Source organism: Rhamphochromis sp. 'chilingali' (genome assembly GCF_963969265.1).
Source record: "Rhamphochromis sp. 'chilingali' genome assembly, chromosome: 7".
NCBI classification, from domain to species: domain Eukaryota; kingdom Metazoa; phylum Chordata; class Actinopteri; order Cichliformes; family Cichlidae; genus Rhamphochromis; species Rhamphochromis sp. 'chilingali'.
Genome location: NC_137934.1, coordinates 36,854,818 through 36,980,654, shown reverse-complemented (window position 1 = coordinate 36,980,654; position 125,837 = coordinate 36,854,818). Strand labels below are relative to the sequence as shown.

At 40.3% G+C, this 125,837-nt stretch overlaps 4 protein-coding genes and 1 pseudogene across 6 annotated transcripts; 2 read left to right on the top strand and 3 right to left on the bottom strand.

The window, feature by feature from the left end:
- The first annotated feature begins 4,489 nt into the window (after nt 1-4,489).
- coa6 (cytochrome c oxidase assembly factor 6) lies at nt 4,490-7,657 on the top strand. Its single transcript, XM_080886771.1, has 3 exons — nt 4,490-4,662; nt 5,298-5,443; nt 5,658-7,657. Coding segments are annotated over exons 1-3 (246 nt in total). The 5' UTR covers nt 4,490-4,661; the 3' UTR covers nt 5,757-7,657.
- A 461-nt stretch (nt 7,658-8,118) lies between these two features.
- On the bottom strand, nt 8,119-30,909 carry slc13a4 (solute carrier family 13 member 4). Its single transcript, XM_080886768.1, has 16 exons — nt 30,473-30,909; nt 23,795-23,923; nt 20,043-20,179; nt 19,731-19,906; nt 19,495-19,558; nt 19,212-19,251; nt 18,939-19,025; nt 18,632-18,816; nt 13,353-13,472; nt 13,010-13,111; nt 12,685-12,786; nt 12,060-12,166; nt 11,650-11,771; nt 11,228-11,389; nt 9,259-9,396; nt 8,119-9,089 (listed from the first exon to the last, which is right to left on the bottom strand). The coding sequence occupies exons 1-16, from the start codon at nt 30,593-30,595 to the stop codon at nt 8,952-8,954; spliced, it is 1,932 nt and encodes a 643-aa protein (XP_080742894.1). The 5' UTR covers nt 30,596-30,909; the 3' UTR covers nt 8,119-8,951.
- Nucleotides 30,875-79,077, top strand: LOC308399476 (uncharacterized protein). 2 transcript variants are annotated; one of them, XM_080886770.1, is made up of 6 exons: nt 30,875-30,924; nt 59,103-59,613; nt 76,135-76,326; nt 76,585-76,738; nt 76,820-77,005; nt 77,558-79,077. In XM_080886770.1, the coding sequence occupies exons 2-6, from the start codon at nt 59,328-59,330 to the stop codon at nt 77,889-77,891; spliced, it is 1,152 nt and encodes a 383-aa protein (XP_080742896.1). In that variant the 5' UTR covers nt 30,875-30,924; nt 59,103-59,327; the 3' UTR covers nt 77,892-79,077. The 2 variants fall into 2 exon arrangements, with proteins under 2 accessions (XP_080742896.1, XP_080742895.1); XM_080886769.1 differs by lacking the exon at nt 30,875-30,924 and having other exon boundaries at nt 58,783-59,613.
- Nucleotides 79,078-81,933: 2,856 nt separating this feature from the next.
- LOC308400184 (basic helix-loop-helix ARNT-like protein 2) lies at nt 81,934-107,605 on the bottom strand (annotated as a pseudogene). Its single transcript, XR_013974814.1, has 17 exons — nt 107,429-107,605; nt 101,164-101,257; nt 100,969-101,007; nt 100,845-100,886; nt 100,428-100,585; nt 100,267-100,349; nt 100,102-100,194; nt 95,406-95,523; nt 92,883-93,032; nt 90,380-90,617; nt 87,520-87,626; nt 87,214-87,364; nt 87,031-87,086; nt 86,832-86,943; nt 86,511-86,601; nt 85,586-85,688; nt 81,934-84,616 (listed from the first exon to the last, which is right to left on the bottom strand). The product of XR_013974814.1 is annotated as a basic helix-loop-helix ARNT-like protein 2 (transcript).
- Nucleotides 107,606-115,377: 7,772 nt separating this feature from the next.
- On the bottom strand, nt 115,378-122,035 carry LOC308399132 (serine/threonine-protein kinase 38-like). The gene is made up of 14 exons (XM_080886149.1): nt 121,963-122,035; nt 121,725-121,864; nt 121,227-121,278; nt 121,017-121,139; nt 120,828-120,911; nt 120,612-120,735; nt 120,374-120,528; nt 120,160-120,262; nt 119,980-120,041; nt 119,099-119,216; nt 118,472-118,595; nt 117,957-118,052; nt 117,772-117,863; nt 115,378-115,862 (listed from the first exon to the last, which is right to left on the bottom strand). Exons 1-14 carry the CDS (start codon nt 121,984-121,986, stop codon nt 115,738-115,740), a joined length of 1,422 nt encoding a protein of 473 aa, XP_080742275.1. The 5' UTR covers nt 121,987-122,035; the 3' UTR covers nt 115,378-115,737.
- Nucleotides 122,036-125,837: the final 3,802 nt, after the last annotated feature.

The following is a 125,837-nucleotide window of genomic DNA, read 5'->3' as shown; positions in this document are numbered from 1 at the left end:
AAAGCAGCTCTGCTCCTTCACAGAATGCAGTTACTAAGCCTTGGCTTTATAACCCACTTCCATTTAAGGTTATTTGGTTTGAAGCAGCACATAATGTGGCAGACCTTCCATGAGAATGAGAGTGAGAGTTTGCAGGGAGAGGGTATATAGGGGGCAGATTATAATTGGGCCGAGAGGTACAGTATACTTCATTTGGAGTTCCTGATTTTGCAGAAAGCAGTGGTTTTTAAGTGCAAAGGGTCACTGTGAATGAGGTTTAGTTTTTAACATGGCATGAAGTGTGGCGTCATCAGATGTGTGGACCTCTGTTCTTCAGCCTGCACTCATTATTGAAACAAAGTTTTCTCAAGAAGCCAGTCTGAACTCTAATGCTGCCTGTGACTGCACTGCAAATTAAAATTCACTTCAGTTCAATTCAGTTTTATTATATAGCACCAAATCACAACAACATTTGTCTCTTTATACTATATGTAAAGATCCTACAATAATACAGAGAAACCCCAACAATCAGACAACCCCCTATGAGAAAGCACGTGGCAGCAGTGGGAAGGAAAAACTCCCTTTTAACAGAAAGAAACCTCCAGCAGACCCAACGCTCAGGGAAGGACGGCTATCTGCCGTGGCTCTGCTTTGATTCTGCTTTATCAAAAAAGAAAACAAATTAAAAAGCAGACAGGGTGCCAGTCTCAGCCTCAAATCCAAAGTGAAAGCTGGTTCCACAGAAGAGGAGCCAAAATGCTCTGCCTCCCATTCTACTTTTAAAACAAGATGTGTTCCTGAATGTTTGTGTTTTTCTGTTTTGCCTCCATATTTGTTGCTCTGTGTTGTGTATTAGTTTCAGATCTTAATCCAACAGTGCTTTCCATGGCTGTGGCTTTGCACTGTCACAGTCCGGCGAGGGCAGACTGTATGTGTTGACAAAAGGACCCAAAACGCAGACTCCAAAAACTGAACGTGGAGTTAACAAAAAACAAGCCGTTTATTGAGGCTAGCAAAAAAGGGTACAAACAAAAGGGCATTGGTGAAACTAAACAATAACCTAAACTGGGTGAACTAAAACTAAACATGAAAAAACCTTAAACATGGTGAACTGACATAGATTCCTGAAGTTGTGACGTGGATGAGCAGACGACCTGAGAAAGAATGACTGAAAGCACACGGACTAAATACACACAGGAGGATAATGAGGGAAGTGGGAACACATGGAGAAACAGCTGACACACATGAACACAACGACGTCACAAGGAGAGAGTAACACTAAAAACATTGAACATAGGAACACAGGACCCCTTCAAAATAAAACAGGAAATATAATGAGACGCAGACCTGACAACATAAGACACACAGACATGAAACACACGAAGGGCAAGGGAGACTTCACAGGGGTTGAAAACACAAGGGGGAACTAATAAGCAAATGCACATAGGAAACCTAATGAGCTTAAACATACACTATAAACATCAAAAGAACTAAAACTCAAAACACTGGGTCATAAGACCCAGGATCGTGACATGCACTCCCTGTTTCTCACCGTGTGAAGTCTAAACTTCAACTCGTGTGAAGTTTAGAGCTCAAAGACTCATTCAATAATTAAGCTCTTGCAGTGTGTATACAGTACAACATGGTTCTTAATTCTCCACCACATTGTTCAATATAACCAAGCGGCAGAAATCTTATGGTATTCAATTTCAATTCAATTTGATATATACAGTGCCAAATAACAACAACAGTTGCCTAAAGCCACTTTATATTGCATGGTAGACCCTACACAATACATACAGAGAAAAACCCAACAGTCATATGGTCCCCTCTGAGCAAGCACTTTGGCGACAGTGGGAAGGAAAAACTCCCTTTTAACAGGAAGAAACCTCCGGCAGAACCAGGCTCCCTGTTGGTATTGTCAACAATATTTTAAACTTAAACCTAGTTTTTTTTAAATTCTTTAATTAACCCTCTGTCTCATCCACTACCATCTTTCAAATTGCAAGTCAGACTATTTTGTAAGCACTCTTAAAATAACTGCAATTCTGTTACAATTTTTGCTAAAAGTCAGAAATTTCCTGAAAGATGAGATTGATTTCTTTAATTCTATAGCTAAAATGACAAAATAAGTCCATTAGGTCTGTATGGATCCTGCTTGATAAGGGGTTGAGCCTCATGTATGGTTTGCTTCCAGCAATCTCAGCTGCCTGAACCACTCTGCTGCACTCAACTGCCTCTGATTCTCAAATAAAATCTATTGAACTATTTAGCTCTAATCTCTGAATCCAGCTTTTGATTCTTAAATCCTTTAGTTCTTAATAAGTGTGTGTCCCAGATGAAACGAGTCATCGTAAGTCCACAGTCAACTGAAATAAGGATGCAAAACTGCGAGTCACAAATTACAGACATGAGGGAGACACTCATTATTCATCACTCAGAGATTTACAACGCATCTTCAAAACTTTGCAGCTTGCCTTGGAGCCTAATGCATTTTTTAAGCTGAGTTACTTTTGCACAGGAGCTACATAAGCCGACAAGCATGTTTACCATAAGATTTGGCGGAGGGTTAGAGCCTGGTGGGATAAAGCTCATGGCAAATGCATAGGATTCCTCCCACATGAAACAGGCTCTCTTTTTAGATATTAGGACTTTATCTTACAGCACTGGTTCAATGTGAGTCAATGTGAGTTGTTGATGTTTCTATGATAGCATGAAATATGCATCTTGTGTGTCAACAAAAATCCAATCAATGAACTCATCACACTGTAATGGAACAATTTTAGTAGTGTAGTGTAATTGCAGACAATTTTAGCCACTTTAAGACTTTTTTGAATATCACAGCCCCTCGTTTATTTATTGGCTTTCCACGCACTTCCAGAGAGCTGCTCTACACCTGCTGAAATCTGTGTAATGAAGTAAGCTCAAATGAAAACCCCTCATTAACAGAGGAAGTAACACACCAGACGTGAGGTCAGTAAATGGTTTGTGCCATAAATAGTGAATGAAGTTCTGTCTCTGAAGAAACGCACTCAAGACACGCACAAACACTTACTTTCCCCAGAACAGGGTGAGCCTCTCACCCTTGCATCGGGGGTGCTTGTGTTTTTCATTCCCTTCAGTCTACACACCAACTAGGGTGGATTTCTGCTGGGCGCCATGGCAACCAGTGGGGCTATTCTCCATCACAGTGGCTGAGGGAGGAAAGAAAAAGGAGAGTTAATCAACAACACGCATTTCCCACTAAGACACACATGCACACACATACACAAAAAATCATTACATTCACTTAGCGTTTGCTGAGGCTTCCACGGATAATATGGAGGTATGAATAAATTCATGACCTCCCATACAAACAGACTCAAAGTTTTAGCAAAATTACCCACGGTCACAGCTGGGGTTTCCTGTGGTCCTGTGTTTACTGACATTAAACTATTCCAAACCAAGTTGCAACTAGCAGCATTCCTACCTTTGCCAAGGAGGTTTTGTTGTCTCGCTCAGTCTGTTTGTTATCAGGATTACTCACACTTATGGCTTCAACACTTAAAATGTTTAAGTTTTGAAGTTAATCTGGATCTGGATCCAGGAAACAGAATTTTTTGGAGGGATTTTTTTTTTTTTTGCCATTATGAGACAGAGTCTTTTTCCCCTCATATCTTTACAAATGCATAAGAAAATGAAAAAAAAAATGAAATTGAGAGAAATCATCTACAGTTTGAAAAATCCCAAACCGATCAACAGGTTCTCCCTGTGTCTGTGTGGGTTTTATCTGGCATGGCAGCTTCATAAAACTAGACTGGAGGTACTTTCTTCCCTGAGGACTGACTTGTCAATAACAATACTAAAAGACTTATCTGGCAAATAAGAATAAAACCACCTTAAAACCTAAACTAGAAATGCCAACCCACTGTTGGAGACAACTCAAAAAGAAAATCTAGCGATCCAAGAGTGTCAAATACAGCGCTTATAATTCATCAGCTGTCTCTGTCCTGTGGTTTTCTCTAAAACCCAAGTGGCCTGTTTCAAAGAGTCCACTTCTCTTTAACGATTTTCTAGTCCAATGATTTCTTCTGTCCAGACACCACTGTAACACCTCACTGCATTTGGCACATATTACCATTTGGACAGTGTAATAAATAAATAAATAAATAAATAAAAATATAAAAAAGATGTGAACGTTTTATAGTGGGTAGAATAGAAAAATAAATGCTGTCAGTGGAAAATTTGCTATCAATCACTCACATGTTGCTTCCTTTAGGAAATACCGTCCTGTAATATACATATATAGAGAGAGAGATGTCATACCACCCAGACAAAACCTGCCTCACAAGCAACACAGTTTAAAAATACAATTTAATTAAACGGATGAATTACTTAATATTACATTAATATACAAAAAAAAAAAAACCTTCAAAACCTGTCGTCCTCGCGCTTCTTTGGTTTAACAATGGCGCCATCACCTGGTACATTTCAGTAGCTACGTCCGAACGTCATCACGGCGCGACAAGGAAGCGCCTCTGTGAGCGTCCTTCACTTTGCTCTACGCTACAAACACCCGAGCAGGTTACAAAAGTCTGTCGTTTGTGGAGTACAAGTAGCTCTGTGCGGGTGGTCGGGCTTTATGGAGTGAACGCGGGAGACTGAAGGGAGACGTGCTCTGAGAGGTTTCCGCGTTTTTATTCAGTGAGTGACGTTTAGCTAAGTTTATACAGGTGAAGTTGGTTTGGCAGCTACCGGTGTGGTGCCACAAAAGTCATTTCTAATATTTCTCTGCTTTTTTAGTGCCCAATATGTTTGCTTATATTGGTAAATAAACTGTATTCAAGAGGATTTATAAAGGTGTTATATATAAAAAAATAATGATTATTTTGCAAGTATTTTTATGACTCTTTGTATTTGCACCCACATTATATCCAATCAGTTAGTCCAGTCATTTACAACAGATGAAATATAGTCATTTTTGGCAAATACCGGAAATTAATTGTTGTCTGACTTTTTGCCACAGCACCTGTTGTTGTGTAAGGTTGCAGTCTGGTATTAAAGCAGGCTTAGAAGATGTGCAAGTTCTTTTTGAGGCTGTTTTTTCAGTGTGAACACAGAAAGTTGTGAAAACCTGGACAATATGTGAAGGTAAAGTTTACCCAACTGTATATACAAAGCTTAGATTAACTGTTATATGGATGAGGGGACTTTCCTGACTAGAATAGATTTCTGTGGTAGAGAAACTGTTATATTTTAACAGTTTACCTGTGCTAAGTCATTAGCTATTAAAATTTCTGTTTTATTGATGATTAATTTTCTCTTTGTGTTTGGGGCAGTGATGACAGCTCCAAACTCAGCAGAAAGGAAGACCTGCTGGGATGCCAGGGATCATCTCTGGAAGTGTTTGGATGATAATGATGACAATGTTGCATCGTGCCAGAGGTTCCAGAGTGAATTTGAGGCCAAATGCCCGGCCCAGTGGGTAAAATATCCCATCTTTTTTATTAATGGTTGAAGTTAGGGTTGCAGATAGTGTCGATAGCAGTGTCACAGATGAGCAGCCGACAGTGTTTATTGGACAATTTTGGAAACTTTAAGTTAAATGTAGACATTTAGAGAACATTTTAAAGAACCTAAGCAGCAACAAGATTGTCAGCCTTCAGTAGCTTCTTGCTCCTTTTCATTCTCCCCTGCAGGTGAAGTATTTTACCAAAAGGAGAGACTTCCTGAAATACAAGGAGAAGATGCAGACAGAGGGATTCACACCTGCTGAAGGCCCCCAGGGGGCATCCTAATCACCTAGAAACCATCAAGAGCTGCAAGTTGGCCTGGGTTTGCTGAGGTGCAGGACTTGGACAGGAGCTTGTGGCTTTGTTGCGGACAGAGTGCGTGAAGATCAAACTAATAATGTTATTTATTTTTAAAAATAAAGGCTGCTTTAGGAAATACAAGTGGCAGCACAAGGGACCTGTTTGAAAATCCTCATATCTTCCATCCCCAGAAATGCTAAAGAGTCCAGAGTTATGGAGTCCAGTAGGATTTCACCTCAAAGTAACGTGTCATTTTGGACAGATTTTACTATCATTACCTCCTGCTGGAATTCTGAAGTCTCACATTCAACCTGTTGCCATTAGTTCTCACAACACTGTCCAATATTAATGTTTCTGTGGTTCTCTTCAAGCAAAACAATTTTTTTCCCTAACACGTATTTCTCTCAGCAGAACAGAGAATCTGTTCTGCTTTTGCGTCTGCCTGGTGTTTTTCTTAAAAATATGTGATTTGCAAATAAGAGCTGATCTGATAGTGGAGATTTAAACTCTTTACTCTCATTTTTTGAAAATCTTGAAAGCTTGAATGACTTGTGTCGTTCAAGAATAAATCAAAACAACAGAGTGGTTTTAGTGGTTTTATTGTTGCACATGAAGTAATATTGGATCATCTTGACTCCTAGGTTGTGTTGTGGCTGGATATGAATGCACTATCAGGGTCAAACAAAACTTAAGAATGTTACAGCTCATTTGAAACAGGCAAGGACATAGTATGCTTATATTACAAGTCTTTAAAGTATTTACAGAAGAGCGTGGCCCCTGGGTCAAAGGTCACTGCTGTAACACGACTGAGATGTACGAAACCTTCAGGAGAAGTCAATAAATTACACAAGAAAAAGACATGCTTCTGATTGAGGCTACGCTAAAGGCCCATACTGTACTTACAATGCCGTGATATTAAAAAAAAAAGTGACTAATGACACTTAAAATCTGTGTACAAATATATAAAGGCATATATTTTACATTTTTGCACAGTACAGTGAGTGTTCTGTGCAAACCTTTTTTGTGATTTGACAGTTGATTGAACAAACTACTACACCCTTCCACTCCTTGCTTGCACAGTCTTTTCCTTAAATGCTTTCTTTGCGTGCTGCATTAAAGAACCAGTAGCCAGAGGGAGTCTGCGGCCTCCCACAGTGGCATTTCATTTTTTTTCTTTACATGCCAGGAGAAATGTTGCTCCTCCCAGGAGACAATGAAAAAGTACAAAAAGCGGTCACGCTATGGTGCGACAAGTGAACGATTTCGTGAAACCAATTTTTCTGCAGTTACTAAAAAAGCTTTCTGTATTTCATAAAGATCCTTTGTTAATGTTTGACTAACATGAGCGCCACAGTTAAAGCTCATACTTCAATAAGTAGGTAAATTATCTTGTTCGACTTGATCTACCTTTAAAAATTTCCAGATCCTTTCAACATGTGACATGAATGCAAATCAGGAGCGCAGAGACAAAGACAAACACCCTGCTGGGTTCACTGGGTAATGACCAGAGTTGGTCTATAAGCTTCTGCAATTAGGAAAAGAAAGTTCTGGCATAGGTCGAGCAAAAAGTAACTGAAGGCAGCTCAAGTCTTTAGCGTAAATACATCTTTTCTAAACTTCGTTATGTTATGTGATTGAAGGAGAAAGGTAAAAAGGCTGGTTGCAGTCGAGTAGTCACAAAAACCCCAACTTTTATGCCTTTCTGATCATTTTTCCTTGGCCTTCATGGAAGTAAAAGAACCGTGGTCCTGTGCTTCCAGCTGGTCTTCTGAGGTAACATTAAAACTGACACACTTTTAAAGGGCACATTAACCTGATTTTTTGAAAATGGACTTTATTGAACCTTCTGACAATTATTGTTAATTAATAAAATAATCATTTGAATATCTGAGATTTAAATTGTGCCATATTTGCTACATCAGATTTTTCTTTTTTTGCTTAAAAATGTACTGTGCAATTTCTTTACAATTTGGGGGGGGAGGTCACACTGATGATGTAAGACATTTCAGAAACTCACGTATCATGTCTGTGATACACTAGGAGTCACACTTTTATTTGCCAGGTGGCTGGTGGAGTCAGGGAATATTTTTCCTAGCGGTGGGTCCCAGGGGGTTGCCGACTGGTCACCACCAGGGCATCTCTAGATATGCTAAAGGAAGCCCCCTTATTTAGTATTTACCATTTAAGCTGCTCTTGTTATGGCTGCCAGGTGCACATCATTCATTTTATGAATCTTCCTAAGCAAAACTGACTAAAACTACCGCAACCAGGGTGAGGATGAGGGTGGAGTGTGCTTTGACATCACAGGAAGACATGAACACTGTTGGGATAAGAAGTTTGATAGTAGGTCATGTTAAAGTAGCGTGTAAATTCATTAACACAAGGCACTGTAAAAGGCACTGCAGTGTTCGAGTAACATGTAGCAACAAGAATTGTAACGTTCACAGCATTTTAGGACACAAAAGCAGCTTCAGAAACTTTGGTAAGAATGTGCATGAAATGTGTAAGGAAGGCCCACGGTGTTCAACGTAAAAAGTACAGTAGCTCTACATATACAGTACACTGGCAGCCACGGTAGATTTCTCTTTTCATGCTCTTTTCTCGCTTTAATCCAGCAACCACTTCTTCCCTCTTACACGAAAGACAAGACCGATTTTTTCCAGAAATGCTGAAATGTGTTCAATTTAGTTGTAAAAAGTATATTTCATTGGAAATGTTTAAGTTCAGCAAACATGCAATAAAAAGAGACTTGTCTACAGTGGCCTTATGTAGCTTATTTCTATCTAAAAACAGTGAAATGAAAGGATGTTGTAGATCTGAAAATGTATTTCAGGTTTACTGTAAAACTGTAACTTATCATTTTTCTTCTACTACAAATCAAAAAAACTAAATCAGTTCTTGATTTTTTTAAGGTTTCAGTTGGAGTTTAATGTCCTCCAGTGGCCAAAGGCGTTTAACATTCCTTGTAACACACCAGTATGGCCAGTATATAATAGTATATCTAAGCAGCTGGTGAGGGTTGTTTCTCCACTTCTTCTCCTTCTCACCACATCCATGTTCTTCTTTTAAGGTCTGTTTAATCAGTATAATTCTGAGCAATCGCAACACTTGCCCAGTCTCTTCCTCATCTGTTTTTGAGTTCATCCCCGCTTTGTACCACCAGCACCTGCCCACTGTTAGTTATAAGCTCCCAGTGACATTCCTGGCCAGTGCCCAGGCTGGGAACTCAGTCAGATTGAAGAGTGGAACCCCCCAGGTGGTGATGGCCAACATTACCACCGCCACGCCAATCAGATTCACCCCAAAACCTGCTTTGACCTGGAGATGAGGAGGAGAAAAATTACTTCAGTAAGCATCAAGAGTTTCTGTTTGCCACATAGTACGAAATAAAAAGAGCCTCGAATTGGATACGCTGTTCCCGGAAGTCTTTTGATTCCGCAGGTGCAAGAAGATTGTGGGACAGTGAGTGTGTGTTTGTGTGTCGTACCATGTCCCTGATCTGCACGTGGCCGTAACTGAAGACGATGGCGTTGGGGGGGTTCCCCACTGGAAGCATGACCCCAAATGACACGCACATGGTGGAAGGGATCAAAGTGTGGAGGGGGTTGATGTGCAGAGTCTCCGACTGGACAGAGAAGTACGCAATGAAGAAGAACAAAGGGGGTAAAGAGAGAGTAATGAAGAAAAAAGACAAGTGCGAAGAGGAGAGGTGAAATGGTTGGGAGTACAGAGGTTATAGATAACTCGGAAAAATGTAGAAGGAGGGAAGAGAAAAGAAAAAAGGATGATAAAGAAAAATTTAACAAATGGGAGAAAGAAGGTCAGCGTTACCAACTGCTACAAAAGTTGATATGACACTTAAAAACAACATTTTCACATAATATAATCATAAAAATGTTTGTCTAGAATTAACGTCACAACTGACCCATCCTGTCGCTATGATGTCATACTTTTGCAATGTGGGGAAAAATAAAAAAAAATTGCACATGTACAATTTTATCTGCTGTTACAATGGTAAGCATTTTAAGGTTGTTTTTTTTTTTTTGTTTTTTTTTTAAACTGAACTTTAAAACATGCAACAAGAGTGGTAATAAAAACCCACAGAAGCCGACAGACATCACTGACTATATTTTAAGGGCCGGTTGAGATTACATAGAACAAGACAAAAATCATTAAAACATGTTAAAAAAAAAGACTTTAGCCTTAATGAATGCAGTGTAGTTTGGAGCCGGAAGCAGGGTTCATACAGCATCAGTTAACAACTGGACAGAGGTGAAGTATTATGGCACCTGCTGTGAAATAAAAAGAGCCTTGATGTGCACTTTATGAGTAAGTGCACGAGGAACAGGCGCCATTCTGCAATAAAATGGCTTGTGACGTACTGGTGAGAAAACGTCACCACTGACAGCTAAAATGGATTATTGCCAGTACAGCAGTTTTTGGGGGGGTTCTGAGTAAAAGGGTCATAATGTGCAGATGCACAAATATTTATCCCCTACTCTTACATGTGTTTGTGCTGCTATCCCAGTATAGTATAAGAGTATAAATAACACAGGTTGTTTTTATGGAAGCCCGTTTCCGCCAATACAAAAAAAAAAAAAAGGATCCATAACTCAAAATTCCAAGTTATTTTCTCGAAATTTCGATTTATTAACTCAAAATTTCGAGAAAAGTAACTCGAAATTTCGAGTTAGCGCTGCCAATCAGTAATCTACGTGAATGACGTCATTTCCTTGTTACCCGGAAGCTGAAGCCCTCAGCTACAAATGCTACAGCTAAGCTACCAGTATTACATCCAGTCGTGAATGCACAGATTGCTGAGTGTTTTCAGCCTGGCTTCACAAATGATGAAATCCCTGTGTTATTGGCTGACTCACATGGTGTTACTATCAGCAAACATACTTGCGAAAGCGCCAATTTGTTGGGATCCGTTTTTGAGTGTGCGGTCCTCTGCGCCATATGCTTCCGGGTAACAAGAAAGTGACCTCATTCACGTATATTTTTGATTGGCAGAGCTAACTTGAAATTTTGAGAAAAGTAACTCGAAATTTCGAGTTATGGATACTAGCTTCTTTGTTTTTATTTAGTGGCAGAAACGGGCTTCCATATGTTTTAGATATCTATATGTATATAAAAAGAGAACTCGGCCTCACAATCAGTGCCACTTGCCTCAAGCTTTACATTGTTTGCACTGTTACACGCACGCACTTATGTAATGGTTATGTAACCAGTACTATTTAGACCACCTGGTAAAGATTATTCAAATTCGTGGCCCACATCAGAAGTAATTAGCACAGTTTAAAAATGAAAAAGTATTTTCAAGCAGCACATTAGTGCAGACCTGTTAGACTGAATATCCTCCAGGTCATTTATGTGAGTGTTTTTAATGATTTATGACATTTTTATGATCATTAATGAGGAACAGGTGTTGCGATATGAAAGAGAATATGTCGTACCAGCGCAGACAGGATGGGCAGGAAGACGGTGAGAGTTGCTGGGTTGGAGGCGAACTCGGTGACCGCAGAAACCAGCAGGCAGGCTAGCAGGGTGACCGCCCAGGGAGGAAGACCACTCATGGGCTCCAGCTGTCTGCCAATCCACACTGACAGGCCGGACACCTACACACACACGCAACATTAATCAGCTTTCTACATGCTGTTCATATCCCCACCATTACCTAATGTAATAATATGTGAAATGATTCTTCTCTTTTATAGCTACAGTCTCTTGTAGATACGTGTTGAAATCACATTAACTCCATCAAAGTAATCAAGAAATTTATAATGGTGAAAATGGATCGCAGATTCAGATTACCCAGATGCTATGATGCCAGAGCAGTAGAGTAATACAAGAACACACAGACATATATTCGTAGTACCTTGCAGCCCGCTGCCAGTGCATAGCCTCCACCAACCAGGATGACGATCTCCCACGGCATGAGTCTCTGGAAGTCCTTCCAGGTGATCATGGGAGCCAGTGGGTCAGACTCTGAATCATCATCTAATATTTTAAATTGACAGAAAAAAATGTCAATAGAGCAGGATCTGGGGGAATAATATCATGTAATACTTGTGGTTGACAAACACTTGAAAAGTCATTTATTTTACCAAATCTCAAATGAATGGCTCACAACATCTGTAATGTGCTGTTAAAATAATCTGAGGTAGTATACGAATGTTAACGAAGCTAGCTGAACAACATCACTGAGCCCTTTTTTATTATTCAATATGTTTTAAAGCCACCAAATGGAGCCCTGATGAGACAACCCAAAGGTGCTCGAGTGCTGACCTGAGTTTTTACAGCAAGAGGAGGAAGAGAAGGGCCGCCTGGCAGGGATGAGGAAGAGGAGGAAGCCCAGAAGAACAGACACCGTTGCATCAGTCCTGTAGCCTTTCCTGAGAGAGAAATTAAGAATACACAGATATAAAACAGATAATGCAAAAGTACTCTAACAGAGGCCAAAAATCAAAAATATGGTGTATGAAAAGAGCATAAGCACTCCTTACTAAGTGTCTATTATACCTACTCTATGTGACAGGGTGTGTATTTGTTACGGAGAACCAGTGCTTCCCTAAAGTGTCTGACCACTAACACTTCTGAACGTTTGTGGTGATCCGGCGCGACATTATCATGGAACATGTTACAGAAAGACTGGAAACTAACTGAATTGTTGTCTTTAAATGTTTTTAAAACTAAACTCAAAGGCCTACAGGCTGCCTCAATAATGTGTAATTGTTTTGTGTAATTTTAACTTTGTTTGTTCGTATGTATTTGTCTTGAAATGTGCTGCCTCTTGGCCAGGACTCCCTTGAAAAAGAGGTCTTTGATCTCAACGGGACATTCCTGGTTAAATAAAGGTTAAATAAAAAAAATAAATAAATAAAAAAAAACCAAAAAAAAAAAAAAAACTTACTTTTCAAAGAGCGACGTCCAGCCGGGCACAAAGCCAGGCTCTCTGGTGAACCACAGCAGTGTCATCAGGATGAAGAAAACACCTGTCACCACCTCTGGGTAGCTGCACACACAATCCACAAAAGCGCGTCAGCAACAATTACATGAGTGACAACACGATGGGGACAAAATGTCACGTCTAGGCTCGTGAGTAAGATGCAAATGCATAGCTTATATTTACACACAGGTGAATTTAGTCCTTTAAATATACATTAAAATTGGATGAGTTGACATCAGAGTTGGAATTTCGGGAAATTATTTTGCATCGTTTCAGCTCTGGCACACACCTGATGGGTCCCAGCTTTGCGTACTCCTCGTGGATCCTCCTCTCTGACAGCATCTCTCTCCTGGTTTTGCGTTTCTTACTGAGTGAGCAGGTTTCTCTGAAGCTGAACACACAGACAGCAACAACAAGATCAACCACACGGTGACCTGATACGGTCGCTTTGTGCTTTTCAAGCTGTAGCCTCAACAACATACAGGCAGCAGGATTACTATGAGTCCATAATGACAACATGGAGATGTGGGCAAGTAGGAGACCCACCTCTGTAATCACACCCCTGCCTGTGACCATTAGCACAGCAACTAGCAACACAGCACACACACAAAGATCCTCGAACGGGCACTCACTTGCAGCCGAGGAAAAGGAAGTGCAGCCACAGCCAGGTGAGAACCAGCATGATGATGGCGATGGGGAAGCTGAAGATGAACCATGTGCCAAAGTTGATCACCTTTGTGTCTGGATAACGGCTGGAAAGACAGTTGGAAACAGCAGCTTTAAACCACACTCATCGGTATTCATTTCACTTTAATGTGTAATATACGCATTGCTACACACTGGCTCTTTAGGGGCTGAGCCTCATGACTTGTGACGGCATGTGTCACGGCCGATAAAAATGGAACCTTATCACGTTTAAAAATAGCCGATTAACTCACATCAGCTACACACATTGACCCAGCCTCGGTCACGTGTGTTTGCTTTGACTGACAGATGTTGTCATTCTCATTTACTTATCTGTGCAGCATTACAGCTGACTGTCCACACTGATAAGACTGTGACTATTACAGCTCAGAGAGCTATACTACACTACTGGACAGAAGCCATAATGGGTCACCGAAATTCTCTTAAGAAACACTTAAGAAGCTTCTATAGAGCAGAACGCAGTTACAGAGTAAAGCAGCAGCATCTATCTATTTTAAAAGAAGAGAACCAACATGACATGCCAGAAAGGATGCCACTTTCTAATATTCAGCCTTATATATAAAGCTTTGTAATATCTTTACACATTCACCTAACAAGTGGAAGATATTAGTTCAATCCCGGGAAGAGACACAAATCCCTTTGGGGCTGCATCAGGAAGGTATCTGGCGTAACATTTGCTATAACAAAAAATGTGTGGAGGGACTTGTGTAGCGCCCCCTTGTGGATAAGAGAGCAGCCAAAAAGTATCCATTAATGCCCTACATCTAAGTTCACATTCACACTCATATGAGGAGTAACTCAGGGATACTTTAGCATGCAGCCTGGAGCATCCAGGGGGGAATCAAACTACCAACCTTCCCCATACTGTAGTAGACGACCTGCTCTAACCACACGGTTGCTACACACTTCTGCAATATACTATTAATATTTACAACCCTTTATTGATAACCTATTGAAAGGTAAGTTTATCACCTAATTAAATGTATTCATGTTTAAAGAGTAGTGCTGTTCATACATCTAGAACAGTGGTTTCAAACATAAGGCCCGGGGGCCGGAATTAGCCCAGCAACTCCTCCAATCCTAGAAGGTTTTGGAAAATGTGTATAAATTAGGAACTTCTGACTGTATTTTGAGAAGTTTTCCAGGTTTCCCTACTGACAAAACCTTCTCCATTGCCATTCATACTGCAAGAAACTAACAGATACACAGGAAAATGACAAAAATGTTCCTGTTTTTCAAGATTTACTATATTTTCTGTGATTAACTAGAACGTCTATTTAATTTAACACATTTGTCATGTAGAAAAGTTGAAATGTACTGTTGAAACTGGACTTCTTTTTCTGATATTAAGAGTTATCAGGGATTAAATGTTGAGTGAAATGTCTTTATTCTGACAGAAAGGGTTGATTCGCTGATACGATTGATACGATCAAAGTGGCCCACCGTGTAGTTTGACGTCCCTGATGTGGAATGTTTAGGTGTTAGTTGCTCAGATTTGGAGATACTTTGAATCTAGAATCCACTGGAACTAAATGACATTCACTGTTGCTTTCTAAGCTCATAAATGGTTTCAGTTGTTTGTTTTTTCAAAGATTAAGTTTTTATTCTTATTTTAGCTAATTAAAATGTTGTTGTTTTTTCAGTTAACTATGTATCCTTGGTGATCTCTGTACCCTAATTCCACCCAGTGACAGCTGGGATAGGTGAGGATAACCTCCCCCTTTTTTCCACAGAGAAAAAGAAATCTGAGAAAACTGTGAGGAGACCATATCATCAACATTAATAGCCCTCTGTGTAGTGTATCAGTAGTTTATGATTAGTGCACTTTAAGCTATAAGACAAGTTGTTGGTCTCCACTGTTGTTTCATTTAAAGCTATATAGGTAATAAAGTGTGTTTGCTCTGATATGCTTCACTGCTCTGTAACGACGCTAAGCAGAGTAAAGGTGACATGCAAATACGGTGATCACGTATCTGCTGCACAAACAACTCTGCCATGCCTTCTCTGACCTCCGGGCATTCTCATCGTGGATGGAAAAGTGAAAGCGAGCCAATAAAAAGTATGGGAAAATGACTGGGCTGCTTGTCATCCTCTGAGGATCATAGATATCTGCATCAAATTTTACAGATCCCATCACCTAGATAATATGAGGGGAAAACCCCATCAACCTCATAGCTCGACAGAAAGAATCAGGGAAAACAGACCTCTGGGAACCATGAGTTTCTATATAAAATAACAGCAGAGAGAAAAAAAAGAGATATTTCAGGCAAATAGAAAGTTTCATTTATGAAAAACAAGAACACAATAAATTAAATAAAAGTATGAAACTATTCTAGAGCTTTTAAGATTTCATCTTAACACCAAATTGCATTTTAAAAAGAACTAAAGTAATAAAAATCATAATATGTTGACAACATCAGTGTCAGTGTCCATCAGGATTTCCTGTGCTGGGTTAAATTTTATGATCCGTACTAAAGAGACACATTTAAAAACGCTGACAGTCTGCTGGTGGGGCTCTGGAGCCATGAAACACTGGATTCGTTGCACAGTTTAAATAGTTGAAACCCAGTTTACACGAGTATCTTTAATAAGAGCAGAACTTTCACCACTGAAACACAAAATCCAGCTTCTATTACCGCAAAATTATGTACAAATGGAGACAGAGAACAATTAAGCGTACAGTGGAGGGGGTAATAATTCAAAGATGCAGTCCTGTCAGAAAAAAACAGAACTAAATTTTTAAAGTATCTCACTTAAAAAAAAACTAAAAAAAAAAAAAAAAAAAAAAAACAGCCTTTCATCAGCAGACAAAAGTGGAAGAAAGTTATAAGATGTGAGGCTTCAGCACAGACGTACATAAAAGATGGATGTTGCTAGCAGGATTTTTTTAACCTAGATCTCGTATGGGTATTATTTGTCATTATGGTAACCAGCCTCTACTTGTCTTTATAGTCCTTTTTAACTCTAATGGGGACCATAATGCATCAAATGAGCATTACAGTGTATTCAATGAGAATTAAGATAGCGACTGGAGACCATAAACTCATCAGGAAAATGTTTACTGAGATTATAGATCAAGCCAACGTTGGCAATTAGTCAGAGACTTCAACATAAACTGACTTTAAAAATAAAACCAAATATCCTGATTTCAGTTTTAGGATACTACATTTCTGAATCATCAGTTAAAAATAAAAAGAGTTGATTCAGAAAGCTATGAGTAATGATATGTTTGCAGTTCCATTCAATCCTATTTTATTCATATAGCACCAAACCATAGTTGGCTCAAGGTGCTTTATATTGTAAGGTAAAGACCCTACAATAACAGAGAAAACCTAGCAGCCTAAGTCTACAGCAGGTTAACTAAGGAAGGATTCAGGGATACCTGATCTAGACCCAACTATAAGCTTTACTAAAAAGGAAAGTTTTAAGCGTTCTTTTAAAAGGAGACAGATTATCTCCTGAATCAGAACTTCCATAGAAGAGGGGCCTGAAAGCTGAAGATTCTCCCTCCCATTCCATTTTCAATATTATAGGAACCACAAGTAAGCCAGCAGTCTGAGAGCAAAGTGCTCTACTGAGGTGATACAGTACTATGAGTTTCACAGATAAGACAGAGCCTGATTGTATGTGAGGATAAAGATTTTAAACTCAATTCTGGATTTAACAGACAGAGCCAATGAAGAGAAGCCAGTGTGGAAGAAATCTGCTCTCTCTTTCTAGTCCTTCCCAGTACTCTTTCTGCAGCATTTAGGATCAACTGATCAATCCGTTGGGCATCTTTCCATCCGTTGGGCATCTTTCTTTGCCTTTAGACAACAATTCTGATGGCAAAAGAGCCAAACGGGACAGGCCAAAAAAAAAAAAAAAAAAAAAAAAAAAAAAGGATCAACTGAAAGCTTTTCAGGAATATTTACAGTAGTCCACCCTAGAAGTAATAAATGCATGGAATAGTTTTCCAGCATCACTCTGAGACAGGATGTTTCTAATTTTAGAGATTTTATGCAAATGCAGGAAAGTAGTCATTACACTGGAGGCCAAGGTAATGCCAGCCAGAGTAAATATCTGGTTACATACAATGTTTCTAAGATATTTAAGGGCCAAGTACAATAATCTCACAATTGGAGGTCTTCTAGGTCATTATGTCTTTAAGAAATCCCTGCACTTTAATCAATTGGAGTGTGTTATCTGGCTTAATGGATATATAAAGCTGGGTATCATCTGCATAGCAATGAAAATGTACACAGAATACTGCCTAAGTGATGAATGAATAATTTGAATAGAACTGGTCCCAGGCAGAACCCTATGGAACTCCACAAGTAGCTAGCTAAGAGAAACCTGCAAACAAACAGCTCATTTTCAGCTTCTAAAAGTTAGCCGGGTACTAAAATAACCCTCCGATAAATCTAACATTGCTTTGTTAGCGTCTCTGCCCTCATTCACATATCATGGGACTGACAGTGACAAGTCCTCCACTTCGTGTAGACACATACTAATGTGTCAAAAGCACATAGCATAGATAAAAAGGCTTTTTTGTTTAATTTGTCTGTATGTTTGAATTTATTTTTATAAGTTTGGTTGTATTTGTGCAGCACTGACTAAAATCACATCCACAATCTGTACAAATATGCTTGTCAAAGCAACTGATGTCAAGTTTATCACTTGTTGTACGAGCATGGACTCCAGTTTTGGATCAACTAAACTGAATAAGTACACACAATCAACGAATTTCAAGCTTAAATCTCTAATCTATGAGATTTTACTTTACACTGCTTAGATTTGTTGCTGTCCCTGTTAGCATCACAACTACTAGCACACACGCAATCCCACACAGATCAAAACCTGACCTTTGTCCACAAGCTGTGACATGAAGGAGGCCATTCTGTCAGGCAGTGGCCAGATGAAATCATCTCTGTGAGCACTGTAGAGGCTGATTAGTTTGATCTCTTGTGGCCCCAGACACTCAGCTAACATAAACTTTTTCAAAATAGAGAACACAGCAGCCAAGAAATCAACCAAGCTGTAAACATGTCTGAGAACTGAGGAGATGTCTGCAGTCATCCAAAGCCATTACAGACCAGCATCTCTCTCTGGTTCTGAACGGTTTGTAAAGTAGATTTAATATTACTGTCAACAGATTTTGGAAGCTTATTTAAATCATTACATAAGCAAGCGTTTGTGTAGATACCACATACGTGAGCATACTTACGTGTTAAACTGTTCAGCAAAGATGAGGTTGGTTGACGTGCCGGTGATGGTGATGAGTCCTCCGATGGTCGCTGCATACGTGATGCTTAGTGACAGGCATTTACAGATCATGTGATCCCTTTTGGTGGGATACTGGGAGTCTCTTCTCATCTTCACCCTCTTTACATTTGGGATTTCAATCTCAACCTAGAGTGATGAAAATGTTGTAAACGAAGAGCAAACATGAGAAGCAATCAGGAAGATTGCTTCTAGCTCTTGTTTCCAGCAACATGGCTCTGGCCCACCCTCTTCACTGACACACTGCTCACCTGTGGCAGGTGGCCGTTGGTGTTTTTTATGAATTCCTGGTTTGAGATGGGCTTGAGACCCAAACCGTTGACCTCAGCGGTTTTTGTCTGAAAACAACAGAATACCGAATCAGTGAAAGCATATAGATTTTTCTGTGGCTAATTTCCACATTCTGTGTACTTCACACACACACACACACACACACACACACACACACACACACACACACACACACACACACACACACACACACACACACACACACACACACACACACACACACACACACTTACGTCACTTAGTGTGGAGAGCTCCTGCTTATTGTTGTCATTGCTGAAATAAGAAGAGAAGAAAGAAAATCAGTATGGTTGTGTGAGAGAAAATTGACTTTACTTTGGTTAAAATGAGTGAGACTGAAGGAAAACAGTCATTTGATGTAACTTATTAGCACAGATAAAGAGGTAAAATCCTTGCAGAAATACCACAGAACCCTGTGTAGACAACTTAAACAGACATTCACATATCATCGAGTGTACACTGCATAAATAAAGACCCAAAATGTCCACAGACACATACCAGTTGTTGCGGTAGAGCAGCTCTAGCTGGTTCTTGTCCAGGTTCTCCTCTTTGTCTGGCACAGCTGCAGAGAAACACGGGCATCGTCAAGTCAATGACAGAAGTAGTTTGAAAAGTTTGACTGTTTGCCTGTTAACAGGAGACCCTCTCTGCTACAGCACCTTCTAGCTAATGTCCACACTGGTGCAAGCACTGTTGTTATATTTGCAGAAATGTAGTGACAGACCCAGACATACCACTGTCCTCTTCAGGCACCTCTGCTGTTTCAGAGTCGACATGACTGTCTGCCAGACCGGTGCAGATCAGCTGCTGCAGGACGGCCTCAGCTATGGGCATCACCATGGCTGTGGTGGATGTGTTGCTGAGCCACATGGAGAGAAATACGGTGCAGCACATGAAGCCCAGTACCAACCTGCACAAGAAGGAGGTCATTTTATACTTTTGTGTGTGTGTGTGTGTGTGTGTGTGTGTGGGGGGGGGGGGGGCGCACATTATGACTACATTTACCATCATTATAGTGTTTAAATGTACAAAAGTGTGATGCTCACATGCCAGGCTTGGCCCCTGCAATCATCACCATCCTCAAAGCAATCCGTTTATGAAGGTTCCACTTCTCTATGGAGGCCGCCAGGCAAATGACTCCCATCAGCAGCAGAGTTGTGTCTTTGCAGTACTCTGCTGCTACCTGAACACGCACAGAGGTACAAAAATTATCACTTCAAATGATAAGTCTACATCATTTCAAACTAATTCAACAGATGCTGGGAAAATAAACAAAATGAGATGTTGTAGGCAGGAAGAAGTTCCGAGACCCTCCTTTCACCCGGTCCACCCTCCCTCGTACAGGATCAGCACTTACGGTTTGTTGTTCTTAATTTGCTCTACTTCCCATCAGCAGCGTTCACAGGTCTGCAAGTGCACTCACCTCTCACCTAAAATCTTTTAATTTTCCTTAATAATAATACATTTTATTTAAAAATAGCGCCTTTCAAAGCACCCAAGGACACTGTACAACAGATAAAAACACAGAAACTGGAAATATACACAATAATAAGAATAACAGATAAAAGTTAGAGCATACAGAGGTTTAAACATAAGCAATTTTAAACAGATGAGTTTTGAGGGTGGACTTAAAAAGAGGGAATGAACTAATATTTCTGAGGTCAGGGGGTAAGGAATTCCAAAGTCGAGGGGCAGAGCAACTAAAAGTCCTGCCCCCCATTGTAATCAGACGAGCGGAAGGAACAGAGAGAGAAAGAGAAGATGAAGATCTGAGGCACCGGGATGGGAAGTTCATCTGTACTAAATCGGAGAGGTATGGTGGAGAGAGAGAATGAATAGCCTTAAATGTATAGAGGATTATTTTTAAATGGATGCGAAATTTAACCGGGAGCCAGTGAAGCTGCTTCAGGATTGGGGAGATGTGGTGGGTAGAGGAAGTCCTAGTAATAATACAGGCAGCTGAACGTTTACACTTTGGTCTTCTTGGGAACAAAAGTACACAGGGTAGGCCCTATAAAATGTCTCTCCACACTGTTTGTTGTCATATAAGATGTCAAAATCCCATAAATGAACTTTTAAAAACAAGAAACCAACTTTTAGCCTGAATGGGAATCAGACAGATGCTGGAATGCATCCAAGCCTATCAGCTGCTTCACAGTAACAATAACAGCTGTTATTAAGCTGTTTATTAAGTTAAAGGGATGACTAAAATAGCTAAAATCTCAGTGTTAGCTAATGCAAAGCTTAGTAGTGACAGCTCCAGGTTTAACAGACACATAATCATTGCTACAGTATTCACATACAGTGTACAGATTATCCTCCACAGCTGTTTAGCACTGAAACTCGGCTAATCGGTTTTCATTTCAATTTGCAGGTACAAATCCAAGTCATAGTCCTTTCCAATCACTTTAAATACTAGCTTTTTTATGGAACACTTATGACCGCAGAAAACTTTAACTGTTAACTGGATGAGATAAGATCCTGTGCATTGTTGATGCTCTTATATTCCACTCTTGAGTGGCAGCAGATGAAGATGGAATCTAATCTCTAAATTAGCAGCATTAAAGCAGCAGAAAATGAGGAGATTACAAAAAAATGAAAGTGCTATAATAGACTGGAAATGTTGCATAAAGCTCTCTGCTGGCATATTTATGGAACACCATCACAAGCGGCTTACAGCAGTGTTAACAGGCAGCTTTTGTCACTGTTTGTCAAGGCGCTTTGGTCACGACTCAGTTTTTATGTAATGCAGATAACAAAGGTAAAGATGATGAAGGTGAGTTTAATTGAGAGGAAACTGTTACTGGTATTATTTTTTTTTTAAAGAAAAAAAAAGGGAACTGACGCCAATGGCCACCACTATCAGTAACGCCAATCGTACTGTATTAAGGATCGGCAGTGGTGTTAATGGTCGTAAAGAGGCTGGGTGTGGCCATGTGAAGAACATCAGTGGGTACTGATGATGAGTGCTGGGTTAACGGGTTCATCTGCACTCTCCACTCAGTCATGTCTAATGAAACCTTCACAGTTGACTGACCATGCCTCTGGTTTACACTGGAGTGTAATAGGATAAGCAACAGAGAACTGTAAATCAAAAAACTGATGTATGTCTGAGGAGCACACACGTGGACCAAATTTCTTTAAGCATACATAGCACAGTCCAGAATACAAAAACCATGCACCGTCTGATCTGCACGTATATTTTTACTACCACCTTTTTCTTTCTTTTCTTGCTTTAATGTTGCTTTAGAAAAAAAGTAGCAAACCCACAATAAAGTAAGACAATGCAGTTTCTAAGGAGAATATTCTTAATTATTCAATAACCTCTTCCTAGTAACATGGACATAACTCTACTTAAACAGATATATAGAGATCTGTACAGCAGATTTTTACTTTATAAAAACTGTAAACACTAAAAATTGATGAAATTTGTAAAAAAAAAAAAAAAAAAACCTACTGGGGACTCCTGTGCCTCATACTGTACAGTTACAAGAACACTTATAATAATGTATACTTTATTGATCCCCATAGGGGAATTACTCTCTCTGCATTGGACCCATTCAATCAGTGGGCAGCCACTAAGCAGGCGCAGCATGTAGGGACAGTACTTTGCTCAGGGGTATCTCAGGGTAGCCTTTCAGTGGATTCAAACCCCAGACCTTCCGACGATGGGGAACCCACTCTACCTACTGAGCTATCCCTGCCCCACTTGTTTAATTAGCAAAAAGCAAAAACCTTAACAAGAATCTGACCAAGACTTTTGTACTGCTACAGGAGTCTCAGTCCTGGTGCCTTTTCAAACTGAAAGAACGGAGGAGGATATTTGCATAATAAGGCAAAGTTTTAACAAAAGACATCCAGAATTAGGATGTAATAAATTAAAGAATAATTGTTATCGTTTAGATTTACTGCACTGTGTCAAAGCTGTAATTTGCCTTGAAAATATTTAGCTACGCATGGTGCTGTAGCAGGATTTGCAGCACATGGCTGTGTGGGAATTATATCATTTTTATATTATGTTTATTCTTCTATATCCTTTTTATTAAGCTTTGAGTAGTGGCATTTGATGAGAACATTTATTCAATTTATTGAACATATAGTTTTAATCATGTTATTACACACATTGCATATGTGCTCATGAAAGAGTTAAGCACTCAGTCCTGTGAAGGTCAGAAGCTTCGTTCAGCGTGACTGTCTATCCTATTTTACAGTGCTTTTCAATGTTCAAACGGGCATTTTAATCACAAGACACATTGAAAACCCGAGAAACATGATGTGAAAATCTCCATACAAAGACAGAAAAGTGGAATCAGCACACACAGCATTCACTGGTGCACAGAATGACACTAAGATTAAGATATTGTCTTTTCAGAAATTGAGAGCAGGCGATGCTAAAACTTCCTCCAATTTTCAAACATGCAAGCAAAATTTTAGGTATTTTGTGGGACACTGAACTGTCTTTTAGCACCTTGTACCAATCAGTTTAAGATTTCACTTATAACGCATTAAAGCATGAGGTCATAGTCATAGTGTCTCTGCTCTGCATGTTCTAACCCAACTATGTGAAACTGCCACAATCGGTCGCGTTCATTCTGAAAAACGGGATCTTTGTTTTTCTTTGCTCTCCTTCTCTGCCAGGCTCTGCAGTTATGAAAAATCAAAACTTTTAGCTCACAATAGATGCTACAATTTTCAATATACAACTCACTCTTAATTTGGCATCTCAAATAGAGTTTATAAGACAGGTTTCAGAGAACTGAAGCTCAAACCAGACAATCAGCTGGAAAGAAGGACTCACCTCACTGGACTTGAGTACACCAAAGAGCGGGTAGAGGAAGGCTGGGACCAGAGCAGCAGCACCCAAGGGAACAGCTTCAGACACCCAGTAGACGGCCGTCACCATCAACACATAAGCACAACACGCCTCCTGCAACCCCCAAAAAAGTCTGTCTATATCATCCACACAATAAGCAATACAGAAAAAAAGACACAGGTCTCTATAGCAATTGCATTATTATTTTAGATTGGTAGCAACATTGTCCACACACACACATCCATGTGTGGATGTGCTCACATGGATGCGCACAGTCTTTTAGAATACATTACAAGTACAAGTACAAATATTGTGTGAGTTTATTGTTGTGGCAGCAGTGGGGAGTGTTGTTTGTACTTAATATCCAACTGGGACACACACTAACACTCTTTCTGACAAAACTCTAGCACACACACACACACTGATATTACATTAATCTTGTTATTGGTTATATAATGTCAGCATGCCAGCCTCTCATACTGCTCTGTCGCAACACCAATGGGCTTAGTGACACGCTCTCCAATCTTCAAAACTAAAGTTGAATCTCGTGACATTTGTTAAGACCTTTTATAGCTGACACTCGCTTTGCAGAAAAATACAGTTTGTTCACAAATGAATTATGCTTAATGCTTAATAAGCTTAATTTAGGTCAGAATGAATGTGTCATAGACAGGGTGCACATAGTGCTATTATATATGCAGGTTATCACTATGTTATAATATGAGACTTGGATAGTCTTTTGTTGAACACAGATTTCATATTAGCTTCTATCAAACGCTGCTGGAGTCTGTACTGAAGAATGCTTAGTATAGCATTTCACTTGTAGCAGGTCACTTAATCTCAAGTTAATAAACCCACAGGGAGGAGAATTAGCCACAGGACTTCAGCGTGAACCATGTCCAGACCTGCTTGAACTCCCATTTAAAAAAAAAAAAAAAAAAAAAAAAAAAACCTTTTCAGAAGTCAAGCTTATCCATGCCTGCTGTTTACATTATGTTGCAAGAAAACCCATGTACATTATTACAATTCAAAGACATTGTAGAAGAACCCTGAAACTTTGAAGTTTCAAAATATCCACAGGTAAGCACAGATGCCTCAGTGCATGTGACAACAACCACAAAGAGACTGTACAAATGTGGCCAGTGTGCAAAAGAAAAAAAATGGTGTTCAAAAGGAACACAATAGCCAAACTACAGTTTGACGATCAACATATCAATGAAGACAAGAAATATGAGAGAATGCTTGTTGGTAATCTGCTGCTCGCAGACCATTTTTAAGGCGGCTCAGTATGTTTGAATATGCATATTGATCTTCAGTGTGTTTATCATGTGTTTGTATTCAAACTGTGAACCACTTTGCAACTCTGTGTTTTGAAACGTGCTATGCAACTAATGTTATTATAAAGCTACAATAAGCCATTTTAATAGCTATATTAAAAGTTTTAATAGCTGTAGAAGTAGTATAGAAACAGTAACAAGCAAGTAAATATTTAAAAGCCTATTATTATTTTCAACTACCACATTTATTTATTTAAAAAACTACCTTACAGTACTATTGATGGGTCTGATTATTCAAGATATTTTATGTGACATGAAGGATTTTAAATTTATTTTGGATTTAACAGCGAGCCAATGAAGAGGCAGTATGGGAGAAATATGCTTTCTGTTTGTAGTCTATGTCAGCTTGTCTGTTGCTGTGTTTTGGATCAAATGAAAACTTCTCAGGCAGTTTTAGGACAGCCTGATAAAAATGAATTACAGTAGTTGAGTCTAGAAGTAATAAATGTTGCAGAGTGATGGTAAAATAGTTTTTCAGCATAACTCCGAGACAGGCTGTTTCTAATTTTAGACATATTGCACAGATGGAGTAAGGTCTTTATGTCTATAAGACGTTCCTGCAGTTAAATTTACTGGTCATCTAGCTTTGTGAGTAGATAAAACTGGGTATCCTCTGCACAGCAATGGAAATGTATGCTATGCCTTCTAATAATACCGCCTAAAGGAAGTATCTATAATGTAAACGGAAGTGGTCCTAGCACGAAACCCTGTGGAACTCCACATCTTAACCTTAACCCCAGTGTGTGAAGACGACTCCCTATTTCTGCTCTAACTGATATCACAGACAGCCAAAAATGTTAAAATGTCTCAAAAGGGGCATTTAGAGCATTTTAAAGCCGGAGCTGTTGGCTCACAGGGATTACTTGCACATACAAAGCTCTCATTATATGAAGCACTGGCCATATTTAACAAGCATCTACCACTCTAACAGAAAATAAGCAGAAGCATAAAATGTGCTCTGACGTTGCTCTGTTTTTGATTTGCTGTTGACAACACAGGTTTTTACTCTAAAGACAGGTGCTTACTTTTTGGAAACGCTCCTAAAGATTTAAGAGGCATTTCCAGGCATTAGGTGCAGCTGCCTGATTAGACCAAATGAGATGTTTGGGGTTCATAATCAAAGAGAACTTCGCCACTGAAAAGATTACAACAATTTAAATCCACTAAGAAAACATTCCAGTATTATAAAGAGAGACATTGTGTCCAAATAATGAGTTTTTGCACTTTAACAGCTAGCTTTACAGCTCCTGCCTGTGTCGGACACAACACCACACCGAGGACGTGCTGGAAGTCTGCCAGATCAGAATCAGAATGCTTTATTAATCCTGGGGGGGATAGGATTAAAGCCATGCCAAAGGTCTGACTACTGGTTTGCGGGGGGGAAAGCACACTGATGAGAATGTAAAGAGAAAAAGAAATGTGACCTTCGGAAAGAACAAACAAATGGACAGATAAACAAAAAAGACAAATCAGCAGTAATCCATGATTGATTATTGGTCACTATTTATCAGAGCACAGTTGCCCCACAGAAACTGCAGCTTCAGTTAGATCCTCAAATCCTACTCTTTGGCTTCCTTGTTTGGCTTGTTTTTAAAGCCATTGTACTTCATCCTTTGTGCTGAAAAGACTTCACGCTAAGACGTGTCGAGGTTCCGAAGTCATCACATGAAAGATAACCTGTGCTTGTGCTGATTTAAGGCAGGCTTCTCTGAAGGTTATGTAACCAGTTATTAATCTTAAAAATCATTTCAACTACAAAATTAGCAACTCTCTGTGGTGACAAAATTAAAATCAGCCTACATATATTTTATGAAAGTGCCACCTGCAGGGCCATTTTTGAGGGAAAGTGGACAACTGACCGGCCACCCCGGCTGTGACAGGCATGAAAGTGTGAGATGCTGTTTTTTGTATTCCATCTAGGTGAGAGTTCACTTGATTTCTGCTTCTGTTGTAAAATGTGATGTTGGAGAACCAGAGGGAAAATGTTAAACGGCTTAACAAACTGTAATGGACCCTTCAGGCACAATCGTATCTTTCCTCAAGCAAGATGCTGCAGAGAAGAAAAATATAAGTTTTTATATTCTGGGTATTTAGCTGCAGTTTGTCATAAGAAACATCCATAAGTGACAGTGCATCCTATTACTCTCTTTGTGCTAATGAAAACAGTGAAATAGATCATGCTTTAGACCATTTAAATGCATTTAACAATCAGGACACCAAAAGGACTCATAATTTGTTTGTAACAATGCCCTGGACTTGTTGTTTCCTACTTTCCTGTGAGATCTGTGAGGAAGAAAGAGGAATGCAAAAGTTTTCTCTTTACAGCTATTCACTAGACACTTCTTGAGTCTTTTGCATCGGAGCCCGGTGTGGTTTTAGAAGCTTTGAGCAAAGCGATTACTGTGAGCTTACTGGGATGAGAAAAGATGTTTTTCTTTGAAATCTCAGTGTTTTACAGCTGATAGGTCAGCTTTTCTCTAAACAGAAGCCCACTGATTGCCTCGTCAACTAACTGTTATCCGTGATCAGCTTGGGAAATGAACAGGAATATTATTCAGTTTAGAAAAAGAAGAGACAGTTACCTAAGGATGTCTGATAGGCAGATTAGATCACAGCTCAAACGTTTTTCACTGAGTCAATCAGCAGAAGGCTAAACGGCTCAATAGATAACATGCACACGGTTCACTCCTGTGCCCATTTGTATGGAAAAATACTCACATGAAAACTGACTTGATACTGACAACACTGATGAAACTTCCTTTTCTAAGACTGTCCAAGGTGTACCTCGGCTATCTCATCAGTTATAGAGTGCACACCTACAGACCCCACTACCCTGAACTGGGTAACAAATGGATGACATATCAGTCAAACAAATTAATTATCCAAACTGCTCTGACAATAAAAGCATTTTTAAAAGAACATCAGTACACATCACAGCTAAAAAGACCATCTTAGGTGAGTCATACACATATTTGTCCTGATCACCACAGTTATCGTCCTACAGGGTACATTCATTGGCAATCCATCCACATGACAAGACAGCTAAAAACCACAAATGCCAGATTTCTGCTAAAGGAAAATTCAGAGGCTCACCAAATATAAATCGTAATTAACTGCCAGTTTTTTAACAGTAGCAGCAATTTTTCAGTGTGTGCATCACAGCAGCCAAGCCAAAGGCCAGGGAACATCTCTTTGCGTGTGTGTATACGTAGCTGTCTGGACTCAGCAAAAATTCTGGAAAGTTGTGAAACTGCACACGTGCGCCTCTGATAAGCACTGTGCTTATCTGCCACTGACTCTGCTTCTTTGTTCCTGTCCTCAGTCTCTCTGACCTGGCCTGACTGCATCCTACAGATGTCCTGTTCAGCTGCAGCTGGACACAGGACCTCTCCAAACACACACACAATGTTTCTCTGAACCCGTCACATTCCCGACACAGTCTGGGGTCCCTGGTGTCGTAAGGAAGCCACGTGGGGGCTCAAATCCAGCGTGGTTGTGGGTTGATTATATAACTTAATTGCTTGGGTTGTTTCTTTCTTTTTCTTTGTAGTCAAGTTTTTGTTCTTTTGTTCTTTCTTGGCCTCATCCCGCACCACTTACTCATGCCAAACATCCACCACCACTGACATAACAGCAGGGCTCCTTGGCGATCGCTCTTATTGGCTGACGGTCAACTTGTGGAGCATAACACTTTCTTTGAATATGAATGACATTAAAATAAACACAGAGAAACACCTGTAGTTACAATTGATATATGTGTAGAAAACACTATGGCCATGTCCCAGAATATGATCTAAAGCGCATCGCCTCTCTTACGACTGTTTTATCACAGAACACCTTGAGGATTTTGAAAATGCATTGCGCATGCCGTGAGTTTTGAAATGACGTGGGCCTTTCAAACCAACACATTCTCACTCCCTTTAAATTGATTGTTACCTCTGTGACTCAGATTGTAATACATTAAAGTCACAAACTGGAGCTAATGTGTACCATTTGCATCATAAATACAGTGACGTGCTCCGATAGGGTGTTTTAAAGCTTCAATTTTGGTTTGCTGATTGCTACTGTCTTTCACTGGTCACGGGAGAAAAAGAATCCTAATCCCAATTGAGGTGTTCTCAGTATGACCTACACTAGAGGGAAAAAAGTGCTTTCTACTGGATATCATGGAATCTGACAGGTGACCACGTTAACCAGAGAGGCTCTGCAAATCAGAGAAATGCACTGGTCTGAGCCTCGGTAAATATGAGACCACACCACAATCAGAAAGTCTGAAACAAACAAAACAAATATTCAAATATTTTTTAAAAAATACATGAAACTCACTCCCCAGCAGCAAAAGTTTAAGGTTTTAGTCTCAGAATGGCGAATGCTTGCACATGGCTCATGTAATTTTGTGCTTTTCATTACGATTTCACTAATCCGAGGACACTGAAAACAGAGCTATCCCAGATTCGGAGGGAAGACACGCAAAAGAGGAACGGACCTCTCTCCTTTTATTCCCATCTTTTCCCTCTTCACTTTTTTATTTTTCAGGAGCACGATGATGTTTAGCTCATTAACATGTCGCGACATCTCCTCTCCACACACGGCTCAGCTGATGATCGGGGGAGCTCGAGACAAGCGATTATCAAAACGGAGGACAGTGCGCCTTTCTCTCTCTCTCTCACACACACACACACACACACACACACACACACACACACACACACACACACACACACACACACACACACACACACACACACACACACACACACACACACACACCAAGATCCCATCAGGACACTGAGGCAAAGAGCAGCAGCATCACCACCCACAGATCAACTGGATATCTTGTTTACTGCTGTGCCGGATGGTTGCTAGGTATTTATTAAGAGTAAATTATTGGCGCATGATGTTTGATTTAACCTAAGTTCGCATATACTGATTATTTTTAACATACATCTTTAATTTATTTCTTATAGGCACTGGTATATCCATCACATTTAATGCTTTGAAGAGATTTTCTGGTGCTTTAAAAGTAGTTTCTCGTCATTTCGTCTTTAAATGTTTCACATCTGTGCATTTAAAAAAAGTGTATCTGTCGAACTACGAATTAACTTCAATAAATTTGACGCATTTATATGTCAATAATTTCCAATAGAATATTAATACCTTTATATTCTATCCATCAAATACATTGATAGTGAAAATTATACAGTTAAACTCTACCGTGCTCTTATTTTGAAACCCATTTGGTTATGGTAAGCGTTCTGTTGCGTGTATATGCTGCGTGTAATGATAAAAACTTCACATTTTTTCACACTCTCTCTCTCGTACTCACACTGGTAGGGTGGATGAGCGGTAAGGGAAGCAGGGACAGCGGAATGAACACCACAAGGATCAGCTTCCTCGCTCTCCACAGCTTCCTGAACAGATCCATCCTGGCTGCGGCCTCCAGCCTCATGGGTGACCCGGGGCTCTGGGTGGAACCGGCCACAACTCAGCAGAACCGGGCGTAAGAGTCAGAAGTGGCCTACGGAAAGCCTCAAGGCACAGTCAAGCAGGGAGAGCCGGAGGAAAGAGGAGGGGGTGGTACGATCCTCCAGGGAGAGCGTAAAGTTCTCAGTTTGGGCTGTGCGCCTTAACGCACAGACGGCGGAGCCTGATCGGGTTCTCGGTGAGGTGAGAGAGCTTGGCTGAGCTTTACTTCCACGGTGACTTTCACTCGCACCGTACACTACACACGAAGGTCCCCCTCTTCCTCTCTGTGTGTGACGCTCTCCGAAGCATCAGGTGAGCGTGCCGGCGCATTTATCGGACTGCACAGGTATGCTAATTAATCCCAAGGTTTCCCCACCCTCTGTGGCTGTGAGGCCACCAATCAGGGCGGGTGAAAAAAGTTTGCGCAAGGGTGAGAGTGTGCGTGTGTGTGTGTGTGCAAAGCACACACACACACACAAAAACGTGTTCAAGGGATGAGAAGGAAATACTTCTTAATCAATTATGTAAAAAAAACAAAAAACCAGTGGCTCGTACACAAAAACTGTTTGTCTTATAAAGTGAATCATAGCAATTATCAGAAGGTTTCTAAAGTCATAAAACAAAGCGCCTCATAGAAGCAACAAATCAATCAGGTCAAACAATCACGAAACAGTGATCGAATGATGACGATCAAATAAAACAAACAAGAACGCAGCAAGAGGACAAAACATTATTCTGTTATAATTATACAATTATTCTAAGTAATCGGCCTGTCTGTCTGTTTGTCAGCAGTCTATTGTCCACAGTTGTTGAGATATCATTTTCAAACTTTGAGTGACGGTAGATACCAACAATAGCTCGAGCTGATTTAATTTAGCTGAAACATCAAGGTCACACCAAATGTGAAAACCAGTAGAAACGTTTTTTATAGATCATCTTCAAACTTCACAGCAATATACTGGCCTTGTGCGACATGAGAACCCAGGCTGAAGAAGCATTTGACCTTGACCTTCATGTTAATGGCCAAGATCAAAGTTGACCTTGAAGAAAAAATTCAGGGAACCATATCGCGTAATATGTCATACAAAAGGCCATCAAGACAGCTGCACAACACTTGTGCAGAGAAGTGACACAGTGTATTTGATTAGATCTTTTCAATATGACATCACAAAAAAATCACACATTGCATTAATATCTTAAAATATCAAGTTTTTAGAGCTTATAGAAGCCAAAGATTTCAGAAAGTTCTGCTCAAGTCATATGGTTAAAGATAATAGCATACAAGGTCAAAGGTCAGTGTCACACAAATTAGGGAAAAAATCTGTGGCTCATATATTAGTATGAATTAGTCATCGGGGGACATAAGCAACAGGCTAATGTCATGTTGTATTAAAAGCATCATAAAGCATCAAAGTGTTAGCATAGCTCTTGACCTTCTGTGGAAATGTCACTGTTGTTCTTTAATGTTTCAAAATGCAAAGTTGGGAGTTTTGCTTTGAAATTGTTTTTGGACAGTGGGTGTGCATAGTCCTAACTTTTGGAACTGCAACATAAATGAGGGGTTAATGGAGAAAAATGTATTTATATAGGTTTAAACTATGTTATTCTGTATGTAACAGAAATCCCTACCACACCAGCAGGTATAAAAACATAACACAGGAGGCCAGTATGGAAACCATTGACGTGTGGCCGCATTCATACACTGCCATCTAGAGGATTCACAGAGTTAATGGCATCAAGTGAAGTTTCTAAACAGCTTTCCTCCACCAGACTCCTGCTGGCCCTGACAATGATGTTAGTGTTTAGCCTATTGCTAATCCAGGTAGAGAAAAACTATATATATGTTTTTTATTTTTGCTGAAAATTTTGACTCTGTTGGGATTAATACAACCTTTATCTTTAAACAGTTATCAAAAGGTAACTGTTATTGTATCTTCTAATATATGAAGAAATAATGAAATGTAATTCATAAAGTAACTTCTATTATAGACAGATAATAACAGTTTAATTTTTTTTAGTTCTTTGCAACAGTAAAAACAATATTTCTATGAATGTTAAGAATTTAGTACTAAGGGTTCCCAAATCATTTTTCTCTTTTAACAGAAAGGATTTTTAAATCTCTGTTTTAGTAACGCTACAGAGAACAAAAGCTTTTTCTCAGTGAATATGTTTAATCCCAACATGGCAGTTTTCCATCCATTTTCAGTCCTTTAGTATTTTTCTAAGACTGACGCTGTTATTAAGGGTGCTGATGTTTATTAATAGCCTTCGAAAATGTCATGATTTTGTTGAAATCATCCTATTGTTAGGAATATGATCTTAAAACAACAGAAATTGTCTTTGTGGATCCATCTCCATTGCTTGCACCAAACAGTTCACATCTGTGATTTATTGTCATATATATATATATCTTATTGTAGAGTCTAGAGCACGCTGTCGATATTGAAAGTTTTGCCCTGCTGTTGTTTCAATCACATCTTTCTAATAGAATCCAATTTATTCATGTAAACAGGAGTCTTCTTCACACAAAAAGGTTCATTATGTAGTTCCACAGGGCTCCATGTTAGAACCAGTTCTGTTTACATTATGCACGCTTCCCTTAGGCAGTATCATTCAGAGGCATAGCATACATTTTCATGGGTATGTTGATGATACCCAACTCTAGCTATCCATGAAGTCAGATAACACACACCAATTATTTAAACTGCAGGAATGTCTTAAAGACATAAAGACCTGGATGGCCTCTAATTTCCTGCTTCTAAATTCAGATAAAACTGAGGTAAGTGTATTTGGCCCTGAAAATGTTAGAACAATGGTATCTAACTAGATTCCAGTTCTGGGTGGCATTACCTTGGCTTCCAGTAACACTGAGGAACCTTGGAGTCATTTCTGACCAGGATATGTCCTTCAATGCACATTAAACAAATATGTAAGACTGCTTACTTGCATTGACACAATATCTCTAAAATTAGAAACATCCTGTCTCAGAGTGATGCTGATCACTCAGAGTGATTACTTCTAGGCTACACTATTATAATTCTTTATGATCAGACTATCCTATAATATAAATATAAATAAAATATATAAATAAAATAGATTTGAATTAAAATTAAAATTATCCTCATAACAAATCATTCAACAGAAAATATGATAGTAAGGAAACAGTTGCACATCAACAGGCTTTGTATACTCTGAGACCTCTCAGTTGTTCACACCTGCTGCATGTTTATATCACTTTACTTATTAGATATAATAAAGTTTTATGCGGAGCTTCTCTGAAATCCTGCTTATCCAGAGAAGGGGAGCTGTCCACCCTTCTGTGGTGCTGAAGGCTGCTCATTAGCAGCAGTTTGCTTTCAACACATCATTAGTTCGAGGCATGATCAGTACACAACTGTGCTGACTACAGGTTAAATGTTGTGTTTCTATGTATTTATGATAAAATAATAGAATGTTTAAAAAGTAAAGAATATTTCTAATTAAAATAGGAGTAGAGACAGTATATGAAATGTTTAAAATGGATTTAAAAAAATAGGAGGTCTGGTTGAATTTGAATTCATTAAAAAAAAGCCAGGGGCAATTTTAAAAAAAACTGGAAAACTTCTTCTATGCTGAAAAACCAACTGGTGGACCATCTCACCGCTAATTAGTTTAATTAGTAACATGACTGGGTTTCAGAAGTAACGGTAAAGGAGAAGGGTTCAGGGAATCCACAGAAATCTCTGTACACTCTTCAGTGCAAGAGAAAATTGTAGCATGCAAAGAAAATATGCATATGTACACAAGATCCAGAAACAATGCTATCTTCTCTGGGCCTGAGCTCATTTTAGGATGAAGTGAAGATAGAAGTGAAGATTACATGAACACAGGTTTCCACCCAGATGTCTTTTTGATGTCAAAGACATTCTACACATTCGGCATCAGCACAGATTTGTGGTTTTTTTAAAAAAAAGGTCAAGTGCTACACTAGTCCTTAACTAGTAAGCCACTTAAAGCAAGACATTTTATCAAAAACAAATGCAACACATAAGACTCCAGCATGTAGAATATCTTAAGTAGTAGCGAGGGAATGAGAAGATTAACAAAAGGTGAGGTTATCGCAGGATCAATGGGCAGGAAGCGCGGAGATATCTTGCCCTTGAAACACAAAGGTGTGGTCAAATACTGTTCACCTGCTGTAGATATTTGTTTTTAGGTCTGCCACTTCTTCCTTTGTCATCCATTTGTCCAGTTTCCCCAGATATCTTCAAGGACACGCTGCAAAACATGCTGAAATATGTCAGTAGTGCTTTGTGATTAACGTTTTTGGTGTAAAAATACTATTTTATGCCAGTGAAACTGTCATCTTTGGCATTTTTCATAGATTTTGCTAAAGATATGGGAACAAGTTGATTTCTGTGATAGGCTACAAGTAACAAGCAGCCCAAAGATATCATTTAAAATTGGTTCTCTGTTATGTGTATGGTTCATACCTTGGGTCGCATGCTTGAATGCTTGAATGTTTTGGTGTTTAGTGGTTTAACAAGAATTTAAAAAAAAATTCTTATGATAATGGTCAGATACAAGGACTGGACTGAAAGAAACTCCAAAGAAAATCTTTTAAAAGTTCAGAAAACTGGAAAACTATAGCTCAAGAGCACTTTAAACATTACAAAAAAGCCTGGAGGATATCAAGAAATGAGGGGTAGCTCAAGACTTTCGTATAGCACTGAAGAAGAAGTAGAAAAACACTGCTTCATAATCTCTAACAAGCATAGAGGTAGTGTTTAAGTGACACACCCATGTCCAATGTTTAATGAGGGAGGCATCAGCTTTAAAAGTAAATTATATACACTTTAAAAAAAATGTAAAAAAGTTCTACATTTAAAACGTTGTGTTTGTACTGTTTTCAGCAAAATATAGGTTTCAATTCTTTGCCAATTGTCGCTTTGTGCTCTCTGATTTCCACCGTTGAACTGCATTAACCTCTGATTGCTACAAGATGGTGCTGTATACCTCCCCAAGGTATGTTTTTGGAGCATTTGGCATGGTTTGTTTTATAGATGGCACTCTTATAGATACACATCCACTGTAAAATAAAAGGTAAACAGAAATGGAATCTAGATTAAGGCTGAACATTTTAATTAATTTATTATTAGAAACAGTTGATATTATATTATGATAATCGAAACTGAGAGCCAAATCCACCTCAGTTCACATGAAATAGTTTGTAGTTTTCACTCAATTCTTTTAAAACGATAAACGTAGTTTTAAAGACATTTATATCAATTTGTGCTCCTATTCATTTTTTATAAATTAAAATGCCTCACTGTCATTAACTCTTCTTAAAACAGCAGCGTCTAATCACTTTTTGTACCAGTTATTACTGGACTCTTACTGCACCCTGCGGTGTAGATCAGACAGGAGTTCAGACACTCTTCAGGACTCCAGTCCCCCAGCCTCTCAACGTGTCACTGCAAGTTCACATGTTTATCTGACTGCTTATTTTTAATCTGCCACTGTTACTTCCCTCCCAAATTAACGTCAACGCTGTGGGGAGTCACCCAAAGCTCAGATCTTCCCTTAAATCCTCATCCTACAGATTAGGAAGTGGTTAAGTGTTCCAATCCTGAGAACTAAATTGAGTGTCCAGGTGTGGAAACCAGAGAAGAATCAAAGTGGAAGCATTAACTTTTAACTTCTGATTACAGTGTACATTTAATCATTACATTACATTTAATCTCAGTGTTTTCTCCTCCCTCGTGTATCATGTTTGTCTTTCCCTTCTATTTTACACTCCTTTGGTCTTCAGATGCTGTGATGGTGCAGTTTCCCCCACAGAGATCAATGACTTCTCATCTCATGTGTCACAGTTACCTCAGTGATGGCAAAGCAGAATTTTCAGGCTACACTCCAGCTCTCAACAAGTCAATCAACCAGTGTGGGCAGTACATTTTCCCCCCATTAAATATTAATAAAAAATAACAAATAAAACTAAAAGCACTTCTGTTTAGTCCAAACAAATAAGCCCAATCTTGTGTCACACACGACAATACTTCAGTAACCGCTCAAGGAACCTCTTGTGGGAACTTATTCCCCAGCTGGGCCACAGTTTCTGAACAGTCTATGAACCAGCAGCTTTGCCCTTCAAATCCCCTCTGTCGTGTTTGACTGCTTCCTTCCTCTGGGGTCAAATGTGGTTTGTCTCAGCAGGAACAGATGCTTCAAGATACAACTGGTTCTCATCAGAAAAAAAAAAAAGAAACTAAAAAAAGAAACACATCATTAATGCCGTAGAAAGATGAATCCAATCAGGGCAGATCTTTTTTTAATCTACAGTTTCCCACTGTGCTGCAGTAAGACCCTGTAAGCTGTTTATCGCTGGGTATGATGATGTTGTGTCTGCGTTATATGCAGTGCAGATAGACTGAAAGTAATGAGGCAGCTTCATTTGGAAGCAGACAGGTCTAGAGCAATATATATATATATATACAATATCATTCTTAATCATAACAAAATCAGTATAAAATATGAACGAAGCCTTTGGTGACATAGATCCACAATCTTGCAACAGTTGGCGACACCTGACTCCTAATCTTATTGCAAGAGTGTTTACAATCTGTCTAAGCTAGGAACCAAATAAAAGACACGAGTCAGGCAGTCTGAGCAATAAGACTTTTTTTCATCTTCAATTAGATTTAATGTCAAAGAAAAGGCACTGAGTAATACTTTAGAGAAGTGATGTCTAAAAAAAATGTTAAACATAAGGAACTGAAGAGCACAGAGGACAGGAATGCAAACAGACATCAGACAGGGAGACGGGACCATAAACAGACAGGGAACTAATAGGGAACGAATGAATAGGAAAACAAAAAGAAGGCAGGCGGTGAATCATAAAGGAGGCAACAACAAAAAACAAAACACACATGCAGGAAGTAAAAACACAATAAGATGCGTGAGCAAATTACTTGTCAAAATAAAACAGGAAGTAAGGAAAAGAGAGGGAATAACTCACACAAAAAAATATGAAGACAAGAAATGAGGGAGAGAAGTCAGAAGGAAACATACTAGGAAACTAGCATGGATTGAGAAAACAGCAGTCAAATATAGCAAACAAAGACCCTCTATTTTCTATTCACGGCATCCCAGCTTCACTTTCCCATACCAATGGTGAAAGCACATAAGCATGCTGGCCAATATACAAAACTTTCAGTGCTGCAAAGGATGATTTTGGCTTCTTGAGGTCAGCTGAAAAAAATGTTCAGTATAGGAGCTGATAGCAGCTAAACTTTGAGAAAATAGTGCCTGCTTTTATATCCCTACATCAAATTTGTACCTGGATTTCATTTTTTGAAATGAAAACAGAAAATGAAAAAATCTGATCGGTCGGTCTGGTTTCAATGAAAATGGAAGAAAAACAGTCACAACAAAATGACATAACTGCAGGAAAACCTAAATGATAGTATAAGGTCAAATATAGTGTGTAAACAGTGTCTGTCACTTTCAGGAAGGTCCGCTTCCTTTCCGGGTGCTGCTTTATTGTAGGTTTTTATGAATACTCTGCAAATATTAAAATTTACTTCTCTCTTGAGATCTTTTAGCTCTAGTTTGGTCTCCACCTTCTTCCACCTTGGAAGAATTTGAGGCTCATTATCTGTTAAATCCTTTGATAAGACCACAAACACCACAAACAAGTTCCAAGACTCAGATTATCTGAGGTGACGCTAAGCTAAACTAAGCTAAGCTAAGGCAACCAGTGGTTATAGTTCTGTGGTTATACAGGGTGGGCCATTTATATGGATACACCGTAATAACATGGGAATGGTTGGTGATATTAAAGTCCTGTTTGTGGCACGTTAGTATATGTGAGGGGGCAAACTCCTCAAGATGGGTGGTGACCATGGTGGCCATTTAGAAGTCGGCCATCTTGGATACAACTTTTGTTTTTTCAATAGGCAGAGGGCCATGTGACACATCAAACTTATTGGTAATGTCACAAGAAAAACAATGGTGTGCTTGGTTTCAATGTAACTTTATTCTTTCATGAGTTATTTACAAGTTTCTGACCGCTTATAAAATGTGTTCAATGTGCTGCCCATTGTGTGGAATTGTCAATGCAACCCTCTTCTCCCACTCTTCACACACTGATTGTCATGGTCCTGGGTCCTTTTGACCCAGGGTTTTGTGTTTTCTATTAGTGTGATTTTTGGTTCTGTTCTTCCTCTGTTTAGTGTTTACTCTGTTCTGCCCGTGTGTTCCTCTATCTAGTCCGCGTTTCTTAGTCTGTGTCCTTGCATGTGTAAGTTCCTGTTTTATTGTGAAGGTCTGCGTCTTAGTGTTTTCAGTTCGCCTCCCTAGTCTCGTCACGTTAATCCCTCCCAGCTGTGTCCCCCACCTGTGTGTAATCTCCCTGTGTTCTCTGTTGTTTAAGTTCTAGTTTTTCCCATTTTAGAGTATTTTCAGTTCTGTTTCTCTCCACCCCTGCTTTGTGTTGTATTCCACCCCTTTGGTTATTAAAGCTCGCTCACAACTACGCAGTCTGCATCTTGGGTCCGTTTATATTTTCACACGGCCTGCCTCGGCACCCCGTGACACTGATAGCAACACCGCAGGAGAAAGGCCAGCACAGGGATCCAGTATCCGTAGTTTCAGGTGCTGCACATCTCGTATCTTGACACCATAGACAATTGCCTTCAGATAACCCCAAAGATAAAAGTCTAAGGGGGTCAGATCGGGAGACCTTGGGGGCCATTCAACTGGCCCACAACAACCAATCCACTTTCCAGGAAACTGTTCATCTAGGAATGCTCGGACCTGGCACCCATAATGTGGTGCTGCACCATCTTGCTGGAAAAACTCAGGGAACGTGCCAGCTTCAGTGCATAAAGAGGGAAACACATCATCATGTAGTAATTTCAAATATCCAGTGGCCTTGAGGTTTCCATTAATGAAGAATGGACCCACTATCATTGTACCCCATATACCACACCAAACCATCACTTTTGTTGTTCCAACAGTCTTGGAGGGATCCATCCAATGTGGGTTAGTGTCAGACCAATACTGGTGGTTTTGTTTGTTAACTTCACCATTCACATAAAAGTTTGCCTCATCACTGAACAAAATCTTCTGCGTGAACTGAGGGTCCTGTTCCAATTTTTGTTTTCATTGAGATCCTCCGAAGGGATGTTCGACTAATGTCAGTCTCCAGTGACATGCGGCGAGTGCTATGCTGTGGGCTCTTGCTGAATGAAGCTAGGACAGCCACTGATGTTTCTTCATTAGTGACAGTTTTCTTGCGTCCACATTTTGGCAAATCCAACACTGAACCAGCTTCACGAAACTTAGCAAGCAGTTTGCTAACTGTAGCATGGGAGATGGGTGGTCTCGTTGGGTGTCTTGCATTGAGATCTGCTGCAATAACCCAGTTACTGTGTTCACCAGATATCAACACAATTTTGATCCGCTCACGTGTTAACCTCTTCGACATGTCAATGGCTGTGAACAAAGAGAAACTTGTAAATAACTCATGAAAGAATAAAGTTATGTTGAAACCAAGCACACCATTGTTTTTCTTGTGACATTACCAATAAGTTTGATGTGTCACATGGCCCTCTTCCTGTTGAAAAAAAAAATTGTATCCAAGATGGCCGATGTCTAAATGGTCACCACCCATCTTGAGGAGTTTGCCCCCTCACATATACTAATGTGCCACAAACAGGACTTTAATATCACCAACCATTCCCATGTTATTACGGTGTATCCATATAAATGGCCCACCCTGTAGTTTTGTGTAAGCACCCCTGACATTCAAAGCAGGCATTAATAATTTAAACCTTGGGTGCTAATTCAATTTCAACACTATATAGTAATTCGCCTCCTGTACTGTTGTCATGAACTGAGACATTAGCTATAGCCACCCTTAAAAACCTTTTTTTCTGCTTTTTAACCTGCTTTTGGAGAGTCCTACATTTGAAGAGCTTTAGCTTCATTTTTTAGCACTTTAAATGTAGATTTTAATCATTTTGAGTTTCTGCAATCTACAATGTGTTTGTTTTTGTACAAGCAGCTGGGTATACTAATCTGCTCCTTTCATTGGAAATAATGAGCTGAATGAATTCACTCGTGGGTGCTGCCAGCATACACTGTTTGAAGCCTACGCGTCCCACCAAGATCAGGAAACATTGAACAAAATATGCAAAACAAAACTAGAATTAAATGAAACTATTAATAAAAAAACACAATTCCTTATACAAAGACTTCGCTTGCAGAATTTTGAACACAGTAACAAATCAGGTCGATTTCTAGCTAACCAGCTAAAAATAAATAAAGAAAAAACAACTATATGTGCTGCTAAAGATTTATCGGGGAATACAATATATGATCCTGGAAGAATAAACAACATTTTTAGGGATTTCTATGAAACTTTATACTCACCACAAATAAACCCATCTAAAAATGAAATTGATCTGTTTCTTGACAACGTAACTCTTCCAAAATTACTAGACAGTCAAGCAATGGAATTGGATTCGCCACTGACGCCAAGTGAACTCCAGGAAGCCCTGATAAGTATGCCCAATAATAAGGCTCCAGGTCCAGACGGCTTCCCTGCAGAATTCTACAAAGAATTCTGGACAATTTTGGCACCAGTATTCCACAGCATGTTGCAGGAAATCGAGGAAAAGGGCAGACTACCACCAAATATGAATTCTGCCAACATTAGTCTCCTGCTAAAACCAGGCAAAGACCCTTTATTTCCCTCAAGCTATCGTCCAATTTCTCTTTTAAATGTAGACCTTAAAATAATCTGCAAAGCTCTCTCAAAGAGATTAGAGAAAATGACCCCCCTCTTAATTCATCCTGACCAAACTGGTTTCATAAAAGGTCGGCACTCCTCAACAAACACTCGTAGATTACTTAATTTAATAGACTACTCATACGATAAAAACATCGAAGCCATAATATTATCTCTAGATGCAGAAAAAGCATTTGACAGAGTTAACTGGAAATTTTTATTCGCAACTTTACACAAATTTGGTTTTGGAAACTCTTTCATAAACTGGATAAGAATATTATACAATTCCCCAACGGCTCGTATCAGAACAAATGACCAGACATCCTCCAGCTTCTGTCTCCTGAGGGGCACCAGACAGGGATGCCCACTCTCCCCCTCACTTTTTGCAATTTTTATCGAACCTCTAGCAGCAGCATTTAGACAGGCTACAACAATTAAGGGCATAAAATGTAAGAACATAGAACATAAAATCAGTCTCTATGCGGATGATGTGTTGCTTTTTCTGCAAAACACACAAACCAACCTCTCTGAGGTAATTACTTTAATAAACTGGTTTTCAAGAGTTTCAGATTATTCAATTAACTGGCCAAAATCTACAGTTCTCCCCATTAACTGCTCCTTCCATAATTCTTCCTCTGCCCCACTGCAATCCGGAAACATTAAATATTTAGGTATTAATATCTCTCCTAAGCTTTCAGACTTAACTAAACTAAACCACATCCCACTTCTAAAGAAAGTAGAAGGCGATCTGACTAGATGGAAATCTTTACCCATATCACTCATGGGAAGGGTCGCCACTATAAAAATGATGATCTTGCCAAAAATAAATTACTTATTTTTGATGATCCCTAACAAACCATCACAAGATTGGTTCAGATCTCTGGATTCATATATTTCCAAATTCCTTTGGAAAGATAAACCCCCGCGTATTAGCTTAAAAACGCTACAAAGAACCAAGGATAGAGGAGGATTAGATCTGCCTAATTTTCACCAATACTTCTTAGCCAACAGGCTTCAGTTCATCTCAGAATGGTTAAAACATACCTTCTTAGTTGAGCCCTGGCTAGATGTTGAACAGGCACTATGCAAGGATCTAGAGATTTCAGACCTACCATTTATTAGCTCAAACATCAAAAGACATGAATGCTTTAAAAGTATCAACATCAGCTTTTCTCTAACAGCATGGTGGGAGTTTCTAAAAATAACGGAGTCTTCATTAATCCCATGCAAACGTACACCTATCTGGAATAACCCTGACATATTACAAAACAATAATATGATTAATTTCCCAGAATGGAGTTGTAAAGGAATTAAATACTTAGAACATATATTAGAGGGAACAGAATTTATTCCATTTGACAGACTAGTTGAACAATATGGGATCAACAAGACAAGGTTTTTAGAATATCAACAAATTAAATCCATAGTAAAAAAGAAATTTAACCTCAGTCAAGTTGAATTACAAACACCACTAAGTGCGGCACATTTTCTTACTCTTAAATCCCCCAAATTATTATCTAAAATATACAGAACACTTTCTAAATTAGATGAATCAATATCCCTTCCTACTGCAAAGTGGGAAGCAGATTTATCAGTCAACCTAGACCAAAACTTCTGGTCTCAGATTTGCTTAAAAACTTTTAAATTAATTAAAAATCCCAGTCTGCAATTAATACAATACAAAATACTTCATAGAGTGCACTATACAGGTCATCGGATGTTCAAGATGGGCTTTACATCTTCCAACAACTGCTCACACTGTCAAGGCAATACACCAGACAATTACATCCACGCTCTTTGGTTCTGTCCACCAGTGCAAAAGTTTTGGCGCGAGATATGTGAAGACTTATCAAAATGTCTGAAATGTAACATTCCAACCTCCCCCTTAGTGTGTTTGTTGGGCAGCTTAGATAATGTCACTTCAGAAAAGAATATAGCCCATATGATCTTCACTGCCCTATGCATAGCCAAGAAAACAGTCCTCATGAACTGGAAAAATAAAAATAATCTTAATTCTAACCAATATAGAAATTATCTATTAGATTACATTAGTCTTGACACAGCCTCTGCCACCACATCAGATCAATTGCTCTGGGCCCCTTTTATCAGCTCCATCACCTAGTGGGGGTGGGGGGTCATAGTTTGGTCCCGCCTTCACTGTTGTGATTGGTGAGGGGGTAGGGACAGGCTTAGGGCGTCGGGGGGTTCCCCGGAGGCATCTTCCTTGGGGGGCTCAACCCGGGGTAGCGGTCACGTCCGGTTGAGGGCTCTGTTGGCTCTCAGGTGACTGTTTCCTCGCGGCTGCGTGCAGCGGGGCTAGGGGAGGGTCTGTGCTGACGGACGTGGGTTACTGACCTGGCAACCTGGCTGCCCCTGGGTGGGTCCGGGATGGGCGTGAGGTTCTGGGGGTGCTCCGTCTCTGGGCGGGGGCCCGGGCCGGGCCTCGGGGGCTCGGGTCCTGGTTGGTGTGTTGCCGGGGTTGTGGGCGGGTGGGTGCATGGGGGCCCGGCCCTGGAGCAGGGTGCCGCCGGTGCATCGAGCCGCCTGGGGGGCTCTTCAACTGGTGGGGGGGATGGTCACATCTGGCAGGAGCTTTCTTCTCTCAGGAACTCTCTGCAGGAGGGGGAGATACAGGAGAGGTGGAGGAAGATCTCAGCCTGGGCGTTTACCGTCTTATGTAGTCTGGAAGATGTGTGTGGTTGGTGAGGTGGGTGCAGTTTTCTCTGTGGTGGGGTTGGGTGGACTGTCCAGGGCTCTGTGGAGCCGGGGGGCGCTACTGCACTGGGCCCCGGTCTGATGGGCCTGGGCCCCCCTTCCCTGGCGGGTCGCGGAGGGTGGGAGTGCCTACTGGGGTCAGCGGGGGAGCTGGCCCCAGGGAGGGGTTACCTGCCCCTCCCTTCCTTCCCTCCCCATCTCCAGCTGCCTCCCTCTTCCCGCTCCTCCACAACCACCCACACATGCAGGGCCTTGGAGTGGGGGTATGTCACCAGGGTGCAGAGGAGGCTACCCCCCCCCCCTGTCCCCTTCTGGCTGCCTCTGCCTCAATTTTATCCCACATTTTAGACATTCACATTATTCACACTCTCATTACACATACATATAGGATCTTGGGGGTGGGCACAATCACGGAGTCCAAATCACCATCAGGGTGTATACCTCACCCCTGACGTCGTTGCCCACCTCTCAATTTTAAATACACTTAGTCATTGAGGGTTAGCAGGAGGGACTATGCGCTTACCTGCTGCTCCTTGGCAGGTAGCTCCATGCCCTCCTGGGTTTTAATTGCACCTTAGAACACATATGCATCAACACTACAATGAGCGGGTGGAGGGAGGTTTGGAGTCTTCTCCCACCCCCATTCTCTGCGGCCTGCTGGAGCGGGAGGGCTAGTAGGAGGAGTTGGCCGTCCGACTGCGGTCTGGGGTGTGGGGCCTCCCTGCTGCTGCGGAGTCGGGGTGGTCTGCCTCTCCCCACCGCAGGGAAAAGGGTAACACCACCTGGGTCTGGGTGCAATTCCCCCCTCCAGGGGCAAGGGTACCTAGACCCGGATTGTAGAGTACGCTTGGGGAGTGTGATTGTGTGTACAGCGTCTCTTTATGTCTGTCTCCACGTTGGTTGAGTGTGGAGTGAGTGCATATGAGAGCATGAGGGTGGGAATGGATGTTTGTGTCTGTGTGTGCCTGTATGTCTGTGTCTATATGTCAGGTTGGGTATCAGACGCCACCTCTCTGGGGACACCTCAGGCCCTCCAAGGTTTGGAGGCCTATCTCCACCCACCACCACTTCCCCTGCCGGTGGCGGACTCCCTCAGGTGTCGGTGTGTTGGTGGTTCTTTGTGTCTGGGGGTGGGCATCCGGGTACACACCGGCTCACTCCTTGGCGGCCGCTTGTCGGGGCCTGGGGCCTGGGGCTCGCTCGGGCCCCCTTTGGAGGTGGGGTGCCCCCGGCCTCTCGGCCTAGGGCTCGGTCACTCAGGCACAGCTGGGGGCCGGCGGAGCTCACGGGCGCGTCACTGCAACCCCCCCTGGCTTCTGCTCCGCGGCTGCTGAGTGAGCCCTCATCTGGGACTCTCCTCAGCTCTTACTGGAACAGTGGCGCGGCTGCCCCTCTGTTGGTCTTCCATGGTCTTTTGTGTTCTGGGGGCCTCTGGATGTCTGGAGTTTTGATCTCCTCCATACCCGCTTCACACCCTGGAGGACGGGGCTGAGGCCCCCCCACACTCCCTAGCAGATCATTACATGGAGAAACCTTTGGAATGCAAGCATGCTGATCCACACAGGTATGCACACATGGGTATTCACAGACGCGGACTAAAGCTTTCTTGGCTGCTGCCTCAAAGCACACTGTGCGCTGTCTATCTTGCGTGCTGCACAATATTGTTTATTACTTAGTAAATACTGATATCTATGACTAGCTAGTTTATTGTGATGGTGCTTTGTTTTCTCTATTATTATGTTGCTCTTTGTTGTTTGCTGTCTCCTCTGTTTGTTTGTTTGTTTGTTTGTTTTTTTTTCTCCATACAGGTGACCCAGGAGTTTTTTTTTTTTGTTTTTTTTTTTTTTTTTTTTGTCTCTCTTCCCCCCCCTTCTCACCGTCTCTTCTCCCCTTTGGTTTTCTTTCTTTCTCTCCCCCTCTCTCTCTCATTCATTCCCCCTGTCCTATTTATTTAAAAAAAAAAAAAAAAAAAAAAAAAAAAGAGTGTTTACAATCTGTCTAAGCTAGGAACCAAATAAAAGACACGAGTCAGGCAGTCTGAGCAATAAGACTTTTTTTCATCTTCAATTAGATTTAATGTCAAAGAAAAGGCACTGAGTAATACTTTAGAGAAGTGATGTCTAAAAAAAATGTTAAACATAAAGAACTGAAGAGCACAGAGGACAGGAATGCAAACAGACATCAGACAGGGAGACGGGACCATAAACAGACAGGGAACTAATAGGGAACGAATGAATAGGAAAACAAAAAGAAGGCAGGCGGTGAATCATAAAGGAGGCAACAACAAAAAACAAAACACACATGCAGGAAGTAAAAACACAATAAGATGCGTGAGCAAATTACTTGTCAAAATAAAACAGGAAGTAAGGAAAAGAGAGGGAATAACTCACACAAAAAAATATGAAGACAAGAAATGAGGGAGAGAAGTCAGAAGGAAACATACTAGGAAACTAGCATGGATTGAGAAAACAGCAGTCAAATATAGCAAACAAAGACCCTCTATTTTCTATTCACGGCATCCCAGCTTCACTTTCCCATACCAATGGTGAAAGCACATAAGCATGCTGGCCAATATACAAAACTTTCAGTGCTGCAAAGGATGATTTTGGCTTCTTGAGGTCAGCTGAAAAAAATGTTCAGTATAGGAGCTGATAGCAGCTAAACTTTGAGAAAATAGTGCCTGCTTTTATATCCCTACATCAAATTTGTACCTGGATTTCATTTTTTGAAATGAAAACAGAAAATGAAAAAATCTGATCGGTCGGTCTGGTTTCAATGAAAATGGAAGAAAAACAGTCACAACAAAATGACATAACTGCAGGAAAACCTAAATGATAGTATAAGGTCAAATATAGTGTGTAAACAGTGTCTGTCACTTTCAGGAAGGTCCGCTTCCTTTCCGGGTGCTGCTTTATTGTAGGTTTTTATGAATACTCTGCAAATATTAAAATTTACTTCTCTCTTGAGATCTTTTAGCTCTAGTTTGGTCTCCACCTTCTTCCACCTTGGAAGAATTTGAGGCTCATTATCTGTTAAATCCTTTGATAAGACCACAAACACCACAAACAAGTTCCAAGACTCAGATTATCTGAGGTGACGCTAAGCTAAACTAAGCTAAGCTAAGGCAACCAGTGGTTATAGTTCTGTGGTTATACAGGGTGGGCCATTTATATGGATACACCGTAATAACATGGGAATGGTTGGTGATATTAAAGTCCTGTTTGTGGCACGTTAGTATATGTGAGGGGGCAAACTCCTCAAGATGGGTGGTGACCATGGTGGCCATTTAGAAGTCGGCCATCTTGGATACAACTTTTGTTTTTTCAATAGGCAGAGGGCCATGTGACACATCAAACTTATTGGTAATGTCACAAGAAAAACAATGGTGTGCTTGGTTTCAATGTAACTTTATTCTTTCATGAGTTATTTACAAGTTTCTGACCGCTTATAAAATGTGTTCAATGTGCTGCCCATTGTGTGGAATTGTCAATGCAACCCTCTTCTCCCACTCTTCACACACTGATTGTCATGGTCCTGGGTCCTTTTGACCCAGGGTTTTGTGTTTTCTATTAGTGTGATTTTTGGTTCTGTTCTTCCTCTGTTTAGTGTTTACTCTGTTCTGCCCGTGTGTTCCTCTATCTAGTCCGCGTTTCTTAGTCTGTGTCCTTGCATGTGTAAGTTCCTGTTTTATTGTGAAGGTCTGCGTCTTAGTGTTTTCAGTTCGCCTCCCTAGTCTCGTCACGTTAATCCCTCCCAGCTGTGTCCCCCACCTGTGTGTAATCTCCCTGTGTTCTCTGTTGTTTAAGTTCTAGTTTTTCCCATTTTAGAGTATTTTCAGTTCTGTTTCTCTCCACCCCTGCTTTGTGTTGTATTCCACCCCTTTGGTTATTAAAGCTCGCTCACAACTACGCAGTCTGCATCTTGGGTCCGTTTATATTTTCACACGGCCTGCCTCGGCACCCCGTGACACTGATAGCAACACCGCAGGAGAAAGGCCAGCACAGGGATCCAGTATCCGTAGTTTCAGGTGCTGCACATCTCGTATCTTGACACCATAGACAATTGCCTTCAGATAACCCCAAAGATAAAAGTCTAAGGGGGTCAGATCGGGAGACCTTGGGGGCCATTCAACTGGCCCACAACAACCAATCCACTTTCCAGGAAACTGTTCATCTAGGAATGCTCGGACCTGGCACCCATAATGTGGTGCTGCACCATCTTGCTGGAAAAACTCAGGGAACGTGCCAGCTTCAGTGCATAAAGAGGGAAACACATCATCATGTAGTAATTTCAAATATCCAGTGGCCTTGAGGTTTCCATTAATGAAGAATGGACCCACTATCATTGTACCCCATATACCACACCAAACCATCACTTTTGTTGTTCCAACAGTCTTGGAGGGATCCATCCAATGTGGGTTAGTGTCAGACCAATACTGGTGGTTTTGTTTGTTAACTTCACCATTCACATAAAAGTTTGCCTCATCACTGAACAAAATCTTCTGCGTGAACTGAGGGTCCTGTTCCAATTTTTGTTTTCATTGAGATCCTCCGAAGGGATGTTCGACTAATGTCAGTCTCCAGTGACATGCGGCGAGTGCTATGCTGTGGGCTCTTGCTGAATGAAGCTAGGACAGCCACTGATGTTTCTTCATTAGTGACAGTTTTCTTGCGTCCACATTTTGGCAAATCCAACACTGAACCAGCTTCACGAAACTTAGCAAGCAGTTTGCTAACTGTAGCATGGGAGATGGGTGGTCTCGTTGGGTGTCTTGCATTGAGATCTGCTGCAATAACCCAGTTACTGTGTTCACCAGATATCAACACAATTTTGATCCGCTCACGTGTTAACCTCTTCGACATGTCAATGGCTGTGAACAAAGAGAAACTTGTAAATAACTCATGAAAGAATAAAGTTATGTTGAAACCAAGCACACCATTGTTTTTCTTGTGACATTACCAATAAGTTTGATGTGTCACATGGCCCTCTTCCTGTTGAAAAAAAAAATTGTATCCAAGATGGCCGATGTCTAAATGGTCACCACCCATCTTGAGGAGTTTGCCCCCTCACATATACTAATGTGCCACAAACAGGACTTTAATATCACCAACCATTCCCATGTTATTACGGTGTATCCATATAAATGGCCCACCCTGTAGTTTTGTGTAAGCACCCCTGACATTCAAAGCAGGCATTAATAATTTAAACCTTGGGTGCTAATTCAATTTCAACACTATATAGTAATTCGCCTCCTGTACTGTTGTCATGAACTGAGACATTAGCTATAGCCACCCTTAAAAACCTTTTTTTCTGCTTTTTAACCTGCTTTTGGAGAGTCCTACATTTGAAGAGCTTTAGCTTCATTTTTTAGCACTTTAAATGTAGATTTTAATCATTTTGAGTTTCTGCAATCTACAATGTGTTTGTTTTTGTACAAGCAGCTGGGTATACTAATCTGCTCCTTTCATTGGAAATAATGAGCTGAATGAATTCACTCGTGGGTGCTGCCAGCATACACTGTTTGAAAGTTAGAACTTTTTTGCAGTCTAATCTTTAACAGTATTATCAGAAGCTGTGACAATTAAGACAAACTTTACATATGAAGGCTTTAATATTAAGTTTAAAAAATACAAAAACCGTTAAAAAAAAGACTCAAACAAGAAACAGTGTTGCACATTAGATCTGAACGATTCAATTAACATGGAGTAATATGTGTAATTCAAACCACTAAGTCCTTTATTAAACAGAAAGAGTCAAGTCCAAATCTAACTGTTACTTTTGGTTCGAAATCTATTTTAATGCGTGGCCATAAAACCAAAACAATGAGCAAAAATGCTCTGCACTGTGGGAGAAAGCTGCAAAATTGGGTGGCTCTTAAGATGATGTCATAACATTCCCACATAAAGCTATTTGACATTTAAATTCAAAATAAAATATAAACTATCAGACGCTGACGTTTTTATAAATATATATATCCATGTGATGCAGTGACAGAATACATAAGAATGTATACAACTGCTTGAACATAACAGCTACAGACAGACAGAAATGAAAACACACAGAGAAACACGAAAACGTGAGTGTTCTGTTTCTCTATTATATAACAGTATTTAATGTGCTCTAAGATGTCGCATTAGGGATTAGGCTGATAGTGACTGTGCTGCAGATTGTCTCCGCCTCAGTGTATACGCACACAGACAGACTTCTAATGTTTAATATTCCTCATACTAACCACACTGTACATGCAGGCAGCTTTATTATTCATCAGAGCAAAATGAGGCTTCTCTCTCTGGTTGATAAGCTGGAGTTTTTATGTTGTGATGTTCCACGCTCTCCCAGACATCAAAACTTAAGACTGATGTTCGCAAAAACTGGGAAATCTGGTGTTAATATTCTAGCTTTTTAAGAAAAACAGCCAGTGCGAGGAGGATGAATGCTTTAAAATTAGTATGCTGCTTTTTAGCTATTTCTATAGCTACTTTTTGGTTGGTTTGTTTTTGATTTTGATTTTGATTTAAATAAAAACTGTGATCACAAAACTCCCCAAAATTAGTTATTATGTACTAAATCAGAGAGTCAAACGCTGCTGTTCTGTCAAATGCCCTTGGTGTTGCAACTTATATACATAAACTGTCCTTTTGCATCAGTGCTTTTAGTGCATCAGTACCAATATTAGATCATGGCAGATTATCTTCCTCTTTTGAGGTATGATATAGTTCACAGTTGGTGATACGGTGGCAGCAGAGTAAAGTCAGCCAGTAAAGTGTGGTTCTTTTGGAAGCCTTGTGTTTTTTGCATGTTTTTATCTAAGTTTTTCCATTCATTTTCACTCACACATTGGTAAGATTTTAATGCAAGGAATTACTTCCTTAGATTGTTGTTTGATTATAATAGTATAACTGTGCATGTTTAAAAATGCCAAGTTGTTTTTTTGTAATCTTCTATATGTGACAACGTAGCAGCAAGATCCTACTGATGACTCTGCTCCAATTTACTGCTCTCACTACTGAGACATAGCCAGGTGATGCCAAGGGATAGCTTGTGTCATGAGACACAGCTTTGACAAAACACCAGCATTTGACGCCCTGGGAATGAGAAAGAGCTGGGTAGTAACAGTGTCCTACCCTGTGTTTTATGGCAGATGGCAAACAGTGTTAACTTGCAATACCTCCAGCCACTGTGTTGGAGTGTTAAATAGTTACTGACACTGGATTATTTTTGACATTATTATATTTGTATGAAGGCACATTAAACTTTGTCATCAAAAATCCTAAACTGATTATTGTCTTAGTCAGTAGGCGAATAGTAGTGATTTTATTCAACCGTATCAAAGGTGTCACTGAATCTTACTATACCGCTGAAAGAAGACATGTCAATAAACATGTTTGGCTTAAAAGTGTGAACATGTCGTGAACATCTGTCACCTCCCCTTGCTATCCATGTCTGTCGCTTCTTAACCCAGCTGACTTTCAGTTTCCTCTTTGTGCTTTTCTCCTCTTTTTAAAGCAATCCAGCTGATTGCATTCAACATCCAACCTCCTCACTCACAGTGTAACATGCTGAGTAAATGCTGATAGTCTGTTCAGGCTGTTGGCATGAGATATACAGTGCTGTGAAAAAGTATTTGCCCCCCTTCCTGATTTCTTAGTTTTTTGTATATATATCACACTTGTTTCAGATCGTCAAACACATTTTAATATTAACCAAACTAAAATAACCAAACAAGTGATTGATTGATTGATTGATTGATTGATTGATTGATTGATTGATTGATTGATTGATTGATTGATTGATTGATTAGACAGCCTGGTGATTATTAGGTTTGGGTGTGGCTAGTACAATTGGACTCCTTTTACTCAAGCTGTGGTTAAGTTAAGTCGTGATTTAACATGGCAGTAAGTATTTTTTCACTTAGGGCCTGGCAGGTTTAAGCTTGTTTCCTGACATAAATTAGATAATTGTTTAAAAACTGCACATTGTATTTGTTTGGGTTATGAGTCACTTATATTAGAACATGTTTGATGTTCTGAAGCATTTAACTGTGAGCAAAACAAGAAATCAGGAGAGGGAATGCAGAGTACTAAAAAATACTTTCTCATTGCACTTATTATTGAATTTGTTAAGCATTAATGTGGTAATTATTTATAGATGTTCAAAAAACACAGCAAGGAGCACATTATACATAATCTGATCAAACTGTGCTTAAGTCAGTGAGAGTAGAAACCTGAGTGTGAACTTTTTAAACAAACCATACTTGTTTGGAAGGGTTTACATACTGCTTCACTGAATTTTGTCTTCTTTTTTGTTAAATAAATAATGAGCTGGCATGCTATGCAGTTTTGCTCGTAGTTTTATTTATGTAATTTTATGACTGGATGTTTTTCAAGTATTTTATTAGCCTGTTACTTAGCATATCAGCATATCCTCATTGCACCAGTGCAGTTTATCAATGCATCTTGCAAGCTAGCAGAGGCTAGCTAGCATCCAGACGCGTTACTGTAATCCGATTACTTTTTTCAAGTAACGAGTAAAGTAAGGGATTACTATTGCAAAAACGGTAATTAGATTACCGTTACTTTCCCGTAGGAACGCTGCATTACTGCGTTACAAAAACCGTGATTTTTTTGCGAGAAGGTCTCATGACAGTGACGTAAGCAAGTGCGTCGTTTGTGACAACAGCTGTGTGCAGATCAACAATATCCAGTGCGGGAGAGAGTATGAGCGTGCAGCGTTTAAAGCGTGGAAGTACTGACCTTACTAAAAACATTAGCGTCCGTTGTGCGTGGGAAGGAAACTTTTTAAAGCGAAAAACCCCCCTAAACTTCCAAGCAAGCACCGAGTGCGCAACGACGTAATGGGAAATTCACAGAGAAACTCGCGGATTCTTCAACTGACCGCTGCGGCACACCTGCACCAGGGTAAACCTCCGCCTACGCCACTCCTGCTTTACAGGTGAAAATAGAGCAAAAGGACCGCTAGTCTTTGACTTTATTTATTTTCTGCTGTGTTTTACTTGCATCTATTTGAAAGAGTGAGTGTAAACACAAAAAATTTTTTTGCTTGATGCATGAAGTGAAAAGATTAAAACTAATAAAACAAGTTTAAAAAAGAGACTTTTCCATTTGATTACATTTTGTATGATGGATTATGTAAAAAAAAGTAGAATTGGGCTGAAAGATCTATCGCTTTATCACCTATTCAGGTTGTAAATCGTGTTTTTAAAAAGTAACTAAGTAATTAATTACTTTTGAAAATAAGTAATCAGTAAAGTAACGGGATTACTTTTTGGGGGAAGTAATCAGTAATTAGTTACTGATTACTTTTTTCAAGTAAGTTGACCAACACTGATACAGACAAAGGAACTTCTCAGTCCAAAAGGCCAACACGGTAGTGGCCAAAACGCTAATGTTGAAGCTTCAAAATATACAATCTAGGATCAGTGGGTGACTCCATCAGTTTTTTTTATTGTCTATGTTCTTAACTTGTAAAACTTAAGGGTTTTCCAGCTAGCAGTTAATTTTTGGTTCGGTGCTGAGCATGTGGTATATAGTGGGCTCCCAAGAGCTTTTCAAGCCTCAAAATTAGGTAAATGAAATGAGCTGTGTGTCTAAATACCACAACAGCCCCTTTTCCATTATTACCTACTTGAATCGACTCGCCATGGTTTGCCACGGTTTTCAGGGTTTATCATTAGGTCATAGTACCTGGTACTGTCATGGGTGTATACTAGAAGGGAAACTGGACGAGCAGCAAGGGATGATCACGGAAGCAGAAAGACAAAAAAACCCGGTTAAAATAGTTAAATAAAAATAAATACACTTTATTTACAGCATAAAAATACCCTGACCAGGGAAGAGAATTTTTTTTAAAACATAAAACTCAGCACAATAAAAGTCCAAAAGGTCCTCAGTCAGTGAGCTAAAGTCCCAAGGGTCCCAATCAGGCTCTGCAACACTTCTTGGCCGTTAAGGGTCCGCCGAGTCCACCAGTGGGAGCCAGGCTGACAGCGTCCTCCGTCGTCTCCTCGCCATTCCACACCACCTTCCACCCGCGAGGGCAAAGCTCCAAACTCTGCCTGCCACTGCTCCGTGCCTTTAGTGTTTAGCTGCCATCAACTGGACCCTCTCTCTTCTCCTGCTGTCGCGCCCTTCCGCCAATTGCCACCCCACGGCTCTCACTGCCTTTGCCAGCTATGTTTCCCTTTTCCGACCAACAACAAGGGAGGCCTGATTGATTGCCGTCCTCTATGCCCTCCAGGTGTATCTAATTAGTTAGGGAAAGCAGGGGGGAGGAGTCTCTCCAGAAGAAGTCCCAATAAATACAGTAAAAGCATGCAAAAAAAGAAAAATACTCTTATCATCAAACACAATAAAGCATGCAACAACCAGTAAAGAAAAATCCTTCTGCCCTAGATGGCAGTACCAGGTACTAAGATAGTACCTGCTCAGCCAGAGTTCCTAGCAGGTACTAACATGTGACGTTCTCAGACTGCATGCCACAGACTGACTGGTCAGTAGTTTCACTCGATTGTGAGAGCATCTCATTCAGGAAAATCAAAACCGCCTGGTATATCTTTGCCATGAAGTCCACTTTTGTTGTATCGTTCATTAATTACATCGTGGGATGCTAGGACGTTTCTATGACAATGACCACGCACATTAGGAGGTACTCAATTGTAATGGAAAACCAGTCGATCCGAGTAGCTAATATTGGAAAAGGGGCTTAAGGCGCTCCTTATAGCTAAGGGGAAACTACAATGAGAGCTCAGTGTCCCTTCCTATGAAAAACCTCTTTAATGTTACACATAAAGTATTTGTTTTTGCTTTTATTGACATTTATTTGAAAAGAGACCATGTACATTATTAACACAAATGCCCCCCATTGGATGCATTGTACCAGAGTTAGCTTAAAGCTAACTCTGCTTTAAGAGTTAGCTTAAAGCTAACTCTGCCATCCCTTGGTGGGTTACATGAAGATGATAACAAAAATGTCAAATCAAAAGTATATTGCTGACTACATTTTTAAAGTAGAAATTCACATATCACATATGATATAACATGCTGCTATTGAGAAGAATTTAAACATTCACTGTGTTTGAGTTTTCTGCCAGCATTTTAGTTCACACTTGCATTAGAGGTTAAAGCTCAAACCTGAAGCCACCTTTTCTCTGTTCTAGCCACATTTTGTGATTTATGCCAGCAGCACTTTTCCCATAAAAACCTGGTCTTGTTCAGCTATAATTTGATGGCTTAAAATAAAACCTTGGATCAGTCCTTTGAAGCCATCCCTGTGTCCATTTTGGCAAAGCTGTAGCTGTAAATAATGTAGTTTGCAGCAGCGGAGCCTAGTGAGCCCCCATTTACTGGCCGAACATTTGATAGATGGCAGTTTTCGCAGGCTAAAAGGGCCAGATCACTCCATCGTTCTTTCTTTTTCAATCTCTTGCCGTCTTTCTCTCTCCCACTGCTTTCCTCCTCGCTCTCATGTCATCGCTCACTCTGTCCGCTCCTCTCTTGCTTTTTGATCCTCTCAGACTCTACCTCCTTTCCTTGCTCTACACATCTTGTTCTCTCTCTGTCTCCTTCTCCTATTTTTGGTCCCAGCTGCATCAATAATTCATATCTTTGCATGGACTTTCTGACTTGAGAGCTATCAACAAGAGCTATCAGGGTCATCATGTTACACCTGTGACATACGCTGTCCCACATGAGGATGCATGCACACACACACACACACACACACACACACACACACACACACACACACACATACAGTTAAACACAAATGGACGATAGTGCACACATTTAGTGACGCAAGAGAAGGCAGTCAGGTACTCAAGTCACGTTTTTGATCACATGAATGCAGCAAAAAAGATAATCAGAAACAGTGATGATAAATTAATGAGCAGAGAAACTCAGTTTTGGACTAAGGCATCAAACTCACCTCACAGGCTTCAGTGTCTTATTGAAATAAAGCCTTGTGCACTGTGTCACCAAAACACATCCTCCTTGTTGTGATTTGAACATGCCTGATGCTCACTGTTCATTTCTGTGAAAGAGTCAACAACTGGTGAGTTATTGGGGAACGGTGACATATTGTAAGATAGTCACAGGCTGACCTGGGAGTATAATGCCAAACAAGTGTGTACTTTCTCAAACTTTGCTTGAAGATAGCAAGACACAGTGCATGCTAGATAATTTCTTACACTGCTGTCACCAAAGCTTCAAATCTGCCTCACGGGGTAATCTAGGGCTACTATTTTTGGATTGACAGACAGTTTTCACGGCTGGATGCTGGGCTGAGTTCCTGACTTCAGTGAACACAAGAAAAGGCTTATCTTATCTTGCAAGGCTACAAACATGTGATAAAATGTCTCTTTAATATTTTGAATAAAATCCATCAAATAGGGTGCAAATCAGCCTGCTAGACTTGCTGTTTGACATGAAGGTGCAAAATTTAGAAGGTGTGCATTCTTAATAATAATAATAATGGATTGGATTTATATAGCGCTTTTCAAGGCACCCAAAGCGCTTTACAATGCCACTATTCATTCACTCTCACATTCACACACTGGTGGAGGCAAGCTACGGTTGTAGCCACAGCTGCCCTGGGGCAGACTGACAGAAGCGAGGCTGCCATATCGCGCCATCGGCCCCTCTGGCCAACACCAGTAGGCAAGTAGGGTAAAGTGTCTTGCCCAAGGACACAACGACCAGGACAGAGAGCCCGGGGATCGAACCGGCAACCTTCCGGTTACAGATACGCTTCCCAACCCCCTGAGCCACGGTCGCTTTCTTAGATCTACTCATCTCTCCCTTTTCTGCTGTAGGTTTGCTGACACATTCATGTGTGTCTCTCCAGCATAAGCCAGCTAACCATAGCAGCTCCCCTTCCTGTCAGGAGCCCTCTTTAATCTGAATTGACATTATGAGACCTTTGCTGAACAAAAAGCTGGACCTCACTTCAAATCTTCGTATAGCTAATCTCACCTTCTGATTTGACCATCTGTCTCTTAAAACTGTTTTAAGGTGATGAAACTGTCAGAAACTGTCACGGCCTGGGGGTTCAGCTGATCAGCTGTCTCCCCCTCTTTTTCTCTAGTCCTCTCTCTCTCTCTCTTCTCCGCTTTCTCGCCAGGGCTGAACTCATTATGGGTTCACGCCCTTGGCCCACGGCCTCGGAGGAAGAAACACCTGTGCCTTATCAGTGTGGTATTTAAGAGGGGAAGCAATGGCTGTTCTTCACTGGATCGTTGCGAGAATCGCGTCAGTGAAAGTCGAGCGCCCCAGCAAGTATTTTCCCATGCAGTGTATGTGTTCAGCATTTAACAAGCGTCTCTTTGTGTACAGATTCCCTGGACTGTTCCCCGGGTGTGCGAGTGGATTCGTGTCTGGATTGTGTGGAGTGAGACGAGTGTGTTCCCCTGGATTTTCCCCGGAGCCCTGCCCCCCTCCCCCCTCACCTTTTGTACATAGCACTGCCTCATATCTGTGTATATACTCTCTTTGGACATTGTTCTGCAATAAATTTCCTTGTGTGCATCATCCCCGGAGTCCAGCGCGTGAGTCCACCCCGTACGTCGTGACAGAATCACAACAATGGGGAAAAAAGAAATTCAAATTAAATTCAAGGTGCAAAGAGAAAATTTGAAACAGAAAACAAACTCAGTTCTCCTGTGTTTAAGATGTTTTGTCAGCCCGTACATCCACCCCAACCTCCTCCCTAAGCAGACTTTGTGGTTCTATAACCCCTAGTTTTTCCTTCTCCCAGTTTCTATAGGCACTAATAAATCTAACAGTTGGTCCAGTGAACCCAGGATTAATATTATTGAAGGACAAGGTAAGAAGAAAAGGTGGCCAAACTTAAAATTGCCAATGCGGCAGATTTACCAAGCAAAGAAATTGCATAAAATTGCAGCAAAATAGTGTGTTAGCACAATCACCAAATAGTACTTATAGGTTTGCTTAGTTTTACAGGGGATTTACAAAAGTTGTGCTCTTTTCCAAACACAGGTGCAATCAGTTCATTTCAACATCAAGTGCAAAAAATAAGAATTGCTTTTTTTCTGTGGTAAAGATTGGTGCAATCAGCAGCAAACTGCGTGTCGCAAACATTAGTAAATCTTTTTGCGGGCTTCATTTAAATATTCTCCTCCCTGCAGTTTTGTGCTGTCACTTCATTCTCTTTGTAAATACCCACAGTATTTTTTTACACCAAACACCATCGGTGCAACGTGTTGGTAAATCTGTCCCGTAGTCAGTCAAGTAGTCTGCTAACACCTGCTGTGCAGAGATACTGGTAGACTTGACCTGAGGTGTCAGCCATTCTATGTTGGGCCATGAGCTAAATCAAGTATTTGTTCTCTGTGCCACTTGGTGTGTTTCACTGCCTATGTAGTCGATATGTTTGAGTTTGTTGCAGGACCTTGTGTTTTATGCAGTCAGACTTTCTAACCACATACTGTATGGGATAAAAGTTCCAGGCTTTCCATTCTTTTTTTCTGCCAAAAGCTCTGGAAGCTTTAACTTCTCTTAGCATGGTGTAGTCTAATCTCCAGCTTGCAATCTCCTAGCTGGCTGTCATCGAGTAGCGAATAATCATCAGTCTGAATCGTTTAATGTAAACACCAATATTCAATGCTCCATGCATGCAACCTGCAAGAGGGTGAGAGGGGCAGAGAGGGAAAGAGCAGCCACCAGGAATATCAGGACTTAAGGCTGCATGAGTTACAGCTCAGCACGGCTCAGCGAGTGAGTTACTGTTATGCAAGAGCTCAGTCAGCCCAGCTGGAGATCAGGGAGAGAGAGAGAGAGAGAGCAGCAGCAGTCCGAGTGAGAGCACAAGCAAGTAAGCCGAGAGACGGCGAAGAGCAGGCTGGAGAGAAAACAGCAGCAAGTGAGCAGAGAGCAGGCAGATTACAGCTGGATCTACTACACATGCATACACGAACACACTTATATACACGCTGTCACGATCCTTTCTTCTGTCTCATGCCTCTATGCAGAGCAGCAGCATCATGAGAGGACACACAGAGGGAGTTTACCTCTCTTCACCAAGGGAGTAAGGAAAAGAAGAGAGGAGAGGAGAAGACTGAAGAAAGCAAGACAGAGAAAAAAGGAAAGAAAGAAGAAAACTTTCCTCTACAGGATCTTTCCTCCACGTTTTGAGACTTACCATGAGGCTCTGAATTCTCTTCCTCTCTCATAGCTCTTCTTCAGTAGCTGAACCCATGTCTCTAAAAGTGGCAGCCACCAGTAAAAGTGCCAGCACCCACCTCTTGATGCTGCTGTGCCCCCTGCTCTGTGCTCTGGTCCCTGCTGGAGGCTCCACACTGAGCCCCGAGGACTCGCGGAGCACTGCTGCCACGTTGCTGCCAGAGGACTTGACCGGCACAACAATACAACTCCAGCCAGACCTGCAGACTGAAGCCCAGACACCAACAGAGGCACAGACAGAAGCACAGACAGAGGCTCTGACAGATATGCAGACCCAGGGTGTCACCAGCAATTATACAGGTTGGTCTAATGCCTTACTTTTACTTTTACTTTTACTGTTTTCACTGCTTCAATATTTCAGTGTTCATGAGGGGCAAATGGTCATTCTTGCTTATTAGCAAAACATTTTGAGGAGGATGACTGAGTGCCAAAGCTGAATCTATGGAAAGACTGAAATCCCACACTGAATAAAACATTCATACAAATAAGACAAGCAGCAACAACAAACAGTGTATTAAAAAGTCAATTTAGTCTTTTTTTAAAGTCTAACCCTTTACACATAATCCAGGAAAATTGCAAAAACTGTGAAAAAAGGACCACAATAACAACATAACACAGTATGCATAAAAATCCAGGTAAATGGGGTATTTACAAAAACACTACAAAAAGATTTTTGCATATCTACCTCCTCTCCAGTCAACCTCACTATGGTTTTATCTGGTTCCTTACCTGAACTCAACCTAAGCACAAAAACCACAACAACAGCAACAAAAATTCTCTAAGATCATTTTATTTAAGCAACACTGCATTTTATCTACAAAAGTGTCTTTGAAAGTACCTAAAAGTCCAGTGGACTTGTGTTTTATGCAGTGCTTTACTTGTGTTTTATCCTTTGCTTAAAGCTGGTTTGAAATTTTCAGCTTGAGCACCCATAGAAAAAAAGCAACTTACTCGCTCTGAAAGCTTCCACTTTGTCTTTCAGTTCACTCACAAGAAAGATGTAAAAAAACAGAAAGAAACCAAAACAAAATAGAACAGGCATGTTATCACTCTGGCTGTTATAGTGGATGAGTGTGCCTCTCAGTCATTTGGACTGTTTATGAAGGCCTGCCTTTACTTTTGATTTATAGTAAATCCTTCTGTTTGCAGTTAAGTAAGCTTGCAGTTTTGTAATCGTGCGAACATTTGGCAGCACAAGTACATGCAAGGACACACGTGTAAAAGGAGCAAGACCCCCGTACAGAACAGAGCAGGCTTCAGTCACAAGAAATCTGACAATAAGTCAGATAAACAATACATAAACTGTGAAAGATGCGGCTTGCAGATTTGCAGCAAATGTTGGCAGGATAAAACAGCCTAAACCTCTCATGTCTAAATTATCATCAGTGACAACTGTAACCAATCAGGATAAGTTGTTCTCCCCAGTTAAGAAAATAATCATTGTCACATACATCAAAAACTACTGTTTCTTTCAATGAAAGTCTGTTATTGCTTTCTCCAAAACGTAGAACGGGTTAGGGTTAACAGCTATGATGGCTTAAGTCTCAGAGGATTACCACAGCCACTATGAGATTTGTTAATTGGATGCGTGGTAGTGTACCAGCTGAGCCATTAGCAGTTGTGGGCTGACATTAAGATTGGCAGATCTGCCCAGATTGTTTGGGGTGGACTTTGTGGCCTGCTGCAACTAACAGTGTGCTCAGTTTGATTATTAGCATGAGCTGGTATACAATAAGCAGATAGTACCCTCTTGTTTTGTGCAGGAAGCTGAAACTATTGTGTTTTTAGGGTCTAGTAGGTGCTTCCAAAACACGAGGCGTTTTGAGTGACACAATTTATATATAAGTCATTTAAATGCAATCCAGTTAGCCACGTAAATGGCAGCTCTAACGTTAGCGCTCACATTTACCAAATAAAAGACAGAAAAATGAACCAGCAGTAAAAACCTGACTTTATTAAACCTATGTGTAACAGAGGAAATACAATGTGATTTTGACTTGGCAGACCTAAATATAAAAATGTATAACAGTCATTTTTTTCAACTTGTTAGGCATCCATCACACTATGGAGCAATTTAGAGAGAAAAAACAAACAAGCTCAAACAGCATTAGAAGGAAATAAAAGGCTACAGCAAGAGATGCTGTTGGATTACATCACTGCAGAGCTCATATGAGCAACGTGGAAAGCAAACAGAGAAAAAAAATGGTAGCTTCCATGGGATCCCTGAAATGTTTGGTGTGAAACAACTTTAATATTATCAGTAAACACAAATCCGTAAATGTAAGCAACAACTCTGTCATGCAAAGAGGAAACAAAGCCATTCAAAAAATAAATGCTGCTGTCTCCTGTCAGCTTTATATACAGTACTACAGTCTTATGAGATAAGTGGAAAAGTTTCATGTCCTGTGATTCTACTTGGAACTCATGGATGCCACAGCTTCTGTGGTAAAAAGGAGGTGAGGTCTAATAGTGCACCGAGCATGAGCAACACACATCTGCGAAGGCACTATCAATGAGTAGCAGACAATATGTTGCCATCCATTTTCAGGAAAAGGCTTGCCTATTTGAGCAAGATAATATCAAACCATAGTATGCACGTATTCCAAAAATATTATTTTAAATAAAAGAAAAAAAAACACAAAATACCAAGTTTCAACATTTCATATACGATGTAGTTGGATTATGATTTGGCAGACAGCTACACTTGCAGCATGTTTAAGTACAAACTGAGGGTTTCCATGTCTGGCTCTCTGATGCCTCTTTGGCAGCGGTCCCCAACCTTTTTTGCGCCACGGACCGGTTTATGCCCGACAATATTTTCTTTAAGGTGTCGCGGATAAATACAGCAAAATAAAACTAGTACCGGTACCGAAAAAAAGAAGATTTATTCATAACACATGTGAAAAGACCCAGGAAAAACGATAAAAACGATAACAAAATAACGCTAAAAACCCTGAAAACCATACATTACACACCCGAGCCTCAACTCTCGCGGCCCGGTACAGAAGTGTAAGTGGGTGCTGTGTGAGGCGGCAGGTGATGCAGTTAAAGAAAGTTCATTATGTCCACGCTGGAGCAGCTCAGCCTGAAGAGAAAGCTGCAGCGCCACTCGCATGACTTCATCTCTACTGGAGCATGAGCTGCCTTTATCTTTTCCTCCTCTCCCACTGCCCATCTAGGCTATTCCTCTTTGCTTTTCTGTCTATAAGTCTCTCCGTTTCACCAATCCCTGTCTCCTCTGTTTCTCAGTTAATTGCTTTTTTTTATCCTCTGTCACTTGGTTTCTTTCTTCATCTCATCTCATTTCCCTTCTTTATTCTATTATCATTTGTATTTTTTCTTTTACTTTTTCCCACTGTCTCTCTCTCTTTTTGGTTTTCCACCATTTATTCTTACGTCCTCGCCCACCCTCCTCTCAGTCACACTGCCCATATCCTCACGTGTACACACAAACAGCCTACAGCAGATGACAAAATGCAAAGCTCACGTGGCTAATACACACATAATTCACTTTCTCTCTCTCTCTCACACACACACACACACACTAGAAATGGACGCACTCAGCCCAAACGACAGCAATCTTCTTAAAGGTTTAGAGAATAAACAACACAGTTGCTCATTTCACAACTGCAGCAATCTGTCTGACCAAGCAGGAATAAGCACTTCATGCTTTAATAACACACACACACACATACAGGTAATCAGCTGGCCTGCCACACTGCACCACATGGAGGGTTTTCACTTGACCAGAGGTTTTATGCAAGAGAGTGCCCAAAAATTTTAAATCCTAAACGTGTGATTAATGTTAACTCTCCTAAAAGCAACATGTGAGTGGTAGCTATGTTTATGACAAAATCAAATCCTAATCAGCTAGCTTTAAGAGATAAAAGCTGCTCTCCAGATTCTGTTTACTTACCCCCATCACTTTAAAGCTGTTTGATTTTTTACTTTAGGACCAGATTACAGCAGCAATGCAGTGTTTATGTTTAGTCATTATAGGTGTTTTAGTTTTGGCTTTGTAAGTATAAAGCCACTGTCAGGTGACAAAAATTAATTCAGTTAAATATAGGAGATGCAGAGCACTTTGATTCAGCAGCCAAATTAAAGGCAATGAACAAAGTCAAATAATAAAGTAAAAAGTAAAAAAAAATGTCTAGCATGATAAAGCATATAGTCGGTTCACCATGTGGATGTCACCCATTTCCTCTCCAAAGCGTGGTAGACAGCATGCAGAAGTTCCAGTACCAGTAGGGGGAGAAAATTTATTTAAAGCCAAAAAGTCATCCTTCTACTCCAGCTAGGCAGCTAACATGTAAAGTCTGTTTAAACACTTTCCCATAATTCTTTTCATGTAGGCTTGAAATGAAATATCTCCCTCTGCTGTTACTGCAACTTATCACACGTGGCCATTCGGCTAATATCACCCATTAGTCCTTGATATTTAGCTAACCATTTGTTCATTGCTTTTAACAAGTAATTCAGCCATCTGTAAATCTATTTCTCTAACCTAATTCTGCAGTTTTTACATTACATTTGGCTAACTAAATGTAACACATTTAGCTAACTCAATTTACTTTTCAGTAAACTGATCTATTTGTCCATTGCTTTTAGCTTGTTTAGGCAAGTGTTTCCCAACCACTGAGGCACGGCACATAGGTGTGCCATGAGAAATTATCAGGTATGCTGTGGAAGATTATCTAACCAACGATCAGCGTAACAGGCAGAACAACATTTTCTTCCACTGAAGGGCAGTACAACTACCTGCCCTAATTAAATGGGTTGCCGACTGCCAGTAAAACAGAAGGAGAGGAAGAACAAATCACATGATGTGAGCCGATGCAGCGTGTATTAGCAATAGATAAATATTTGAAAAGAAAAAGTAGTCAGTCTGACCTGGGTCCTGGAGAAAATTCTGACCCAAATGAAGGCCCTAGCATTAGTAGTGGTCAGAAGAACGCAAAAAAGGTATACTGGGGACAAACTAAGCCAATTCCCCTACGCCTGGTGTGTGGGGGGAAATGGTGAAAATGGTTTTTGTGACATTTCTGTTTGGTGGTGTGCTGTGTGATTTTTCTAAGGTGAAATATGTGCCGTGGCTCCAAACGGTTGGAAAAACTGGTTTGGACCGTTTAACATTCACTTTGAGCAGTTTCATTGAGCCTTTAATGCATTATTTACAGCTGTTTCCACCACTTTTCAATTACTTTTGAGCTGTTACGATCAGCTAACAGCTTTAACCATTCAACACTACATGACTATAAACTAACCAGCCATGTCAGGAACTCTTTTATTTATTTACTGCCTTTAAGCATGTAGACATGTTCAAGTAATCATGCTGAATTTCAAACTGAGTATCAGAATGGAGAAGAAGGTGATTTAAGTGACTTTGAATTGGTGATTGCTGGAGCCAGACGGTGTGAATATTCGAGAAACTGCTGACATACAACCACCTCTAGGGTTTACAGACAACGGTTGAAAACATTTTCCAGTAAGCAGGCAGTTCTCTGGGTGAAAATCCCTCATAACAACCAAGAGCATCTCTGAATGCATAACCTATCAAAACTGAAGCAGATTAGCAGCAGCAGCAGAAGACCACACTGGGTGTCCATCCTCTAATGACCACAGTGTACCCATCTTCTTATGGCTGCTTCCAGCAGGATGTCCCAAAGATCAAACCACATCAGTTCACTGTACTGTAATAATATGCTTTAAAAAATCTGCATCTATTATAAGCAAGGTCAATTCTTTTATTTATTTATAGCTATTAAAGACAAGATTTAGTGTCTGAAAACACAACTGAGATGTCCTGTTAGCAGAATTCACAGTGTTAATATCGATGAGGCTGGCGAAGCAGGTGTCTTAAAGTTTAGTTCAAAGATCCTTGGAGTGTCGGGTAAAACAGAGATTTCAGACTGAATCGATAGAAGCTGCGATTCATTATCCAGCTCATCCAGGAATCCTTACCACTGCCTGGAAGTAAATTGATCTATATTGATCACGTTATCCTCAAGTGATTCTTCTTTTACATCTGACTATGTTTACATTTCTCTTCTTTTTCCTCTCTTCTTGTGAAATGTTTCAAATAATGCACGTTTATTAGTTTTTACTCATACTATTAAATTATCGATGGATTTTTATCTCAGATCGAATCAGATCAGAATCAAAATCAGATCATTATGATTCACAGCCTTCATTTCACCTACCATCCAAAACGTTCCATGCAGTATCTTTCACACAGAACTTACATTGTACATAATGTTCCTTGCATGAAAGGAGACATTTAGTCATAAACTACACAAGATTCATCCTGGAACTGAATGAATGATTAAAATATTAGGATTCATGAAGCGACCAGGAAGGTGCAAATTATGAAGCTAAAACATGCAATATGTGGTTTCCTTGCTGATGCTGAAGGTAAAAAAAAAAAACAATCAAAAAAGGATTAAGACAAATTTTTAGGGGAATAAGATTCATCAAATATTGTATGAGGATTTGAAGCCTAAATGTTAAACTGACCAGTAGACTGACATTGGCAGCTCTACACCCCTTCAGATTAGCATACAGATAGAAACAATAGACCTGAATAAAGTTAGAAACCAGTTGTCTTAGGGTTGGAAATTTTGGAAAGTAGGAACTTGAAACGAACTGAACACTGCACACTTAGATATCAGCATAAAAAGAAATCATTGGTAGAAATACTTTGTTTTGTACGACTTTTCTCAGGTTTATATAGCTTTAAATATGTGGTCAATAGCAGACTGAGCTGGAGATGGAGTGAGAAGCTGCAGCAGTGCATGTTGATGTCCAGATCGACTTCCTGCGGAGGAACTGGCAGACTCCTGATAAGCAGCAGTTATTTCAGCTTTAGAAAAGCTGTAAGCCTCAAAGTTAACATGATAACACAACCTATTAACCGCGACAGAGTGTAAGAGTTAATGTTAATCCCTAAATTAGGCCTATATCTGTTACTTGGCAGACCTTTGGGCTATTTAATCTAAACAAGCCAAAATTGACAGCGAATCCTTTTTAGACTGTCTGGGATATTGCTTATTTTCCCTCTAAAGACATTTCTGTCCAAAAAATCTTTATTAAAAAAATCTACAATTGTTTGACTGAATGAGACAACATATGTATGTATCTATATATATATATCTATATCTATATCTATATTATATATCTATATATATATAGATAGATAGATAGATAGATAGATAGATAGATAGATAGATAGATAGATAGATAGATAGATAGATAGATAGATAGATAGATAATATTTTTAGTGTGTTTTTAATGAAGTCAATCAAGTTAAATACTCTAAAGCGAATCAACTTTGCGAATAAGAACAATAAAGTTCAATTTTAGACACATTGTCTACTTAAGTGTTGCTTGTAAGCTGCTTTTATTCACTCTGAGTTGCTTTAAATAAAAAGGTCAGCCAAAAACGTAAACGTAAAATGTTTTAATGCTTTTAATCTGATTACCTTCTTGGCAGAGCCTATTACCTTTGCCTATTCCAGGTTACATCTAATGCAAGAAATCCTGTTACTGACACGCTGACACACGCGGATAAAGATGCATTCATTGGTAGCAGATAGAGTCCAGTGTATTTTAACATGAGTTACTTCTGTCCACTTGTATATAAAAAAATTTTCTCCACCAGCTAAAAATAACATACGTTTCTCCCATTAGCACACCATTTTAATCTTCTTCCCTTATGTATAATACTGTTGCATGTTTTTAGTCTTACTAACCACTCAAAGCACATTTTTTCCATACGCCATTTAATTGAATACACTTTACTCAGTTTATCTACCTTTAGCTAGCCCATCTGTGGTTAGTCTAGAATCACTAATCTCATGTTTTTGAGTGGAACTCACACAGGCACAGGAATAACATGCAAGCTCCACACAAAATGGGCCATAAATGGACGTGCTGTGGGGCAACAGCGCTGCCCATCCAATCCAACCTCTAGTATCAGTTACCGCATAATGTTCGCTAATTTCCCTTCAGCGAGAAACACTCAAGAAAGGTGATACACAGAGGAGCGTTTTGGCAAAGATAATGTTGGCAGTTTCTAGATTTCTGCAGTTTGACTGACAGGAATTTATTTGGGGACAAGTATGGTACAAGCCACGACACACACACTTGTTTTCATATCTTAGTGAGGACATCTAACTGACACAATGCTTACCCTAACCCTAACCATCAAAAATGAATGTCTAACCCTAACCATAATGTAATTGTAACCCTGAAAGTAAAACCAAATTTGAGTCTGAAAAATGCCTTCAAACTCGTTCTATGGGCATTTTGTCCCATAAGCGACTGTTGGTCCCCACAAGTATAGTAGCACTCCTACTTTTGGTCCTCACGATGATGTATAAACACACACACGTAGATCCAGGGGTATTTCTGTCAATGACAAACACTGTCGTCACTCCAGAGCTGTCCAGCTCGGTGAGCTTCAGACAAAAAAGACTTGCCTCTGTACCCGGCCTGTCAATCCAATATGGCGTTTGGCAGTGACTCAACTTCATTATTACCTTCCCACAGCTTAAAACTAGCTCAACAAAGTCACTAAGCTGGAGCTGGAAATGAGCCTTCTCTCTTCTTTGATGGGTGAAGCAGAAGGGGAACAACTGCTCTTGCACTCTGTCATTTTTGATTTTCTTTTGTGATATAAGTATACTAATTTATCCTCTCAGTATTTCCATTTCCTACATTTTTAAAAGGCAAGCATGAGTTTTACTTGACTCTCTGCATTTGAAACAAAGTGACAGGCACTATGGTGGAACATGCACGCGGAGAAAGTGGGAATAGTCCTGTTATATAAATTTGATGAAGCCTTTTTGCTTAAATGTGTGCTTTTTTTTCTTCTTTTTTCCCCTTTTTATTTTGTGCAGAATGTACTGAATTCATGGAGCTGTCGCCAAGGCTAATAGAAACTCAAAAGACACTATCGATGCTCAAAATTCAGTCCTACTGTCAGATCTCTACCTGGAAAAATTATCCTTGGTCAAATCTGGCAGCTTTCGGCTAACGTCTGTAGTTTTTGCACACTCAATGAATAAAGGAAAACATAAACCAAGAGATAATCCCTCATAAATGTGATGATCATTTCACATGTTAGGAAAAAGGATTAAACATATGCCATAAACACATGCACTAATTCACAGCTGAGGTTTTAAGGGTTTGCACAGGAGCATACGCTGCACAAGCAGAGAGAGCTGCGGGCATTAGGTAATCAGCTGTGATGCAGCGCATCAGCGAGGTGCCACAGAAATAGATCCACTGATGGATAGGACAGGGAAGCACGATGTTTGTTTGAGCTCAGACCATGTAAGAGAGCAGCTGGAGCAAATGGAGCAAAAAAAGAAGTGCTCAAGAAGATAGGAACTTGAGGACAAACAAGATGCAGCAAGTCAGCCAGATACCCCATCTCTCATTAATATCAGTTCAGAGTTTTAGCATCTGCGTGACTCAAATGAAGTTTATTTGGAAGCATTGTGTATCCAAGGATAGGTTTTGTGGACACTAGCCATGTTTTTCCTGAACTATCCCCCAACTCTGTGAAATGCTTGTTTTTTTATACATAAGACAAGTATTACAATTGCCTTTTTTAGGTAAGATTATAAATTTGAGTTTCTATAAGTAGCTGAAATTGAAATAAAATGGGTAAAGGGCTCTATAAACCTGCTGTTAATAAAAACACGCATGCATTTTTTATTCACTGCATTTTCATTTGTGCATGCTGTGGGTACAGATAGTGTGTATTGGATGTGTTCCCTCTGCGTGTGAATGTGTTTGAATCTTTAATGTGGAGAACCTAATCTTTATTTAATCACAAACTATTCCGAGTGCTTCCATGACAGAGACGAGTGAGGGAGGTGATAAAGAAGAATACAACCCAGTGGATGTTTGGTTGGACAGTGTGGGGTTGCCTGGTTTGGGGAGTGGGGAGGGGTGGGGGGCAGAGTTGTATTAGTACCCTGTTGGCAGCCAAACTCTTTGATATTTTTTTTCTGAATGGGTCTGAAACAAATCGACTGGGCAAACACAGCACAGAGCTAACACACACACATACCCTCACTGCGCTCATACTGTCTTCTCTCTGGGGAAAACACACAATACCTAAACACCAGCATACCTCACAGAAGCAAACGAAGTCTGTGCTTGGAAGCTGCTGTCAGTCCCCCGCTCACACGTCCCCTGTGAGCATTCATTTCAGTTAAAGTCAGATAAAGAAAAAAGTACACTCCAACACAGCCAACACAGATTCAATCTTTTCAGCATTAATTTTGCTTTTCATTGCTTCTGAGCACCACTGAGGACACTATGCTTGTTTGCTCTACACTGTCTTCATTGTTCCTTTTCTACAGTAAAAACCCAGAGGGAAGAAGCTAAGAATCTCAAAAGACATCTCAGAGTCTTAAATAGTGCACCCTGTTTCCTAATGTGTTGCTTAGTAAGTTCACTTTAAACACTGCTGATAAATGGATATCAGTTAATGGGATGACTCTGACTTTGTCAAAGGACTACATAAAGCCACCACGATAAACCTCATTGGATTTTGAAGCTTTTGGCTGGTGGAATCTTAGATTTTTTGAAACTGGATGAATAATTGGCTGGCCAACTAATGGTTAATTATATCTGGTGAAAAACAGGCTTAAAATAAAATAAAAACGACAGTTGACATTCAACAGTACTTTTAAATAGCCACACCCTTTTATGGTCATGAGCTGCAGAATTACATAAAGAGACCATTTTTGCACCAGCAATACACAATTAACATTATGGGCGATCGTGGCTGATGGGCAATCGTGGCTCAAGAGTTGGGAGTTCGCCTTGTAATCGGAAGGTTGCCGGTTCGAGCCGCGGCATGGACAGTCTCGGCCGTTGTGTCCTTGGGCGAGCAGCCTCTCCTCTGTCAGTGCGCCCCAGGGTGGCTGTGGCTACAACGTAGCTTGCCATCACCAGTGGGTGGATGACTGGTTGTGTAAAGCACTTTGGGGTCCTTAGGGACTAGTAAAGCCCTATATAAACACAGGCCAGGCCATTTACCATTATTTCGTGTATAGTGTTTTAACCTCGAGAGCGAATAGGATTACTTTATGTTTATTTATTTCTTATTGTTGAACACTAGTTTTGTCACAATATTACAATTTTCAATACAGCGGGGAAAAATATGACCCAAAATGACTAAGCACAGCAAGAAAGAGGTTAAAACAAAGAGCCATTTTCCGGCAGGTTTAAGGTACTTTATGTTGGCTGTATTTTTTATTTTTTAAATCGAGTTGGTAAAGTGGGCTGCTACTGGGACAGGGCTGGTAATGATGACTGCTAGCCACTACTCACTACCTTAATTGTAACTTAACAGATAGCTAATGCAGCTATCAGGTACTACTAATAGTTAAATGGCTATGGTTAACATGTGTGCCAGCCAGTTTAGCATTTGTGATAACTCTTTAAAATTTAAGTGCTGTTGAAATGGGAGCTTTAAGTTCCTCCTTTTTTAGCGTCGTGAACCACAACTACTGTTCAGGTGTTCAGCTGCTAGTGAGAGGAGGGGCTGTGAGCCTGCCTGTCCGTTCCTTTCAGCTTTACTGAGCATTTTAGCATTAAACCTCAGTGTCTCAATTGTCATCACACCAAGAACCTGTTGTTCATTGTAAACACACTGTAGCTCAAGCCCAGTGTCCACTAGCTGCAGATCACACATAGCCAAAGTTAACTGCTAGCTGTTGAACAGGGTGAACCGTTTAGATGGTACTTGCCAGGAATTGTAATTATGAGTAAGTGACAACCAAGAAAGTTACCTTTGAAAAATGTAATAAAATGAATGCTAATGTTGCTTTAGTCATTAAAGTATTTAAAATTGATCTTGTCTCTCTGAGTACTACAAATCCATCCATACTGTAATAGCCTGCTGATTTAAAACAGAGTGAGTCCATTGCTGAGCAACGATAGTGACATTGTTTTGTTATAGTACACTGTTAATGCATGCTGTGGTTTGTGGTCAGGAAACACTGACCTCCAGTCATTGGCTCTCTGTAAATCTGCAAGTTCCTTTAGAATCCTACTGTAAATAAAGCAGCTAAATGCAAATCCATATGGTTGATAATCTCCACCAGTTGATAATCAATATGACCATGAGGACAGTGAACAATGTGTTGTTTAGTGCGCTGCCTTTTAATAGGTCATAAACTGAGAGCTCCTGGTGCCGTAATAATGTCTGATAAACTCACCAGATGAATCTCTGATGATAATTGCATTCACCTCGTTTTAATTAAAGATCATTTAGCTTTCATTCAAATGCAAATTTATCTCTTTAATATTCTTTCTGTGAGAGGTTTGCCCCACTACAACACAAATGAGCAATTACTTTTTATTTTCACAGCAGGAATATTGAATGTTGCAAAGGAGCAAAAGAAAAGAGCAAAGTATTGGAAAATAAAAGAAATTTGACTTGAGTCTGATCCACATCACTGATGACATCTTGAGTGTGTAACTTTTCTTGAACAAGGTTAAACATAACATCTTTTATAAGTTAAAGGTGTGCTGTATTTCATGACTGTAAAGCAGATTGTTTGAATCATTTAAACAGATGATGTCCTTTAATGTCATTTCTTTATCTTAGTGCCGTGTGTGCATGCTCTGCCAATACAGACATCAGGACCTAAAAAATTCAAGCGTTTGTTTTTTTTTAAGTACACTATAAAGCCCCCTCTACAAAATACATGATGGTCGCCAGATAGATATATACTACATACAAACACAAAGCATGAGTAAAAGGTCTCTTAAGGGAAACAGAAAGGCTTTTAGTCCCCCGTTTAAAAAAGAACAGAGTCAGCTTGTCCTTGTTTCCCTGTACTGTAGCAATCACGCACGTGTCTCGTGTATGCTGTGCTGTGTAACTCTGTGTGTGTGTGTGTGAGGGAGAGGATGCTGTCATCTTCGCATAGGATCACGGGATCCTCTCCCTCACTGTCTCTAACGCAGCAGAAATCCTCCCATCTGTCGCTCCTAATCAGCAGAGAGCAGCTTGTATGTTCATAGGGATGATATCTCTCTCTCTCTCTCTCTCTCTCTCTCTCTCTCTCCCATGCACACACACACACACACACACACACACACACACACACACACACACACACACACACACACACACAAGATTACACTAATAGTGACACAGCAAAGCATTCCACGGTATCACGCGCTCCTCTGGCCATTACTCATTAAAACACCATAATAGCAAACACTTTCTGTGTTTAATTCTTTAATCCATTTTAAAGCACAAATGATTATTTTTTTTACTAAAAATAGAAAATATTACTATAGATAGAACAAAGGTGTCCAACCCACAAAGAATCAACCTGGTCATCCTCCATTAGCATCTTTCAACTTAGCATTTAGCTTTAATCTCGTGCAGATTAACTGTTCAAGTCTAAGAAATTCATGTTCTAACCTGCTTCCAGTTGCTGTGTTCAGCAAACCTTTCTGGGCTGTTGTGATATACCGATTTGATATTTAAAACATGAAATATTAGGATCATGATGGCACTATACATACCACACATCTAGTGTGAACCTACACTGTATCGTAAAAGTAGATGAGAAAGAGAAAAAAGTTAGCCTATATTCAAGGATGACCCAGGGCTACTTTCCAAAACCGAAATGAAATCACAATAAACTAAAGATAATTTTACCAAAGGAAATTACATATTTTTACATTTTTCCATAGGCATGAAATAATATAATTATAAAATAATTATATTATAATTATTGGGCCAAAAAAAAAAAGTGCAGCAAAAATTTGATTGCTAGCATAGCATTTAGCTACTAGACACTATAGAAACCCTAGTAACTGCGTTAGTGCGTTCCAATAGTAAAGTCAGAAAACAGGATTTGTTTTGTATTTTAGAAAGGTCAACACATTCATGCATCACTATCGATACAGCACGATGCTTATTTGCCACCGCTGCAGCATCTTCATGGGTGGATCCTGGTCAGTGCTTTGCGTGGGTTGTTTTTTTTAGCAAATCTCAAATAGCAGTGGCAGTATAGATTAAAAGTTCATATTAAAATTTTACATTGTCTGGCAGTGAAGCAATCAGAATTGTTGTCTGAAGTCCAAACAAAATGCCCAACAGATTAAATTGGGCTGAATCTGATGATTTTCCAGTTGAAAATCCCAACTGGGACTCAAAAATTCCAATTTCCAAGTTAATCTGGACCACATTAAAAGTCAACAATACTCTGAGACTTCAGGTAACGATGGGTGCTATAAACACTGGTGACGCAAAATGGGTGGACCAAGTTCAGCGTCTACGTGGGCAACTGAAGCAACTAGTTGATTAGTGTAGTTAGCTAAAGTATTATATGACAGGATAATTAATCCATTAGAGGGTTACCAGAGCCTGGAATATTGTCTAGTGACCAGCCAACACAATAAACCGATTGGTGACAAGTGTCTTGTTTCCTTTGTGAAAGTTTTCTTCAGTTAATGATTCAAGTGATAATGCAGCTTTCCAATTCCATGATGAGGTCAAAACATATTTCTGTACATTCTGCTGGATATCCGCCATTATTAGTATAAAACTCTGCAGATATAACTCAAATGCAACATTCTGGCAAAAAAATGTTAAAACCCAGAATTTCTGCAGTTCAATTTACACCTGGTGACTGCTGAATCGTCACTACTATCGACTGTATGCACAACCCTGTCAGCCCCTATCGCATGTTCATTTTTCCCCCCAGATATTTTTGTTGAATTTTATGCATCAATTTTACAAAAGACAAATTGCACAGTATGCTGTTTTCTTTTTGAAGAACGTAAAACAATATGAGACATACATTCCCACATCATAATTACAACAGTGCCAGTAGATGTAAAAAAAATAAATAAATAAAGAGAGAGAGAGAGAGATCCAAGCTAATAATACGAATAAAAAAACCCTGGAATACAAAGTGGACCCACACCCCTGCACAAACAAACAAACAAACAAACAAACAAACAAACAAACAAACAAACAAAAAGGTCTAAGATTTAAAATAAGTGGTCAGCTTAGTCATCGTAATAAGTCAAATCCGTAAAAAAAAAAAAAATATATATATATATATATATATATATATATATATATATATATATATATATATATATATATATATATATATATATATATATATATATATATATATATATATAGAGCTAAGATCCTGTGGGACTTCCAGATACAGACGGACAAAATGGTGGTGGCTAACCAACCGGACATAGTGGTGGTAGACAAACAGAAGAAGACGGCTGTAGTGATCGATGTAGCGGTTCCGAATGACAGCAATATCAGGAAGAAGGAACACGAGAAGCTGGAGAAATACCAAGGGCTCAGAGAAGAGCTCGAGAGGATGTGGAGGGTGAAGGTAACGGTGGTCCCCGTGGTAATCGGAGCACTAGGTGCGGTGACTCCCAAGATAGGCGAGTGGCTCCAGCAGATCCCAGGAACAACATCGGAGATCTCTGTCCAGAAGAGCGCAGTCCTGGGAACAGCTAAGATACTGCGCAGGACCCTCAAGCTCCCAGGCCTCTGGTAGAGGATCCGAGCTTGAAGGATAAACCGCCCGCAGGGGCGTGCTGGGTGTTTTTATATATATATATATATATATATATATATATATATATATATATATATATATATATATATATATATATATATATATATATATATATATATATATATATAAAAGTAGATAAATAGATAAATAAATGCAATCATAAAGTGCAGGCTCAATAGAGTGTGTATAATTAAACATAAAATAAATAAAACTAAGTCTGAGCTGGCTAAATGGGAGTGTTGCATCATATGTTCATTTTTTTCTATCATTCTTTGCAGCGATGCAAAAAACAAACAAAAAAATGCTTGCATTGCTTTTCTGTAAGCTGCAGTATAAAAATGTGGCACATTTTGTGCAATCAGTGATGCTGTATGTTTACATGAGATTTTCTGAGAGCTTCAAAAATCCCCACAGCACAAGCTAACAATAGCTGCTGTATCACAAGACCTCTCAGAGGTATTTGTGTATTGTAGCATGAGGAAGATAAAAATAGTGCTGCATGCCTCTGCTTTTCTCCATCTATCGCTCTCTGCTAGTGAAAATGGTAATCTAAATGCCCCACCACAGATTGCAGAAACTTGGGAGCAAGCTGTGGTTATGCCTGAAACGAACATGGATAAAGAAGCGGGAAAAGAGGGGGGGGGACATTAACTCTGCTAAAGATGGTCCAGCTATTGGAAAAGACATTAACTCCACAGAAATCAAATGGCACTAATCCATGAAAAGGCATAATGTTGGCTCACACACACTAACTCATGACCTCAGTGAAAAAACCTTTAGAGGGCTCTACTATACTTTTCCTTGCTCGGTCGCATACATATACTGTTATAGAACCTAAAGTTGATATTCCACATGGATAAAGGTTAAAATGAGGTCTTTGTAATGAGCTCTAAGCATAATTTTTCTATTCTAGGCTCTTGGTGTCTTGATGCCTGCTCTGCGGTGTCCCTGAGAGTAGATATCCCTAACATAGTTATCTCTGGCACACCTCTGGCTGTGAGTGCAGCAGCCCTACTCATCCAGCCTTTTGTTTGCGAGGGGCTTTCAATCAGAATAAAGAAGGCTTAAAGGAAGGTGTACCTTCCTCAACTCACTAAACCTCAGTGCCCCCTTGAGGACTTTTGGAGGGCGCCCTGTCTAACTTAATCCCCTTTTTCTTTAGCACAATGACCATGTGTTTGGTTGATCTAAGCACTTTTGTCCCACATCCCATCAGGTCTGTCCTGTATGCCTGTCCTGCCACCACGTCGGGGTTCCTTCTATGTGGAAGGTGGAACAGGTGTGTCGATCGGGAGTGCTTTGGCCTTTTGGTGCAGAGATGGATACCAGCTGGTTGGCAGCGACAAAATCTACTGCCATGTCAGGAATGGTAAAGCGCAGTGGAGCAACTACCTGCCTGTCTGTGAAGGTGTGTAGATTTAAGTATGGAAAACCTAAAACTTAAATACATTAGCCCAAAGATTTCTCTCCTGCATTTACTTTTTTTTAGTTTTCACCATTCAAACTTCTACTTTTATAAAAGAAAGAAAAAAAAAGACTCATTGACAGTACACAGTTCTTTTGTGTGCTCAGGGAACAAGTCTAACTGTTCCTCTCAACATGCAAGCAATCAAAGCAAAGAGGAAAGAAGAGAGAACCTGAAGAGTCATTTCTGCTCTCCCAACAGCTATCCCCAGGCCGGAGGACCGTGGACTGAGAGTGGCTGTGCTGGCCTCAGTTGTTAGTGGCATTGTCATCCTCGCCATGTCCCTGTCCTTTCTCATCTGCTGTCTGCAGGAGCGATCCAGCCGGGACCGTTCCAAGAAAGATGGACGGATCAGGTAGGAATGGGGATGGCGGTGCGGAGTTATGTTGGTATCAAACTCTCAAAAACTGATAAATCTCTCCTGTGACCTCGTCAGACGCAGAGACAAGCGCTCCGCCCGTCGCAGCGAGTGCTGGCTGGAGAGAGAGGAGGGCGAATGGGAAGCCTTCCCTCCACCTAAGATCTTCCACCTGTCCCAGAGGATGAACCCCCGTCTTGCTCCAGACAGCCCGCTCTACCTGACGGGAGGCCTCAGTGGATACGAGAACAGAGGATACCAAAGGTAACCTGGCAACATTCACAGGAACCAAACACACAGAAAATCTTTTTTAAAAGTCACTAAAAACAAAATAAACTCAACATTTCTCCCAAATTGTGCCGAGACAAATATAGTAAGTAAGAAGGTTTACACCTTAGACCTTTATTTTGGATACATGCGACTGATACAAGTAAATTGAACATGCCTGTATTGTGTTATACATGTAACAAAAAAAAAAAAAGGGAAATGAATCATGATCATTTGGAACCAGACCAAGACCACTTCCTCTTGAGGGTCCTGGTGGGGTTGTTTTGATCTGCACTTGAGAGCAATTACGGTGTGAAAACACTCACTAACGGTTCTGTGTAACAACCATCTGCTGAGTCAAGTTAAACTTGGGTAATTTTATAGTTGTAGCATTTCTATAATTCCTGACATGTTTCAATAAACCAGTTGTTTGTTTCGATCTGTACTTTAATCTAATCTTGAAGTGAAGCCTTAGCCTAACGTGGATACATTTCATATGAGTTCTCTTGTTTGTAATAACAGATGGCTTATTGTGCTTCTGTCTTTCAGGAGTCAGGAGAGTCTGCTGAAGGCCTCCATGCCCGGGCTCTACCGCTCCGAGTCTCAGCTTTACCCACATGTTGTCCTGCAGAGGGTCCCAACGCCGACTGCACCGTCCGCTCCGACTGCTCCCTCGGCTCCTCTCTACCTTCACCTCCCTGACTCCTCTTCTGCCGCTTCCTCTCCCGCCCACACCATCCCCCACAGCCAGCCACACGGCATGCCACAGTACCCCACTCCAACATATCCTCCAAAACCCAATGTAGTGCCAAACTACCACCACCCAACACCGGCGCCCATCTATCCCAACCCCAATCCAACACCACAGAGGCCATGGCAGTAAGCTACGTACTTCCGCTTCCATTTTTTCTGGGCGCTGTGGTGCTCCTACTGAAGAACGGGCATGTTCAGAGACACATGAAGTCTTTTTACTCTTTCTTATCCCAGTTTTCTCCCACAGAGGTCTGCCAGTGCCAATAATCTAAAGCAGACATGTAGAAATGCACATGCAGCCAGCGTAGAAGCTCCCCTTTGTTGTGCATGCTTGATGGACTTCTCAGTTTGGACTGAGCGGGAACCTAACAACTTTTTTCCCCTTGATTCTCACTCAGATGAAGCTATGTTACCAGCAGGGGGAGACTGGTGGAGAAAACCCTGCTTTTGTTTAACAACCACCAGATCGTCATTACTGAAACCCGATGTAGCCTAGCAACAAAGGGACACAAAGAGTTGTTATTTAGATTCCACTAATTTTGTTCATTGAAGGAAGACTTTGTTTAGGCAGCTCTCAGAAATGTACATTTTAATAGCTAACTGTTTAGAAATAATCAGCCATCATCGCACATATTATTCTCTTGAGCTAAATAAATTGACAAATATATATTTTTTGACATATCTTCTTGGAATCATACCCATCTTTTTACCAGAGCCATGTGTGATGTAATGAAAGCAGCTCTTGTTAATACACTGAGGTATTTTCCCACAATGAATGGGTAAAACACAGTAATGAGGGCTTTTATTGGCAGCAAGCGCCGTTGTAGCAACCACTGAGCAAAGCCAGCTTGTGTGGATTTAACAGCACACTGGCTATTGTTAATTCACATATTCTTTCTTTCAACACTGTTAACTACTTTTAACTTTTTCTTCTGTCTGTGTCTGTTTATGTTTCCTTCTTGCAGCTATTTGTGTAGTACAATAAGAAAATTAATAAGAAAAGCTTTAGTGATCAGCACTGTGGCTGGTGAAACATTCCAGCGTGGTTATTCTGGGGACGCTTGTGGGTTATAATTAAAAAAAAAAATCATCACGTTATAATTAATTCTATGACAACATATTTAATTTTATGAAGATCTTTTGTGCAATGTTAGTGAAACATGAGGAAGTCAGGCACACTGAGTCTGCAGTGGGTGGAGATGCTAAACCTTTATTGTTCCTTTGAACTGTTTAGATGCATTTAAATCATAAACTGTGCAAGGCCCATTTACTTTTATTTTTAATAGAACACTAATAAATCTGCACTTTAACCCTTTTTTAAATGGCTAGTCTTTTACTGTAAACTATTTGTATAACAACAGGACTGCCATAAATGCTGAATAAAGAGAGTTCAATATGTTCAGTATGTGTTTTAAGAGTTTTTCAAAAGGAATGCATGGAGAGATGATTACAGACCCAATTCATCACTGTGTCCGGGCAGCTGAAAATGACAAGCTGGCCTACATTTTCAGCATGTTTTTCACATTCAGCAAATCACAACAGTTTCCTCAAGACACTTTATGTTGTAAGGTTAAGACCTCACAATAATAGAGAGAAAAAACCCAACAATTAAAAAACCCCTATAAGCAACACTCTGTGACAGTGGGAAGAAAATCTCCCCTTTAACAGGAAGAAACCTCCCATAGAACCAGGATCTGGGAGGGGCAGCCACCTGCCACGACTAACGATAACTGGGGATCTCTGATGACATCATGAAATCTGGTACATCGCTCATACCATCTTCCCAACCTTGGGTGTTTTTGGAGGAAAGGAAACCCTGTCTGTCTCAAAGGTAAAGGCAAAGGTAAAAGTTTACATAGCCACAAGTCCACTAACTGGACATTTGATTGCAACTAATGCAAGACCAAGATTATTACACCGCCCGGGCTTTTGTGTCAACACGATGAAGTGTGACTTAGGTTAGGACATCATGTAAAATCCAACCCCAGAATCTACTTCACTACATTCAGATATCTGTAACAGCTTTACAGAGCTGGCACATGGTGCAACGTGGCTCATACTTTCTGAGGTAAAAACAAGGTCTATGACTCAATCACAACCTTAGCACTCACAAACTTAAAGATTTTGAGCTTATTCCATCAACTAAGCTTTAAGCTCACAAGACCCTTAGACCTCAGGGCTGTCCTGCTGTCAAAATGTCCAAGAGCATGGGGACATTTTCCCAGATATTAAGTGCTTTTTATACACTCCTTCCAAAAGTCTGCATTTATATAGACTTTGCACAAGGGAATTACCCACAGCATAGAAGACTGTGATGTTTAACACAAAGTTGCTATGGAAACCCTTGCATTTAGAAACTAAAAAGAAGTAGCTGTTTCCCTAAAGGCTTTGGCGATGAAGAAAGTTCCAAATCTGCAAAAACACAAAGTATGTTTTGACACTGTTAGAAACTACAGTCACATTGCTACTTATACCGTTTACATTCTACTTATGCACAGCAAAGTTTCAAAGTGTCCTAACAGGTGATATTAATTAGGCCTAAAAGTGTTTTGTCCCTTGGCGCCCTAAAACATACTAAAGTGGGTATGTCATGTAATCCATGTACATCCAGCTAATTTAAGAATACTTACCAGGAGAGAGACATCAAATTTTTCCAAGTGTACCATAAAAAGAAGACTTTAAGAGAGCAAGCAGAGAGAGTTCACCACAAGATCAGCCCATACCAGAGGTTGATCTTATAGAAGATCAACCTATACCTATACCATATGAAAAGAGGAATGTCTGCTGAAAAAATGTAACAACTGCAATCCAGTGTTTTTGTTTAAAGCCTCAATTTAAAGCAGAGTCTTAGCTTTGGTTGTGTTGTGGTTATTATATTTTATATTATATTATATTATCCATCCATCCATTCGCTTATCCTTTTTCAGGGTCGCGGGGGGCGCTGGAGCTTATCCCAGCTGTCATAGGGCGAGAGGCGGGGTACACCCTGGACAGGTTGCCAGTCTGTCGCAGGGCCAACACACAGGGACAGACAACCATTCGCACTCACATTCACTCGCACATTCAAACCTAGTGACAATTTGGATTATCCAATCAACCTATCCCCACAAGCTGCATGTCTTTGGACGGTGGGAGGAAGCCGGAGTACCCGGAGGGAACCCACGCAAACACGGGGAGAACATGCAAACTCCACACAGAAAGACCCTGGCCTGATGGTGGAATTGAACTCAGGACCTTCTTGCTGTGCGGCAACAGTGCTAACCACCGTGCCACCATGATAAATACATTTTTATATTATATTATATTATATTATATTATATTATATTATATAAATCTATTGCAGAGATGAACATAAAAAATGAACCAAAACTAGCTATATTGTAATCTAAGGTTATCTTGAAGTTTAGGCATTGACAGAAAAAAATAGTTGCCATTTATAAGAATCCCAGTGTTAAAGGAAGCAGGCTTCTTGTGTCCGATGTTCATATTGAACTGAACCAAGGTTGAACATATCTAAATCTGCTCCTGTAAGCCAAAACTGCTCCTAATAGTATAATATTAATGATTATCTGCTTTTGTTCTGAGACAACATCTATATGTCACACAAAAATTTTAAATTTTTTCTAATAGTTCATTTCAATTTGGTGCCAGTTGTCTCCTACACAGCATACGTTAATAATGTTGTTGGTAATTAATATTTTTATAAGTAGTAGTTGACATGTTATATAATTAAATGTTATACATAACTGTAAATTAATGTGTTACATAAAAATTTCTCTATATTAAAAATAAAAGCTGTTCTTAAAAATGGAGCATAATTTTTCATTTTCACGTCCTCTTTTCCTTATTGGTTGTTTTCTTCGTTGTTTGCTTCCTCTTCTTTGTAAAGCAATTATTTTAAATGTCTAATGGAATAACTCTATGGATAACATGACATCATTATCTGTGTTGTTTGTGAGATTTGACTCCTTTTGTAAGTGGTTGTATATTAATATTATTTTAAAAATGAATTAAATAGTTCACTGTCTTCACCATATTGGCAAATTCATGCTTTAAAAACTTTCAAGCATGGATGTAATTACTGTGCGAAAACCATTTTGGCACTGGTATCAAATAAAGACATTAATTTTAAAATGAAAAAAACTGTTGGGACAATTACTTAAAAATGCTCTTTTACTGACAAAGTCTTCCCCCTCGGCTCTGTTACAGCAGATACAATGACAACAGTTATCACATACAAACATCAGACACTTTGTCTTTGATAGCAGGGCATGTTCATCATGCTTCAGTGTCCATTTCACATGGCACAGATGGCAAAAGTATGTGGTGAGTTTTCCTTGTAAAGCCAAAAAGAGCGTCTTACTCATGACTTCCAACTGAACCCCGTCAGATGCGACATGCATTCAAGGCAACAGAGTCACATTATACTTTCAAGATTTGAGGAACCAGTGGTATAACCAGACTCTACATGAGCTATACTGAGGCCAGTCACTGCAAATTAAACTAAAATTCACCTTTACTTTCACTCTTGTAACCTCAGAGTAAGCTCGGTAACGACTGTGGCTACAGCTCTTGCTCAAATCTAAACGTCCGCTTGCATTCTGACCTCTGACAGCTAATGACAGTATATCTGAGCTACCTACAATGTTGAGATTATTCACGAGTGGCTCTACTACACAAATATCACAGCTCATTTCTATGCTGATATTCTGGGGCCAAAACAAAGGAAATCTGTCCTCAGAGTCCTTTGGCTCCTCAAAGGAGTTCATTGTACAAGAGATCACGTTAGCATCATGTTAGAACGTCTCTGTTAACGGGCAAACACTACAGCCTGACTTCAACTTCATCCTTTAGTGTTAATTCATGATAGAAACATAGATTTTACCAGCTTTATGTTACATACTGAATATAAACACCCTTGCATTTTGTTTTCTTTGTGTTCTCTTTTACTTAATCTATGGATTTTTACAAGGAGGCCGTAATCACATTTCTCTAAACTGTAAATACATGACTGTGATTTGTAAAGTCACACTTCCACATGATATTCTTGCCATACAACTTTGTTTTGTGTGGTTAAACTGTTAAATGTGAAGCTGATTTATTACTAGGGTTTAGCTTCTTCCTGTTAAATGAGAAACCAGGTGGTCAGACATATGTAAGAAATTTATAAAGACTACAGAGTCTACCATTCCTACCATTCATTCAGCAATCAGAACTGTAAACAGTATTCAATATTCAAGTATTTATTTTAATAAAAACAGTCCTGAAGTAAAGCGTTCTCCTTGAAACACATTCCCTTCGTAGGTCCTCGTAGCATTAGCGATCCTTGCTAGTAGCCCCATCGCTAGCTAAATGTCAAAGTTGGAATCTGTGTGTTGATTGTGCTAGATAATAACATGAAACCTTTTAACCACATTATTGTTATAATTCTTTGATTGTCTCTAAGTGTAAACCAAGCATCTTTGCTCATGTGGTCCGATTAGGTGACAAAAGTGCTCGGCTAGCTCAGTAGAAGCAAAAATCAGACACACTTCTGGATCATTTGTGTATACAAATGATTAGGAATGAACACAATTTCTTTTAAATAATACAGTACGTGTGATTCAAGCGCTGGGTGTCTTTGGCAATCTCGCAATTCTGATAGTCCATTATCAAATACAGCCCATGATCTGCATGTCCCCAGCAGTGTCTGTTGTCTAGTGTCTAGTTTGTGTTGTTTTCTTCACCCCATTACTGCCACTACAGGTTTGTGAAGTGCGATGGAGAATGAAGAATTCACAAAATACTTAAATAATACTAATTAAGCAGTAGGGGTTTGTTTTATAGAGAAACTACAAGGTGATTAACTTTTTTTCTCCTGCAATTACGATCTTACAAAAATTTGGCATTTGTGAATCACTGCAGAATTTTAGGTAACAGTATTTATATGTGACACAGTGTTTTTAACTCACCCCACACTGCGTGGCTGTGCTGGGCATGTCCAAAATGAAAATTAGCTGAACCAGTAGTGGTTGTTCAAGGACTGAGGTGCCCTGATTTGTACATATTTAGCTGCAGTTTTTAATCAAGGAGCTAAAACGGACACATTCTTTTTAACCTTCTTCAGCAATTTACTCATTAGTTTTTTCTTTTTTCTTTTTTTTTTTACTTTTACTTAAAATGTGTCTGATGGGAATCTTTAACATACGATAAAAAAATTGAACAATCAGACAATGTATGAAAAACAAGTCATTCCTAAAACTGTACCAAAGGTTCCACAAATGTCAGTGTTTGAGGTTTCTGTAGCAGCACTACTGCACATTACAGGACTTCTATGCTCCTTCAGACCTTGGTGGCCTTGGTGACTAAGGGCAGCAGAGCAAATAGATTTCCCTGCTGTTGAAGGTCTCGTCTCCAACCCCTATTCAGGATGCACAAGTGTTACTAAGGAAGACACTGTATCACCGCAGGCTCCAAGGGATCTTCAACCAGACCTTCTTTCAAGCAAAAACGAAGTACCCGCAGGCTAATCTCAGTCACAACACTTCCTGTACACTTCCTGTTCAGCGGTCCTCAAGTCTGACATGTTGTGACTTTTGGTACAAGTCCTGTAAGTTCAATTGTGCAAGGCCAGTTCAGGTATCAGGCAGATCAGAATTAACTGAACTGCCTAGTTCTCAGCTGTGAGAGAGAGCGAGGCCAAGAGTCTGAGCACCCTCTAGAAAGGCCAGTGTAAATCCTCCAACTCCCCTGATTGACCCATGTTCACGTCCGTCTCCAGCAAGCTCATGATGACCGCCATGGCAGCCTCGTCGCTGCTGAAGCTGCTCAGGCCTGGCACCACCATGCTGTCCAGGTCCAGCTGGGCGGGCTCGCCTGAGTGAAACACGAGCAAAACAAAAAATGAGATCTGAGAAAAAAATAACACCTTTAACAGTGTCCGGTAAGCGGAAAAGAACAGAGTGACGTCAAGTCAAGCAGCCGGAGCCTGAGCTTCAGCAGTGATGGGCTGGAAATGTTCCTACAGTACAACTGTTGTGGGAAACAATATTTGCTGTCTGGACTGGTTTACGCTGCTGTTGTCTTTAAAAATGAAAAAAACAACAACAACAATCTAGCACATGGCTCTGTGTCCAGCTTTTATTTATTTTATGTACTTTTATGTGCCAAAGCATCTCTAAGCAACGCTAACATAATTTAATAAGTGATGTAAGTAACATAATGCATAGCTTTAAAATAATAATAATGAATAATATGTTACTCTTTTTGAATAATGACCAAAAATCTCATCAATAATTTTAGTTTGCTCATTTTTGCTAATTAAAATGCTCATTTTAAAGTAGCATTTTACCATTAGCTTGTGGGAGCTGCTAGGTTAGCTGGTTTCAGTTAGCTTCTTTTGCTTTGGCAAAGTTACAGAAGACACTGGCTTCAGCTTCACTGTTTTAGCATCCTTTTTTATTCTAAGGAAAGACAGAGGCAAAATCATTGGGAAGTGAAGTGATGAAGCTTCAGTTCAGAAACTGTTACATTTTTTAAATGTGTCACTCACTGACTTTACCTCAGTTTTGTGCATGTGTATACAGTATATTCTGCTTTTATGAAGTTTATCCATAAACTGCTGTTGTATTGCCTAAATTTGGATTGCTTGCTTACATCTTTTCTTGGCCTGCAGCTGTGAAATCACGAGTGGGATGCACACCATAAACAGCCGAGGTATTTACTAATACAAAATATAAAGTGGTGCTCAGTTACTCTCGTCCTTCACTGCAGACTGCAGTACAGGAAAAAGAAAAGACAGAAACTGTTAACAGAGTGTATTTGTGATGGTCTTGCTGGCAGTACCTGCGCTTTCAGAAGTTGAGCTGCTCGTCCCTGCTGCCGTCCTTGAGTCAGACTGGGACTGGGACTGTGATGAACTGCCTGCTGCGTCCTCCCTGCAGGATGCCTGCAACAAGCCATTATACATTAAAACAGCGTGCAGGACCCTGCGCTTCACCTTTCTCCACTGAAGTGTGTAATTAAACTCAGGAAAACAAGCTGCTTTCCTCTTTCTCACACACATCTCCTCCTACATTTGAAGCGTTTCTTGTCTACGGGGATGATGATACACCTTGTGAGGATGCTGTGGTGGAAGTACAGTTCAGAGCTTTGCATTATATAAAGTAATGGCATACTGACAAATCTTGATACTTTAGATAATTATAAAAGTGTTATTGTGAATTCAATCACAATATCGGACCTCCCCATGTCACCATCCAGCCATCTATTCATCCATTTTACAAACTGCTTATTGAATTTAGGCCCACTTTAGGCCACTAAGTGGCCAAGCATGCAGGTTTATTTACTCTGAGAGAAATGCTGAAGTTGCCAGAGGAAGCACAGCGAGTACGTCCAAACTCCATACTCAAAGGCCTTAGCCAACCACGAGGTTCAAACCAGGAACCTTCCTGCTGTAAGGTGGCCCCCATTAAAATGGCATGTTTATCCAAATTTCCATAAAATGATCAACCAGAATGAGAAATACTCCTAATGTTTCACCGGAAAACGAATCGCACCATTCCTCCAAATCCAAACAGTAAAGATTCAGGATTTCAAAAAAAAAGTGCCAGAAGTTCAAAAAAGGGCAAAAACTATAAACTAAAGGATGAAATATTATGAATAAATTAACCCCCAGCAGCACACCAAGCAAACTGATTCCAGTTGGTGCTTCATGGTTACTGTTAGTAACAGTGGGGAAGTTGCCTGTCCTATTATTTAGGTCACTCACACTCCTGCTGGTTTGTGGGGACACCAGTGGACATTTCTCCTGGGCTGGGCCAAACGGACTCGAAGCTCCGCTTGATGGAGATGAGTTCACCCTGTCAAAAAAATTATAAAACATTGGGTCTTGATGCATGCTCAATCATCCAGGTAAGTAAAACACTGGATTTATCACAAACAGGGTTTCAGTGTTATTCTGGATGTTTTTGTACCAAATGTTCAGATTTATTGGAGCATCTATCAGAAAATATGACGCCTTTCTACGAAGAAAAGCAACATGATTTTAAATTCATCGAGCCTTGACAAACAGAGAGTTGACAGACTGTACCTGTAGGAGTCGATGAGCTCATTTGCGATTTGGGTCCCAATGCTGCCAGCGTAGATCATTGTGCCGGTGCCACTGGAGAAGCCGGGAATTACTGGTATTTGCTTTATGTCGTCTTTTAAGGCAGGAGGACAAAAAAAAGCTCAGACAAAAAAGACACATGACAGCACGGTGAATACACGGCTCTGTGTGCATCTCTTACCCTGGAGTGCCTTTGAGCTGCCTGCCTCCTCCTCATCTTTTGTGTGACCGGGCCCCCTGTTGGTGCAATGGAGTATTTTAACTGCTTCATCCAGAACAGAGTTGTATTAAAAGCTTTACTACGGCAGCACGGTGCATATGAAAGAGCAACAATAAAGTTGAAACGACAGCAATTGGTACTTACGAAATAACCCTATTTAAAGACACGATAAACTCAACTTCTTTGGTCCATGGATTTGTGAAACTAAACCACTGACTTTGGAGGGAAACGTAGGAGCCGTATTTTGTTTTAAACTTGTAGCACTGTGTCTCAATCTTCTCTTTGCTTCGAAGCACTGCCAAGAGATTTGACACATGTCATCACAAAGCAAAGTGAAAAAAGTCACTACAAGCGCTTTCCTTTTCTTTTCCTTCTGACCTGAAGACAAACTGAGCTACAGTTATTTTAGCATAGATTCAGTTTGGCATCAGTTGTGGCTTTGCTAATTACCTTGCCTGTGCTTTCCTGCAAGGTGCTGCAGGTCATCTTGGTGAAAGTACTCATAGCAGGATGTGCCGAGAACTTCCTGCGGCAAATAACCAATGACGGTTGTGGCTCTGAGGGAAAAAAAGAGAGGAAAAAGATGGAGTTTAGTGATTCTGGTCTTGCTTCTTTCACTGCCTCTCAGGATTGTGCCAATTAAAAATAGTAGAGGGAAATGGAACCAAAGCAAATACAGAATAGATAACACTTCACAAAAAGGGACACGAAAATTTGCTTAGTCACCTGCAAACAAACAAAGAACGAATCAGGAGCAATCTGATCGCTAACAAAGTTGTTCGTTAGGACTAGAGCTTATAGATTGCTCTATTTAATTATTAGCTACTGTATTTTGCAGTCTAGTGGTATCAGCAATATCCGATAAATTAACATTTTAAAAAGGAGAAATAGGAAAAAAAACAACCTTCAGCTATGATATGAATGTTGGCATTACACAGTTTGTCCACCAGAGGGCACTGTGCCACTTCCCTGTTGCCAAGATGTGTTTCAAATACTACAAATCCAGCGATCAACTGATCGGATCAGAGCTGGACAGAGTGTGGATGAATGTTAGGGGAATGTTATGTTTCGTACATCTGGGCGGAAAAAAAAAAGCAACCTATTAAATTCCTCAATCACCTATAACCAATATAGGCACTGGTCTTAAAAATCCTTTATTGGACAGGCTGTAGTTAATACTTTCCTAATAGCTCCAGATCCAAACCCTGCACAAAACCCCTCCACTAACTATTTATTCATTAGCATGTTCCTCTTTCTGTGCTGCCAAAAAGAGTCATGATTCATAGTTACTGTGGAGGATCTACTGTAACAGCACACAACTTAAACATTACTCAAAAATTACCAACTACTTTTGTATTCCAGGGTAACAATGCAGTTACGCGATGATTGTCTTTACAATTATTGCCTTGTTGAGACTGTAATCATCATATTTAGATACTCATATTCAGTTCACCTGTGCCTAAAATTTAGAGCAAGTAAAAGTAAATTAGAAGATAATAGAAAGAAAAGATACGGTTAGACGGAGGTCAACAAAGCATCAGAATAGAAAAATTAAGCAATATGCCTCGAAAATGGACAACAAAACAAATGAAAAACAGAGTAGAGAAACGAGCGTCTGTGTTAGCGTCACAACTGGAAGAAATGGGCTGAATGACATGTGATTACATCCAGAAAAGCTTAAAAAAATAACTGCAGAAAACTGGGTTACAGTGACGACAGAGACGGGGTGATAGTGGATGAGTGGATGAAGTGGATGTTCAGTGATGAATCACAAATCCACATTAGTGAAGGAGATGATGCTGGAACCTCTGTGTGGTGCTGTTTGTTGGCGATACAGTCCATTTTATCTTACCACAGAGCAAAGACTGTTAAATCCTTTTTTCAGGAAAAACTTAGGGGGCCAATAACCATCCTGCAAAGCTGATCTGTCACCCACTATCTGAGAAAAGACTAACTGTGATTCTGGTCATGACTTTTCCTTTGCTTCATGTCTAAAAAATGCTATTAATAATGTCATTTAATGTATGTTTCATGAAACCAAAATATTCAGCCATTAAACACAAATGGGTTTATGTCATATTTGTGGATGGTTTATTTGCTACATTGCAAATAAATCTGACTGAAATTGATTGGAATTTTGGATAATATGTAATAAATAAATGGTTACATTTTGATCAGGAAGGCTAATGAAGAAACAGGGAGATTAGCTTCCAGACAGTTATGAACTAATTCATACTTGACACGCCACTGAAATAGCATATGTTCATTTCATTCAAAAACAGTCGCTTTAAGCTCCTTTAAGTACGATTAGGATCCTACGATAATACAGAGAAAACCTCAACAGTCACACAACCCCATATGAGCAAAAACTTGGTGACAGCAGGAAGGAAAAACTCCCTTTTAAGAGGAAGAAACCTCCAGCAGAATCAGGCTCAGGGAGGGGCAGCCATCTGGTTGGGGGTGAGAGGAGGTAGGAAGACAGATCAAAGACACACTGTGGAAGAGAGCCAAGCCAGAGTGATTAATAATAGTAATTAGTAATAACTAATGATTAGATGGTGTATAAACATATACAGTAAAAAGAAGAAGCAGTCAGTGCCTCACAGGCACAGCAGTCTAGGCCTATTGTAACATAACTAAGCAAGGGTCACCTGATCCAGCCTGAACTATAGTTTTAAGTCTAATCTTGAAAGGAGAGACAGTGTCTGTCTTCTGAATCCAAACTAGGAGCTGGTGTCACAGAAGAGAGGCCTGACAGCTGAAAGCTAGGGTACTTTTAAATACTCTAGTAAGTATTCAAGTAAGCCAGCAGTCAGTCAAGGCTCTGCCAGGGTGATATGGTACTTTGAAGTAGATGTTGGCTTGTTTTATAGTAAGTATTCATTAAGGCATTCCTGATTCGTTCTTCGGCAACTAAGAAAGTTTTCACCTCCCTTATCATAAAGTGTTAGCATAGTATAAATAAGCCTCTCATGTAACATTCATCAGTCACACACATGGGTAATTCATTTAATAAAGTGATTCACTATACTTGTGTTGTGAAATTACTTCCCAAAAAATGAGAAGAGATTTTCACGTGATGCCCTCAAGATGCTCAGGTCTTTCTGAGAAACAACGGCAGACACAGAAATGATTATCTCCACTGACAGTCCGACCGACAAATCTCACACTGCTGCGCTCAGAGGCCTCCACACCACGCAACGCCTCTGCCATTCTTTTCTCAGCAGAACTGCGTGCGCACAACAAATCCATGACTCACGGCGGAAAGATACATGGTGCACATGAATGTAGTTAGAAAGGGGAAACTCACTGTTGATCTACAAAAGTGAACTTGCCGTCAATCGCACAGCGAGTGACGAACTCAGTGGGCTTGACGTTGATGTCTTTGGAAGGCTGATGGGACGCGTGAGAGTAGAGGCGGCACATGGTCACCAGGCACGTCAGGGTCGAGCTTTCCTTGTCGGCGTCGGCCTCCAGCGAGTCCAGCTGGCTGCTCGGCCAGCTCCGCATGTACCCGGTGCAGTGCAGTGTGCAGAATCTGTAAGTGTCTGCAGGTAGAAAACAAGTCGTGTGTATGATATAATATCCTTTCTAGTATTGTTAGATTGTGTTTTGGGTGAACTGTGTATATTTAGTGGCACAGAACATAAAATCAGACCTGGTTTCAACAGTCCAGCTTATTTTTCAGGCAACATGAGGAAGCAGCTACTCCTTCAAACGTCACTCCATGTTAGATAAAAACAACATGCTTTAATTCACAGCTGCCGTTACAGCTTACCTGAAGACAAAAATCTACAGGTATTGTTTAAGTTTCAACACGTGGGTTCATATTTGTTTAAGCTTTTTACAGAAAACCAGAAACTGGGTTGGCCAGTTCCTCTGGTTTCAGACAGTAAGCCTGTCAAAGAGAGGTTTGACTTCTGAATTTCTCATGTGGATTCTTTTAAACAAGAAAAAGCAAACATGAGAACAGTGCTTAACAGTGTAACTCACAGTCATGTGAACAAGAAATCCTCCCGTCTCCTTTTCATATCAAAGGTTTTATGTATCAGGATATGATTTTAAAAAATCACCAGATCTCAACCCAACTTAAATGCTGTGGCTGTGCATAAACAAATGCCTGCAAACTTCAGTAAACTAAAGTAATGTTAGAAACAAGAGTGCGCCAGAATTCCTCCACAACAATGTGAGACGTGGATGAAGTCACACAGAAAACCATTGGCTGCTAAAAGTGCTTCTACAAGCTGCTGAATCACAGAGTGTGTTTCCTTTTCCACACACTGCTTCGGCAACCAATAAAGAGCGAATGGGCTTTTTTGCATTATGTGCTGATATATAAAACCACAAAAGTTAAAGAGGGTGTGCTTTCCTCTTCACATGACTGCCTGTGTTTCAGTAATATTGGTACATAAACCAAATCCATGTCACTCAGGAATAAGATACAGCACATCAGAGTTGTATACACTTAAAATAAAGCAGGAGTGAAAGTGAGCCCTGCCTCTCACCTTATGACAGCTGTGATGTGCTTCAGGATCTTCATGATAGTAAATCAGATTGTCAGTTAAGAAAATAGATTGATGGATAAATAATGCTACTAAATAACATTAAAATATTCCTAATTATTTTAGAATGTAAGTGGGAAAATCATACTGAAGCCTACAATGTACTGTAGACTGTAACGCAGCGGTCCCCAACCTTTTTTGCACCACAGACCGATTTATGTCCAAAAATATTTTCACAGACCGGTCTTTAAGGTGTCGCAGATATATACAGATATATACAACAAAACAAAAGAGGCCGGAGGACCGCTGCTGTAACGGACTGTAAGGCAGTTGCTTGGTTTTTCCACTGAGTGGTACCAAAGCTTCATTTTCTGCTGCACAGTTAGCAGAGTTTGACCAGCTACTAATTTGGTGATTACACAATGGCTAGCAGTGACCTACTTACTGTGCAAAACAACATGTTTTAAATTGTGGCATCTAAGACTAGAAAAAAAAAGTCTTTATGCAGTCATGTTTGTTTCTTTATTTAAGTCACTGTTGATGTGAAAACATACAAGTATCTAGAGAATTAGTAGCTTAATAAGCAGCTCCATAGAACAAGAGAAAATGTGAAGAGAAAAGCCACTCTCATCCACTCTCCACCAAATTTTAATAAGATAATTTCTTTACTTCCCCAACATGCAAACTAGACAGGGCAAAAACACTAAGTTCACTCCATGTGCTTGATTTCCTGCAGCTGCCTAAATTTTGGCCTCATTGCTTACAGACATATTTATATATATATATATATATATATATATATATATATATATATATATATATATATATATATATATATATATATATATATATATATATATATATATATATATATATAAACACATCATATGTTTTAATTCATTTTATTTTAATATATAATGTTATGTTTTTGGTAGGCATCTTCAGACCTCTTCCTCATCTCTTTAGCTCTGCAGGACCAGGACTGAACCTGAGCGTTTATACAAAGTGGAACAGTTTCAGTCTATTCAATAAATAACTCACGCGGGCTGTTTCTCGCAGCTGAATCACCTTAAGCGCTCTCATCAGAGCAGCGCAAGATAAACAAGACACTCCAAAGTAGCTCTGTCTGAAGCTATGAATAGAGCCAGTGTGTGTGTGTGTGTGTCTTCACTGAATCTAAATTCGATAAGCAACAATATTAGACTGGTGCAGTTGCTTGAGCCTTCATGTTTCACCAGCATATTCACAGCACGTCGATTATTAATTGATACTTCATATCTACACGTCGTGCCACCTCCAGACTGAACCCACCTTTCTTTTTTGAAGCTGTAGGCAGCGAGTGTTTGTCCTCGTGTTTCTCTGTCAGTCGACTGTGCTTCATGCGGCAGAAGAAGGATCGCCGAGCTCCGGTGGTTAAGTGGGTCGCTCTGACAGGAGCATCCACCTGGACCTGAACCCCAGCTGCACACAGGAGGACCACATTCGTGACTGGGACACGTAGTGCTTATTCTGTTTTTCTAAACATCATCTCATACAGACTACTGTGCAAAACACTCAAGCCACCACTCATTCCTTTACATTTTCCTAAGAAAATAAATAGCAATTAACTGAAATGTGGAAACTTGCATGAAAATAAAGCATATAAGGCAAAAACAAAGGTTGTTCAGTTCCAACAAGCCTGAAAGTCAATATTTGACATGGCCACCTTTATTCTTCAACACAGCATGAACTCTCTTTTGAAGTCAACCGTCTTTAGTCTTCATGAGCACTTCTCCAGGCTTCTTGATGTTCAAAGCTCTCCTTTAGATGTTGGCTTCCTTTTGTTCCTTTTTCTCTTAGGTTGATCCCATACTGCTTCCATAAAGTCCAGGTTCAGGGGAAGGCAATCCATGACTGATAGCATTTTTGGGCTGTGACCCAGGGTTTTGAGTTTATTTTGTATTTTAGTTTTTCTTATGTTAGATTGCATTAATGTTAAGTTCTTGTGTTGTTATTATTAGTCAGGATTTAGTTGAGTTTCAGTCTAGTTTATGTTATCATCCATGTCTCCTTGTTTATGAGTCTTTTTCTGTTTGTCATGTGTTATCATCTCGTCTGTGTAGGTTCCCCTTGTGTGTCTCTCTCTCGCTCCCTCTCTCTGTATTTTGTGTCAAGCTTGCGTGTCCCAGTTCATGTCTCTCCATGTTTCCATGTTTCTTTGAAAGTCTTGTTTCCATGTTCAGTGTGTTAAGTTTTGCTTCCCCTGTGGCATCATGATTATTTGTGTCAGCTGTGTGTATTTAAGTCCTCTGTCTCCCTCTGTTCATTGCTGGTGTGTCTGTTTTCCCTCCTCTGATTCCAGGTACCTCATGATTCTGTTCAGCTTACGTCATGTTTACTAGTTACTAATAAACATGACGTAAGCTGAGTTACTCCCATACTCCTGCTCAGAATCATGTTCATGTCTCGTTTGTCATAGTTTCCACAGCCTAGCTTTTCCCAGTTTAGGTTTTAATTTAAATTTTGGCCCTGCTCATTTTTGCCTTGTTTTGTAATCATGTTTTTTGGCCAAATAAACATTTTTTGTTAAGATTCAGTACCGTCTCCTTCCATGTCTGCACTTGGGACCACGTCACAAACACACCGGCTGCCCCGCTGTTTCAGTTTTATTGTATGTTTTTCTGTTCAGGTATGCTTTTACTGCACTGACGCCTTTACCATGCTAAACAAAATATAGCAAATTTTAGAAACTGAACCAATCAGATTTTCCTAATCAGACAAAAATCTGGCCTATTCTGGGTTTTTTTTTATGATTCTTGTCTATATTCATAATTTGATCAGTTATGTCAAGATCTTGTGATCACTTTCTTTATGACATGACAATTAGATACTGTTCATCTGCTGTAGATAGTTTTTTTTGGGCTGGCACTCCTTTATATTGCTTCATATTGTCCACTTGTTTAGTTTTTCTCAGTTTTCTTTTAAGGCACACTGCACACCATGACAGGATATGTGAAATTATGTCAGAGACGCCTAATAATAGCTCTTGGTTGGTGCAAACATACTATTTGATGACTGTTAAATTGTGTTATCATTGCTATTTTTCATAAATTTAAAAAAAAACAACTAAATTTGTGGTTTTTCCTACCCTGTTACTGGCATCAGGGTGCTAGTAACAAAGTGGCTAAAAATACAATTTCCAACTTGACTGATAAGTTGTCTGCATACACACTGTCACTCTGTGTACACCTCACCTAAGCACACTGAGTTCCTTGTTTTGCTTCAACTCAATTTTATTTATATAGTGCAGAATCATAAGAAAAGTCACCTCACTGTGTTTTATATTGTAAGATTAAGACCCTACAAAACTCTAGGTGAGACTCAAACAATGAAGCAACCCCCTATGAACAATCACTTGGTGACAGTGGGAGGAAAAACTCCCTTTTAACTGGAAGAAACCTCCGGCAGAAGCAGGTTTAGGGAACAGCAGCCATGTGCTGCAATCAGTTATAATTGAAGGGAAAACAAAAAAAAGAAACAGAGGAGAAAAGAGACCCAGTGCAAAGGGAGAAAGAAGACAAAAATATAATAACATGCTGCAGTATTGTATAAACAGTGGACACTGAAAAGAGGCGAGTGGTGAAGAAGTGCACAGTGCCTATGGGAGCATTTCCAAGGGATGGTTCAGGGTCACCTGACCCAGCTCAAACTATCAGCTTTAGCAAAAAAGAGAGGAACTGTTGCTCAAGACCATGTTGAAAAGAAATCACAAGAAAGACTGTCTCCTTGGAAGAAATAAGGAAATGAGGTGTGGCTCAAGACATTTGCACAATACTGGAGCTCCGGTGGACTTACTTGCTGCATCAAGAAGACGCTGACGAGGGTACATCTCTGACGAAGACAGCTGTTCCTTCACTTTGTTGATGTCTTTGTGGTGGATGAAATCAAACAAGCTCTGCCCAGTCAGTTCCAACTGTGAATACAAATGTTGTACATCTATTTACTCAGCTTTTTAATGTTTAGTAAATTCAATTTCATTTAATTTTTTACAAAGCACTAAGTCACAACTACAGCGCCTCAAGGCACTTTAGTTGCACTAAGGTAAAGGCCCTACGATAATACAGAAAAAAAAACAAAAATCAGACAAGTTCCTTTGAGCAAGCACTTGGCAACAGTGGGAAAGAAAAACTCCCTTTTAACAGGAAGAAACCTCCAGTTGAACCAGGATCAGGGCGGGGCAGCCATCTGCTGTGACCACTTAGAGGTGATTGGAAAAGAAGAGCGAAATATAAAGTTTTAGTCTTAAATGCACTTTTTTCCACTGCTCTGTATGGTCTAAGTAAGGGCTGATATCATTGGTACACAGCCTTGGCTGTGAGCACAGAATCCCCACCCAACTGCTATTCTAATGTTTTTGTTTGGAAGTGACAGCCAACCATTATACACTGTATATTAGCAGCTAAATCATGCTGTGCCTTTTTTTCACTTTCAGTGATGTTATCTCCTTGTACATAATCCACTGCCATGCAGACATGGACTCGTTTCTTAGAAGCTTTTCTTTGCTATCCCTCCTAATCACCATTCCTCTCTGCTTGCACACAGTGAGTCTTAAAGTTGAAACTGTAGAGCAAAGCATGCACTACAGAGATACTTTCAAAAATGTATCAAAGCTTAGAGATTAATAGCTGTGCAGAAACATCAGGGCATTGCCTTGATTATTAACTTTTACTTGCAGTGCTGAGTCTTCATCAGAGCATCAATAAAATGCTTCATACTGAACAACAATTTATGTGAACACTGAGTTGTAAAGATTTAGTTCAGCCACAAAGGACTGTGGATAGTGTGGAACATTTACAAATGAATTTATTCTAAAAATAATAATAATAATAATAATAATAATAATAATAATAATAATAATAATAATAAAAATATAAAACTTCTACTCTGAGCGTCCAAAAGGTTAAAAAAAAAGTTTTCATATTGTTTCCTTGATTTAACAAAAGCCAAGAGGTTGGTTACTAACACTTACTGCAAACAGGAAGCAACATTAGCCTTTATCTGGTGATGAATGCAGATCCACTTCAATCCACTTTTGTTCTGTTTTTGGGCTCCACCATCCCCTGAGGGAAATGTCTGGCTCTTCATCTTCTAAATGTTACTATACCTGTCATTTGATGCTGGGCAACTGCACAACTAAAAACTACATCTTTTTAAATTTAAGGTCATTTAATGACCTGTTTTTAAAAAGCAATTCCTGACAGTACATGTGAATATAAATGGTCACCATGAAGGTGTTGTCATATACAACTAACTGCATTGGCAATAGCCAACACTGACTGTACTGACAACTAAAGAGTGAAATATTAATATTCTATCAATAATATAATATTGATAGATTAATATTGATATTAGTGTAAAATTGTTACGGCTCCAGACTCTCTTCACTTGCCTCACATATTCAGTGTAGATTATATACCAGAGGCCGTTCCTGATTCAAGGAATTTATGTTTCCAAATCATCGATCCTTAATGTTAGGAAAATAACTACTGTGGAGCCACAACAATCACGTAGTGAAAATCTAATATCATAATAGCCTTGGTTATAACGCAGGTAACTTTGGAGATAACATCAGTCCATGAAAACAATGAAACATTGCATTCTATATAAACCTTTTGCCAGCCTCTTTTTTCAGTGATATATATATATATATATATATATATATATATATACATATATATATATATTTTCAGGCCTATGCAGAACAGCAGTGGGGACAGAGCATCTCCTTGGTAGATCCCGCACTTGATGGTGACTTGTGCTATGGGCTTGGAGTTGGCCTCTAGTGTTGTACGCCACATCCCCATTGAGTTCCTGATGAAGGCTCTTAGGGTCCCATTGATCTTGTACAATTCTAGGCATTCCAGTATCCAGCTGTGGGGCATTGAGTCATAGGCCTTCTTGTAATCAATCCAGGCAGTGCAAAGGTTGGTCAGTCTGGTCTTGCAGTCTCGGCTGACTGTTCTGTCTACCAGTAGCTGGTGTTTTGCGCCTCTGGTATTCTTGCCAATTCCTTTCTGTGTCCCGCTCATGTATTGACCCATGTGCCTGTTCATCTTAGCCGATATGATGCCTGACAGGAGCTTCCATGTAGTACTGAGGCAGGTTATTGGTCGGTAGTTGGAGGGGACCGGTCCCTTCTTGGGGTCCTTGGGGATCAGGACCGTCCGACCTTCGGTTAGCCATTCCGGGTGTCTCTCGTTAACTAGCAGCTGGTTCATTTGTGCTGCTAGACGCTCGTGGAGTGCAGTCAGCTTCTTTAGCCAGTAGGCGTGAACCATGTCGGGCCCTGGTGCTGTCCAACTCTTCATACTGGAGACCCTTTCTTGGATATCTGCCACTGTGATGGTTACTGGATCCTGTTCGGGGAGGTTGCTGTGGTCTGCCCTCAGATCCACTAGCCACTGAGCATTGCCGTTATGGGTTGCGTCCTTCTCCCATATGCTCTTCCAGTATTGCTCCGTCTCCAGCCTTGGTGGTGCTGTTCTCTTATTGTTCCCTTGCCACTGAGAGTACACCTTTGCTGGTTCTGTGGAGAACAGCTGGTTTATTCTCCTGCCTTCTATCTCTCTGGTGTACCTTCTCAAGCGGCTGGCCAAGGCTGTGAGTCTTTGCTTGGCAGTTTCTAAGGCCTCAGGTATGGACAGCTTGCTGTATTTCTTATGCACCTTCTTTGTCGTCTTTTCTGCAACTCCGTTAGTTGGCTAACCTCCCTCCGTGCTACTTTGATCTTGCCCTCTAGCCTCCTTCTCCATGGAGGGTACTGCCCCTTGTGGCTGTTCAACTTGTAGCCAAGCATCTCACTGATCACTGCTGCCGTATTGTAGATCAGCTTGTTAGTGTCGGTAATCGTGGTTGTAGGTATCGTCCGTAGTGCTGCATTAACATCATCTAGCAGACCTTCTGAGGGTACTTCACGTAATCTTGGTAACCGGCTACGGGGGATCCAGGTTTCAAGCTTGGCCATGATCCTATCTTTCAGGTCAGTTCCTCTCGCACTTAACGATCCTTCTCCTGTCGCACTTGGGGCTATGTACCCAATCTCGGGTGGGGGTGATGATATCGCCCCCCTGACCTGGCGTCCTGACTCCTCCTTGCCGTAGCATTTGTGTTGTACCTTGTCAATCTCTAGCTGTGAGAGCAGTCCCTTCTTTCGAATGTTGGAACACTGAGCTACTAGTTGTTTCGCCGTCATTGTGGATGTTGGGTATCGAAGAATCCATAGGTCCCTCAGCCTATTCATGTAGCCCCTTCCGCCAGGGTTACTTGCGTAGTAGCATTCCAACAACGCCCTGCTTTCGTCTCTTGCCCACCGATGCCTTCTTGTTCCAGTAGCCCACTTTTCGTCAGGGTGCCCTGGTTCCTCAACACCTGACGCGGACCTTGTTGATCCGGGCAACGTCCGAGCCGGCATGCCTTCATATTTATCTGTCTCGCTCATGTCTGCGGTAGGCTTGCTTAGCATAGGGGGTCTAGCCTTAGGACCCTTACTGGATACAGACGCCCCAGGCAGGAATCGAACTTGCGATCCTCTGTTCCAAAGGCGTGTAGTCTAACCACTACGCTATCCAGCTGCTCTATAACACCCAGCACGCCCCTGCGGGCGGTTTATCCTTCAAGCTCGGGTCCTCTACCAGAGGCCTGGGAGCTTGAGGGTCCTGCGCAGTATCTTAGCTGTTCCCAGGACTGCGCTCTTCTGGACAGAGATCTCCGATGTTGTTCCCGGGATCTGCTGGAGCCACTCGCCTAGCTTGGGAGTCACCGCACCTAGTGCTCCGATTACCACGGGGACCACCGTTACCTTCACCCTCCACATCCTCTCGAGCTCTTCTCTGAGCCCTTGGTATTTCTCCAGCTTCTCGTGTTCCTTCTTCCTGATATTGCTGTCATTCGGAACCGCTACATCGATCACTACGGCCATCTTCTTCTGTTTGTCTACCACCACTATGTCCGGTTGGTTAGCCACCACCATTTTGTCCGTCTGTATCTGGAAGTCCCACAGGATCTTAGCTCGGTCATTCTCCACCACCCTTGGGGGCATCTCCCATTTTGACCTCGGGACTTCCAGGTTATACTCTGCACAGATGTTCCTGTACACTATGCCGGCCACTTGGTTATGGCGTTCCATGTATGCCTTGCCTGCTAGCATCTTGCACCCTGCTGTTATGTGCTGGATTGTCTCTGGGGCATCTTTACACAGCCTGCACCTGGGGTCTTGCCTGGTGTGATAGACCCCAGCCTCTATGGATATATATATATATATATATATATATATATATATATATATATATATATATATATATATATATATATATAAAAAATTAGGTCCTATATATATAATATAGGACCTAGCTATTTTACAAATTTTGTGAGGTACTTTGTTCAGTTTTACCGATCTGTACTTTTACATCTTCATTTTGCTAACATTCAGAAAAAGAGAGAGCTGCAACCAGTAAATGAATATTGCAAGTCGTGTGGTGGGAGGGTAACACACCCGGCTAAAGTTGAGGATCTTGGAGACGGATTCGGAGATGAACAGGATTTTCGCCCGGTCACAACTTACGACTAAAAGGAAACCATCGGCAGCCTGGTAGATACACAGAAATACGTGTTAATAAAAGCATAAAAGCGTGAATGAAACAGACGTACGAGGACATACCCTCAGCAGAAGGTGTCTGAGGTCATCGTGAGGCAGGATGGAAGGCTTGCAGGTGGTTTCTGAAAAGGCGCTGCCCATCCCAGCTGAAAGCAGGGGAGTTTTTAGAGTGACAAAAATCAACATCACTGACCACTTAAATCACCACGTGGGTTAAGAAGTACCTTTGAGGGCTTTCAAGTGCTGCACAGCCTTCCGCAGCACAGTGAGTTTGTCGAGCTTTCGAGCCATGGGCTGACAGGCAGGGATCATGGCAGCCAGCTCATCAATCAGATTGTTCATTTTGTCTCTCCGCCGCTTCTCAATTTGACGGTGAGGCTCCCTGTAGGCACATTCAGCCATCAGACAGTCTGTATCTTAGAACTTGAAAGGGGAATGCATAGCTACATTACTACCTGCTGTGTCTTTTCTGGGGGGAAAAATAATTACCTGGAAATTGTAATGGAGCTATTTTAAGACTGTCTAAGTCATTAGGGTTTTAAATAGCTGACATCTTAAACTAAATGAGACCAAGGAAAGCTACATGAGACTTTTTTTAAAGCCACATACGGCGCAGTCGTTTGATATAAAAATAGAATCACCTGAAGCATTTCATTTTGACTTGCTGATCCTCCCCTTCAGATCTGCAAATGAAAGCATCAAAAATCAAATTCTTTTTTCAGCACGGTCTAACTCAATGCAGATACAGCGGACAACTCAACGTACCTGCTGAGGTCATCGTCCATTTGGATGTCAAGGCTTTGCCTGTGAGATCGGTTGGACAAACGGTGCGTCATTTAGTTTGTGTACATTGTACCATATAATTTTAGCTACAGGCATAAACAAGAGTGAAATGTCTCAGAGTTTGTTTTTTCTTCTTAGACAACATAACACTGCTCTTACTGTACATGCGCATCTGACCTCTCCTCCACATCTCCCTTTCGTTTCCTTGGCAGCTCGACAGCTGGCAGCAAGGAGCCTGCTTGGCTTGGCCCTTCATCCTCTGGAGCAGGATCTGATACATGAAAACAATCACCACAGTGATGTGAGAAGCTACAAATGAACACAGTACAACAACCTTGATCTTTCTAATAACGCTTGCTCTGTTTACACTATGAATGAAATAATGGAGGCTGGGGTTTCTGATTTTAATGAGTTGACTTTATATCAAATGAAAATACCATTAAAGATCTTAAAAAACACGTTGAGATTATTCTGACAGTCAAAAATCATCACCCAGGTATCTGGTATATCAGTGGTATGTGACTAAAAGGAGGAGACTTTATTTAGTAGGCTAAAGACTTTTTTCATCTACATGTATGAGTGAATAAATAATGCTTAATTTGAGTTTTGAAGGTTAACAAACTCAACTGTTTTACTGTGTTTTGCTGTTTACAAATTATATTTTTGAACATACACAAATTGTTTGTCTTTTTGAAAACGAGCACCATCAGAATGACTCATATAATTTTTTCTGCATTAACAGGCGGAAAGTATTTTTGAAGGCTGAAATCTCAGCCAGGAATGCTCACTTTAAAGGCTGACCCAAAAACAATTTTATAGCTGGACAGCTCATTTATTTTTCCCATTTTGCCCTGTTTTCTTGCCAATTTTCATACACACATTCTGTTTCTAGGCAAACTTTTGATGCACTGGCTAAAGGTTGCCGTTACATGGCGCCAAACCCCCATGCTATGCACTCCTGCAGTTTGTGAATTTCAGAGGCACGTGAGAGTAAATAGGGTTTGGCCCATTGTATTCACTAATGCTTATATAATACTGTAACACTGACCTACTTCTTACTCGGGGATCCCATTCTATAAAGTATGACATCTATTTGTGAGGAAAAATGTTTTGATAAAGTGACAGACACGTATCTAGGTGAAGAAAAGCAAATAGCACAATACTCAAACTGAACAAAAAACCCATTTTATGTTTGAATCTTTAAAGTACAATAATATATATTGTAAATAAAAGTTTATTTTTAACAGAAAACCCAGAGGTTGTCACAGTGACCCTTTTCTCACGTACATGTGTCCCACTAACAAGCACAGCAAGCTTTCACTATCAACAAAAACTCTTACTATGAGATCAGGGCCCGACTGAACTTTAATGATATTGACATCATTTTCTTTAATCCCTCCAGAGGAGTTTAGTGGGTCATCACTGACGCAAAAGTGAAATGTGGGAGTGACACTTGCAGGCTCTCACTTCCACCCACCATGGCTTTTCACTGCTAGTTGCTGCACCACACACTTTTTTTCCCCGTTTCTTTGTTAGTCAAGAAATGTGTTCTCCTGCCACCTGCACCAGCACTGCCAAGTCATATTTAAAGCAATGCCCCTTGCTTTTATCGGTGCAAAGTGCACATCTAGACGGTCAACACTGAGTCACGCCCAAGCTGAGAGCACCAGTCGTGACTAGAGTACTGATGAGAGGCCAAGCCAGCCTGCAGGGTAGCAGATGACATACCATATTACAGAAACGCAGGAACACAGGCCACCACCTGTGGTGGAAATGCACAGGAGTGTAACTCAGTATGAAACAGAGTCAGCATGTTATGACCTACATGTACTTCTCCACCTTTAAGTGTACCACTTGAATCACTTCAAGGTATTTGGAGGTGGGGATGTTTTGGGGTCTTTTGTGAGCTCACAGTTTCTTTTTGTGGGTGTGATTTATGTTTGAGTTCTTTGTTATTATTTTTGTATGCTCTGGCTCTACACCACCCACACACCAAAGGATCACTTTTTCTCAAAGTCTTCATTTGGGTCTTACCTGCGGTTGAGGGAAAAAGTTTGTATATGGCCTGATTTAGTTTGTTGATACCCTAAAAAAACTATAATACACCACTTAAAGTAGCACAGTTACTCTAATTTAATACATTATAAACCAACACGTAGCCATTTTCTTGATAAGCTAAAAATGATGACTCTCCCACATAAGACAAATAAACAAAAAATAAATGTAGCCCTAATTGTGTGGACAGCAGGGGCTTGCAGATAACTAGCTACTGGAAGGCTTTTAAGTTGTGATGACACCATTACCTAAACATACTGACACCAAACACTAACTGGGATTTTGCACTTAAGCTCAGAATATGCGGCTTTCAACAACACAATTATAGATATGATACAAATTATCTTACCAACTAGTAATGACAGGTTTTCCATACCATGCTGGCACAAAAACATAGAGGTGCTTTCAGAAAATGTCCACAAGTGTGACGTACAGGGGCTGTCACACCAGAGGTCAAAAACATCACACAAGAGGACGTGATATCTTTAAAACAAATAAATCAAACACGTTTGAACACTTTTTATTCCTTTTTGGCCACTTTCAAATTCAGCAGTTCCTGAAATTAAAATATTTGCTGCTATGTGTGTGTGTGTGTGTGTGGGGGGGGTGGGGGGGGGGGGTAAATTGCTAATGTTATGTCATTAGAATAAGGATCTAAGCGTGACGAGTTTGGAACTTTAATCTTTTTAGAGTGTAGAAAATATGAATGGGAGAGGCAGGACAAAAAGGTACACACAGAAAATGAACAGAGATCCACACAGAAGGGAGGCAATCCTAACAGGACAGCCAAAGGAAAACAAAATTTACTTAAAAATATCACTTCTCGCATATCTTGATCAATTTAGTTTCATACCAAGTGACTGAATGACTGCCTGTTATTAAGAACAAAGAAAGGAACTGTTGTTGCTTTGGTTACCTTAAAATATTTGACACTATTTGAACTTGTAAATAGTTGATGACATTTCATTCACAATAGACTGATTCCATTCAAATTTGAACTTGACATTTCACAAATTTAATGAGAATTACCACAAAGACACAGCTACTAAAAGGGAAACAAAATAACTACAAAGAAATGTAAAATAAGTAGAAAGAAACACAAGTTAAGTAGAGATAGACACTAAACAACTACACAATGACACAGGACTTCAAAATGATTAATTTAATTACAAAGAGTTAATTACAAAGAGATATACAATGAGAAGGAACAAGCAGAAATAACTATAAAGAGTAACCAAATGACTGCTAAGAGACACAACACTACGACAAGAAACAAAAGACACAGAATAACTCCAGTTAAACGTTAACTACAAAGAGTACTAAAATACACAAAACTAATAAAAAGAGGTAGAAAAACACAACAAAAATACATGCAGTGAGACTTAAAATGACCAGAAAGACACAAAAAACATGGAAAATGATGACAAGTGGGGAAAAAAGCACCACCTTCTATCTCAGCTGAATACTGAAGGTTAACTTCAGTATTTTCAACCAGCAGCAGGACATGAATGTATCAGTCGTGGTCTTTTGAACCTGTAAAGAAGGGTGTGTTCTGTGGCTCAATGCCTCGTAATTTTTCCATTGCTATAAACTATCTGGTTTACACAACAAAGAGCAAGGTGATTGGTTTAAATTGGTTATTAGGCACTCATTTATTACACTGCACAGATAAATACGACCTTTTGTGTATCTTTACACAGTTTTACTCATTTGAGAAATTAAACCCATTTGATTTAATAGTGCCCCAGTTGTTTTTTAGTTAACCCTGTTAAAACTATGTTTAGATGTTATACAGTTCAGTACACAATAACCACCCATTACATTCATTTAGATGACAAAAGCTGAAAATGTAGAAGCTTTATTGAATCAGAATTGATAGCAGAGGTGTTTTACTGGACTGCATTTCATTTCATAATGTGCATAATAAAGTAAATGTCACATTATTCCAAGGCTCAGTGTCTCTGCGTACTTCTGGTAACATAACATAATAGCAGGGTTGTAGTTTTGGATGGATGCAGAAAGGTCAAGCCCTAAATCCTACAGTTACAGTGCAATATGTTCTGGGTTATTTCTGGTCAACTGACCTACAATTTCCTACAACCGCTAAAACCAGTACATGCTATTGCTAAGGATGTTTTGCAATAAGAGAATATTCTTTTACAAGTGGCACAGGGGCTATTCTGTTACAAAGCATGCGTTTTTTAACCTATACTGAGGTCAATGTACAGTTTACCAAAAAAATGTTCACAACAAAATAATATCTGAGTCTATGATTCTTTAATTGAGGTATTTATAGAGCAAATCACACAGTATTAAAGTATTTTGAACATGTATTTTAAGAACTGCATTTACCCCATTTAAACATACTTACTTAATTAACTGCCTAACAGTAACAATCAGTTTGAAGATGAAATCTTGTATTTAAAAGTTTGGTAACAGTTGTGTGCAGTTAAACATTTTAGGGGCTAGATTGTGTGGGATTAGGGTAGAGAGTTAATGTGATGGTTTCAACATTTACAGTAAATGATTACAGTGCTAACAGCTGTACTTTAAAATACTGACAGGACCATTTGAAATATATGGATTTACAGAGGAAAATTGGGTTATGTATGGCTTAAGAGGGCTTTATATTTTCATGCATGTTGTCATTGTGATAGCCTTTTAGCACAGAGCTAATAGTTTTACTACCATGAAATAAGTTTATCCACACTATTTACATGGTGATGTTACATTTGCAACCCAAATGGCTGTACTTAAGATTAGCTTTTGTAAAACAACAAAGGGCCAAATGCATATTCATGAGCACGAAAGACAAAAGGAGGGCAAGGCAGCTTTGAAGGAAAATGCTTTAGAAAATACCCAACTGGAAATTCTGGGTGCTAAAGTTTCATTGTTGAAAAGTGAAAATTTTAGTTTTCACATATACATAATGCACCTTACTCACAGTGGCTAGTTTGAGAGAAAATAACAAGTGAACACAGGTGTTACTAATCCATTTAACCAGGGCTTTGACCCAAACAGAATATCACTAATGTCATTAGTAACACCTGTGTTACCTACTGTTCCTGTCAAAATATCATACTGGGGAAAAGCGATACATTCACAGACCTGCCATTTAATCTAAACAAGAGGCTACTTTTTGTTCGTTTTCAGGAGTTGTACTTTTAATGTGGTATTTGACAATAGCTTTCATATTCTCGTCATAATTTTAGATTGTATTTTGAATTAAATAACGTAAGGGGTTTACATCAAGTGTCTTTGCACATTTTATATAAACTGTATGATTTCTTTTCAATACCTAGATTTGAACTAATCTTCCATGAATGTAGCTAGCACTGAAACATATTTTTCAGACGTATTTACGCCCTGTAATGATTTACTCCTGTGCATTGTACTGTGTTTACCAGAATGTTAGCACTTAGACCACCGTGGTTCAACTTTTTTTAAAAAGTTCCGGTGATGGTTTAACCCCTTTGTGTTTTAATATCCCGCCGTTAGTCTGCATTATTTGAACTGAAGGGTTTGGTAGCTGACATTCCTCTGTGCTTCTTGGTACGGCTCGGAAACGGCAGGGAGCGATTGCTTCCCTCTGCTGCACACCGAAGGCAGAGCTGCTCTACTGCTCTACTGACCCAGTTTCTGAAAGAAGCTGAACGAGAAAGAATGTTGGGGGGGCAAATCTCGAGGAACCACGTGACAATATAAGCTCCTCGAGGCCAGTTTGGTGAAGGTTAGGCAAATATTAATATCAGCACCAGGCTTAGAGAAGACGCCGGGTTTTCGCAAAGGAACCGCTTGTTAGCAAAGTGTAAAAGTATTTCTGGGCTTTTGGGATGAAGTCGTCGTCATGGTTACAGTGACGTGTTTTTATCGTGAGTGTGAAGTTCGCCGACAAAACTCCCCCCTCCGCTCGCGTCCCCCTCCCTGGAAACGAGCACCACATAGTACGGGAATGAATGGAGAGGGTGTCACGCGCGTTGCCAGCCGACGCGTTCGGTTTTAGGAGGCAGGTGCCAGCTGCTCGAGACACCGGTGCGACGCACTGTAGCGGCTGGTCCAGCAAGGCTACTGCGACTGCTGCCACTCGGTTAAGTGTTATCGTTACTGCCGCTGTGAGGTCGTCTGCTCTCAATGTCCTCAATGTCTCTGTAAAGTTCTTTTTTAAGTAACCTTCACTCAATATAACCTAACTTGCCGTTAAAGAAAAAACACGTCAAGGGACGAAAGAAGTTCAGAACTAATTCGTGGAAGAAGGCATACCACTAGTGCTTAATTTATTTTTTCAGCTAATTGAAGGAGAAAAGTAGTTGCCCCAAAGAATATATTAAAAAGAAGCAAAGCTAAGCTACCCACAATAACCACAACGTCGTCAAGCCGGAGCCCCTACCTGCTGGCCTCTCCGCCGTCCCGTCAGAGCCCCCAGCCGACATGCCTACGGACTGCAGCCGGTGTGCCCGGTGAAGGCTTCGCAGCGCCGCGGCGCATGAGGAGCCACCAGCTGTAGTAGTAGCAGAAGGAGAGGAGGGAGGTTAGGAGAGCCGGGGTGTCGTATAATTGACTTCATTTTTCCCTCTCACCCGACTCCTCCTCCCCCCTATCTGTTTTTTTTACAATGGGGGGGGAGTAGAAACGTGAGGGATGGGTGAGAGTGGAACACCCAGGTCCTTTAGGAAACAAGGGAAGAGTTCACACTTGTCTCGTCCTTAATCGCCTGCTCGCTTCATTCACAGCCGTGTTCACTCGACGGTGTTATAAGCTGCTGAGTCCATTCATATCAGCGCGACTAGAAGTCATGAATCAGTCGGAATGGAGAAAAAAATCTGTCAAAAATAACCTATTCGCTGCGTGACGATAACATTCGTAGGAAATCGGTTATTTGAATGTACTGCTGTTTTGAAAACGCACTTAAAAATGTCAGCTTTTACTGTAAAGGGGTTTATCTTCGTTTTAAACCGTTGTTTTGGCATTTGGATGCTGGGAATAATAGTGGCACAGACTTGAATTTCCATTGGCACACCTTGGATATGTTAAAAGTCTGTCAGGAAGTGGATGGTCTGCCAGGAAACGTGGGATGACGCCGTGACGGCGCTAATAAACGAGCTCTCATTCATACAGCCGGCCTTGGCTTGACAGGACCGGTGAGGGATTGGTTTACCCGATGCAGCGCACGTTTTGGTGACCTGAAAAAGTACCAAGTGCGCGTCACCGATCTGACTTTGCTACTCTCTCGCGTTCCTCCAAACAGAGCTGCCACGCGACAGATGTCTCACTCTGAACTTATTTCCTGGAACCAACACGATCGCGTTCATGGGCTAACATTGAAGGAGTATATGGGATTAAACCAAGGTGGTCCTGCTAGACTGAGATTTTGAAAACTACAAAGTCGTTTCCTCTTTCATCAGAAGAAACCGAAAACCGTTATGTCCAAGCATGAACGTGTACACACAATAAACACATGTACATACATCAGCAACAACTTCAAAAAAACAAACATACCCATTATATCACGGATGTTAAAATCATGGCCCCCTGGGCCTTAAGTCTGACACCCATGTAATATTTGATTCCCTTCTGCCCTGCTGCTGGACACGGGGGTTGGGGTATCTGTGGACCAGGCTTATCCCAGCACATCTTATGGATGCTTGATGGGATTGTTTGGGGAGATGTTTTGGGGTGATGTGGAAGCAAACACATCACCCCACCGCTGTCGGGTAGTGTCCTTTCAATGGAGTAGGGGTCTCTGTTGTTCACGTCACCCACCTGTGATCTTAATGCTAGAATATGTGCAAACATTAAGCTAAGGTAGAAAGTTGGCTAAGACTGGGTGAAAATGTCTGTAATTTGGGGGTTTCCTCATATCCTTGTTTTATAAGAATACTTTAAATAAATCTATTTTTGTTTATTTAAACAAAGACAGAGGCAAAGGTGTTAAATATAAAAGTCTAATTATTCTAACACCAAAATTCCCCAAAATTTGAGATAAAAAAAAAGATTTCAGTAATTCTTTATCGCAGATATCGACGATCTTTGGCTCTCACCTACATAGTGTAATTCGAGACTTTTGCACGAGACTTTACGTAAAGGGGAAGGCTGCACGTGCGAGCGAGAAACGTGTTGACCTATATATTATATAACTGGACAGTCACGTGGCGCTTGGCTCGTTAACCCATTTAAAGCCCGTCGGCAGGGAAAGTAGTCCCGTGCACTTTAGACACCCGGAAACATCGCAAGTGGACAGGAAACACCTTAAGACGCCGAGACACACGACATTATACGCGCTTAGGCAGGGATAGTGACGGTTATATGACGTTAAAGTGGAAAGCTATCAAAAATGCACAGCTTCGAAAATGACTTTTTATGGCCCAGTTTGTAATGAGAGGTTCTGTTGGATATCGCTGCAAGCAGGCAGGTGTGCTTTTCAGTTGTTTATTTGTATCGTATTCACTCCTGTCACACATGGAAACCTATATGAGTCCTGGCGGTCTGTTTTCGGCCCTGGATGTGTATGTTTTCGGGGCGCAGTGACTTGTACTCCAGGTTTAATTTATTAATAACAGGCTATTTTGTTGGCTCTGTTGGCTCTTGGCTTGCTATCCTGCTTGTGACCCCCTCTGTGTTATAATCATAAAGACAAAAAAACATCTTTCTCACCATGGTGCCATGTTCCACCAGTAATGTGGTGTGAATTTTACCCTCACGCAGCAGTAAAACAACCTTATCAGCCCACATGCAGATACACTGCTTCGGTAAGGGCTCTTTAACCTCTAATTCAGGATGTGTTTCCAAGGTTTTGCCATCCTACTTTGCTTAACATGCTTAATAATCAGCATAAATAATTTAAAATACAAATGTCTTAAACTTTAAACTTCAAATTCTATTTATTTAAAAAAAGAAAAAATATAAAGCAGCTACTTAACGGGTAGACAACTATGGATGCACGATAATAACTGGGTTGTGACATGGCAATATCATCCCTGCATCAGGTGCACTTACGAGAACTTACATAACCTAGTTGTTGTGAGCTCTCTGCAGTAACCTGATTTCTTCATGGACACCAGGAACCCGGTTTCTTAATCGGGGTAAGGGATTATAGAAAAACCCGGTTAACACAACTGTGTTTTTGCAGGGAGGAGGAAAAAAAGGTGAATTCTTGGCTTATCTTATTCTAGGCCTGGCTCGTGTTCAGGAGTCAATAGGGAAAGCACTGTGGTGGGATGGCAGGAGAGATCTGCATCACTGGTTGTAAAACATAAAATGTACAGTGAAGCAAATACAAATGTTATTTTTAGTCCCCATACAGTTAAGTAAGCAATAATCATTATGTTTTAAGCTGTTCGTGAATAATATACCTGCAAAATAATCTAAATAGACCAGATTTAGAAAGATTGCTTTTAAATGTGCAATCAAAAAGCTGTTCAATACATCCCTAAAGTTAACTTTAAGGTGGCAAATATCTAAATATCCAAACACATGGCAGCAACTCTGTGCATTTAGGCATGTAGACATGGTCACAATGACCTGCTGAAGTTTAAAGCGAGTATCAGAACGAGGAAAAAGGGGATTATGAACGTGGCGTGGTTGTTGGTGCCAGACGTCTGAGTATTTCAGAAACTGCTGTTCTGCTGGGAATTTTCCCACATAGCCATCTGTAAGGTTTACAGAGAATGGGCTGAAAGAGAGAAAATGTCTAGTGAGCAGCATTTCTCATTGTAAAGTGTCTTCTTGATATCAGAGGTCAGATGAGAATGGCTAGACTGCTTCAAGCTGATAGGAAGGCAATAATAACTCAACCACTCGCTACAACTGAGGTGTGTAGGCGAGCATATTTGAATCTATTGCACATCAAACTGTAAAGCAGATGGGCTTCAGCAGAAGACCACACTGGGTGTCACTCCTCCACCGACAAACTTTGGGTACCTCAGAACCAACTGAGCACAATGCAACACATCAGCAGCTCAGAACATCTCAAAGTGGTTTATTGGTGATAAAAGGGAGCTTACTATACCCTTAAGGTGTCCAGAGTCACCAGATCTAAATCCAATAGAGCACCTTTTGAATATGGTGGAACAGAGTGCCCAGTGAGTGTAAACAGCTATCTATACAGTGTATACAACATGTAGCTTCAGTAGCTAGCTAGCTAAACCACAACATCCATTCATAAGATTTTGATCAGCAGTAAAGCTGCAACAAGAGCTCCCTCTAGTAGCGGCAATAATCATAGCAGGAAGACAATGGATTGACACTGCTTGTGCCTCTATATCAGGGGTAGGCAACTCCAGGCCTCAAGGGCTGGTGTCCTGCAGATTTTAGATGTGTCCTGGATCCAACACAACTTATTTAAATGGTTAAAATACCTCCTCACTATGTCTTGAAGTTCTCCAGAGGCCTGGTAATGAACTATTCATTTGATTCAGGTGTGTTGACCCAGGGTGACATATAAAACCTGCAGGACACCAGCACTTGAGGCCTCAAGTTGCCTACGCCTGCTCTCTATATTATAAGAGTTTGATGGAAATGTCTTTTTGAAGTTCAAGTTTTGAAAGTTCTGATTATCCATTGTGCAGTGACCCGCTCAGTGTTGTAACTTAAAACGATGACCCAGGTCAGCGCTGCAAAAGTTATAGTCCTCGCAGTCACGGACAGTAGCACACCTTATGTTCTTCAAGAGTCATTTTGCAGCCTTCTCCACAGGCGGCACACAGGAAGCCCTGCTGGTTTAGCCTTAGGTGTTTAAATAAACACTAACAATCCATTTTTATCAATGTGTGATCACACTTTAGTCTGATTAGAGTTCAAGCATTCATTTATCATCCAGTATGAACCCCCCCCCCAAACATTGAAGAAATCTTAAGACATGAAGTGTTTAATTTTATTATTTTAAGCATTTTATCAACATAAAAACTCAATGATGTGAATGAATATATTAATGAGCATTTCCTCTTCAACTCCACACAGTTGCCTTCAAGTGTCTACAACAATATGTACACATCATTACACAAAATATCGCACGACACAGTATTGGCCTGTGGAGGGTGGTTTGAGAACCTTAATTTGCCTCATCAAAGGGAAAATTTCAAATTATTTGCCAAATCACTCGGAAGCTTTCTTAGTCAATGTTAAATATATTTCTTGAAACATTGGGCAACAATGACGTGTCTGACACCAAGGCTGAGTCGTCTAGGCTGGTTTGGTCCATCAGAAGTAAATTGTCTGGCTTAATGAACGATAAAAGTGAAACATTTCATGAACTCGACCTCGTGAAAAAGCCACAATAATTCTATTCCCTTTAGATAAAGTGACACAGTAATGGATTTCAAGTCAGTATGTATATATAAGAATTGTATGGATACCAATAGAAGATTTACCCTCAGTTTTCATGAAGAAAAAAAAAATCTATCACAAAACAGAGTTAGGACACTGAACACCAGAAAGTATCTACTTAACAAAAACTGCATTTTTAATCACTCGTGCAGTTGCACACACACTCACAGACTAGCTTACCATGAACAACCTCTACTGTTTGGCTGTGAAACAGGAAGCTCTGAATACAGCACTCGGGCGCTGATACCCAGGTTGTGTCAGAGCATTCCAGTGATTAGACAGAACCTTGAATGTGCAGCGGTAGCCATCAGCAAACACAATCCGCTTCTAATGTATGGGTCCTGCTCCTGACCTGTTGTACCCAGGTCTTAGCCCCATCCGTGTCAATTAAAAACAGTCCATAGGGTTGACTGTGTGATATGATGCAGATTGTTTTGGCTTGTGTTTCAAGGGCATCACCAATTTTCATAGGGAGTATTAGCCTCCCTTTATGGACAGGAGTATAGTGTAGTCTGGTGTTTTTCTAGAGGGAGAAGTCTGAAAACTTTACTCTGATGATGTCACAGTGATGTCACCAGACTATGAACTTTAAAAACAGGCGGTACAGAGTTTGGAAGACACAAGCTTTGGGAGATAGAAAAACACCACATCATATGTTGCATTATAGAATATGTCAGGTTTACAGTATATCCTGGCATCAAGTTTAATACCCCTTTACATTTGAGGTCAAACAACATTTAAAAAAAAAAATGAAAAAAAAATCCTTTTTTCAGTATACTGAACATTCCCAATGAATCCAATTCATCAGCATTTTAATGAAAAACAAGGAAATAATAAATAACAGAAAAAAATATTCACGCATCTGCCCTCAAAATCCTTCATTAGTCATCATATGTGTCATCACATTTTCAGCAGGACTAGCTTGAAGGGGAAGGGGAAAAATATAAATGAAATCAATCAGTTGTAGATGCACTGTCTCCGTCATCCCTCAGAAATAAGGAACACTTTCAGTTTCATAAAGGATTCATTCCTGTGATGGCTACGGCTGAACTGCGGTAAAGTCCTCAGTAGATTTCCCTTCCCTGCGGGTGAACCTATAGATATCCTAATTGAGAAACATCAATCTCCCGCACATTCATTTTCTCACATGTGTACAAATAGAAATGGCAATTTATTCCATAACCAAGTTTAGCTCTCCTGGAACCCTTTTTTTCCCTTCTTTGCAGGTAGTTTTAAGTTAAGTGCAGCAAGCGACAGCTACATGTGAATTTGTGAGGGTCAGAGTTCTTTGGTAAGCATTTTTTAGCACTGTGCCTTGTCCCAACTCTGAGCACACATGAAGCTTAAATGTCTTGTTGAGAAAGTGAGAAAACAGCCTCAGATCTGCTGTTCATGGTAAAAGGTATCCTTTTCTAGACATTTAAAAAAAAAAAAAAATGCAGGAACTTGAATACACAAAGATCCACTGTGTTAATCTACAACTTTCATCCTTACTTGTCAAACAAAGACAAACTGTTCATTGTGTTTTCCTTGACACATATTTTATGAGTCTCCCGTTTATTACCTAACCTATAAGCCACCTGCTTTTCTGTAGTCCTGTTGTTTCTTACTGCTTTATCACCACAGATATGCCTTATCACTCTGCAGACACATCAAATCGAAACATCAGTGCTTTCGCTTACTCCTTTCCACTTTGAGTCAAAACAGTTGGTTATAATGAATGCCGTCTTATTGGTCTCACCTATATATCTGGTTAAATATTTATCAGCTCTATGAAAAGGCACTTTGCATGTTTTGTCGACCTAAGAAAAAAAGAAGCGATTGGCCCGTGCACTGATCAGAATTTCAAATAAATCAGAGGATATAACAAGTACTTTAGCACTGATCTGACCAAAACTCAGATCAGAAGGGGCACGCTCAGCAGTTTGTTTGGCAATGCAAATAGGGCAACACGCTGCAGAAACTGATGTCCAGCACAGGGTAAACTGCATTTCATTGTTTCCTGGCAACAAGCTGTTCTTATGCGAGAAAAGCAACTGTGCTGAGACAACGCTGCAGGCTGGGTTCCCCTCGCTGAGCTGCCACAAACTCACACGGTTTCACTAGCACGAGGGTTAGAGGATGGTTCCAGCATGATTTGAGTTTTTTGCTCATTTCTTTTAGATTTTCTATCCTTTTGATGCTACTGATTTTGAACCAGGCTAACAGCTAAATGCTAATAGCTAGATTGTGAATGCAAAGTCACTTTTTATATATAGAGAGAATTTTTTTGTTACACTTTAAGTGTAAAGAATGCTCTACAGTGGTGTTACATGCTAACATCAGAGTGGCAATGCTAAAATGTTTAACGTGTTCACCACAGTGGTTTAGTGTATTAGCATGCTAACATTTGCTAATTAGCATAAGACAGCAAAGCTGAGACTGTGAGAATGCTGCAGCTATCGCTAACTTTAGAGGCCTCTGTCGCATAAACTTTGACCCGATGATGACACTAGACGATGTTACACCTGTCCAATCATTGTTGGACCAACTATACCTTGAGCCAGCAGCACCGTTTAGCTAGCATTATCCAAACTACAACTATCCAAACACATAGCTTGTGCTGTTAACCTAAGCCGTCTTACAGTTTTGATACCAACTGACCTTTAATTGGGATCCATTACAACTTTGTGAGCTAATATTTTAGTTCTAAAAAAACTTTTTTTTTTGTTTGACCACTAGACAGTTGGCTCCTATATTCTTCAGTTGGGGTTAACTCTTAATTACACTTTGGAAAGTCAGCAAAAAAAAACACTGGAAATCATGCTGGAACTTGATAACAGAGTATTGGATACAATAAGTGAGGGGTTCCTGATTTTACCAATCATCCAGAGTTTGACTACAGTGTATAGAGCTCATTTTCAATATCAGAAATGCAGTTTGCATCTGACTAGCCACCAGTGTAAAAACTTATGTTAAAAAGTTTGAGCAGTCATTTGAATTCAAGCCTTGTTCTCGTGTATGTATGTATGTATGTATGTATATATATATATATATAAAATTTAAAAAAAAACAACTTCTCCAGAAGCAGTATGCCGCTGAACATGCAGATATGCTGATTTAGTGTCCTAGTTAGTGAGCTGGCCTGAGTGCTATGGCTAAAGACGGCACGTGTATACAATATCAACAACCGAGGTAATGCGGTAATGCTCTTTAATTTCCGAGTTCTTGGCTTTCTTGCCGCGGCTGAGCAGACCTAAATAACTTATGATGAAGGTTAAATTTAGACTGAGAGGCTGACAGCGCAGCCTTCAGCACCAGCGGGGCTCCGGGGCCCGACCCTGTGTCCGTAAACGTCTATTTTTCTCCACCACACCGTCCACCCGTTTGAGTGCGTCAAGCCTTCCCTGCCTTCATGTATGTGGGGATGGTCCCTCGCTGAGTCAGGCCCTCAAAGCGTTTGTAGGTGTAGTTGAGGAACACCCAGTCCTTTGATTTGAAGTCTGGCTCCGTTGCGTTAGCTGTTTCACAAAGACAAACAACAAAAGCAATTTACCACTTGGGGGCACCACAGACTATGCAATGATATCCCCCCTCATATATTTTAACACATTACAATATAAAATATGACTTATTTAGACTGAGCCCCTCAGTCTGTATCTGAAACAAGCCATTTTAGCTCTTCTTCCTTTTAATCCAGCTGTGTTCTGACTGGTTGCCCTTTGCAAACATAAGGTCTGACCAGCAGGTGGGTGAAGCTGCTGACCATTTTAGAGATATTCACTCTGAATGACATACCTTCAAGCCTAAGCTTTTGGCTCATAAAAACTGTATAAAATATAAATAAAAACAGAATGCAATTATTTGCAAATATAAAAAAACCCACATTTTACTCACATTAGAACATATGAAACGTAAAATGTTTAAACTGAGATGTTTTAGTGTTTCATGAAAAATATTAATGCATTTTAAATTTGATGGCAGCAACATTACTCAAAATATTTGGGATGGGGCAACAAACATAAATGGCACTGAAAGGAAACAGTTGGAGGAACACTTTGCAAGTAATCAGAGTAAATTGGCTACAGGTCAGTAAAACGGTGAAGACTTTGAATATCTAACTTACAGTACATGATATTACCACAAGATTCAGAGAATCTGGAGAAATGTCTGTGTGCACGGGGCTAACAATCAACAGTGGATGCACATGGCCCGCAGGGAGCTCTGCATTAAAATCAGAAATTACTGTGTCATGGAAATCACTGCACGGGCTCAGGAACACTTCCAGAAATCATCTTCTCTGAACACAGTTCACTATGCCATCCACAAATACAGGTTAAAGCTCTATCTCTCAAAGAAGAAGCTATAGGTGAGCAAGATCCTGGAACTTCTCCCTGAGCCAACACACATTTAAAGTGCAAAGCTGTTGTGGTCAGCCCATTGAAATTTGAAATTGTTTAGAATGAACACCTAGTCCTTTGATCCATGTCCTTTTCCAAACACATGAATGCACTGAGAGGAATGGTTCTGTATTTCCAAACCAGCTCCTACTACACTCTGAGATTTTCATCACCATCAGTGGCAACTAACCATGACTAACCGTGCCCACTCTTCCAACTTCTCAGTAGTATGTCGATTGTAAAACACACGACAATAAAACTGGACTGTCTGTGTATCAACACAAACTCATAAAAAAAAAAAAAAAAAAAAAAAAAGACTCTGCCTGGTCCTCACTATGTAGATCAGCCCACAAGCTGGTCCTGTTAACACCTCAGTGTGTCCCTGCAGTTCAAAGACTCCTTGTTGTCACCAAGTCTGTGGGGCGGTGGAGTCAACAAGCTACCGAGGTGAGGCCGTGCATGGCTGCTTTGACACTACAGACTGACACGTGCACTGAGATCCACATGGGGATGACATCAATGGCATCAACTATTTAAACTTCTGATTCCAACATCCCAACCAGGACTGTGTCGTTTTCCTAACGAGCAGGATTGACAAACTTAGCCAAGCCAGCACCATCATTGGCCAAAATCTGGAGGCATTTAAGTCAGTGAGGGGACTGAACAAACTGCTCTAATCATGGACAATCCATCACATTCACTCCGTGTTATAGGATCAATAAAGTAAATGTAAAAAATTACTGCATTGTGTCTTTATTTTTTGCTTCAGACAGTATCGCAACATTTTTGTAGCTTGGGTGCTTTATGACAGGAAATACAGAAAGGTGGAAGATAGATATAACACAGTTGTTTCTTAGAGCTTACAGAAATGATGAAATGTTAAATTGGACTACAACTTCTGCTTTTGTTGAGAACTGCAATGACTCATCTGTGGTTTGTCATGCGATGTCTGAATCTGATGAAAGGCTAGTTAGTGTTCCTAATCAGGATTTTCCTCTAGCGGCGACAGAAAAGCTTTCAGAAAACAAACCTGGCTGAAGGATGTCCGATTCAGGGAAGTCATCAAAGTTAGAGGTGTCGTCAATACTTTTGATTTCTATGGAGATGGCGGCTGGCCGCTCCCTGTAGAGAATCATCAATAGAAATAAGATGCGTTGCGTTTTTCACTTTCCCGAGGGGACTGCATTCATAAGCAGCAGATATGCTCTTTTGTACCTGATGTGCTCCCAATCCACCGACTCAAAAAACTGGTGGCTCTTGATCTCGTCCACGCTCACTGCTCCGATCCGGTTCTCTGCATCTGTGCAAAACCTAAGACACAGCAGAGGTTTTCTTGGCATAACTTCACCTGCTTCCAAGCTTCACGAGGAAGAGATCTGAAGAGGTTACATCCCCAGTAGTACTTGTAGAATAAGGAACAATGTAACTGCTTAACCCACACATGTTGGCTTGTAGCTTCCATCAGAGTCATCATCACGAGAACCAAAGTTGTTCTTTGTGCTGCAAGTTTGTGTAAGATTTAAATTTTTTTCTGAATATCTAAAACACACAGGCAGGAAAATGACCCCAAAAAAGTGTTGAAGCTTCAATGACAGAAATTTGTTAGCTTCTAATTATCATCACAGTTAGCCAGATCGACTACAGTGAAATGAAGGAAAAGAAAAGCAGCTCAAGCTGCAGTTTCTCCTCTGAGAATAAAGGCTCAGTCTAGCCAAACATACAGTTTATACCTTAATATCAAGTCTTTGGCTCTCTCTGAGATGGGAACTTCAGGTGGGAAGACAAGTGTTTCCTTCCAGTTCATAACCTTCCTGTACGTCTCCTGTGGTGTCTCTGAGCAGAAGGGCGGATAACCTGATAGAGAACCAACAAGTATGTTATAACATCTGTGGCAGAGCAGTTGATATTACTGACTCTTCTGACAGGATAATCCAGCCGAGTTAATGATTGTCTGTCAAGAACCTGTGGGTACTTCAGTTTTTCTTTCATTTACATCCATTTAAAAGCTGCAAAGCATGAAAGAGTCTTTGAAATATTAACCCAACAGTGGCTATTTTTCACAGCAGGAACTTTTTCAAGGAACCAGAAACTTATGAGAATCACTACATTTCCATCACAGGGACCTGGATCTAAATAAAGTTCCAGGGAAATTATTTTTTCTTCCACAAAAAGTCCCTGCTCAGGTTCCAGTACTTTCTGTAAGTTCAGGAAATCCTGCTCACAAAGTTCCATATACTGCATTTTTGCCATTGACAGCAGATGTTTGATAATAACATTGTAAGCTATCAGTTGTATTTGTGTAAATGCAATTCTTCAAATCGTCCTATATTGGTGCCCTCTGTGTGTGTCATGCTTACCGATGAGCATCTCATACATGATCACACCCAGAGACCACCAGTCGCACAGTTTGTTGTACCCCGTCTGCATGAACACTTCAGGAGCGATGTAGTCTGGCGTTCCCACAGTGGAATAAGCCTGAAAGTCACACCAGATGAGAGGTGAAGGTTTTTACCTTGAAACGTAGAAACAATAACATCAAGTTTACTGTAACAGGGAGATGCTTTCTTTATTATTCTGCTGTCTGTAGTACACCTACTCTTTTCTTTGAAAGCTTCTCATTTACAGTCATGTGAAAAAAAATGTTTTCACATCCCTGTGATTCAACAGCCAACTTTAGCTCCAATAAGTTGAAGTACTCATTTTCAGTATGACTTCATCAGTCTCTCACATTGTTGTAGGGGAATTTTGTCTGACTCTTTATAACATTGCTTCAGTTCATTTATGTGCAGCTCTATTTAGATCCCATCACAGCATTTCAATCAGGCTGAGGTCTGGACTTTGACTGAGCCACTGCAACACCTTGATTCTTTTCCTTTGGGATCATCATCCTGTTATATGACCCAGTTAGCTCAAACTTGGACTCCATTCTGGTATACAGAGGAGTTCAAGTCCCACTCATTGACTGCAAGGTGTGCAGGTACTGTGGCTGCACATCACACCTCCTTTAACATTCATGACAGTTAGCGTGTGGTGTTTGTGCTGATATGCTGTGCCTGGTTTTCACCATTCTACAGGCAAACAAGCTGCCAAAACTTCTGCTTTTATAGAATTTTTAATAATAATACAATTTTTGAAAAGTTACTTCTGTCACTGACACAATCAGTCAATTTTCTGACTTCAATTCAGGAGTGCCATTCCTCTCTCCTATAATTTGTCTAGTAAAATGCCAAAATTATACCAGCTGTCTCCGGTTCTTCTTCCAGGTCTCTGCTTTCCTCTTGGAGTTCATATTTTGAAAGGCTGAAAAATAAAGAAAAACAACCATTAAAAAAAAATTACATGAAAAGTTTTGTTTCTAATAGTTTTGCCAGAATTATTGTTATGTTATTTTGTTGAGGATGTCATGTTCGTGACTCACAGAAATCACTGGGCGGGTTGTGCGTCAGGTTCCTGTAAAATTCTGTGCGATGAGCTTTCTTCAGCCCAGTACACAGGCCAAAATCTGACAGTTTCACATGTCCCTGTGAGCAAATGAACATTTAATTAAGGAGTCTGCATCTTACAGATTATGATATCGGAAATATGGAAACGTCTCTGTGAATCTGCATGTGCTTTTGTGTTTCTGTTCTCACTCTGGAGTCCAGCAGCAGGTTGTCCGGTTTGATGTCTCTGTGGATGAATCCCAGCTGGTGGATGGAGTCAATGGCCAGTACTGTCTCTGCGATGTAGAACTGAGTGGCCTCTTCAGAGAGAGTGTCCTTCTTCATCAGCAGTGTCATCATGTCACCTGGCAAAAAGGTCAGACCTTTTAGATCTGAGATCCTAACATCAGGTGACCTGAGATGGTCTGTGGATTTTGCCAGTACTAACCTCCAGGCAGGAACTCCATAATGAGGTAGAGGTTTCTCTTGTCCTGGAAGCTGTAGAACATCTTGACCACCCAGGCACCATCTGCCTCAACCAGAATATCCCTCTCTGCCCGGATGTGAGCGACCTACGGGGAGAGCGCAGATACAGGATCCTGAATGCAGCAGAACAAGTATGGCTTATTATCCTGGAGAACTGTGACGCAGGCAAACGCATTACCTGTTCTTTCTCCAGCATGTCTGCTTTCCTCAAAATCTTCATGGCATAAATGTGGCCTGTGTCTTTCTTCTGTACCAAACGCACCTGAGGGACACAGCATCAGTCAAAATCACAAAGAGACACCTTTTTGATTACAGTCCCACAATCCTGGAGGCTCGAGTTTTGTTTTAGTTTTTTGTTTAAATGTACCTCTCCAAAAGCACCTCGTCCAATGACCTTTAGGGACTCAAAGTCATCCAAACCGAGTCGTGTCCTCTTCAGTCGTAAAAACTCTGTCTCCTTTCGGGCATGCTGAGAGCGCCGCATTACTTTCTGTAAAGAAAACAGATTTGTGAATAAGTCTAAGAACGAAAAGAGAAAAGTAGGAATTATGTAACTAAAGTACAAAGCGTACTGTACCTCCTCATCTGGTAAACCTTCCTCTTCCATGGCCTTCTCCAGTTTTTTCTGCCTATGAATAAAAACAATAGATTCCTTTAAAAAAAAAAAATGCAAATAACACACAAGCTTCCTCATGATACACAAATTAGAGCGGAGAGGAAAAATGAAAAAAGGGGGGAAAAAACAAAACAAAAACAGGAAGAGATTCGATGACCTCGGACGTGTCAAATCTTGAAAATGAATCCCCCCCTGTTTATGGAGGGGTGTAAACAGGGACCCAGCCTTCTTTTACAGGAGCCACTGAACTGTGACGCCTGGACAAAAGATCGACTCTCAGGTAACGTGAGAACAGAAGTGGTCAGATTCCCTGTGTTGTGTTCACACCTAGGATGAAACGTGTCTGCATTGTTAGCTTTTCCAGTGGTTAGTCGGAGGGACACTTGATGCGTGCATAACCTAAGCATTTAAATGGTATGATGCTCAGTTAGTAAAGGAATAAAAAGTTCTATGCAGTACCTCATCTCACGCTCTTCGTGCTGGGTGAGCAGAGTGCTGTAGAAATTTTCCAGTGTCAGCTTGGCCACTGTCACCCTCTCTCGGGTGTGGTTGCTCATGGGAAGGGCAGCTGCAGTCCCTCCCGTCATGGCCATACTATCCTGCAAGACAACAGAAACAATAAAAGAACAAAGATCAGATTGTGCACATCGGTCCGCTGATGTGCAGGAAGTATCTGTACTATCCACTCCACACTAACGTTTCCAAAGATATAGACAGACATGTGCAAACTCCATAATCAGAGCGCCGCGAAAGTTTTCTCCCCACTGCCAGGTAGGAGCTCGACTGACAGCAGGTAACCTCAGGGAAGGTTTAAAATATCACCAGGATACAGGCCACACCCAGAAATTCTTTGTCTGTGTTTTATTTTCCTTTCAATTTTAACATAAATCAATAAACTATAACAGATAACAGAAACAAAGGAGTTCAAAGGAATTTCCTTTGAAACTGTCACTCTGACTGCTTTCTAAACTAATTTTATGCTTCCACACAGTCAAACACAACAATATAATATGCTCCGTTTATTATCTTACGTCTGTTGATTCGGTCCTCTGCTAAAATTTGACCTTGCAAGTCTTCACTCCATGCATTCAGCTTGTGAAGTAACTCTCATAGAAACAGAATATAAGCAGATTATAAAAGCTACACTCTGCCCGTCCTGTTTGCAAACTGTGCTGTATTCTGCGCGGCCATGACAGTGTTTCCACCACAAATACTGCAGCCCTCAGGTAACGACGAGGGCGTGGACACACCTGTATCTGAGGTACGATTACACATACTCTATGAACTGGAAAGGGATTGCACACCACCATGACTGTCACGGCAGACTTACCATAAAAGTACTACACTACATAAATACATGTAGAAGGATGACAGTAACATTATTCCTGGCGTGCCAAGTGTCTGCTTTAGAGCAAACAAAAAAGGTCTAATGTCAAAATAGAGCCAGACCGTTCCATCAGTCAGCCAGTACTTTTAGTTTATTTTTACTATCCACATAAGTGTTATCACATATGCGCCAAAATAAACAGCCCTGCCTGTGCACAGCAGCTCCGACTCACTGGTTTACTACAGCCTCATCCCTGTCTGCAGCACCGCAGCTGACTGGATGATGTTTCTGAGTCAGGTGTTGTCGCCATGATTGGTAACTAAGCAGATTGTTCAATACTGTATTTTAATGTGTAACCAATGGCAGGGTGTATCAAAGAGGCGTTTTCAAAAGGCTGTGCTTTTTTAAAGTAATGGACATGGAAGCTTGTGGCAAATACATGGCCAATACATTTCTTGAATTTAAAGTTTTACACACAAACATGTTCACAAGTGCTCAATGTGCTCCAGATAGTAAACTGGACCCATACTTTTGCAAGCATGTATTGAGCCACTGCAGCCACTGCTGTTGCTCCCTACCAGCAACTACGTGAAACTCACGAAAGTGTTTACAGTCGTTGCCGGGCTAACAGCTGCAGAACCACATGATTCTGTTTGATACAGCCTGTGCTGTTTGCACATGTTAGTGATGCCTCAGGCTACTTTTTCATATCTAATACTGTGACAGTGAGTATCTACCAAGCTTTCCCAACTCATATCATCTGCTAATATGCTGCCTGTGACAGAGTTACCTTTATGGCATGTTGCTCAAACTTTAAAATTTAAGAATGCAGGAAGGATTTCTCAACATCAAATCTAGTATTGTTTAGCCACTACTTCAAAGAGGATATATTATTTAAACCTCCGAAACTCTGACTCCATACCCATCCACTGGTCTGGATTGGAGTCAGAGAGGTTTAAATAACACATAAATAACATATATTCATATAAAATGTGAAGGTGGACATAAGTTTTGTACGTTTAACTGTATTTTTTAGTTTTACAGCTTTTCCTGCTGATAAAGACCTCTCCCATGGCCATTCATACTACACCAGAGTAATTAAGTAATAGACAAAAAAAAGTTTTTCATTATAGAAACTGGGAAACACTATTTAAATTTTACTTCTTTTTCTTAAATTATGATGTCTCAGGGATTACATGTGTAGTTTACACTGACAGAAAGTAGAGTGTGGTCCAGCCCATTTAAAATCAAAGAAGGCTGTACGTGGCCCACAAACTAAAAAGAGTTTGACATCCTTGAATTAAGTCATTTCAGCCATTCTTGCCATGTGTCATGTGCCATAGATACCAGTGTAATATTACTGGTAATTACCGTAGCTCATATTGTCCACTTTATCAGCCAAAGCAGTTTATTAGTGTAACTGCAGCAACAGCACACTTTATAGAAAAAGCAGGCGTTACCAACACTGGCTTTACTGTTTCAAACCCTTGCGTGTTGTAAAAGTGACAATGTACATTCATGCCAAGGGTTCAGCTCTGGAACAGATCCCAAGCAGTGTAGCCTTAAGTCCAGATGAAAGAGCTTGAAAACGTTCAACTACTTGGGAAGAGTTTTCTCTACAAAGCCCTCATGTGGGTGGAATGAAAAGCTCAGGCAGCAAAAGAAACATACATGCACGTGAGGCTGAGGCCACTAGTAGTTTAAACATAATCAGAGACAAATGATCATGCTAAAGAGCACAAGAAAGGAAAAAAGAAGAAAGAAGTTTGATTTTCCCCCAGCGAAATTCATAGAATATAAAAAAAAACAAACACAAAAACAACAGACTGTGAACATATTATGTAACAAAGGAAGTAAGGAAGGAAGAAGAAGAAGGGGGGTCGTGTATATCATCAAAACATTTCAGCAGTTCGCTATCAGAAAAGGTATGAATGGGCTTGATTAGCTCACAAGGAGATAAAACAGCCCTGCAGGCAAAAGATAGGACCCGTGTTTCGTCTAGTCACTGGTCTTTTTCCCGTTATGGCCCCGCGATCCCACAACAACAAGACATTTCCTGACTTCTGAGAAAAGTCCTGAATCACTGCTGCAAACTGGGAGGAAAACTGGATCAGTAGCAAACAATGGCTTCTGCGTTAGCGAGGTCTGTGCTGATGTACCTGCACCACAGCACACGCTGGGAGCTCAGCAACTCTGAACAAGCACACTTACACTTGTGCATTCACGTGGGCAAGATGTGGTGCAACTTTTTTAAGGTTTCCATCAGCTATGACTGGACCTCTGTGTACTCTACCTGCAAGCACACTTTTCTTCATAAAGAAGTGGATACCACACCACCTCAGCAACTACTACAAACTACTACATTAGAGGTCACTCACTCTGGGACAAGTTTATTTCTCTGTGACTGCAGCTAATATTTCAGTTACTGACTAGATTTATGATTTTGACTGCTGATTAGGCACCGGCTAATGGCTGGGCCTTACTTAATAAGACTGGACTTAAAAGAAAGTGCATGAATTATAGACATATACCTCCCTATCCCCACCATTAGACGACTTTATTGACACGATAAGAGCACTCTGGAGAAAAAGGATACCGTATTAGCTAACCCAAAGTGTAGGTTATCACGGAGCTATCGTTTAAATGCATAAACAGGAAGGGGGTCACATCCTCTGCATGTAGTCAAAATGTCCATCCAAATATTGTGAAATAAAAAAAAAAAAAAAAATTGCTATACTACAACTATGCACCACTGCCTTAAATAATCAACAGATTTATAACCATAAGTATTAAGTAAACAAATGACCAGTAATATTATGAGCTGGTGTAGTATTTCATATCTGCAGGTGGTTTGTTCAAGTGGTGTTGCAATAACCCAGCAGAAGCTGTTGCTCATTTGCTGTGGGCTTGTATGTATACCACTGTCTACTAGGGCTGCCACAAACGATTATTTTGATAGTCGACTAGTCACCGATTATTTTTGCGATTAGTCGACTAATCAGATCATCATCCATTGGACGTACAGCTTATTGCACCAGCAGCATCTGGTCTTATATAACTATCATTAGCTTACAGCTTGAAGTGTTTGTGCTAACTAAAAATAAAGACAAGATGGTAGTTTATTAATTTTTAATGAAATTTGCAGATTGTTTCGGTGAAGTTTAATAAACTCCTTGCTTTCTAAAATATAACAGGACACCGGAGTATATTCTCCAGCGTCTCACACTTCTGATAATCAGCTGTCT

Coding starts and splice junctions, on each gene's coding strand:
- coa6 (XM_080886771.1), top strand. Junction 5,444..5,657: donor CCAAATGCCCGGCCCAGTGG/GTAAAATATCCC, acceptor TCTCCCCTGCAG/GTGAAGTATTTTACCAAAAG.
- LOC308399132 (XM_080886149.1), bottom strand. CDS start 121,986: ATGTCTGTCTATATCTTTGGAAAC. Junction 120,263..120,373: donor ACCTGCTGCTGGACTCCAGA/GTGAGAACAGAA, acceptor ATTTGCTCACAG/GGACATGTGAAACTGTCAGA. Junction 115,863..117,771: donor ATCGGACATCCTTCAGCCAG/GTTTGTTTTCTG, acceptor TTTGTGAAACAG/CTAACGCAACGGAGCCAGAC.
- slc13a4 (XM_080886768.1), bottom strand. CDS start 30,595: ATGAGGCTGGAGGCCGCAGCCAGGATGGATCTGTTCAGGAAGCTGTGG. Junction 19,907..20,042: donor GCAGGGGCCAAGCCTGGCAT/GTGAGCATCACA, acceptor CTTCTTGTGCAG/GTTGGTACTGGGCTTCATGT. Junction 19,026..19,211: donor AGCTCTCCACACTAAGTGAC/GTAAGTGTGTGT, acceptor TGTTGTTTTCAG/ACAAAAACCGCTGAGGTCAA.
- LOC308399476 (XM_080886770.1), top strand. CDS start 59,328: ATGTCTCTAAAAGTGGCAGCCACCAGTAAAAGTGCCAGCACCCACCTC. Junction 59,614..76,134: donor TGTCACCAGCAATTATACAG/GTTGGTCTAATG, acceptor ACATCCCATCAG/GTCTGTCCTGTATGCCTGTC. Junction 77,006..77,557: donor GAGAACAGAGGATACCAAAG/GTAACCTGGCAA, acceptor TCTGTCTTTCAG/GAGTCAGGAGAGTCTGCTGA.